Here is a 121896-nt window from a genome sequence, read left to right as displayed (position 1 = left end):
CAGAGTGGGCGTGGTTGCTTGAGACTTCTTCTCAGCCAAAACAGCAATTCTAATGTAAATATCTTTATTAAATGAGAGTTTTGTGCAAAAAGAAACAGGTCCTAGAACAATTTAAGAGACACTTAAATCAGCACATTAGGTGTCCTTTAACTAAATATTAATATTATTTAAAATTCATAAAATGAATAAAAAATGTGTTGTATTTTCCTTTTATTATTGATAAATAATTGAATCATTTATAATTGTAAGACTCACAAAGCTTAGTTGAACTCATCAAAAAATGACTAAGGCAGGTTGGAAGGCAATCAATGACTTTCAAGTTTGCTTATTCATGTTAACATTTATTTGCGTTTTTGAATATACAATTTTACCCTGCGGGAATTCCTCAGGTCTGCTACTCATCTCCACGGGGGTCCCTCTAATGGACCCTTTAGTCAACACATCTAAAAAATGCTATAGGAACAAAAAGAAGCAACTTGGTTTAAAAACCTAGGTTTCCTCTTACATTTAAAAAAAATGAATTCCTTATTTAGTTGTCTATTATATGTCCAATTTTTCACATGGTGCACTTTGAATTAAAGTTCAAATGAATTAGTGCGAACTGTTAAAACCTCTCGTGGGCCATGTAAAGTGATAAAGTGGGACAGATTTTGGCCTTGCGTTGGAGACGTTAATGATATTTGATCTTGCCCATAAGACTTTGACTTTGCTCTGAGCGAGTCTCTCTTGACAGTCACAACATCTTCTCTGCATTGACGATGAACTGATCGATCCAGTGACGTCATGTTCGATTGTTTGGGTGGATGCTCTCTAAATGTTTTTTCACAAAATGAGCTCAAATTCACACCTATGTCATTCAAGCGAATCATCATTAGTGTGTGTGGAGGAGGTGTGTGTGTGCTCGGGGAGGGGGGGCAGCAGGGGGTCGTGAAGCAGTTTTAAGGTGAATTAGCCTGTTTGCTTAAGTGCAACTAACAAAACCAGTTGGTAAATATTGAAATGTGCGTGGATGCGCCGCTGCTGCGTAATCCACCACATTTCCCTGTAAATACCAGCCCCCCACCCCCCTCACACACACACACCCTGCATGAGAAAAGACCTGCGACCCCTCCTCGCCGTGCCTTGTTTTGGCAGAAGACCTGGAACTCTCACGCATTCACATTTATTTAGGAGGTGAAACGCACCTTGCCAGTTCTGCAGGTTCCAGCGTCTGTTTCTGGATTTGTATTTATTTCTCGGACCTCGAGTCAATGACGGGAGGAAAACACCCCGGTATTCTCTGACCCAGGTCCTGCTCGGAGGCTATATGGACACGTAACCATGGCGACGGCACTGTGATTGGCTCCGTTGGCACTGGAATAAACACGCGCGCCGGCCAATCTGCGCCCAGGACGCGCGTCCCAGCCGCCGATCATCAGACCCAGTGATGTGAAAGTGGAACCAGAGTTGAGCCCGGAGGAAATGAGCGGAGCCAAAACAAAGCACGAGCTCTGGAGTCAGATATTCCACCTGAATTGAAGTGATTTTTTGGGAGCGAGATGTCGCAGCGCATCAGCCGGTGCGGCTGAATCCGCATCTTGGATTACATGACCGGGACCTCTTAGGATTGTCACTTTTTTCCCAGGTTTGGATCCTCCAGTTCTCACCGAACTGTTGGACACTCAAAAAGCCAAGACGGTGTTCCGAGTGGAGCCGAGTCCGAGCAGCGCTGTCGGAGTGCGAAGGTCGGCCTTGGTCGTCCTGCAGGCCGGAGTCATGATGGTCCACTGTGCCGGATGCGAGCGGCCCATCTTGGACCGGTTCCTCCTCAACGTGTTGGACCGAGCCTGGCACGCCAAGTGCGTTCAGTGTTGTGAGTGTAACTGCAACCTGACAGAGAAGTGCTTCTCCCGGGACGGAAAGCTCTATTGCAAACTGGACTTTTTCAGGTAAACCGGAGTGAAGGATTTAGTCCAGAGTGGTCAGGGATCATCGCGAACACACACATTCCAACACACTCTCCCTGTCTACACAGGAAAATAGTACAATACATGTGTAAACAAAATAATCTAATTATATGTAAAATAACGTGAAAACAGACCAATATTTTCTTAACTGTATTATCGTACAGATTTATGTTTTAGTAAAATCAGGACCTATATTATTTTATTTAAAATATTGTAAATAACTTCTTCCCAGTGAGTAAAAATAACATTAAGAGCGAGGTACAAATTATATTTTAGTTTTACTCATAATATACACGTTAATATACAAATAACATAACGCTTCCAAATAGAATATATAAATGTATTCTTAATTCCAACTGGGTACGTCAAGGAATTCAGTTTATTCGTGATTTCAAATCAGTTTATAAATAACAAACAAAAAAACAAAAGAATGATAAAACGAAAATACCATATAATCTTGTTCAATTTATACTAGTTTTCAAATTAATATGATTTAAATACAAATATAATATCACAACTGATTTTGACGTTGACAGATATCAAAGCAGCAACCTTTGTGTTATCAGTTGCTTACCTTAGCGTGAAAAAGTAAAATATGGAAAAGTCCAACAATATCGCTTATAATTTGGTATCGTTTATTCTTGTTACAACTGCTCGATTGGCTCATTATTGCTAACATAGTTGACGTGTAGCGTATAACTTGTTTTCCTACTGAAAACCTAATAAAATGCGATTTATATTTTTATTTGATTTTTAAAATAGCGACAGAATATTTGGTCGTAAGAGCAACTATATACGTTAAATAAGTATATTTGGTTTATTTTTAACCTACAAACAATGAGTACATGTGTAAAGATTAAACGCTAAAATACAAAACGAAAAAAATAGCATTGCCAGGTGTATTTTAGGTGGACAAAGTAAAATATGTTTTCTCATTTACCAGGGTGGCTTCCTTTGCCCCTATTCAGAGATCAGTACAGCAGCGGTTCTGATATACGATTTAAATGAGCCAAATATTTACTAATCAAATTAATGAACAAAGAAAAATCGACAAGGCTTCACAAATAATTAAGAATTTTATCGACAAAACGAGAGGAGGGGAGGGTATCGACTTCCCCCGTTCCCCTGCGCACTCAGAAATGCTAGCACCGGCCCTGCTTCGGTTGAAAATCTATATGGTGAAAGAGCAAACAAATATGATGCTAAATAGTGAATCATCAATCAGTTTATGTAAACAACACAATGCTTAAGTTGTTTTAATATTACTTAAAATGAGAAATGAAATATATGCTGGAACTCTCCTTAAATGAGATTGACATTTAATTAGTCGTTTTTTATGTATTACTCCCATCGCATCTATTGTTAAGCAAATAAAACCATTAATAAATAAACGAGTGATTATTTTATTTTAAGCGATAGTTAAATTCATCGATTTTGGTTATTGTTAAAGCATTTTTTTAATTAAATACATTGGATATAAAAAAAACACATTGTTATACACTGCGTTCCAAAATGTAAAAAACATATATAGCGTTATCTATTAGTTATCTGAGTCACGTGACCAGCCCATTAACCCACTCACTTTCTAGGTAATTGGCTGATAAGTGAAGCCCCTTGTTTGCACTTTCTCCTCTCGTGTCGGTGGTTTTCCACCCCCCCCCCCCCCCTCCTCCTCAACTCCTAAAATAAAACGACACCGGGAGCCTTTTATTTTTGGATGTTTTGGCCTCTGACGTCACGCTCGCTTGTAAATGAGGAACCATTAAGTCCGAGAGAAACAGTAATCACACTAATGTGGCCATTTGTTGTGTAAGTTAGTTGTAGTATTTGACTGGAGGGGAGGGAGGCGGTGGGGGTCCGTGTCCCCTCTCCCTCCCCGGCCCGTCCATTCATACATGTGAAAGGGAACGATATTTTTTTGCAAATGAACACGTTAAAACAAAAGAATCCCTTTCGCGAAACAACAGTAAACATTTAAATGACTAACTTAATATATTCCAGATTATCATATTCCTGAGTCAGGCGTGTGGATTAAGGCAGATTTCCAGGCTAAAATGCTGCTCACTCGGTTTAATCCCGTCATAATATCCGCGTCCACAATGCGCTGATTGCCACTAATGTGCTTCTGCGTGGGTTTATCGTCACGGCGGCTCTATCAAATATTCACATTCATAACCAAACACTTTCTCATTTTTGCTTTATTTGTACTGGATTAGCTCTTTGTTTACGGGATTATTTACACAATAAGCGACTGATTGTGTGAGATTAAGGCACAAAACGATTTTCACCGCGTGTTTGTTGACATATCTAACGAATATAGATTTATAAATAAAGAAATTAAACTGAAGTATATTCACTTCGAATGGTAATAGTCTTATTTGTGTATTATTTTACCTAACATGCCTCGGCGCTCACGGCCTGCTCTGGAAGATATTTAGTTCTCCAAAGACGTCTTTCATTATCATTGCTTTTTTTGTAATAACACGACATTAATGATCGCAACGTTAACCAAACAATAATTGTATTCATTGGATTGACTACAGTCGAAATCAGTCGCTATTAAAATGTAAAACCGGCCAAAACGCAATGATTTTTTTTTTTTAGTTAATATTGTTTTTTGTGTGTTTGGAGTTGCCCCTGGAAACAATTTATCTTCCTATACGTTATTAATATCGATAAAAGATGAATTTAAGTCGGAAAGTTGCGAGCGTCAGAGCGTGTCATGTGACATTCATCATTCTGTCAGTTCTAGTATGACAACAATTATCAGATCAATTCATGGTATCAAAACAAAACGTGTCAAACATAGAATGTACTCAATGCAAATATGAGCGTTAATGTTTTATATTCTTTAAGTGTGTCTGATTACTTGTGTGGCTTTTATTTTTAAATACAACAATAATGTTATTATTATTATTCGGTTACTTTTCATCTCAGCTGAATATATAAACTCAAACACGATCCAGATAGTGTTTATTAAAATATGGCTTTTATTTTGGTAGATGACGATTATAACATCTTGAATTCGTATTTTAAATCACAATGTCACTCGTATTTTTTAAAAAAATACAACAAAAAAAACCGAGAACACGTCGGCGCTCTGGGTCATTATTTTAGTATTCACAACTATACACCTTTCATTATTATTTATTAGAAAATTAGAAACTCAAATAATAAACTTACTCATGAGAAAAAAAGATGAGTATCTATTTCACATGCTCAAATAGTCATGTTGAAGGTACATTCATATTCTTGTTCAGTTTGTAGTATAGTAGTATGTGCATACTATATAATAGTTGTTTTGCTTATGTTATAATTTCCTCAAAAACATTTCGGTTCTTTTATATTTTATTTTTTAGCAAATAAACAGAGCTGAAAGGAGATCATAACATTTGACTCTTATTTTGAAGGCGGCGGACATATGAAATGCATCTACTTGAATGACAATTGTCGCATTTGTGTTTTTAAGTTTGGAAAAAGATAACCAAAATATTTAACCAATTTCATTTGTCTTGAAGTAATTTATCTGTCACAGGAATTTATTAAGCGACAACGACGATTAACCTACAACCTTTATTTTGAAACTTCACCACACATAGACCGATGTATTAAATTATTTATTTTGAAATCATTGTGATATTCGTGGTGATAATAAGAACTGTTAGGATTTGATGCAATGCCTCATAAACAATATAAATATACGTACACATATATGATTCGTTGGTTCGTTATCTGAGCTGCAGACATGTAGTTAGGATGTTTCATCTTTACGCAAACATCCTTATACAATACCATGATCCGGCGTTTAACCTTATTTTGAAAGACTCGCACTGCAGATAGATTGTAAAATATTATTTGAATAAAATAATTAAATATTTCACCCGACTCGTATCTACATGGTTGTTGTTAATATGAGACACATTTTATTGTCATGCAATACCACTAACAAAATGTGCTTTTGAAAAATGAAATTAACATTAAGCGAACGTGTTTTATTTTTGTTTTTAAATATTTACGGATACATGCTCAAGTTAATTGGATACTTTTGTGAAATTGAACCGTGTCCTTGAAATGTAATTTAGGGTCAGATCACGTGGTGACCTTATTTTTTTGGTCTGTGTGTTTCCTTCCAGACGGTTCGGTACCAAGTGCGCGGGCTGTCAGCAGGGGATCTCCCCGAACGACCTGGTTCGCAAAGCCCGCAACAAGGTGTTTCACCTGAACTGCTTCACCTGTATGGTGTGCAACAAGCAGCTGTCCACCGGCGAGGAGCTCTACGTCATCGACGAGAACAAGTTCGTGTGCAAAGAAGATTACCTCACTTCCGGCGCCATCAAAGAAGCAACGTTGAACTCAGGTATGCAGCATTAACCCTACACCCTGGCATTAACGCCACCTGTCAACATGTGTTGTGTTTTATACATTTTGTTAATCGAATATTTAAGACAGTTCAGCTCATAAAATGGCGCCTAGAATTAGCTTGCGGCTCCTATATCATTAATCTTATGTCAATATTCTAACACATCCAATCAGCATGAGCTCAGAACTTCATATAAATATTTATATATGTATAATACGAAAACAACGAAACATAAAAATGATATTGAAACCTATTTTATTCTCTTATGTTATATATTGTGCTACGAGCAGTGAACTAGCTAGCATCCACCAAACTCATGTTTCAAAATGTCCTCCTCGAGATAAGTGCTGCATTATTTGAACCAACAAAAAAAGCTTCCACTGTTCATTATATTTATGATGGTAAAAATACATTTAAAAAATATATATTTATGGATTTTGGGCAGGACTCGGTACAGTGTGCCCCCTTGAGGTCCTTCTCAGAAATCCATCAGTTATTTCTTAACATTTATTGATAAAGTTATTTCCTCTAAATCTATTACAATTGAACATGGAACCAATATGTTACATTCTGAGCCTAAAAACAATAACCTGTTTATAATGTTCATATATATTTTCTTGATATTATTTCTGTCATAACTAGTCAACATGTTCTATTGCTTCAGATATTGCTAATTATATTTCAAACACTTTAATTATTGCATTAAGTTCAAAACCTTTTCTTAAAAATATTAAGCAATTATTAACATTTTTATAATTGAAAACTGCATTCATCTTTTTACAAGATCAAATTTTCTTTAAATTATGTTTTGTGTAATCGAAACCTTTTTGATTGAAATATTTCTCAATTAATCTTTTACATTTTTTATAAAATAAATTAAATAATATTAATATTTCTGGTTAATATGGTGTTAGATGAAGAAAATGTTATTGAGTGGTTTAAGGCAACACTTAGGTTCATGACCTTTTTCCATATCCCTCCTTCCCCCTGCAGTGTCGTCGTGTACAGATAGGAGTTTATCGCCAGATCTGCAGGACCCGATACCGGACGACATTAAAGAGACGGACAATTCCACGTCTTCAGATAAGGAAACGAACAATATTGAGAACGAGGAGCAGAACTCGGGGACGAAGCGACGGGGGCCACGGACCACCATCAAAGCCAAGCAGCTGGAAACGTTAAAGGCCGCGTTTGTGGCCACGCCCAAGCCCACCAGACACATCCGGGAACAGCTCGCTCAGGAAACCGGGCTGAACATGCGTGTGATCCAGGTGAGGATTCTTCTATAATGACTCATTTAGATATAAAAAATAATGTATTGTGAAGTGAATTAAATTGTTTTTTTTACTGGAGCTACCGGATGTACAGTTGGTCTTTCACCTTGGTGTGTCCTTTTATAATTATTTTTAGCCATTTAAAATTTAGTTCCCAAATTACTTTTTAACATTACCCTCTATTTTCTTATCAATTTAATATTGTTAAAATGTATTTTAATTCCTAATGAAATAATTCCACAACTAAAAACAATATAAAATAGTAATACTCATTTCAAACCAAAAAAAACCCCTGCTCATATTAATTTCCTGAAATAAATACCATGTAGTTATTTAAAAAAAAAAATGGTTTATATTTAACAGTAACACTCTTTAATGTTAAAAATGTAGTAAATGTGTGTGAATTTGGGTGTGTTTGGATGGTACATGTCTTAAATGTGTTTAGTATCTGTTGTGTCTTTTACGCTCAAATACTATACAAACAAATATGTCTCCTGCAAACTGGATGTTTGTGTGTGTGTGTGTGTGTGTGTGTGTGTGTGTGTGTGAGAGAGAGTGTGTGTGTGTGTGAGGCTACGCTGTCACGGCGGTGCACACGCTCGTGGTGCACGCGGTGTGCCGACAGTGTCTGGATGATTAGCACCATCTCTGCCAACTGTGATGTGGCTTTTTGTGCTCTGGCTGTGATTATCGCTGATTTCACAGATTTACATACCACCCTCCCCTTTTCCCACCTCCCTGCTCTTACTCACTTACAGCCCGCTCCCCCCGATTATTACAGCAGACCTCTCCTCGTCTGCCGGCGGCGGCTGTGTGTTTGCATCCACGAGCTCAATTATGCGTCTGTCAGTCAATATCTTGTGCAATTCTATCCCTCCTCCATCCTGTACACTTGCACTGTCTGTATCAGTGCATTTCCCAGGTGCCTCTCTCAATATTTTCCTACGTTCTCCATCTCCTGCGTTTTTTTTCATTTGTTGCCTAATTACTTCAGGGGATTTCTCCATCTATATGGATCTCCTTCATTTCCCATGACTGCCTCTGCTACACCTGGCACCTGCTTCTTTATTTTCACTACTGTACTCCATGTATGCCACAGTTTTTATCTTGTAAACAAACGACAAAAGAAGTGTAACTATTCACTAAGTTTATTGAACAAATACAAAATCTATTTCATGATATCAAATTTAAGACTATTAAAGCAGTATTTATTTGACTGTCTCTTTCATCTATTTGCGGATGCATTCATGCAATAGCTAATGTAGACATAGTGTATCTTGGACAAACCTCACAGACGCCTACATTTTGCTTTGAGAGGAAAAAACTGCATCACTAAACGAGAACCGATGAAAGGAAAAATGTTTTATATTTAACTGCAAAACAACATTCATGAATACATTTCAAAGAATATTTAATATTTCTTATTTGGTTTAATTATCTTGGGACTGCAAAGTTTGAAAATGTTCAGATTTTCTCGTTTATTTGTTGACTGAAATGATTGATGAATGACACTTGTGTTTTACAATCTTCTGGTTTAACAATCAAATATCAATGGGCTGATGGGCCATAACTGCATCTTTTCATCTCCTATATCCTCCCTGTTTCTCCCCCCCATAGCGTTCTTATTATGCGTCTACCATAAATATATGACATAACATCTACTTAGTGCATATACTGTATTGCTGTCAAATATTTCAACGGTCTTTCCTGCATCTCACACTTCATCACTTGTATCTATTAAATCCGTACAGCCTTTAATATTTTGCTTTCACAACATAATTACCTTCATTTTGAAAAGCTATAAATGTATGTATCTCTTATAAAAGTCCCTCTTACATCAACCACTATCTCTTTAAAACATTAATTTCTTCTTCCTATTTAAGATTTACAGTATCTCAAAATGCTTTGTTTCTACTTATTTCCCTAATCTTATTCACTTGTACACCTTCTGCATCTACTCTGTGTGTTACAATGCCAGATCTTCCTTGCTTTAAAACCGTCCCAGCGTCTTTGCATACCTACTGTCAGCATGTCCACAGTCTGGCCCATGGGCTATTAGCGACCCATGATCATATTTCATGTGTCCCTGACCAGCGTGTATTACCCCTACCTCCTGAGACTCTGTGCCCTCGTTCTAGTATATTAGATTTATGCCTTTCAGCACCATGATACATTTTTATAAACCGACCTTTGAACCTGATTTAGGAGACTATCGACACTATATTATTGAAATCTCAACACTTCACCTAGACCCCTACAGCAGTTTGTCAATGAAAAGTTGAAACATAAATAATAGTCACATGACATCAAAATTTGACACACAATAAACATAATATAATAATATAAAAAAAAAAAATCCAAAAAGCCAACTGTTGACATTAATATGCCAAATCCCCGGAGGAATAAAAAACACCAGACAAATGCTAATTTCTAAAGAGCTGAAAAATCCTAAAATTGCAGCATATATTAAATGCACATTAATTACAAGGTTGTGTTTGTGGTATCCCTTCTGTTGTCTCTGTGTCAAGGTGAACGACCTCCCTGGCTTCCATTAATACATAAGCAGTGGTGGAGGTTGTTCATCTTGACCCAGAGACAGCACAATAGATACCACAAACACATTTGTTTTTGTGGCCTTTGGGTCATCTTGACCATGAAATAACAAAATGGTTAAGAATTAATTTAGGCCCTAATTGCTATTTTGAGAGAAATATACCCTGTGTCTTTTTTAAACTTAAAACTTCAGTTATTTTTCATGGTTAAATACCTTTTCATTCATTCATTCAATGATAATAAATAATACTTTTACAATTATATCATAACTATGATGAAATATAAATAATGAAATATCCCAGATTAGCTTCTTTTTTATAATGGCAGGTCATTGTTTCTCATCATATAAGGATACCTTCCGCACATTCCTTCCTACTGTCTTTTGGTTTTGAAGCGCTTGATATAAAGTGTCCCCTGAATTTGCTACTGGCCAACATATTCATAGCTATGCGTCTCACTTCAGCTATTCATAATTTGCTTCTGTTTATCTTTCTCAGTAGGTTGTTTGTTTGATATTATTTCAATGAGAGATTTATTTTAAAATGTTTGTTCAAATGTTTATTGTACCATATTCCCTCCTACGTCACTGTAGTGAGTGTGTCTGAGCCAAATGGAGTCAGGGTTTCGTCATCTATTATGTCTAGTTCAGGGCGCGTTAAATACCGGAGCTTCTCTACGCGGGGAGCCCTGCAAGCCGCGCTGCTCCTCCAGGATGTAATCCCTAAACAACACACTCTGGAGGGGAGCCACAGCATTTCCATAAAAATGTGGCCTACAGTTAGACGATTGTTCTCCAGAAGCAGGTGCCTGAGCACGTGGAGCGCTGCCTTAAGTGCTTTTTAGGTGTTTTTTTGTTGCCTCCATTTTTCTTGTGTGTTTTTGGTAATCTGGTGCACAGTGGGATTCTGCCTCTGGTGTGAGCATACATCATTATGCAGCAGCAAAGCAGAGGCAGCACAAGATGTGTGATGTGCTCAGACACATTCCTCCATATGGAGCCTTGTTATGTTTGGATAGTTTCTTCAAATGTCTTTGTTGCTCTTCAAAAGAGTCTTACTTAATGTTTTTCATGCTATTCTTTCCGCCAGAACAATTGGGTTACTGCTCATTCAATTAAGAAGGAATACAAAAGTACTGTATATTTACGTTTGTTACATTGATATTCCTCTAAAACAAAACAAAAACATTATTAAGTCATCTACTTTTGTCTTTGTTTGACACGTCCTCCCTCTTCTCCTCTGAGAGAACACCGATGTGTTCCAAGTCCATAGTAATACATAATCTCTTAAGAGTGCCCTGTTAAAAAACTATAAAAAAAAAAAAATAGGAAGTTCAATTTGAAAAAAAATGTATGAACTTTAAATAATCAGGCATTGATGTCTTATCCCTGTCTATCATTTTATTTTTGTGGCATCACCAGATCACTTTGTTTGTCTTTGCACACAGCTAGTTGTGGCAGGCTGTTGTGATGTCTCTGTTATTTGGTTTATAGATTAAAATACAAAAAAATGGAGCTCAACCCCAACAATTGGCAGACTAGGAATGTAATGTTGGATCTCGAAAATACTATCACATCCGACCATGATTGATCATCGTTAAATATAAGAAGTCAGAAAGAAACTGGCAATAAAAAGGAAATTCCTGTAGATTCAGATGACAAAGGAATCAATTCTGTGTTGCAAAGCTTAGACCTAAAAATCCTAGATGTCAAAGTCTATCAAACCCCAAGGGGGGGAGCATGCACACGGGACCATGAACAATGGCATTAGCACAGACATGTGATAAATGAGAGTGGAGTTGCTTAACTATTAACATTCTTAAAGATGGCATAGAGATGATCTTCTAAACGGTCTAACCAAGCTGCATTTTGAATTTCCCAAGTCCAATCCCTCTGTTCAGAATGTTCCCTGACACCTCCTCACAAAAGCTGCGCAGCGTTGATGTAAAGAGGGGCGGGATAGATAATAGTTGAGTTGATTGACATAATACCATCAAATCAGACCATAGAACAGTATGTTTCACAGGTTACACATGATTTTGTGTTTTATAAAAATAAAATATAAACGGGTATTGTGGATGATGATCTTTATACTGCTTCTTTTCATCCTCAGACACAAGCAGGTGTGTGTCTGTTATATGCTGTAAAATTGATGTTGATTCATGGAGTAGTTAGGACTTATTTCTGTAGCGGACCCTGAACTACTATGATTTCATATTAACTGAACATTTGAATGCTTGAGTTGATTTTGATTTTCTTGTTTTTACATTTCTGACATTGATCAGGTTTGATCATAAAAGGAAAATATGATTTAAACTTATACAGCTGCAACCGTTGCCGTGCATTTTGTAAGGAGTGATAGGCTGATTTTAACGATGTAATGCAAGAGATTTGAAAGAGTTTTTTTCTAATTGCAACTTTACAATATTCAGATAAATAACTGAAGGGTAAGAACAGACATTCAAGCTTCTTAAATAGCTTCAATACTCCATGTGATAATTGTCATTTGTACTCGTTTGTCTATCACCACACACCATTTATCTCAGAGGAGATGGAGGTTTTAACACAAACTCTGTCGTAATAAGCGTGAAATTAAGAGGCAGATTAAAGAAACACAAGTTTAAATTTTAATCAATCCTTGTTTATTTGTATTCATTTGTTTAAAATTCCTTGTAGAATAATGAGGCTACAACAATTAAGTTGTGGAGTAGTAAATGACGCTGCATCTCCTCTGCAGGTTTGGTTCCAGAATAGAAGATCCAAAGAGCGGCGGATGAAGCAGCTTAGCGCTTTGGGAGCGCGGCGACACGCCTTCTTCAGGGGCCCGAGGAGGATGAGACCACTTGGGGGACGACTCGAAGATCCTGACATCTTGGGCCCAGGCGCTTATGGCTATTATGGAGGTAAGGCTCAGTCACATCTACTTGAGTCGTGAATCAAAATGTCCTAGAACAAGTCAACTTTAAGACGTGAGACGGTCATAATGTATTTCATTCTAACATATTCTTGTATTTGTGTATTTAGCCTTCAACATGGTTTCATCCAAAGTTTTCCTCTCACTTGAGAATCTTTGGCTGCCAAACCATCGCTGACAGATGTAATAAACACATTATTTCTGTCTGAGGATGCACGGCGACAGCTCAGCAGCACAAAGCTTGTTCAAGTGTCACACTCCATCACTCTGCGGAGTGGATGCCCGTCAGTCGAAAACAAATACATTCATTCCAATCAGTCACTCTGTAAATAAAGGCTGCTGTGGAAACACTGAGAGACATACTTCAGTTTGAATATCGTAGACATGTTTAATTTTCCTTATTTGTCTTTCATTTGCTCTCTTGAGCACATCGGTGTGTGCAAGATTCCCCAGATGTTCAACATCTTTGTGCATATATTTCTTCATTCACCAGCACCAGTCTCACTTCATGGATATTATGTTAGTTTTGATCTAAAGCAGGTGCTGAATTCAATTAGGTTTGAGAATCGTGACAACTACTTACATTAGACCAATTTGCAATGATGTGGCAAAAACGAGTGATCCGCGATTGTGTTGATGCTGCCATTTATGACACTGTGAGACAATCCAACAAAGTGGATGAAGAAGAGAATGTAGGCACGATTGCACAGGTGGAGACGTCTACCAGAATGGCAGCAAGGATGCAAGGGAATATTTACTATTGAATCATGACATTTGTGGTCGCTTCCATGTATAATTTAGAGCAATGTTGGATAGTTATGTAACAAAAGGTCCAGATTACATAGGACTGTTTTTGGTGCCAAAATGAACAAGAGAAAAAGGCTTCAAAAAGCAAGCAAGCACCATGTGGCTGCAACGCTGTGGAGAGTTCTACTACATATTTCATGATTCTTGAAAATGTAGCCCATCATTACAGATATTTTTGATTATTTATAAAGGGCTTCTTTATTGTGGGGTTAATAGTAAGACATGAGATCGACAAAAAGATTGAATTCAAAAAGTGACCATGTCCTCACATTATGAGGAAAGATTGAACGTCACTCAGGTTTTTTTTTTAATCCTGTATAATTTTTCATTTGATTGCTGTGTTTTTATGAGTGCATGTGAAATGATCCATGGCTGGGGTATAGACGGTATCGATGCCTTCCTCATATTAATATTTTTTCTGAAGATTGCTATGCTCCCCTCTTCTACTGATCCTCGTGGCTCTGTTCATCTCTTGTATTCTGGAGAGATCCGAGTGTTCACAATAATTCAGATCTGTCAAGGTTGGAACACAGTGGGCAGAGGCGCTGAAGGAAAAAAAAGCCCTCCACATCCCTCGCTCTCATCTCTTTCTTCGCATGTCGCTTTCACACCCTTTTGTGTGGCAGCTGCCGGGCCGACCGCCTTTATCCCGCCGCCTGCCTCCTCATGTTCTGGAGGGATGATGGGTGCTACACTGCATCTGCATGTGTGAGTGTAATTATCGTTTGGAGAGCCGGCACCCCCCACTTTTCCTCACCATCACCCTCTACCCGTTTTCACACAACACCCTTGTTGTTTATAGTCAAGGTTGAGCAGGCTAGCAGGGTCTTGTTTGTGAGCGGTAATCATTAGCTTGTTTTTCAGCGCCTATTGTTCTCTTTGCCAAGGAGACTTTTGGGCGTGTCAAGAAACTCAAACACTAGTTAGTAAGTTCATGTTGGGGAGCCAAAATATTATGAATGTTCTTTTATTCTGCTGATTTCGAAGACAAAACGACTTTCCTTTTGGGAGGTTACAGGAGTGCTTGGTATTTTCTCCAAATGGTAGACTTGGACAATTTTAATTCAGTGGCTTGATTTTAATACTAAAGCTTTATATAAACAAAAGGCAAAATTATGTTTAAGTCCAGACACTATTGTAGGTCTGTGCTGTTGGTGGTGTCAGACTGCAGACCCTCTAATATTGAACCAGTGCTGACAAGTGTGGTGTGTCTCCTGTGTCTACTGTAGGCTCTGATTCTGCACACAGCTTGTGATGCTGTGCATAAGTTGCTCCTAAGCTTTGGAACGATCTTCCTCTCCCTCTGCGCTTGATGGATCTACTGACTCCTTCTAGAAGCATCAGAGGAGCTTTTTATTTGTGCAGGCTTTTTATTTATTTTCTGGGACTCCTGTGTTTGTCTTATGTTGTCTTGGCCTTTTAGAGTTTTTTACATGTGTAGGTATTTTTAAACAGGTATTACTTTTGGTTGTTCAAGCGCTTCATGACCCTGGTCTAGAAAGGCGCTTTACAAACAACTATTAGTTGCTTACTAGCTTTTGTTTTAATTTAAAGTGTGAATGAAGTACATTTTGAAACCAAATTGTGCGATGACTTTTAGTTATATTTCTGGTCTTTTCATGTTGGAACAATCACCAGGCACATTTTTTCAAAGTTGATTGGTTTTTGAGGAGTATGCCGTCCTGAATGTCCGCTTGTTCTTAGAACAAGCAAAAAAAACAGCATTTTATTACTAAGGATTAAGGAGGATTGCAATTAAAAGAAAATATATTACAGAATGAATTGATTATATGTCGTTACCTGTACTTTAATTGCAGGGAAAGTGGGGGCCTGCATGCACCGAGTATAGTTCAAGTTCTCTTCCTGAGGACAATTATATGACAATGATTTAACCACATCAATCCCAAGATCACGTCTCTAAACACCAGTTTTCTTCAAATGATCCAGAAAGGGTCAGAGTTGTTCCAACTAGGCAAGATTGCAAAGTTTGGTTCCAACAAAATCCTGAACCAACTCTGACTTTGCTGGTTCAATCTTAGGCCCCGCTATGTTTATCAAGGGAAAGCTATTTGGTGATGTAGATCCTTAGCGCCCACCAGCTTTTCACACATTTATAAATAAACATTATTTTTATAAATTGTGTTGCAACAACGGTGCAGTGGTATGTCAGCCAGATGTTTGAGCTGTGACACTGCAACATATTGTGTTTGAGGTGCAACTATGAAGAACATTTAATTGACTGTTAAACCTCAAGGACTTCTCTAAACACGTCCAAGCTTTAAGTGCTTCATCTTCTGTTCCAGTGTTGGCAACATAAACAAGATTCTTCTCATCACCTCGAGGCGACCTTTTGATGATTATGAGCATTGTGTTTTAAACATCACTTTTCAGACATACCCATGTGACCTTGAACCCCCTGAGCTGTGTAGCAGCCCTAAAAGAACATTCACATTGGCAATTGAGGAGTTCCAGTCTCAGAGTCAGGTTTCAGTCCATAAGATTTATTAGGATCTCCAAAGATCCAGATTTGGATGCACATTTGAAGGTGCTTTAGAATGTTAAAGTTCTGTGGATTATTAAGGTGCTAAATGCTAATCTGGTGACTTCTTAGCTGCACGATTGAAGCAAGAGTGTGGCTCAAGGTTCATTTGTCTGTTTATTTATATGTCAACCTAGTCTCATTACAGCAAATTAACAAAACAAGTTATTCTTGTAGGCCCACCTTAAATAGGTACTGAATTATAGCCATCATAACAGAAAAATCACATAACTATATTTACTGTACTATAAGGCGCAACTCAAATCCTTTACTTTTTTCAAAAATGGACATTCCACACTGTTAGTCTATATTCATTCTGTAAATGCTGACTTAGTTTGTATGTGGCACACACTATGTAAAAATGATTGCTTTGTCAACTACAATGCAGCCGCACCATTAGTCACTGTAGTATAACTTTGCGATTCTCTTGACTACTGAGCCTCACGCTGGCACTCGAAGAAACAGTATATTCGTTATATAATGTACATTTTAAACAATGTACAGTACAATCAACACTTATGTATGAAAAGGTAAATTGTGTCTTTTAACAATCCTTTATAAAACCCTGTAACTTGTCACTGTCAAAGTCTCAAAACTTACTTGAAACCACTGTCTCCTGTCACACATCACATGACCAAAACACACACGTCTCATTGGTCAACGGCAAGCCGTATTTCTCTAAAGTGTTATGGTTTGATAATCTGTTAACCCCCTAAACGTGGAGACGTTGACACCACTAATATATACGTCTGTAAAAAGCTAAACTCCAATAAATCAGAAGAACACAGTGGTAAGGGCCATTCTGGAAGATGACTTATCTGGTTGTAGACGTGTGTCATTAGCATTGAAATATGAAGTTGATTTTTAGTGCTTATGCAACTTTAAATAAATAATCAATCACCTTCTTGTTATTCTCCATTGGACTATACTGTGGAAGATGAGAGTAGACAGGAAGTAGCAGGAGCGTTATGGTGAGGAGAACATCAGATGCGATGGAGGGACGAGGAAATCTCGTTCTGGAACTCGTCATCCAAATCCTCAGATTCCAGATGGGAATGCAGAAGCACGCTTGGTGGCTCGCTGAACGATGGAGGAAGATTAATGTAGTGAGGTGGAAGGGGTGTGGACTTGTTTTTGCTCTTGCACGAGCCACTGATCTAATACAAGACTCAGAAGAATTCTCTAGTTTAGGATCAGTCAGTGATCATATTTACAGCAGTTCATTGAATAAAGCGAAATATTTTATGTTTCTGTTCTTTATACCAAATGATGATCAAATTGAAAATGTGATCTGTTTAATTAGGCCATAAATGTAGACTTGTTTATAGATTACTACACTTAGAGATTCACTATATATTTGTTGACTAAATGCGCAAATACTGAGAAATCTTCATTCTTATATTTTCTATACAAAATTTAGCTGAAAAAAGGATTTCATGATTAATCTTCTTTACATGTATTCTTTAATATTCTAATTGATTTGAAGGTTTTGTGTCCTTACGTATTTAAATGTTATAAACATATGTGTCCACAATAAATGTTCCTTTTTATTACATTAATCAAACCAAGATTATATGTTTAATAAATATCAATTAGAAAGCGTCTGTTGTGTCTCCTCACAGAGTACCAGGGCGACTACTACGGACCCGGCAGCAACTACGACTTCTTCCCTCACGGTCCTCCCTCCTCTCAGGCACAGTCGCCGGCCGACTCCCCCTACATGCTGGGCTCTGGACCCGGAGCCATGGAAGGGTCGGGTCACCTACCGTCAGATGACCAAAGGTTCACGGACATGATATCTCACGCAGAGACCCCGAGTCCAGAACCAGGCTTACCAGGGTCCCTGCAGTCCGTCCCGGGGGAGGCGTACGGAGGCGGGCCGAGTCCTCCTTTCTCACTGGCCAGTAACTCCAGCTACAGTGCTCCCATGTCACACCAGGGACAGGAGATGGGAGAGACCGCCGCCTGGTGAAGGACGGTCCAACTGTTAACAGACTAATGAAGGCAGCATCCACACTACCCTGTTTTTATGGAGAAGCGTTTTAGCTTTGTTTCAGAAAGATTATGTGTCTTTAGCACAACACAGACGTCACATGACCCCTTGTAGCCTTGTTCATGTCGTGTCCACAGCTAACTTGAACCATGTGTTTCCAGTCTCGGCTTCTTGGCAGCTCAGTATTCAATAGAAATAAAACTGTATTTCTATTTGTAGATTTACAATTTGGTCTTGTGGTCAATGAATCAGGTTTAAGACTCTCTGTGAGTGACACCATGCCCACATTTCTACCTTCTTCAAGACACATGTAAACAGATTGGAGTGGGGTCTTCTGACAAATGGCATCAGAATGTTTCGTACCTTCTGATGCCATTTGTCACACAGCGGTCAAATGTCCAGACCTGGTGATCAGTCGGTTGGTGTACTTGATATCGTGACGATGGTTTGTCGAACTTTAAATTATTACATTTGAGTTTGGCCAGAAATTGAATCAGCAGATCTACTTTTGTCTTTTGTGTTTACGGAGATTTGCATGTGGAAACGATCTCTGGAGACTTCTGACTCCGTCCTTGACAGCCGCGACCCCGAGGCCACGCTAACCTCCGAATCTTGCGTTATTGTTCGAGCGCCGACGTTCACTGCTGGTCACGGGGGCGGTTTTGAATATGAAATGTACTTGTACGTATAATCTTTGTTTAATAGGCTAAGACTCTCGTCTGCATTAAAAACGTCGTAGTGTGGACATAAGTGGGCTGAGGCCAGAAATCATTTCTATTAAGGACTTTTTTTTTCTCAATTGATGGATCAACGAGCGAAACATTCATTTGGTAGTTACTGAAAAACATCTGTGCTTGGAACGACTTCAGCGGCCACACTCATGATTCCTTCGACGTCAAGTATGCAGACACGAGACAAAAGAAAAAGCCAAAGGGGACATTCTGAGTTATGTCTAATTTGCAGATTTTCATCGCGGCACTATTCGTTTCCTTTCAGCTGATTGGCGTCCGTCTTCACCGGGAAAGACAAAAGAACCAGTTTTAATATATAAACATGCGACCGGACGCTTATACCATCATTCAGAACACACACAATTATTCAGGCACTTGTACTCATTCATGCACACACACCCAGCCAGCCGGGCGGCCCTGATAGTTCTGCTCCGCACGCGGCTTCACCTGACCTTCCCTTTGTCGCCGTCCCTTTTAAAAAACATGTTTTAATGGAAATGATTTTCAAAAGAACATTGAGCCCATAATGGAGAATCTCCTTCAGCAGCTGAGGTCTCCTTCCCTGTAAAGGGAGGAAACAAAAGAGGGGGCAGACAACATCTGTGACATTACCTCTCTGCCCCTGCGGAGGCGACCGCCGCCATCTCCTGGCCGCGCTCGCCAGACGACAACCTACACCAAATCTGTTCCTCTCCTCCAGAAGCATGCTGCATTCACATGGGAACATTTCTTTATTGAAGGATATTAGTTTTGTTTGTGGCAACAGCTGGAAAATAAAAGAGGAAACGGAAAAGATCCCGCCCATATTTAGTGAAAAGATTAGATGAGAATTGGGAGCAACTGAAGGAAAAACGATAAAAATAATTTTGTGTCAACAAAACACTAATACAATTAGAATTATGATTATTTTGTCTAAAATGTGATTAATATTATGAAGAGAATCTTAACAACTTGACACTGATTTAAACAGAAAACGTATCGTCAAACCATTTTATTCTTCATCTTGTTAAATTTTCCCAGCAATGTCTCTTCACTCAGTCCTCATGATGGCGATTAAAAGGTTCCACATTTAACGAATAACAAACATTCAAATATGCATTCAGTAAAAAATGAAACAAAAGATGTTGAACTTCGGTTTTCAGAAAACATGATTTAATTGGATGGATTTGAAAAAATCACAATAGCAAAAATATAATACTTTTGTATTATTAGAATAATTGGTGAGATACTTTCCTGTAAATCAACAATACAAATCAAACCCATGGCCGGGGGGGCAAATCCGGCCCACCAAGACACTTTGTGGTCCGCGAGAGTTGGTTCAACATTCCATAGATGTAGGTCACTTTCACTGCATGTCGAGATTACGTTAATATTATCACAGTTCAGAATAAATGTAATATTCTTTTATTGAGTTTCCTGGTTTGAAAAAAAGAATTCTCTCTTTCATTTTAGGGTTTATATCTGTGGCTTTCATTCAGCTCAAGAATCAAGTGTAAATTTGACTTCATTGTGTTTGGGTGATCTTACAGGATGAGTATCCACATCATGATTTAAGAGAAATAAACAAGTCACGCTCACTTAAAGTTGGGAGTAAATGTATTTTTTATTGTCTAAAGAGCACTTTGTGAAAGAACATGTTTGAAAGTAGAAGGGAATGGTTATGTTTATTCAGAAAAAACCCACCAAAGTGAATGCAATATGCTGTCTGTGCACAACAAACACCTCGATTCTGCTGCTTTCAGATGATGCTCACCAGATTGTTACCACTCAAACACAAACGCTGTTCTTTCCCATCCTAAAAATTTGTTTTTGGATGATTCATGTGGGACAATGGTTAAGCTCTTGGAAGAATGTTTCACCAGTGACGACATCAACGTGTGCATCAACAAGAAGAAAAAGGAGCGAGGATGTATTATATGGATGTAAATAGCACTGCTAATAAAACCTTCTCTTACAACCTGAAACGTCTCTTCAATTATCTGTGGTTTCTATACCTTTTCACATTTCAAAATTGTTTTTGGCAAGTACTACAAATATAAATATTCAATATTCTTATTTATTACATTATTCTACATGCTTGTGTGGGATCAACAATAAAATATTGTTGAAGAAATACTTCCATTTTAACTTTAACTTAACTTTTTAATTACTAATATCAAATCCACAAACTCCATAATGAAAAAAGCATGTTCCACTTCCATGTCCAACCTAATAAAGAGTGTTTTCAATAGTTGTTTTCTTTCATATATACTTGTCTCTACATCATTCATGTACATATTACCATTCAGGAAATCGTTTTTTTCAGGAAAATAAAGTCGAAAAAAAATCTGAGATTACAAATATACCCTCGGGATTAATTATATTTTAAACCATAATCATATGTCATTTTCTATCTGTAATCTAAAATGCACATTTTATCTTTAATTTGTTTTGCTCTTATTTTTATTTCTTAATGAATAACTGTTTTTGTCATTAACAACTTCCTTTAATATTTGAATGCTTCAGTCAGGTTTTTTAAATTGACAAGACTGTGTTATTCTGCTTGGATGTGCTTTATTTTTCAAAAAATATTGAAGGTCACAGGAAGCATATCCAAAATAATGGAAAATAAACAGACTAAAATTGATTCAGGTGTGGAGTTTGTATTTTACATCCCACTCAGTGATTCATGGGTATGAGCTGCTGATCGATGTTTGATCGATAAATGTTTTAAATTCACTTCATGGATCCCAATCAGTCAAACTACCCAGTTAGAACATGCAGTTCAGACTTTTTATGTGGGTGTTTGATTGGACATTAAAGCTGCAACCCTGGCGCTCCAATCGACTCCCAACGGATTTTCAGGTAAATAGCTCTCATTTTATGGATGTTGTTTTAAAACCCTGTTCATTCATTGAAGCTACATATTTGGTTGTACTATCATCTGCAGCTGTGAGGTCAACGGCACAGCAGGGGGCCAGCGCCAGGCAAGCTGAGACTAGCATGCTAGTATACAGGAATAAGAGTAAGGGGCTTGTAACACACGTCATTATGCACTACATTGAGAACAAATATTTGTGGATCTAAATTACACCTGGAGAAAGCCTAGGGGCTGCAGGTGCCCTTTCACCTTATTCTTGTGGCCCTCAGGAGCCTCAAACTTACCTTTTTTCTGACAGCTCACAAGAAATGTCATCTTCTTCTTGTATCTATTTTGCTTTACTTTAAATAAATAAATAAAGTATTTGCTTCTATATTTATTTAGTTAAGGTTCTCTATTCAAGATTTTAAGAAGATTAACCGTGTCCCTCAAAAAAAACAGGGAAGAAGTGATTTAATGAATAATTACAATCAGGTTTTTTTTAATGCATTTTCTTAATGTATACGATACAGTTCGGCTCAAGGTCGCGCAGCGGTGAGCGCTGCTGACTCAAAGCAGCCTCCAGGCCGAGACAACCTGCAGCCTTTCTGTGTGGAGGTTCTTCTAGCGCTGGTGTCGGTCCAATCCGGTTTTCTTCCCGCCATCCAAAGATCGCTATTCATCTGTTCCTTGTTACTTTATCTCCTGAGAATGTTATATTTTCCTGACTCATTACCATCTTTTAGGATTTAATCATGTTGTTAAAATAAATATAGATGAGGTGAAAATGATATGTGGGGGTTAAAAAACGGCTTGGCAGAGGTCTGCGCTCTCTGAGTGTTTTCCAGTTGTTCGTATAGCTCGTGTGATTGTATCATTTCTGCCTTTCAACCTTGCCTTAAGAAGAGTATTGAGTTGAGTTGTCATTTAAATGTGGGACAGTTTAAAGAAACATTATACAAATTCTACCTTCAAACATCTCAGATATTGATGTAAAAGTACCACACAGGCCGTACTAGTCGCGCCACAGACCCGAGTATTCCCTCCCTCATCAGACCGGTGCCTCTGGGCGATCACGTCTCCGTGACCCCCACCTCTGCATCCCGTTATCCCCCCCTCTTTATCCCCTCCTCTGTCGCTCAACCCCCCCTCCTCAGTCCACCAGGTGGGCCCACGGTGGCTCAGGTCTGTGCTAATTTTCCTCCTGACTGGTTTTAATGTAAAGGGTAATGTGACAGACAGAGTGTGTGTGTGTTCTCTCTCACACACACACCAACCATCATGCTGGGCAGGATGTGACGCTCCACATCAGCCGCTCTATTACAGAGGAGCCTGTGCTTTATTTATTTCCTCGCTGCTACTTCCCTTATTCTCTGGAGTATTTCCTCCATTCTCATTTCCATCACTGAGTCTTCATATGCTTTACACACGTATACACACATACACACACAAACACACACACACGCACACACACATGCATAAACACACCCCCATTTACACTTTTGCATGAACATGCAGCACATTCTTGCACACAAAAATACTTTGTTGTGTACATATTCACAACCTACAAGTACACAAACACTAAATACAGAGATGTACACAAATACAAATAAGGTCATCCTTAGAGACACAAACACTTATATTCACAAAACATTTAAAGACACACACGTAGACATAAAGTTATAAAGTTCTTACATGAATAGTGCACACATTCATACACAAACCTACACTTGAACATGTCCAACAACAAAACACAAGTGTGTAGCTCTTCATACATTGACATGTGCATACACATGTGAAGGTATAAACACACCTGCATACTCTCACATCTACATGAGGACTAGCATGTCAACACAGTACAGACTCACAAGTTCATACAGACGCAAGCATACACACAATTTTAAAAATGATAACACTCCCACAACACAATAAACAAATTGTTGCCGACACATGTACAAACTTGTGTATTGTCCCCAAAAGTCACACACATTTTTGTGGACTTACATGACAGACACAAGACACGTTCTTTAACACACTTACAGGGATCAATGCATTCATACACATATTTACATACTAAGTACACATTTAACTGCACAATCACACACTGGAGTAAGCAAAACAAATATTTGACACACACACTGAAAAATCTATGGTTTTATATATATAAGAATACAGAATCATAACATGGAAAACTCACAACCATTGTATATACAATGCATACACAAACATACATGCAGACACATCTACACACACATAAAGTCATCATACACACAATACTGTATTCACACTCACATGTTCATTTAGATCATAAAAAAATGTCATAAACCGACATCAAGTAAGTCCCACATCCACACACACTGGTAGGAGTAGGTTGCGACGCAGATCACCATCAGACTCTTGTATCAAAGGACACAAACGTAGAAGTACACACTGACCTGAAATTTAACAGTTGGTCTGCACTAACATGTGTACATACATATTCAGACACACACCTACTGTCACACCTCTTTACACAAACGTCATACCTCGACTAGTGATGGTTGAATGAGGTACCATGAAACATTGCCACTAGGTGGCACTCTTGGCTCTTTTTAAATTTGGCTCTGACTGTCTCATTCAAGAATGTTTCAACTGAGAGCGCCACCTACCGATCGATAAAAATGACAACAGTGTATCACGAAAGCTCATCCACACACACATGTAAAGAAACACAAGTAGTTTAACTTTAGAGTCACATAAATACAATATACATATCAACACAAGTAGAGACGCCTCTGCAGGTACTTAACTATTTATAAATGTGTTCATATGTGTTTTTGTACACACACACACACACACACACAAACACACACACACACACACGTTTGTCCTGTGACTTGCTCCTCCATGAAACACCTCCAGTCACCTTCACCTTCCGTTCACCCAGCAGCATCTGGTTATCACTCTCACACACATACAGAAAAAGGTGCACACTTAAGCATTGCACACGCACACACACACTCACTCACGGGCACACGCGGTGCGCGCGCGCGCACGCACACACGACAATCCCATTAACATCAGTACTTTTGTAATGGATGTGTTTGCGGTGCTGCTGTGGGAGAAAGGCGACGTTGGAGAGTAGCTGTTATAAATCACGCGCTCGTTCCCCTCCTCCCATCACACACACACACACACACACACACACACACACCCCCCCACACACACACACATACGCAGGCCCTCTAACCTTCCACTGGCATCCACTACATAGAGCCTCCATTCACTAATTCCACACACACACGTATAGTGTGTGACCGCCTGCGGAGGGGAAATCCTATTACCCTATGAAGGAGGAACACACCATTAATTACACGCACACACTCCTGTTACACAAACAGCACGCACGCCAACTGTAAACACGCACGACTTCCCATCGCAAAAATAAGCTGCATGACGATGTAAAAACCTGATAGATTTCCAGATCAGGCAGACAGGTGACGGTGGAGCTGCTTTATCTGACGACACACACTCTCTCACACACACACTCTCTCACACACACACACGCGCGCACACACACACACACACCGACAGGGGATGAGAGGAGCTACAAGAGAGATTCTTCTGGCAGATCAGGGACTGTCGCCCTCAGATTTATCCGCCGCCTCAACAGCCTTTTCAAGGTTTACGAGAGAGATGGATGCCATAAAGAGATACACGCGCGCCGTAAAGTGAACAGAGGAGGAGGAAGACGCGCGTGGCCGCGCTGTCAGGCGGTCGTGAGTGTTTATGCGCCCAGGTGGACACCTTTAGGACATATTAAGTCATCGCTGTCATGCCAACACCTGCAGGAGGCAGGCGAGTGACGCGGAGTTCATGTGCGCTCCTGTGCTGGGGACCAGGAGGAGTTTTTTGTTGAGTTTTAACCCTTGTGTTATCTCAGGGTCAAGATGACCCGGAGGCTCCGAAACAAATGTTTGTGTTACCCCCTGTGTGGTCTTAAGGGTCTCTAGGTGAAGGTGAACGACCTCCACCACTGCAAATGTATTTCTGGAAGCCAGGGAGGTCGTTCACTTTGGCCCAGAGACAACACAAGGGATATCTCAAAGACATTTGTTTTTGGCCTCGGAGTCACCTTGACCCTGAGGTAACACAAGGGGTTAACCGTGTTATTCATTCGAGTATGTCATCAGTTATCTGGCATTTTTTACCTTAGCAGCCACCATAGTTTTATGGGATCACCTGATGTTTTTCTTTCCAATTTAAAAGTCGGCCTTTATATAAAAATAAATAAACGTGCAGCTTCATTGACACAGTATCTGAACTGGGGCTGAAGGTCTAGTTTGATTGGACTAGTTCAAGGGTCACTTTTATTGTGTAAAGAGCCATTTACAAGCATTCCCGATCAAATTAGATCGCCTCCAAGGTGAAAAATATGTGAACAAAGTTCATAGTCCCAGAAAATATATCACACTAAAACATATAAAAATCAAAACACCACATTAAAGATGAAAATGTATATTCAGCATCAATACAGAAAAGTCTGTTTTGGGGAAGGTTTTACATTTTTAATTGCGAGAAACAAAAAAAGACATTTAACCCTTGTGTTATGTCAGCGTCAAGGTGACCCTGAGGCCGAAAACAAATGTGTTTTTGGTATTCCTCGTGTTGCTTCTGGGTCAAGGTGAACGACCTCCCTGGCTTCCATAAATTTATATACAGTGGTGGAGTTTGGGTCACCTTGAGCCAGAGACAACACAAGGGGGGTCAGTGGAGGAACCAACTATACTAGTACTCAGTCAACTAATTATTGGAAAATAAAAATGACATTCCACACCAAACAATAAAACACCTTGTAGTGACTGAAACCTGGTTCTCTATAAGCTCAGAGAAAAACTTTTTTTAATTGATCTATATAATGAGCCATCTTATGTCCTGCTGCTGAAACTTTTACTCCATCGTTGTTAGATGTTTATCTATGCATTGGATGATTTGATGAATGTCTTCATGAGAGGGACAAATGGTAGTTGAGTGTGATTGACACGACCTCACGACCTCTGCTCATAATAATGTCTCCCTGTAGTGACCAGGGTTTGAGTCCAGGGAGGGATTTTGTGATGATTCTGAGACAGTGATGTGAAAAGAACTACCTGCTGAGGTATGTGCTTGTCTACCTCGTGTGGACACCTGAATAGCTGTCTCTCAGGGACGGCCTTGAACTTCACATGTTGATTTGGAAAGTGCTCACTAAGACGCTCCACTTGTTCAATTGAGTAGTCAAACATTTTTTGTTTTTTTTAAATTAAAAGCTAATGGGCATTTTTCCAACTTGATCACTTTCTTCCCGCCTGTTTGATAACATTAAGTTTGTTTTTGTTTCACAAGGCCTTCATCCTGTTTAGTTCCATCAAGATACCTTTAAAAGGTAACAAGAAATAATGAAGAATATTTAAAAATGTGCAGGCTGCTGGTCACCTGACACCTCAGTGGAATGTGACGAGAGGAAGCGGCGACTGCTGAATGCCGCTACCACAGCGCCATCATGTGGAGACAGTACGTCATTGTAGGTAAGGAGCGTGCAATTGAGTCTGCGTCAATGTCCTTTTTACTCTAACCCGAGAAGTTTGCAGCATCCTCAGTGGTCCTACACGGAATTACTCCCCCTCCTCCATAATGCTAATGGTTGATGCAAACTTTCAAATCATAGTTGAACTGAAAGAAAACGACGTATTGTATGTCAATGCACCATACATCATGGCCACACATAGTATTGACACATATTCATTCAGTTTTCCTATTTGTTTAAATCCAATGTTCATGAATATAATTATAATATTGTAACAAAATGTAAAAATGTTTAATTTCTAGATGATATGACTCAAACCCTCAAGTAGGGGAACCCTATGCTCTTACGTGTGATTTATTTAGCTCTTTAAAGAGATATATAGAATCTTAAAATGTACCACCACATGATACATCTTATTGTGACAATGGAGGGTTTTTTTGTGAAGCGAAGGACATTTTTGATTGAATGCTATACTTTCTACCTTAGCTAATGCTAGCTTCAATAAGGTGTAATCTAGAATAAAATAATACAATTTATTTTCTAATATCAAACTGACAAGAAACTAGAAAGTTGTAAAAAAATCTTGTCTCAATCGTGTCAGTTCTTTCTCCTAAAAACAGTACAGACTTTAACTATCTACTTTAATGCGCCAAATATGGTTGTTTTATAAGGTTGCAATTGGACAGGGAAATACTTTAAAATAACTTTAAAAAATAGTCTTAATATTAGAGGGAAAAATAGATGTTTGTTTTGGTGATTCCATCCGACAGATCATTTTCCCTCATAAACTTTTCATACAGGCTGGACTTCACGACCTCTCGCAGGCTGATAAGTGAGCTCGGGGTGACACGCTACAGCGGTTCACAACATATCAGTGTCACTTCTTTCCTGACCGGTCTCATCCTGGAGGGAAACCTGACACCAGCCGGACACGCGAGGGGGGCACCCATCTCTAAATTAAGTTTCTGTGTGCACGACAGAGCGGGTGTGTTTCTCTCCTCGCCTCACAATCCTCACTGAGGGCGGTTGCTCAGCAGAGGAAAAATCTGCTGGCGGACGGAGTGTAAACAAAGTGGACTTGTTAATGCGTCAACTGGGCTGGAGAGTTCTGACTCAGGTCTGGAGTTTGTAGCTCTCGTGGGTAGATCTCACAAACACATCTACAGAAAAACCAAAGTAAATCCAAACAACAACTCATCTGAGTGTGCATGGTTTTGTTCGTGCACATCTATTGTAAAGTCATTTCTATTTTATCATACCATAAAAACTGGGTCATTGGGAAAAAGAAATCTAGGGTTTAAGAAAAAATGTTTTATTGAAAAAGGTTAAAGAAAAGTAGTACAAAATTGTCCCTGAAACATGTTGGAGACGATGTGGTGGTGTGGGCTTGCAAGGCTTCCTCTGGGTTCTTGAGTCTTCGTCACGGCAGCATAAAGTTATGAAAGCAATTTCTTTTGTTCACCTTAAAATGTTCCTTTACAATATACCTTTTATTTTTATTATCATCGCCTTCAACTTCTTGGTGTTGACCAAAATTAATCTTTCATATCATGCTGGTATTTCATTTTAAAAGCTTAAATCTTGTCTTCCCCACTCGACTTCTCACCCCGTCCATCACTATAGCAACAAGAAGAGTTGATCCCTGAAGTAATCCTACTCTCACCTACAATGCACCTGTCACTCCTGCACCACTGTCTCACTGCCCGGCGTCATTTCCAGATCACCCTCACGACCCTCTCCCTGAACTTCATTTTTTAATTCTCGTACCTAGTCTTGCACATTTTCTACAGTGAATCATTTGTGTTTTGTTTTTTATAATCTCATTACAATTATTTTCCTTCCAATTAAATAAATAAATAAAATGTTTATTCGATAATTATAACATGAGGGTATGTTTTAAAATAGATATTCATCATATTCATGTCTAAATTGAGTGTTTTAAACGCTTTCTTCCCACTTCTGTACTTCTGTACTGTGTACAACACTATCTCATTTTTGTTTTTTTAAGTATGTTTATCAAAGCATTACGAATGTACAGTATATTAAACAATGTCATGTTGAAATATATATATTTTTTAATGAATATTCTCACCGTATGTTTCCATATTTGTTTCTGTGAACTTTTTGCTGTGACGAAACAAGCCTCCACTGTGGCTAGTGAATCTTATCCTATCTCTTGATACTCGTAAGAAGATGTTGGTTACTTTATATTCTCATGATCTAAACACTCATTTTTGGTAATGAAAGGCTACAAAACGTTTTCTATTTCAACAATCAAAAACGTCTTTAGTTTCAGTCTTGAATTGTGCAGATTTCTCCATGTCAGACCACATTCCTCTTTATTTAACTTTAATTGCAAAGTCTCGTCTGTCCGTCCAATCTTCATAATCCGGCAGATGTCTCAAATATCCACATCCATGAGTGCCTCTTTCTCTCAGCTGCAGACGTTCTCAAGTGTTACCTTCTCACACTCCAAATACAAAGGGCTGATAAGAGTTAACAACGCCTCTCAACCTTCACCTGTTAAACCCCTTTGGTTCCAGTGTAGTCAAGAGCATATCCTGGCTCCATATTGCCCCTTTACTTCTCCTTCAGTCAACAAAGCTTAATCTTGACTGATAGGGAGCCATAGAGAGAGAGTCTAATCTGAACCAGTGAACCTTTCAGGTGATTGTGGACCATGGTGGCCCGGCATAGTCTCTTTTGCCCCGCCATAGTCTCCCTCAAACCCTCTGGTTTTCAAAGAGAATTAAGACAAAATATTTTGGTGGAGGAGCCGTTATAATGGAGGAAAACAAGACTTGATTAAACATATCATGCCAAAATATGCCAAAATGCTAACGTTGACTAAAACAAGATATATTTGTTTAAAAACATGACTGGACTCTTAAGTGCTTTTCACTGACATGGCTGAGTTTGGTCCCCTAAAATTGTTGAAAAACTATGTAGTACACAGGCTTGTGTTTGGCACACTTTAAGAATGAAGCATTAGCATAGAACTGTGAGGAAAACAGAGAAGTTGTTTTGGTCACACGACACGGTTGAGCAACAGTGAGGGTCCATGGACGCTCATGAAGTTGCCTTCATTACTTTGGTACATCTTTGTAAAATATCCCATCGCACTTCCAAGTCAACTTCTCCGACACATGGGCGACGCTACCGATTGGAAAAGCCGTTGGTTCTTCTCCAGTTTCTCCTCGAGGCACTGCACGATAATCGGGTCGACTCTCGGGTCAAACTTGTTGGCGAACCAGTGATGCTGCGTCAGAAGCCAGCGCAGCTCTGCGGCGCCGTAAATACAAACGCTTCGAAGGTGCTGCCCGGAGCACCGCGGGTAAACGCTCCCCTCCAGGTACTCCCACTTCACCAGCCGGGTCTTACTCATCAAGTCTGTGATGTCCGGGTGACTTCTCGCTACTTCTCCGGGTACTCCTGGCAGTCGTACAAGTGTAGCCCAGAAGTGCTCGTCGGGCGAGTATGTGTCCTCCGACCACGCCAGGAAGTCTTTGGCCACCTTTGAGGAGCTGATGTGAGCAATAAAGTCTCGCGACAAAACAAAGTAAGCGCTCCCTATGAAGACCTCAATGCCATGAGGCGCCGCCGCCTTCACCACGGATGTTTTCACCAAGTTCTTGTTATACTCCTGCACCTGCAGCTCATGGTGAAAATGGAAGCGCTCCTTCTTGTACTCACTGGGTCGACTGGTCTCCAACATGTTGGCGCCCTGAAGCTTCCTCAGTTCAGACACCAGCTCCATGTTGGACCTGAGGGGGAAGTCCTGGCCGCACAGGTTGATGACGTACTTCCAGGGACGTCTGGACGCCAGAAGATCAGAGAGGCAGTTCAGATCGGCTCTGAGTCGGTTGATGCTGCCGTAGTGGACGTGTTCAAGCTTGGAAGCGACGAAGACGTTGGGCAGACAGTTGGCTAGACCTTCTATAGCGGCAATGAAGTGAGCAGGAGACTTTCGGTCGTAGTGGATGCAGTAGATGTTGCTGGGTGAGTAGATCGCCCTGATTAACCTCTCCACCATTGTTGCAGATTTATGAACCACCAGCGAAAACGCCAGAGGAAAGTCTTCTTCCTCTTCCGTCACACACACCTTATCGTATCCTCTGGTTCTTCTGAACGCCGGACAGTCGGCCGTGAGGTCGACCATCGACTCGTCTCTTTCTTCCACGCCGAGGTTCCTCTGGATGATTAGCGATTTTCCCACCTCCACAGGGTCCATGGCGTAGATGGCAGAGCAGTTAATGTCATGCTTGTGGAAGGTCGGAATGCCACCACGAAACGGAGAATAAACTTCGACAACATTCCGGTACATCAGGCTGACCAACATCAGAACACACAGACTCAGCAGTGAGAGGAGGGAAGTCCGTCTTCTGAGTCTGAGAGGTGAGCATATGCTGTTCATTCTGGAAGAGAATTGAGGAAATTAAACATTCATTTTATTTTATTTAAATTAAACAAGAAGTTGAACTTTCAAACCATTTAAAGAATAATTTACTCCTAATAAACCAAACACAAGAAAATCCTTAATAACAAATACATAACTATTGCTATTTTGAAATAGGAACTGTAGGAGGCAGAAAAAATAAAATACACTTTTTTATAGAAATGATTTACTATATATATTGTAAACCTCAAATGAAAGAATATGACCAGATTGAAATAAACAACCAACCAGCTGTGACATGTCTATAGAATAAAACAGTAAATTAAATTCTGTGAAACATTGACATGCTTTATTTTAAAGGTGTGTGACATCTATAAAACAAAACAGTACCGGATATTATTTGAAACAAAGGAAACCAAACAGCAGACCACACAGGAAACGGAGAAAATGTAAAATGTGTCTATTCACTGGTAAGCAGCTGCAAAAAACACAATGATTTATCTGCACATTTTTCAAATCCTAACACACTTAACAACTGACAACAAAAGCTAAAAACAAAAAAGAATTATGGGAGAAAAAACACAGGGAATGTCCACATTAAAATCTATTGAAAATTACATGACAAATATTGACAATAAAGATTTAATAAAATGCAGAAGATTAACAACAGAAGGTGGATGTTTTCATCTGAAGGAAAGGAAGAGTTTATCTCATCTAAATCATGGTTCAAGGGTGCAGCCAAACTCCAACAGTCAAACTGACAGCTAAGACATACATCCCACAGATACTGTATTAAGTCAGATTTTACAAAATAAAGTAATCTGTTTTTACAACAACCGTAAATTGGGAAATATTGATGTATTTTGTGTGTCATAAAGTGTTCTATATGTAGGATGCTCAGGTTGGTACCTGGGGTCGAATTGTCACAAATGTCCTAGAAAGCGTTCTTGTTGATACAGTCATCACAAAATATGTCATAGATTTGAGAAAATTGAAAGCGGCAATTCAAGACAGAGTTCAGGTTGATAATGTCAGTAATAAAACAATTACTCAATTGTTCAGAAGGTTCGGATGAAGCAATTGTGCAAGGTACCGTTGTAAAGGTATATGCATTAGTGTTGAACAACTCTGTTATCAAAGTTAATTGACATTTATGTTCAATGAGTAACCAAGTCAGTGTGTAGGTTGTAGGGTTATGATCGCTCTCCACAAGTCCACTAATGTGATTTTTATTCTAACACTGAAATTCTCGTTTCACATCTTTATCTTCTTTGTAGGTAATTGTTTTTTTCCAAATTATCCTCAGCAAATACAGCAATTCTTCATGAAAAATAATCAAAATAAAATAAGAACAAGAAAAAAGAGAAATAAAGACACAATCTAAGTCTAAAGAGAAAGAGAAAGAACGTAGATCAAAGAAAGTATGGTCCTAAAGCATAAATGTTCTTATATAAATATCTGTATTTCCATTCTTTGTTGTTGCAAAATATTACAACAGATACAATAATTGACTTTTTAAGGAGTTTGAAGTGTTTTGTTGGTGAGACTCACTTTCGTTCATGAGATTAACTGCATGATGGAAAGCCAGACTGTGTGAAGAGTTTTGAACATCAGTTTCAACCAATGTGTCCTAGAAGACCATCTGCTTTCCTACTCATGTGAAACCCAAGACAATTTTCCTCGCACCAGTTTAAAATAAGTGCTCCCCTTGAACAAACAGAAAAGTAATAAGTGCTCCCCTTGAACAAACAGAAAAGTAAAAAACAAACAAACAAACAAAAAGTTGGGAAAAAAATAGTATGATTGAACTAATAAACAATAGCTGACATAGAAAATAACACATATTTAAATAGCAAATGAAGAGGTTCAAAATTTAAAAAATGAATGAATCATGTGTCATAACATGTAAGACATTGTTAATATGTTTTGTCAGTTAATTATTAATGACATGCATTTAAATATATATATAAAATTGTCTTTACTTTCTTTTCTTTCTTTTTTCTTTACTTATATGGTAAATGGATGGAGTGTATTTAACTTACCTTCCACGGGGATGGTTAATATGTGTTCACACAGAAAGAAGAGCATCAAGAACTGATGTCACGTAAGCAGAACTCACCTTGAACGCCTCACACTCGGGACCTGAACGCCTCGCTGGTCGTGTGATCCAGCTCCGCCCTCCGAAGTTAGAAAGATGGAGAATATTAAAAAAAAAGAAAAAAGTCGTAAGAAGAAAACTCCGAATAAGTCCGTCTCCGTCCTTCATCTATGATGTGAGATTGTGAACCTCTCGACGTGTGGGGAGAGATTAATTCCGCTTCTCAGGAGTGACGGCTGACACCAGCGCGTCTGTCGCCTCGTCGCTGCTCATCTCCAGACAGGTCGAGACAGGACCTGGACTCGAGGGGACTCCAGGAGACCAGACGTGTTACGAGGGCGACCCCGGAAAAGTGGGAGGTGCTCGGGGACAGTTCGAAACCTTGTGAGGACTTCTGTGGCTGCGAAACCAAACTTTCAAAGTGAAAAACGAGTAAAAACGTGTTTAAAAAGGTAGTTAAAAAATATATATATCACGAGTTAAAATATTACTAGCAGAAGGTGATATTTGCTCCAGGGGGAGATATGGAAACTTGAAAATAGTTGAGTTTCCTGTAATGTAAGGACCTTCAGGTGGAGCAGTTGACCCACCCACACGCCCACCTCACCACAATGACCCTCTTTGAAAAGCCTCGGACGTCCCTCTTCGCCACCATCTTCACCTCACACAGGAGGACAGAGTTGGACTTGTTTCCTCTTAATCACTCAGGAGCCGCCGCTCATTATCAGGGATGAATGAGGAACTCATGCTTCAAGTCATCTGAGCCGTTCAGAGCGACAGACCTCTGAAGAAGCAAGAATCACATTCTGTTCTGCAGAACACGAGCAGTCCTGTGGAACATTGACTACCTCTATTGTGCAGCTACAGAAGGCTTTATTAAAAAGGACGTTGTTTTAGAGGGAACATTAAAGACCAAAGTCCAAGGCCAGCTCTTTGGTCTTTGAGGTGTTCAGCTGCAAGTGGTTCCTCTCACTCCAGTCCACAAAGTCCCTGGACAAATCGGTACATCAACGACCTGAAGTGAGGTTATGCTGGAAGAGGTTGTGTGGACCTCCTCCTGTAGGTGTCCTTTGCCTCCCTCAAGCATCGCTTCACCTCCTGCTGTGCTGACCTGATGGCTATAAATGCACTTATAAAAAACAACTAAATATACAACAAACTACTTCTTACTTATTTCTCTCTCCTTCTGCAAAAAATCTTCTTTTTTTTAGAGTACCGGTAGTATAACTTTTTTTTAAACTACAAAAGCATTTAAAAAATATTCTATTTGAATATCTTTCCATGCTTCTCAACATTCATTGTTCAATCTTCATAATAGTGCGGAAACACGTGTGTAAATGTGTTAAACCACAGAGAAATCGTTTGGATCTTCTCATTGGTCGTTAAATTGTTGAATGTTAAGATAAACATCACAGAAGTAACATGTTTCTAGTACCTTTTTTTGCATATTCAGCAGGGGAAGTTAACACTAAGCACACAAGAAAGAAAAGACCTAATGAATTGTAAAAAAAAACATTTGAGTTTTATAATTTCATAACTTCCAGTGTGGTACAGGCTTTAAATCTTGCAGTCCTTGAATTATGAGGTACAATGTTTCCAGAATTCTTATCTTAAAATAACAAATTGAGAAGAAACATTTTAGGTTAGGTTAGGTTAGGTAGAACTTTTTTGATCCCTCAGGAGGTCTCCTTCGGGAAATTGTTTTTTTTTTTCAATTATCCACAGCAATACAGCATTTTCATAAAAAATAATCTAAATAAAATAGGAACAAGAACAAAGAGAAATAAAGAGAAAGAACAAGATGACACAATCTAAGTCTAAAGATAAAGAACATAGATCAAAGAAAAATAACAAAGACAAAGGATACAAAGATTAACATCATGATACTTTTACTCCACTCCTGCCCCCGAACTCAGAATTGTAAGTAAGTAAGTAAGTAAGTAATTTTTATTTGTATTGTGCTTTTCCAGACCAGGGTCACAAAGCGCTTAAACAATCAAAACAATTCTCACTAAAGTATATACTTTAAAGGTCAATATAAAACTGAGAAAAACACTGGAGTTCCAGGAAATCAATAAAAAGCCTAAACAAATAAACACGTTTTAAGATGTTTCTTAAAGGAGTCAGTAGATCCATCAAGCGCAACGAGAGGAAGATCGTTCCAAAGCTTAATTTAATTACAATTTAATAGCCCGAGGAATTAATGAGTCCTTGAGTCTATTTGTTTTTTTCACCTAGGAAGGAGCATTCGTGCACTCGTTCTGCTTCTCTGCTCACTGATGACAGTGTTCAGAGGATGACTGTCGTCATCCATGATGGACAATAGTTTGTTCAGTGATCTCCTCTCAGCAACTGTCAACAGTGAGTCCAGCTTCATGCCAACCACAGAGCCAGCCCTTCTGATCAACCTGTCCAACCTGTTGACACTCCTCTTGGACACATTTCCACCCCAACACACCACAGCATAGGACAAGACACTGGCACACAGGCTGGTAGAACATGCAGAGGAGCCTCTTGCAGATGTTAAATGATCAGAGCCTCCTCAGAAAGTACAGTCTACTCTGAACTTTGCAGGACCAGTTTACTGTCCAGCCACACACCGAGGTACTTATAGGTGTGAAGTATCTCCACCTCGTCGCCTCTGATGGACACTGGACGTGGCTTTGTCCTGGACCTCCCGAAGTCCAAGACCAGCTCCTTGGTCTTTGAGGTGTTCAGCTGCAAGTGGTTCCTCTCATTCCAGTCCACAAAGTCACGTATTCGACTCCTATTAGAGTCTATTTTAGCAGGCTGTTAAGTGTTTTCCTGAAACTTGAATCTACAGGATTTTTTTTTTTTTTTTTTTTTGTTTGATGATAGACCAATCTTTTTTTTCTTAATCCTCAGACTTTAATACTTCACAACCTTTTTACATTTTTCAAACCCAAAACGATTTTAGTTTTAGGAATGACACTGAATATTTTGATTATTACTCATCATCAGACATCATTCAATATGTATACTAATGCAGAAACACATGGTTGTATCTATTTTTGTTACAACACAGTGTTCTCTAGTTGCAAACACCTCATTAATCATGAAGTTGTTGGCCATTAATTTTAAATGTGAAGAAAGAAAATACATTTAATAAAGAAACTGAAGTCAACTGCAGTGTTGTGATGATTCCAAAATCCAGATGTGCAGGTTACGTTTATGTTCGTACCATATGGACTGAGAAAGTTCTCATAGTATTAAAAAGTATTTCAAAGTATTAAATAATGAATGGATCAGAAAATACATTTAAAATGAAATGTTTTTCTAGTTATTGATTTTATTATTATTATTTTATGCCACTGATTTTATGCTTGCATTTTATTTGTATTGTCAATTTTAGTTTAAGAAATAATGGAGATTATTTTGTTTGTTAAACTATTTACTCTTTAGGCTGAACAACGATGTTCTTATCCAGCTTGTTAGTTCTTATTAGGAATAAACTCTCTTTACCCTTTAATTCTCGGAACAAGGATGAATGTAAAAACAGCAGTGTTGTTATCACTGCAAGTCCCTCCCACTTTGTTAAAGTCTGCATGTTATGAACGATCTTTTCAAACGAGTTGAAGAGAGAAAATGGGAACTTGTGGGACTAGGACCTTTGTTTTTTTTATTGACAGACCTTCACCATCGACAAATAAGAAATGAAAGTCACATTCATTGTCCAACCTGATAGAACCAGAGCTGCACAGCCTGTGTATATGTTAAAGTGAGTCATCTTTATCATTCACAAAGACCTATCCGTGGATTCGTGGTTTATTATTTACATGGTTAATTTGAACTTGCTCTATGCTACCAGTGCAGCTCTTGAGCTTACGAAGACAACATCACTGTGGCAAGGAAAAACTCCCTCTTGGAGGCAGAAACCTTGAAAGGACCAGGCTCCCGACAGACAGTCTCCTTCCCAACTGATCAGGCCGATTGCAAATGTATATAATACACAAGTAAACAGGCTCAAGTGGAGGGAGAAAGTGTGTGTTAGTGTGTGTTTGGATGTAAGTGTGTGACAGTGTGAGTGCACACACATCTGCAGGAGGGGCAAGAGGGAACCTCCGGGGGGCAGGACACCATCCCCTGAGTCCCAGTGACAACGAGAAGCTATGCTGCCCCCAACCAAGCCACACCCAGGAGGGGGCACGTGGCAGCAAGATGTAAGATGAGACAAGCGTTAGAATAAAAAATAGAGTCAGAATCCAGTTTTGACCACCAACAAGGAGTGGAGAGGCGCTTGGAACGGCTCGTCCCAAACAACAGAAGGACCTCTCTCTCCTTGCTGGCTTTTTATTCCATATTTCAGGTGACGACACACTTGAGTTCAAACAGTCTGTTCATTTGTTGCTGGACGCAGCCAGCGCATTGTCATCTCCTGCATACTGAGTTCAGCTCCCTTATCTTGCTGAAGGTCTTAATGCACAAACTCTCATTTCCTGGGAAACGAAACTCTAACCGGGCACATTCTTTCCAGCTCATTTGGAGTCGCAGTAAGCAGGACTACATGTTTATTGTGATAAAACTATGAGCAAAAAAAATTCTTGAACAATGCAACAGGAGCAGGCGCCAACTTGGCGATGATAAGAAGAGAATGTTCGTTGATCTCAGGGCCGGGTCTAGGCAGGGGCAAGAGGGGGCCTGGCCCCCTCAAATAAATGTTGTGCCCCCTCAAACTTACATGTAAGTAAGTAAGTAACAGCACAATGCCCCCTCAAGATTTGTGGCTGCCCCCTCATACATGCCTGTCTAGACCCGGCCCTGGTTGATCTACTGAATCACTCCCAGGCAGTGGACACGGTGGAAAATGATTTTATTCACGGTGTATATCTACCATTTCATTTGTTAGAAACGTGACTTTTCTTCAATCTGCATATGATCTGTTGTGACATTTCGATTCGCTCATGACAGAACTCCAAACTGTTTTTTTTATTATTTGAAAGTCTTAGTTTATCCGTTCTACGAGGGCGATCTGGGATTCCAGGGAGTTCAGGAGTGTATTAATCGAGAAAACCGACAAACCTTTTCCTTTACGTCCCATGTTTCCTTGTCCGTAATATAAGTGCTCGACAAATTCCTCTAGTTGCTCTGGAGATTCCCTGGTTGCTACTGGATGACTATTATCAAATGATATACTTTAATTGGTTGTTTTCTTTCAGTGATAGAATGAGAGCGTCCTCAAAACTCTTACATCATCTCCTCCTCAAAGAAAGTCAATGTGACTTTCTTTTTATTCCAGAGTCATACAGGAATGAAGGACCGAGAGAGAGTCAATGTTATACCAGGCAGAACTGTGAAAGAGCTGACGCCAGTCTACGGGAGGACAGGCATAAATAAAAGTATCCTGATGACAGATCGCCGGCATCATGCTTCGTCAGGACGTCCCGCCTCAAACCGCCCGGAACGTTCAACTTCCGACAGAACAGAGGAAACAGGGGAGGAAACAGGAAAAGTACTGACAAGAAAATGTATTGAGGAGGGATCATTGCACCATCAACATATTGTGCTAAATAATTAGTCTGAAACACGGTTATAAGAGGGAGATAAGATTACCAAAATTAGAACACTGACATTGTTACTTTATGTTGATTTATATATACCTAAATATATATCTAAATGTGTAATTGTTGTAACCAGACCTGGCTAAAGTAGAGTCCATGGGAACATGTAGTCAGTATAAAAGTGGCTCTAATGAAGGAAAAGATCATGTAAGTAAGTAAAAAAATGTCTAAATCGCCTTTCATAGACCAAACAACTTAAACAACTAAAAAATACACAATGTAAAAACACAAATATATATTTTTTGTATTTATTTATTCAATATTATTCAATACAGTTAATCTCTTAATATAAGTGGATTTCACTACTTTATTTGTTGAATTTTTGAATTGTGGCCCCTAATAACAATCATTATATAAAATATAGCCCCTGAGAAGATCTTATTTCCCACCAACAGGAAGGAGATCTCAAGAGGGATTTATAGTCTAACGATTTACTGTTCGATCCTTGTTTTGTCCAGGTGATGGCGACAATACTGTCGAAGACGATTACGAAGCGACTACAACCGTAGAAGAAGAAAGTTATAGCCCCGCCCCTCAACTGCGTGACAGCAGCTGAGGCGTTGGTCATCACTTCCGGTTCGCCATATTACATCAGTATCAAGCGTGTGGGCTAAACATATTTAAGATGAGCGTCTGAACGAGAATACACCTTTAGTCTCGAGTGAGTGACTTTTATCTTGTTTACGGTTTAATATTGTAGGAAAGTAGATTTGTCAATGTACGAGTAACGAGTGAATCGGCTAATGCTAATGCTAAAGAAGGTCGCCACTACCGGTGTTAAAACATGTTTTGTTCTTGAACAAATTGTAAATTTCCCTTTTTGACACCGTTAATAACCATGTGAATACTCTCTCACGTTTTATGCAGTTAAGCTATTATTTATATTATTAATTTATAAGCCTCTGACTCAGGGTTTAGTTCAGTTCAGTTTATTTTTAAAGGACAATCTACAATATTAAACCATTTAAATAATGTGTCCTTTAAATACTACTTGAGTGTACTACTAAACGTTAATATTCCCAGGAGCATTTCGTTGTAACCCCACATAGACATGTTTGTGTTGTTTGTCTGGTGTGTTTATTTGTGTCAACGAGTTCAAAAGTTGGGATATATTAATATATTTAGTAAAACAAATACCTAGTAGAGTTAAGCACAAAAGTGAGACGTTATTTATAAGTGATTCATTTAGTGTTTTTATCCCAAACTGGGATATTGTAATGTAGCAGCTGGAAGAGAAAATAAACGAAATCCTTACAGACACGCTATCATGAGAATGAAACCGTTGATGCACGGTACATGTATGGAAATGTATCATATCAACAAAAAACACATAGATGACAGTGCTGTCCATCCATCTTTCTGTCTTCACAGTGTTCATTTAGATCTCTATACATTTCCACTTTACGACACTTGTCTCAGGAAAAGTTCTCAATTCTGTCCAGTGTGTGATAATGCTTTGTAAATCTATGTCTCTAGATTATTAATTCATGTTAATCCGTAATACATGTTTGTAAACATTTCTTGTTAACGAAAAGAATGAAGCATGCGTCTCCTCTTTAAGACATTGTTCACCTTTTAAATACATTTTGTTGTCATCTACAGTTTTAAATGTTGGATCTCAAATGATTGCAATATGAGTCCTTAGACAAAAAGCAAATTCTTTAAATGTCAGAAAACATTTGAAGAAGTGTCAAGCACTACATTCCTTAAATGATTTACCTAGCACTGGAATGATTCATTGAATTTTTTTTGGATACATTTTCCTCTGCTTTAGGAATAATCTTTAATTTTACAGCTCAGACATGCCTCTGATTTCATGCAGGCAGAGGAAGAAGATGGAGGGCTGGATGTTTGAGTGAAGCAGCGGGTAGATGGAGGACAGGCGTGTGTTATAAGGAAATGTTGAAAGCTTAATTATTTGAAGCTGGAAATGAAAGGAAAACACATTTCTGTCCATTGTAACAACAGTTCTTGTCTAAAACGACAATATGACTTAAATGCTGCAGTAACAATTATTTCCCAAAATTGAAAGCAAACCGTTGTGTCTTTTGAGAGTGTAATATCTGACAGAAATCTATTGTATATATATAATGGTGGGTGTTTTCGTCTTTTGTTTCATCTGTTGGCTTGTGTCAGAGAGTCAACAAGTCTATATTATGAACATATGATGTCATTGATTTTCTTAAGAGTTTAGAATTTTACTGTTTCTTCTTTGTGATCCACAGCTGAGTAGAACTAGAGAGCATGTTGTCCAGGCTGTTCCGGCAGCATGGCTTGCTGGTGGCCGCTCACCCCTGGGAGGTAATAATATGCACGTTGGCCCTGACCGTCTGCCTTGTGTCCATGAACAGCCTGACCTCCAGCAGTCAGGTCTGCAGCTGGAACGACTGTCCTAAAGTAGAGGAGGTGAGAGCTCCACGACACACAGTTCTCGAACGCATCGCAATGTTGTGTTTGGGGTAGTTTCTGAAAACATTTAAAAGTAAAGTAAGCCAGAGACGATTCTTGTTTTTAACTCGCACTTCATGGATCGATGCGTTAAAACAGGTTAAACTAATCACAGTTCAACTTCCAAAGATGTGTGTTGAGAAAGTTGTCTCATCTTCTTAAGTTAGATGTTGACATTTTTCTGTAATGACACTTAATAATGTGAGTATACATTAGTGTTGATTAGCCAGGTGTAAGTTGTTGACAAATGTTTTGGCAGAGGGCTGAACAAGTTCACGAAATTAATCTTGTAACATTCCTTGTGTCTAATTTTTTTTTATACAAAAATTACATCAACTGCCTCGAGCAAGAATGAGAATTTAATTATAGCAATTCTTTGATTTATTGGACAATAAACCAAATATACACACTTATTACAACATTAAGCCATTAACAATCCAATATCACGCGTATATGATGGAAAGTCTGTGAATTAGTAAATCACTAACCTGAAGTTCATCTTCATTAAAGTTGTCTGTAATGTTCCAAATCAGTGAAAATGGTGTCGTAACCCACAGGCCAGACTAATGAATCATCACATAGTCGTCCAGCTGACCTCACAGGTTTATCTTTAGTATTTTCACTTTCACTATGTGTCACTAAAATAAATTCTCACAATAAAAGTCTGTGAGTTTATCAGGTTTTTCTGTTTGAACAACGTGCTTGTCTGAATCACTTGACTACATTGTCACGGCGTTCTTATCGGGTCACTTTATCTCCCCCACGATTTCCTCCACAGGTAAAAACCCACAGCAGTGATGTCATCATCCTCACGGTCACTCGCTGTGTCGCCATCGTCTACATCTATTTCCAGTTCAAGAACCTTCGACAACTGGGCTCCAAGTACATCCTGGGTCAGTGTGTGGGTCGACGCTGTGTCATTCTACGTGTCGTCTATTGAAACCTAATCCTATTTGTTCTTCTTCTCCAGGAATTGCAGGGTTGTTTGCTTTATTCTCTAGTTTTGTGTTCAGCACTGTCGTCATACACTTCTTTGGAAGGGAGCTGACAGGCCTCAAGTAAGTTTAATTCAAGTGCGATTCTTCTGCTGCACAACTGTTGTCTGCTACCATCCTAATGCATGTTCCCTCAGTTGTAAATGGTGAGGTTTGAAATCAGTCATCATGTGCTAGTACTATCGTCAGATCATCGTAAAGTAAACGGAATGGATTGCTGGGGAAACAAAATCATTCATATGTATGTTTCTGTTTGACAGTGAAGCTCTCCCGTTCTTCCTCCTACTCATCGACCTGTCTAAAGCCTGCACTCTGGCCAAGTTTGCCCTCAGCTCTGACTCTCAGGTAAACCCAGTGACGCTGCCGCTCTTGTCCACTTTATACTAATAGATATAACAAATCTATACATTCAATGGTTAGTTCATTAAATATGTTTTATATACTTTGATAATCAATAAACCTTTTTTTCCATTACAAGTGTTTGTCCATTAAGCTTAAATTTATATTGTCAGAAATGCAAAATAAATAAAATAATAGGTTGTATGACAATTGTAAACATGTGCAGCTTCAGTGAAGAGTTTACTGAGAGGGAGTGAGACAAAGTGAGTGTGAAAGACTGGTTGTTCAGTGTTGTACATGTTTCACTTTCATTTAAACCCATCATAAAGAACGTTAAAAATATTAATTTTAATGTCAGTTGAGGAGTCGTCAAATGTTCCACTCATATAAGGTGACACTGGTTGTGTTGTGATGCAGGAAGAGGTGAGGGAGAACATCGGGAAGGGAATGGCTATCCTTGGACCCACCTTTACTCTGGACGCTCTAGTGGAGTGTCTGGTCATCGGCATCGGCACCATGTCTGGTAAAAGACTGCACCATAATCACCTCTTCATGTGTCCTTTGAAATTGATTGATTGATTGATTGATATAACTCATCACAAGCACTAAAGCAGAGCTCGCTCGTATCGCAGGTGTTCCTCAGCTGGAGATCATGTGCTGCTTCAGCTGCATGTCGGTGTTGGCCAACTACTTTGTCTTCATGACCTTCTTCCCCGCCTGTGTGTCTCTGGTCCTGGAGGTAAGAAGAAAGTCTTGTGACGTCTGAGAATGTCGGCTCACGCCTGCACTCGCAGCTCTCCAGGGAGAGCCGGGAAGGTCGTCCCATCTGGCAGCTGAGCCACTTCGCCCGAGTACTGGAGGAGGAAGAGGACAACAAGCCCAACCCTGTGACCCAGAGAGTGAAGATGATCATGGTGAGGACGTCTGTGAAGCAGCAAGGAACCGTCATGCTCACTAACGTCCTTGTGTCCCAGTCTCTGGGCCTGGCGCTGGTCCACGCGCACGCCCGACTGGCAGCCGAGAACCCAGGTCCCAACCGAACGGTGGGCGGACCCATGGAGCCGAGACTGGAGTCCGGAGGAGCCAAGTGGCCACTCCAGCTCAACAGGTGCAAGATTTGTCTGTTAATGCTTTGGTTCCCAGCGACAAGTGGGTCCGACAGGTTGATTCGGTCCAGATTTGTGCGGCGCCTTTGAATTTATGTTGATTTATAAAACGTCAATATTTACTTCTGATTCTGATTGTTGTTAATAAATATTTGAATATTTTCGTTTTTACTCCATGGAATGATTTTAGTGATGCCATTTCTACTTTCATGACAAATATTTATACATTTGAGTCAATGGATGCGAATGTTAAGATAAATGGTGGTTTGTGTCCAGCATGGACCTGGAGCAGCTCATCACTCTGGCACTGGCTCTGCTGCTTGCCGTCAAGTACGTCTTCTTCGAGCAGCCGGAGACGGAGACGTCTCTGTCCATCATGAGTCCTCCGCCGCTGAAGCTGCGAGCGTCCGACAGCTGCTGCAGCTGGAACGACGTCTCTGACGCCACGACTCCTAAATCTACGACCAGCGAGAGCTCGCCGGCTTCACACACGGAGCTCACAGGTGAGTCTCGGTGTCCTGGATCACAGATCCATGTCTTCTGTTCGTAAACGTTGTTACTTTACCTGCAGAAGACACGAGAAATCCTCCGTCCATCAGTGACGACTTGAACTCCTGCAGCGACGACTCGATGCCGAGGAGTCTGCAGGAGTGCGTGAGCATCCTCACTGACCCTCAGGTGAAGATCTGTCTCTCAATCTGTCCTCAGATGTGTTCCTTCATCCATCACTATAGTCCTCTTCCTTCCTCCTTCACTTACTTTTTCAATGTCCCTCTGCTGGCTCATGTTCAAACTGATTCAAGAGTTGTGTGTCTTCAGCGCGGAGCTTCTTGCCTCAGCGACGTGGAGGTGATGAATCTGGTCGACTCCCGGAACATCCTCAACTACAAACTGGAGTCGGTTCTTGAGAGCCCAGAAAGGGGTGTTGGCATCCGGAGGAGTCTGCTCTCACAGAAGCTTCCGGCAGCCTCAGCGCTCGACTTTCTTCCGTACAAGGACTACGACTACACCAAGGTGTGCAAGAACTCCTCTCGAGTTCTGCTGGACTCCGTCAGTAACACCGGTGTGTCTGCAGGTGATGGGGACGTGCTGCGAGAATGTCATCGGGTTCATGCCGGTGCCGGTCGGGGTGGCCGGTCCTCTGCTGCTGGACGAGCGGTCGTTTTATGTTCCCATGGCAACAACAGAGGGCTGTCTGGTGGCCAGCACCAACCGAGGCTGCAGAGCACTGTCTGTGAGTGACGCTCCTGCTCTGCACGTCTGTGTTCTTGAAGCAAACGCTACAAACTCTGGGCTTTCCTTCCAGATGAGTGGAGGTTGTTACAGCAGGATCCTGGCCGACGGCATGACCCGGGGCCCGCTGGTCCGGTTGCCCTCGGCATGTCGTGCTGCAGAGGTCAAAGTGTGGCTGGATGGCTCCGAGGGCTTCCAGCTGATGAAGGAGTCCTTCGACAGCACCAGCAGGTGAGCAGCAGTGACGACTTTAAATGTTTCAATTCAACATTCGAGTTTTCTTGTCTTTGGTTTGATTATTGGTCTAGTTTTATTATATTTAATCATAATAACATTACATTTCCTTTAAAAGCACCTTTAAAACTCTCAAGATCAATTTACAGGTACTAAAGGAACACAATGAAGTCAAAGTATAAAATAGAATGTTAAAGAAGAAAAACGAAACTTGGCATTTAAAAAAAAAAAGCAATTACAGTGAAAGGATTTATTTTCTGTTCCACTTTAGATCAACAGTCCAGAACTGTGACTTGTATATGATGATCTCGGCACTTGTAGGTCATGTGATATAAAACCTACTATATATTACTATATACTCGTATAAATTCAGATTCACTTAACAAATGTTGAAAATCTTATAAAGAAGTTTTTCATTTTCAACCGTAACAGCGATTGTTTCACTACTGCGTGTGTGGAACATGTAAATAAAGTTACTGTGAAATGTTTTTCATTTAATTTTCCATTCACTCAACATTTTCAACTATTTCCTTTGATGTTCCACTTTTGTGAGACGAGAAATAAAAAAACTGCAGAGAGAAAATACATCATAGTATTTAGCTTGACTCTGTTTAACAAATCATAATGTTTCTTAATGATCGTCACATGACCAGCAGTCACTAAGAAAGTCCCTTGATGACTTGTTGATGAAAACTAGCCGGTGATCAACTCTCTTTCTCTCTCTCAGGTTCGCCCGCCTGGAGAAGCTACTGGCCAGTCTGGCCGGAAGAAACCTGTACATCCGCTTCCACTGTCAGACCGGAGACGCCATGGGCATGAACATGATCTCTAAGGTACAGCCTGCACGGTTCCTTCAGTGCTGAGAAACTCTCTGTCTTCAAGAAAAGGACAAATGAAAATGTTTGAATACTATTTACTGTATTAAAGCTCACAAAGAGTTACATTTTACTCAGCCTTAGATGAACAGAGACGTACACTTCAAACATCTTTAAATAGTTTGACATTCCTGTTCCAAAGCATCATTTGTAGCAGCCCCTCTTCCCTCACCCGTACTCTCTGAGGGAGCCACGAGGGAAGTTGTGCAGCTTGTTTTCAGAACGGCTGGGATGTTCTCCATCTACACCAGGGGTCGGGAACCTATGACTCGCGAGCCAGGTGTGGCTCTTTTGATGATTGCATCTGGCTCGCAGATTTCGGCTTTTCAGATAAAACATAAAATATTATCACTTGTTTCAGGGGTGGACAATACGTTGATCGCGATCGAAGCTGTTGCGAGTAGATCGCGTGATTTAATAAAATATGATATAAGAAAATAGTAAAGAGCTCTGATTGGCTGCTGTGCATATTAATCAAATGGTTATTGTGCCGATTGGTTGAAAATTTGATTGACATGCACAGCAGCCAATCAGAGCTCCCGCCTCTTCCACTGAACACACGGAAAAGATCATATGAATCGGGAATAAAAAGAGCAAAACGTGCGACAGTCATTTTACGCAATTCAGAAAAACGATATAGAATTATAAGCTTGTTTTTTTTAAATAATATATCGAACAAAATAATGCGCGTTTGATCGCTTCAGGTTCTTCTCTACGAGAGTCACAGAAACATGACGTCAGGTCCATCAAAGTTAAGCTGCAGGTTTCAATGAAAGCGCAACAAATGCTGGTTTTCCTTTTGTGATCGCGTCCTTAAAACACACTTGTATTAATACACCATCACATGATGACTATTTGTAAATTACCTTTATCTCACGAATGTAATAAGAATACGCAGAAACACAAACACGTTAAACAGGTGCAGGTGAGCCACACATTCTAATGACGTCAGAGACGATCAGACAAAGCGATGATGATGTGAAGTTACTGATTTATTTATTTATTTAACAGTTTTATTCTCGTTAAACTTCATCTGAAATTTGATTAATCCACTTGTGTGATTCATATCAGACATGTTTAAAATTAACAAATATAAACTGTTAGTTTGAATCCATGTTTTCATTTGTTTTTGTTTTTTCATGATCACAGAAATGGAGAAATTTTAGTCTTGTGCTTCATTTAAATATGATGGACATATTGAAATGGAGGCATGGAAAGGGATGAACCCGTCTGAATTCTTTGTTGATTTTGATGAACAAAGGAAAAGGGATTGAATTCGTGTCAAGCACAGATTCTTACATCTGAATATTATTTATATGGCTCTCACTGAAATAAATTTCCAAATATTTTGCTTTCATGGCTCTCTGAGTCAAAAAGGTTCCCGACCCCTGATCTACATCTTTTAACTTCATGATCTCTAACGCATTTCATTGAAGACGTAAAAGTGATATACGCGCTAGTCGCCAGCAGGGGGCGACAGAGAGAGAGAGTCTAATGCGTGTTGTTTCCCTTCAGGCCAGTGAACAGGCTCTGCAGCGACTGCAGGTTGAATTCCCAGACGCCCAGGTTCTGTCCCTCAGCGGAAACTTCTGCACCGACAAGAAGGCGGCCGCCGTCAACTGGATCCTGGGCCGCGGGAAGTCCGTTGTCAGCGAAGCCACTGTGCCCGGGAGGGTGGTCCGAGAGGTGAGAGACCAGAGAGCATGTTACCTCTCGTCTTTTCACCGTCTGAACAAACGTATCATCTCCCTGAGTGTCCTTGTGCCACTGTGAGCAACATTAGACGTACTGTCATCAGTTTGATTTATATCATAAACCAGTCATCTTTGACGATTAATTATATGCGCCCTAGCTACAATATTATGATTTCATTACCATTTTATTTTTAATTCTACATTCAAATGACATGAGATTTTGTGGACTGGTCCACATCTTCAAGAAGAGATCATGAATGTCAGAATGTCAGTCCATGATTGTTACCCATGGAAAGTATTGATTTATCACATCTTAAAGTTACCATTTAAATCAGAACCGTACACGTGCAGCTTAGAGGGAACATTGCCAGAATAGCGTCTCCTTGTTACAGCAGAAGCTCTGTGTGCTCAGGTGCTGAAGAGCACGGCGACAGCCCTGGTGGAGCTCAACATCAACAAGAACCTGGTGGGTTCTGCCATGGCGGGCAGCATCGGGGGCTTCAACGCTCACGCCGCCAACGTGGTCGCCGCCATCTTCATCGCCTGCGGTCAAGTGAGTCCTGTACTTTGACGATGTGGACTGCCGGATCTGACCCGATCTTTTTCCTCTCAGGACCCGGCCCAGACGGTGGGGAGTTCCAACTGCATCACTCAGATGGAGGCGACGGGTCCAGACGGTGACGACCTGCACATCAGCTGCACCATGCCGTCCATCGAGCTCGGTACTGTGGGAGGAGGAACCAACCTGCTGCCTCAACAGTCCTGCCTCCAGGTCCGACCCAGACTCCACCCCCTCAACCCTCTGGACCACGTAGTGATAACCTTCATGTTCTGTTCCTCAGATGTTGGGGGTTCAAGGCTCCTCTGCTGACAGTCCTGGAGAAAACGCTCGGCAGCTGGCCCGAGTAGTTTGTGCGACGGTTCTGGCCGGAGAGCTCTCGCTGATGGCTGCGCTCGCCGCTGGACACCTGGTGAAGAGTCATCTGACCCATAACAGGTCTGACCCGCCCTGCGAGTCCCCTGCCAGTGATCCACACAGAAGTTCTGACTCAAATTCTGCCCTCAGGTCCAAAACTAACTTGACACAAATGTCGGAGAAGACAACGTGACACAGTGACCCAGAGGAGAATGTGTGACCAGAAGCGTATCCTCCCCGTGACGCCAAATATCGTGCCAACTTTATGAAGACTCTCTGAAACTGAAGCGGTTCTGGGATCTTTCTGATGCCTGATTTGCACTCACGATCATTAACTGTTGACACATTGTCAGTGCTTTGCCTTCTGTCAATCTTTTGGTTACCATGGAAACCAGGCACACTGTGATCCTGTAAATACAGCAGTGGTTCAACTAATGAAATCAATCGTTAAATCACCGGCGGTTGTGTCACAAGCTAACAAGGTTTCTGTCTTTGCACTTGTGTTTTTGCACAATTATTGTACAAATGATTTGTTAGAACTGAAACATTTCTGGCTTGTTTTTAATTTACAAATCTGTCCATCTTTAAATTATGTTCACATCTGATGTGAACCTTATCTTGGTGCTTTTAACCTGCTTTGATTTCTGAATCACCTGACAAGACACCTACAGGAAGATGTTACCGTGGTAACGACATCCAACTCAGTCTTTTGGATGAAAAAAAAAAACTTGTGTGCTTTGCCGCCCTCTGCTGGGCATACATGGAAATCTTGCCGTCTTCTGACAATGGAGTGAGTCACGAGATCATCTTCTGGCTCAGCTCTGGCTGTGTGAGCAGATAGGATGCTTGTGGTTTCCATGGTTACACCTCAGTCGTACAAGCGTTGGCTGATGCGATGTGGACTTGTTACTGCTGACACCAGCGTGTCACTTCAGGACCTTTGGAAGTGTTGCACGTTAGAATAACCAATTTAATGTTTTATTTAATAACATGAATCTTCTACTTTGTGTCTTTTCTTTGTCACATCAACAACTTTTTCAGTATCAACAAACTTTATTTACAATAACTAATTACATTTATCGATACAAACATTGAGTGAAGACTTTCAGCAGTTCCACTCGACAAGCTTCATCAGCGTCACATCGTCTTTCACCCCTCGCTGCGAAGGTGCCGTCGTAGATTAAAACACCATTACTGTCCATGTGCCTCAACTGACTATGGTGACCAGACCAGTTGATTAGGGTTTGATTTAATCCAGATTAAAAATCACACCTGCCCTGTCTTCTGGATTTAACTAAAACAGGCAGATCTGTACATTAAGACTTAACTTTTGAACCTTAAACTTGACTCATGTTTTCCTGTCCCCTCCGTAAACAAAGACCTGAATCATTTTAAACCAGACACTTGAATTACAGTTTCTCATTTCATCTCAACTTGCTGAGTCAGCAAAGCATCTTTGATATAAACAGTTTAGAAGTGTTAATGAGATTTTAAATGAAAGAATCTTAGATTGATCCCACTTTGATTTAAACAAAACAAACAACTCTGGTCACCGTGGTAACAGCTCTTACCCAAGACTGACCTCAGATTAGTCCGAACTGACTGAGGCACTTGACTAGTTCAACTATTTCAACCGTCTCCATGGCAACAGGCTTTCAAAAACAGGTCTGCAACTATTTACACTGCATTGTACACCTGCAGTCGCTCCGTCAGCACTACTGGTGCTTCATCAGAGTCGACGCCAGAAGTCATCAGGGTCCTGCTCGGAACACAACCCCTCTTCCATCAGGAGAGCAACAACTGAGTCTAGAGAGTAACAACAACTGAGATCATGTGTCGTCCTGTGAGAGCAGGAAACAACTTAAATAAACAAAACCAAACCAAAGTAAAACTATCAACTAGTGCCTTGCTCAGGGGCTCAGAACAGGATTGGTTTGCTGGCGGTCTTGTCCTGCACGTATGAGGTGAAGCGCTTCAGGAACTTGGGGTACTCCCTCTTAGCCACGGCCCTCAGGACGGAGGCTGGAGCCCAGCCACCCGGGTTCACTGCGGAAGAGAGAGAGTCAGTGAGAGGCTGCTGCACAATTGACACACACTATTTTTTCTGTCTTTTTCCTGCAGCCCAGCTAATTCTATCCAACATTTTTGTCTTTTTTGTCCCCATGTCTCCCTTTAAGTCTCTACTTCTTGTCCTCACAATGTCTGACTCTTTCCACTTCCCAGGTCACTCACCGTTGGCCACGTAGGTGATCTTACAGAGGATGTTGTCTCTGCTGATCTCTCTGTCGCCCTCTGGTGGACTGACCAGAGTCTGACAGATCAGGCCGATGTTGATCTTGGCTCGGACGCAGCGGTTGCTGGGCTGCACAGGAGAGGCAGACGTCTGGTTAACCACGAGGCACAGGAGATAAATAAAGGATTCAAACTTGGACCCACCTGAGCCTCGTCGTGATCCACAGAGAAGTTGCAGACCAGCCAGGTGTCGGGGTCGCTCTCGTTGGTGGCCGTGATCTTCCTCATGGCCGACAGGTACAGGACGTCCCGCTGAGACGCCGGCCAGACTCGCTGAGACCGAAAAAGACACGTCAGATCAGGAACACTCAACGGTCTGCCACGCTCACCTTGTGCGTCTGATAGATGATGGCGGCGTTGTCCGACAGTCTCTCCAGGACGTTGAAGTTCTCGATGGTGGCTGCGGGACGAGGACCACGAAATGTTGTCAGAATGTTTCACGAGAGACTCAAACACAACTGGAGGACTTACTCTCCCAGTCGTTCCTGTAAGCCGTGTCCCAGAAGTAGTGGCAGACCTCTCGACCTGTGACGCCCTTTACGGAGTGCGTGGCCTTCAGCGGGTCCAGCACGATGCCGTTCTCCTCCACCTCCCTCCTGTACACCTGGACCACAACGACAGGTTGACGGCACATATGCTACATGAACTGACATAAGGAGAACACATCTGAAGATCTTTTAACTTGGTCAACATGCTAAAGTAGCATTTAAGCTAATGTTTTAAACGGTATCTGTGTAGAGTTTACAGTTTTAGTTTGTTTAACTACTAGTTAAGTTTAGTTTATCATTTTCCCACCATTTTTTCTGCATCACTCACTCTCTCCGTCTCCTCTCTTGATGTTCGGGATTATTTAGTGAAAAGTGTGTTGCTAACAAGATGGAGGACCGCAATAATAGATAATTATGATAAATAAAGTTTTTTTAGGTTGGTAAAATAAACGCAGCTGAAAGTCAACAACACGTTTTAAGTGTAAAGTTGCATGTGACAAAATAATCTCAGAAAAAGTAGGTCAATCTTCTGGGAGTCTCATATTGTAGTGCAACAGTTGGTAATACAACCTCCACATTAGCTGAACGCTAACCTAGCCATCCTGGTTATACAGCACAAATGTAGCTTCAGGAGGCTAACAAGCACCTTCATCTCTCCTTCCTCCACCACCAGCTGCCAGTTGGCGTCTCCGCCGACATCCTGCAGCGAGTAGGTCATGTGACTCTGGACCATCTCCTCCACCTGCAGAGACGACGGAGTCAGTGTCAACGACACAAACGAGTGTTTACAGAGTCAACGAAAGGTTCAGAGAGGAAGGAGAGCCTCAGACAAGATGGCCGACAGAGGTGACATGGAGCGGGATTGTCATGTCGGGGACGAGGTCAACAATAACAAGAGAATCAACTCCAGAGTGAAAGAGCGGGTGTCAAGTTACCTCGGAGCTGAATCTGTGGGCGTCGCGAGGAGACCTGACTACCTCGGCAGCAGACGACTGACTATGAAGCTATGTGATGAACGAGGGAAGAACAGAAAGAAAATGGCATGAGAAACTAAAGCGGGAAATGAGGAGGAACACAGGAGGAGCCATGATGATGATGATGATGATGATGATGAACAACACTTGCAGCATCAGTTTCACCTTGTCAGCGAATCTGTGAGTCCCGGAGCTGGAGTTGACGTCTCCTGCTGGAACTGGACTGGACCTCTGGACTCTGGACTTCTCAGTGTGACACTGGAGGAAGACGAAGGTTTTCATCAATGAACGAAGAAACAAAAGAACAACTTTGTGGTGGAATCTTTGTATTTATTATTTTCGTTCCTACCTGCTCTTCTATCTTGTCCTGTCGGTCCAGAGCAGCTTCCACGGCGTCGAAGAACTCGTCCTCGTTGATAAGACTGTTGGGTCCCTCCTGGTGAGCAGCAGTAAGTTACTAAGAGGTCATGAACCTTCACCTCATGAGGACGCTGAGCCTCACCTCGTAGTCTGGCCCGTGGAAGTGAGACTTCTTCTGCAGCTCGTTCAGAGTGGACTTGTAACCGTCCTCCACTCTCCGCCTCTTCTCCATCTCCTGCAGACAAACGTTCACCGACCGTCAGTCGATGACACATGTTCTCCCACGTTGTAGCGCGACCGTTACTAAAAGAACCTCTATGATCTCATACAATCTTGAAGGTTGCGAGCTCCATTCCCACCTTGTCCAGTCTCTTCTGCCAGCTGTCCTCCCTCTTCACCATCAGCTCGATGCAGTGCGACAGAGTCGCCAGGATTCCCGCCGTCGTGGCCTTGAAGGTGATGGCTTCTCCTTTGAAGTCGATGTTGTTCACTTCTCGCTGGCTGAACGGCTGGAACACTGAGGGAGGAAACAGGAGTTCATCTCACGCTCCCACTTGTGGCTTCACTCGTCAAGATCTAATAACGTTTTATCAACTCCATGATTTAAATGATCATCAACTATTAAAGTGAAAATAATCACAGTAAATACTATTTAAATCAGTGCAGCTTTACAACAACAAAATATTGAACAGAAGAACTGTCGTCGTTCATCTTCTTCATTTTCACTCACGTTTCTCTTTGCTGCCGTTGTTGTTGTTGTTGTTGTGGACCAACTCTCCGTCGGTGCGAGAGCTGGGGAAGTCGTCCTCGTCGTCCTCCACGACTGCAAGAAGAGAAGAGGAGCTTGGTGAGGCGACACGAGAGGCCCGGGAGTGACAATGGTCCGGTTTCATCTCCGGAGCGAGGGAGGAAGAAGGAGAACAAAAGCTGGTGTTCATGCAGCAGGTCATTCTGGCTCAAACCGCCGTCAGCGGCAGTTCTCCGGGCCAGCAGGAGGTGAGGGGGCTAGAATGACCACAGCCTGACTCACTTCGGTCTCGCTGCAGCTCGTCTTTGGAGACGTCGGCACAGCCGTCAAAGTACTTCTGCAGCGTGTCCACCTGCCGACACAGGATGTCTCTGAAGGTCTCCATCTCCGCCAGCTTCTCCCTCAGACTGTGGCCCTTCTGGCACAACACAGAACAGGTTAAGAGCCGGGAACCCAGCGGGGGTTTTCTTCGAAGCTACCTTGAAGGAGGACGTGGACGTGGCGGAATAGCCGCTGGTGGCCGAAGTCAGAGACAACATGGAGCCGTGTCTGCGCAGACTGGACTCCGATCCGTACCCAGAGTCCACCTGTGAGCACAGACATAATGTTAGAACTACCTGGTGGTCAGTCAGGAGTGAAACTATTGTGGATGTTTTTCAACAATCGGAGCACCTGGTCAGTATCCTCAGTGCTGATTGGCTCAGCACATGAAGATGTTACTGTTGCTCAATGATAGCTGTGCCTTTTTATGAGCCCCAAAATGTTTTAATGAAAGTAATATGATGTCATGAATGATACATTTTTATCTGCAAATGTACATTTCTTCATCACACTCTTCTCCATTAAAGTTTAACATAGAATTATCACAGAACAAATTGCAAATTGAATTTATGTTTCCACACAGTTTTAGGGATTTTCTAGTATAATATTGGTTAATTGATAACTAATGTACCACATTACATTTACTTAGATAGTGGTTAACAGTGCTAGCTGACGTCATGTGAAATGTATCACCCTGTTAAAAAAAGCCACCTGTTCAAAAAGAAGTTTTATGTCTGAGTTGGCATTTATTTTTTGTAATTGATATTGTCTTACATAATGTGAATCACTTGGGAATCTCCCGACCTAGAGGATTTATTTTTAACTTGTTTCGCAGAACCACTCTTGGTGTACTTGGTCAACCTCCTCCACATGTTAAGGAAGGGATATGATGGAGCTGTTAATAAAACACATACTTATCACAGGGGTGTTCTGAAACATGACAAATATAGGGGTAATTGTATAAAAATTAAAAATAAAAGCCAACACATATATTTGACATTAGTATATACAAATCTAAAATAAATGTATGAAGTTGAAATATCAGTTAAAGTATCTGAAATAAAAGGTTGAACGAATAAGAATAAATATTATATGGGTTTATAAGTAAAAACCGCTTCCTCTCATGTTAATGACTATGATGACATCATCATAAATATTGTCGTAGGTCTAGCAAGTCTAGCAACTATGGTGCGTTTACTTGTACACACATCCAAGTCTCAAAGGTTTGTATGGAAATCTAACAAACCCAGGGGAGGTCTTCATCAGCTCTAAACCAACAGAGCCTCGGTTACTATATCAACACATGTCACAGCATGTAAATGTTGGGCGCTTCCTCTTGCATAACTCCCTCGGAATAGATCCTGCATTAGGAAGCTTCAAGTGAGGAGACGAGACACTATCATTTCACACCACCAGGGGGCACCAGGGGCCCAGAGGAGGCGCGAGGTTACTGTCGGTCAATGACCAGGAGTAACACCGGCGGATGCGCACGAGGGACTATGAACGTTTGCTGCTGCCCTTTAGCAAGGGTGCAATTCACCAGCGCCGACAACATCAGCAGGTCCTTTCTCTTCTACGGATTCAGAATACACCGATTTCCCAGCATTCATCTCTGCTGGTCTATTTTGAGGCTGGAAAAGGTCCAGATCTCCTCTGCACCTTTAACTCTTTCAGCCCTGCTTACGCAGGCTGCTCTGCTTCACTGTTGCCATGGTGACACAGATTAGAGGAACAACCACTGCATTATTCTGCAACTCATCCGGTGATGCTGCAAAAGGGGATTCATCACCTCAGTGAGATGCATGGAAGCCTCCACTGGTGTGTGACTGGTGTGAAATTACCTGCTCTGACTTTATTTTAGTGGTTCTGTGGTCACAGCTTCGTTTGTAAAAGACCAAGTGTGAGAGTCAGTCGGCCATGGTTTTCATAATCACAATTTTCATAATGCAGATAAACTAACATGCGTTACTTCTTAAACACTTCTAATATCAGTCTGGGTCAGCAGCTTGAATAAGAGGTTCTACTCCAGGATGCCCAGCTTCTCTGTATTTTACTTCTTCTTGATGAATCTTTTCTCTTTGCATTCGTCACTATAGCAATCTGGGCGATGATGTTTCACGACTTATCCAAAAGTCCAGTTCTTGATGCCACAGATGTCGGCCCGGTTAGGTCCATCCCTCGCTTCCTTATTGACATCAAGTTTGTAATATAACTATTTGACCTTACATTTAAAAAATCACCAGTAGGGGTCAGGGGGCACTGGTTAGAATGGCTGTGGAAGGTAGGAGAATGTGGATGCTAATAATCCTATGCTAAAAGACCCTAAGAGGTGCTAGAGTTTGATAACTGATCCATCACTCCATCCTTTCTTTGCTCAAACTAAAAACTGATTTAGCTCAGGGGTCTCCAAACCAGTCCTCAAAGACCCGGGGTGGTGCAGCTTTTTGTTCCAACCGATCAATGATGTAAAGTTTAACCAATGAGGTTTTAGCTTAAACAAGCAACTCCAGACTGTCAATCAACTGATTAAACTCTGAAGACTCCTGATTGGGTTAAACGGGTGCTCTTGATCGGCAGGAACAAAAACCTTCACCACTTTGAGGACCTGTTTAGAGACCCCTGATTTAGATCATCCAGCTTTGTAAACAACGTTCATCACATATTGACGGTGAGAGATCTCATGCTGCCGAGCCAACAACACACCACGTGCGGCTGTGTATCCTGGAGACGAGCGTTTGTGTTTGTGACATGTGGTGTCAGCAGAACCCGTGTGTTGTGGCGTTACCATGGAGCTATGCAGCGGCTTCTTGGAAAGAGAGTGAGTAAGAGAGTGAGTCAGAGTGGGAGGGCGCGAGACCCTCCTCCTGTGACTCACTGGCGTGCAGCAGGCCGGGAGGAGGGACGGGATAGGGGTCTTCCCAAGTCCAGTCCCAGGACACATGAGTCAGATGTAGAGTGAAGGTGTGGCATCTGATGCAGCTCAGTTTGTTTCTGGTGTTGCACACACGGACGCATGGAACTTTTCACGTGTAGAACTTTCTTCACATGAACCTCTTGAACATGGTTTTCATCAAAACTATTTCAAATACTTTTCTGTCATATTAACTTTTGTAATAGTTTTTATAGCTAATTAGTATTTTTCATTCAAATATTATAGGTTTGAAAAAAGACACAACATGATTACACTTAGATTAAACTTTTCATTGTATAAGTAGAGAGTCAGGAACAAAGTTAGACGGCAGAGAGAGACGAAGATGACGAGGTCATCATTGAACAATATCTGAAATAAATCTATCAGAGGAACACATGGAGAAGTTTGAAGACAGATGTTTGGACATTCAGAGAGTAGAGATCTAGGGACCAAGAATGTTGGAGAAGAACAAGACGACTAATGAGTTAATGGTGAATAAAGACATGAAGGTGTAACTGGAGGATGGTGAGAATAATGTGGCCGGGTCCCAGGCTGAATCCCAGTCCAGTGAGTTTTCAAATGTTCTTATGGATTATTTTATTTAAATGATCATTTGTATTTCATTTAACCACATTTCACTGTTGTTTAACATTGAATATCATTTAAGAATCAGGTGGTCACGGGATGATCACTGACGCTGTCTGGCAACAGCAAGTGTTTCCTAAAGCGTTCAGTGTTAGCCGAGTGTTAAATAGCTGCGCGTGTCAGAAAGGATTAGAGTCAACTGCTGGTGCAAGGTGTTTACAGCCTTCACATGTGTGGTGCAGCCAACATGTGGGATTAAGGTGACCACACACACAGATAATAAAGAGCCTAATTCAAGACACACACACATGCAAGAGTTGCGAAAACACTTCTGTTGACTAACCAGTGGTGGAGGGATGATAACTGTCCCCTGGACTCCTCCCTTGTCTCTCCTTCCCTCTCTGATACTCTGATGGAAACACAAGCACACTTGATTATCATTTGCAACAACCATCATTCTTGGTTTTATTTTCGTTTCTGAAGGACTTACTCTGTGCAGCTCGATGGAGTCGATCCACTGGTGTCTGTGCTCCGGGTCTTGAGATCGGAGGTACCACACGCTGTCATTCACGCTGATGTCCAGACGGCACTCGTCGAACTCATGTGGCTGAAAACACAAAAACATAGAAATTACAGTTGTGTCTATATAGATGGATTCCTCTTGAATCCACTTGATCCTTCTAAATGTGTTGTTCATTACAATATTATGAAGGTGTTGTGACACCAGGCCATTTTTTGTGTTCTTATTTTTATAGTTTAATCTTCAATAAAAAGTAGAAAATGTATCAAGTTTTGCAATGCCATCAGAACCTTCAGGGTCGGTATAGAAAACATCTTGTGGACTGAACAAAATTTACAGTTGTTGTTTGGAAGTAATGTGGTTCAAGGCCGACAGTCTGACCTACCACTAGCTTTGGATTAACCAACAGTTTCTTTTCTTTTATGACTATATCAGTATATCCTCTACTGACCCTGGAAAGAACAACTGTGAAGCAAGATCATACATGTTCATGAATCCTTTTCCTTCCCCTCTGTGAGGATGCAGGAGGTGATAATGGATTCTGTCGGGACTTGAGATGCAGTCCCACAGGAGCAGACGTGCCACTAACCAGCCTTTTGAGGAAGCTTGCAGGATGAAGATTATGGCAAATGGTGCTGTTGGGTTTTGTCAGTGATGAGGGAGTAAATGTCAGAACCTATTTATCAAACTGGCTCTTCTGACCTTCCATAATCTAATGACAAGCACCGAAGCCGAGATGTGAGGAAGTTAATGGTGTTCAAAGTCTGAAACGAAACCCAGGGCAGAAACGACCCAACTCCAAAATCTGGACTCGATATACCGCTATAAACAGCGGTATATCAGGTATCGATTTATATGTGTGTATGAGAGAGAGAATCACCACGCGTGTGTCGGAAGTGTGTTTAGGTTTTGGTTCACAATTCTAAAGCGTATCAGACTGTAAAGTCCTGTGGACTGTCATTTGAGTCACCAATGTGACTATAAAGCAGAACTTAAAAGACACACTTGTGTTTTACACTGTGAAGTGACAGGAAAGAGAGTGAAGTATTGCAAATAAAGAAACAAACACTTCCCAATTATTATCAGGCAGAATGTGACCCTCAATGTGGTTTTTATTTCATTTTCCATTGAACCAATCTATTGGACTAATTTAACTAAGTGAGGGTTGAAGCGTCCTCTCGGATGTGGAAGTGCATGGTAGTGGTTGAGCATTAATGGAAGGAGTGTAGATAGAGATAGATAAATATTACTTGGGGATTCCCATTAGTGGTCAGAGTGATCCCTGGGTTTCTATCCCTAGAACGAAATGTTCCCATCTGGTCTTTCATTTGTTTTGGCTAGTTTGGAGGTTTAAATAAAAATGTGTATCACATAACCAAAAACAGGTGTTATGACGTGTTAAGGAGGCAAATTTAGAAAACCTTTTCAACACCTTTCAGACTCCCATATTCATTACAACAGAAATGATATTAGTTAAATTATTTATTATTTATGTGCTTCCAAGTAACAAATGAACATATTCCTAGCCACTGCCCCAATTTAGACGGCTTGCCTCCAGGTGCCCCCAAAAAACATTACGAAATGGAAAAGTGTGACGACTCTAAATAGGTTTGTCAGTTTAAATTGCCATTTAGTAGGACACAGTCTTGTCCCCAGAACAGATGAACCATCTCATGAAATATCTGACTTCCTCGTCGGGTGAAAAGAATCTTCCTGCAGCGTCAGGCCACTGAAATAAGTTCAGGGGAAACATTGAGCCGCCCGCGAGGAAGGGATACAAGGTAATCCAGAGGTGAGGGTTTGAAACAACAACACAACGACAAGTGATGCATGTGGTTCTTGACCTTAAAGGAAACTGTGTAGGGGAAGAAGTACACACAGAGTGCGCATTTCCTGTATGAAGACGTTTGGTCATTTCCACTGAGCCTCCAGAGGTCAGCTCAACCTCCACTTCGCCCTCCTGCTGCGTGTCACTCTTGCATAGTTTCATTCCTGGATTTTCATTGATTCATTTACTAGTGATTCACCAGAGGTGTGCACACTCGTTTCACCACCGACCCAGTTTGTCGTGTGTCGGTCTCTGGAGGACACTAGCACACATTCACAGAAATAAATCCTCCAGGAAAGACCTAGATATTGGCCAGAGCACACCAGGGAGCTGACGCAGGCAGAAAAACCTTCAAGTCCTGTTGCAGAAGGTTTCATTAACTTGAACAACGGAAGGGCGTAGGACTGGATTTAAAACATGGTGCAGGGATTACTGAGAAGGGTGACGTAGTTCAGTCACGGACAGGAGTCGTAAATGAAAAAGTCAAATCATTTGGATGAGATCTGTTGTAAAGTAAAGATCTGGGGGTCAGAACCAGCACACCTAGTGATTTCACTTGTGTTAAGCTTTATTTCAACTCCTAATAAAACATTTGTTTAATAGAAAAAAATATTTTTTATAATTTTATCGATTCCATCCTGGCAAACTACAAGACGTCCAACTTAATTTTGAAAAGGTCGATTCAGATCAGATGAGAATAATAATGAAAATCCATTCAAAATCATAACAAGTGAACACAGAGGGAGTTTAGTTTTAATTCAACAATGAGGATGTTTAAAAAACAGCCAGCAAAGTAAATAGCAGCTCAATGAATTTCTAATTTCCATGTACACTTGAAGACAAAAGTGAAGAGACATCCTAAGGAAACGCCCAAACATCCTCTAGACAACACTCCACATGGGAGGAAAAAGAAACAGCTGGACTTTCAAATATCTTCTTAACAAATCAAAGAGGGGGCCACGATAAAACATGCCTCTGGAAAACCATTTGGCCTGACGACTATCCCTCCTTCCGATCCATCAGTAATGCTCTGAGATTAACTGCTTGTGGTTATTTGCTGACATAAAACAAAAGTAAAAGTCAGAGTTAATGTTGCCAGTTGTAATATGACTGAGACAATGTTAACCATCTGTGTTTTAGAGATAAGCCAGTGTTCCTTTTGCAATTCTCTTTTTCTGGAGTCACAGTGACTCCCGGAAAAGTAGAGGATTAGGAAAAAATATGTGGCGGAAGCTAGAAATCTGAATCTCATTTCATCGTAATACAGAAACTACATAGAAAGAACCAGGCAGAGGAACACTGAGAACCCCAGCATGCCTTGGATGCCTTTAGGGTTTAGAGAACAATGACGTCATCAACATCATGGTACATGAAATTTACTAGGTCACGTAGTTTTGACACATAAAGAGTGGAGACAGTGTCGGACCAGGAATTTTGGTGAAAATGTGTTTAGACGGAGGACTTGCAGTACCAACTGACAAAAAGTGACCAGATAAGTATTTTTTCTATTTTCATTAAATCATCTTTTTTTATTAACAAAACTACAGAAAAAGGTTATCACAATTTAAAATTTCTCCTTTTTCTTTGATGGCCGTTAATGGGAGACTGATTATTTGTTCTTTTTTTAACTTTTTTTATTTTTGTTAAACCTCTTCTGCCATTTTTACAGTCGAGGTTTTAAGGAAGGCTTAGTTTTTCTTACTTCAAATATTGTTTGTGGTCAACATTTTTCCAATAAACAACTGTCTGATGATATTTATTTTTCTCTTCATCACACTTTTTTGTTTGATGGCTGAGGTTTTGATGTATTGTGCGAGATAACATTTTTAAAAATGTTCTTTTGTCCTTTGTTTGCTGTAAGGTTCCCCTTTTTGAAAACGTTTATTATTCTGTGGTGGAAGTTTTCAGTACCTACTAATATGACTTTGTTCTTTGTGTTGGCTTGTGATGGTTGACATCTTTTATACTTATTTATTTATACTTAAGTGTTTTGTGACATCCAAGTTTTTGATGATGGCACAATACCATTTACTAATACTGAAGACATTATTCACCTGCTTATTTTTTGTGTCTTTCAATGAAACTGAAAAATAATTTTGTGTATCCTCCTACACTCCTGTGGTTGTGTCCAACTCTTGAGTCATTTTAAGGACGTTATCAACTTATTTAATTTAGTTTAACTCGCTTTTGACTCTCAGAGGTTTCATTTAATTCAACCACTAACCAGTTCTGTAATATTTCTAATCTTGTTTCAGGCCGACGTGTCTGAACAGTGAACAACGTACACACTATCACACTATCTGTGTGTGACGACACATCAGCGCTGCCGTCTGTCCAGACCTCAACGAAAGGTGGTAAGATTTTTTCATTTCCTCTCTTTAATTCGACTTTTACAACCGAGTTGAACTTCAGTGACAGCTGGTACCCACGTGACCGCTGTTCGCTTCAAAAGATCCCGCTCTGCGCGCCTGTCAGTGACGCGGCGTCGTCAGTGACGTCATCGGTGCTGAATGTGGGACTTCTTAATGTTCGCTCCATTACTAATAAGTCCTTTATTCTTAATGATCTTTTCACAAGAGTTAATTTGGATTTATTATGTCTTTCTGAGACTTGGCAGAGAGAGGAAGAGTTTATTCATCTGAACGAACTCTGTCCAGTAGGGAGCGCTGTCCTGGGGAAGCCTCGCCTCTCTGGTCGTGGAGGAGGTCTTGCTACTGTTTTTAGGGAGAGTTGTTCTTGCAAAGTGATTCAGACACAGGAATTCACTTCTTTTGAGTCTCAGATGATCTTGGTTGGTTCTACAAGACCTTTCTATTGTGTGTCAATCTACCGTCCGCCTGGTCCTGCGGCGATGTTCTTGAAAGACTTTAGTGACTTCTTATCTTCCATTATTCAGATGGAATCTGTTCTTATTCTTGGAGACTTTAATCTTCATGTTGATGACGTCACATCTTGTTCTGCTAAAGAACTTTTAACTTTAACTGAAGCCTTTAATTTTGAGCAACATGTTTCTGAACCCACTCATCAAAAAGGCCACATTTTAGACTTAGTTTTTACTCTTGGCCTGAACATTTCTAATGTATCTGTACATGATGTCCATCTGAGTGATCATTCTCTTGTCTTGTTCAACCTGGACTTCATCCCTGAACCTAAGCCTTTGAAAGTTAGGTCTCAGAGGCGTGTCATCTCAGCCGATACTGCAGACAGTTTTTCTGCTATGTTTGACCGTCTTTCCTTTGATGACTGTCCAGATGTGGACAGTTTGATTCACTGTTTTACTGATCATTGTGTTGAAATACTAGATCAAGTGGCACCTGTTAAATCGAACTTGAAAATTCAGAAAAAACGGTGCCCTTGGACAAATGAAGATCTCCTGAGTCTGAGGAGACTTTGTCGAAAGACTGAGCGTCTCTGGAAGTCTACTAAACTTGAGGTGCACAGACTTCACCTCAGGGATCTGTTGACTTCTTACAATGAGATGGTAGAAACTGCTAGATCTGATTACATCAGAAAACTGGTAGCAGCAAATAGGAAAAACCCCAAAGTTTTGTTTGACACGATTAATTCTCTCGTGTCTCCTGCTCCTCAAATCACGCCTGTCTTCTGTGAAGCTGACAGCAATGCATTGTTGAGATTTTTCATTGACAAAATTAAATTGATCAAAGAGAAAATCTCTCCCCCTTTGTTGGGAACCCCTACTGTCTCTGAGCCCATCTCCTCCTCTTGGTCATCCTTCTCTGCTGTATCTTTGGGTGATATTTCAGCACTAGTGAACAAGATGAAACCCTCCTCTTGCTCAGATGACGCTCTTCCTTGTAGGCTTTTTATCAAAGTATTTGATGTAATTGGCCCCTGGGTTACCAATATGGTGAACCTCTCCCTTTCCACAGGGGTTTTTCCCAATGCATTTAAACATGCCATTGTGGAGCCTCTGCTCAAAAAACCAGGCTTAGACCCAACTGACCTCAGTAATTTCAGACCTATTTCTAAGCTCCCTTTCTTGTCCAAGATCTTGGAGAAGGTGGTGTCCGAGCAGCTGTCTTTGTTCTTGGATCAGAGCGACATCCATGAGAAGTTTCAGTCTGGCTTCCGTAAACATCACTCTACGGAGACAGCTTTATTGAAAGTGTCCAGTGACATCATGATGTCGGCTGACTCTGGTAAATTCACTGTTCTGGTTCTCTTGGATCTGTCGTCAGCCTTTGACACAGTTGATCACCAGATCCTGCTGAGAAGACTAAGGGATGAAGTGGGACTGTCTGGGTCTGTGTTAGAATGGTTCTCATCTTACCTTTCTGGGCGCAGTTTTAGTGTATCTGCCAATCAAATGAGGTCTGAATCGGCAGATCTGTTGTGTGGAGTCCCTCAAGGTTCTGTTCTGGGTCCTTTATTGTTTTTGCTGTACTTGATTCCCCTCTGTAAAATCATTCAGAGATTTCCAGATGTTTCTTATCATATTTTTGCTGATGACATCCAGCTCTACTGCTCTTTTGACCCAACTGAGCCCCAAAGGCTGAACAGCTTAGTCAATTGTTTGCTAGAAATCAAACAATGGCTGAGTGAAAACACTTTACAGCTTAATGTGGACAAAACTGAAACTCTGGTGATTGCTCCTGATGATACGATTCCAGGGTTGAGTCAGTACTTGGGTGACCTAGGTCAGTCTATCAAACTGAGCCTGAGAAACCTGGGTGTTGTATTTGATAAAGACATGTCTCTTGTTCAACACTGTAGAAAACTGACCAGAAACTGTTTCCTTCAACTGAGAAAAATCTCTAAACTTAGGAAAATGCTGTCACAACATGATCTGGAGCTTGTAATCCATGCGTTTGTTTCTTCTCGTCTGGACTATTGTAACAGTTTGTTTTCATGTCTTAACAAGAAGGAGCTGTCTCGCCTGCAGTTGATTCAGAACTCTGCAGCGAGAATTCTGACCCGCTCTAGTAGAAGAACTCACATTTCTCCGGTCCTTAAAACTCTTCACTGGCTTCCAGTTTCTTTCAGGATCAACTTTAAAATTCTGGTTCTTACTTTCAGAGCTATTCATGGTCAGGCTCCTCCTTACATCACTGATCTGATCCAGCCTTACACCCCAGCTCGGGCTCTGAGGTCTGTGGATCAGAATCTACTTATGGTTCCACGCACACGGCTCAGGACCAGAGGAGAGAAATCTTTTCAGGCTGTTGCTCCTAAGCTTTGGAACAATCTTCCTCTCTCTTTGCGCTTGATGGAGTCTACTGACTCCTTTAAGAAACATCTTAAGACGTTTCTATTTGTGCAGGCTTTTCCTTGAATTTCTCGAACTCCTGTGTTGTTCTCGGTGTTGTCTTGACCTTTGAAGTATGTACTGTTTTGAGTATTGTTTTGATTGTTAAAGCGCTTTGTGACCCTGGTCTCGAAAAGCGCTATATAAATATATATTACTTACTTACTTACTTACTAAAAAGACCTTGCGCAATAGTCTCTCAACCCCATGTTCTTCCTTGCATCATCATGTTGCAGTCTAGACTCAAAATTCCTCATTAAAAGCTTGATAAATTGCAACTCTCCCACTCCTAAGAAGCCGCAGGCAACTTACACAACTCCTCATTCTTGTAAGACATGATGACATCACATCCATTGCACAAAGAGCAAATTGTCAACCGGAAAGCAAACTGTCCACACAAAACAAACCAGAGGCCTGTTGTCTAAACGTCAGTGGTACTCACAGTAATAACAGCTTTGCTGAGGCAAAGCGAGCCCCGGCAGCCGTACTCCGTCTCATCCTGGGACTTGTAATAGCTTAGTGTGTTGTTCTTCAAAACCACCCAACGATCCTGCCAGCCGTGGATGTAGTTTGTCCACTGAAAAAGGGAAAAGCAAACATTTAAGACTAGTGAAGTACAACGGCTTTGTCTGATTTCATTTTTTCTCTCTAAAGTCAAACAATATGGTAATAAATAGGGAAAGAATATTAAAGGGGAATGAAGCTTGATATAAAAACCAATTAAGTGGACACAAAGCTCAGACAGTAGAGTGGCAACTTTGCGAGGAAGTTGTGGGTTAAGTCCAACAAGACACATAAACCTAAATGCTTCTGATGGCGAGCTGAGTCGAGGCTTACTGCGATCAGTGTTTGAAGACTTCTGTGTACAGCGCTTCAACAAGTGGGGAAGCAATTAGTAAGAATCCTTTACAATTTAATAGAAAACTTTTTAATTATTTTTTTTAAGAATCAAAAAGAAAAGTTTAGAGAAAAAGGCAATGAACAAAATCTGTTTTATAATAAACAAAATTCAAGAAAATTAAATAAAATACAGATTAACATACCACACCACACCCCACATACACAAAGATAGTACCATAGTATATCATAATAGATAGAAAAGGAAGCACTGATGAAGAAGACAAATATCGGTTTAAAATAAAGCCCCCTTTTTAAAGATATAAATACATTTTAATATTCAAATAAGAATCTCATTTGTTTTGAAATCAAATGCTGTACACGGAACTATATGTTAGGAGAATTCAATAGTAATAATAATGTAGTTTTCCAAACACTTGTCAGAATGCAGTAAGCATTGGCGTCTCTAAACGAAGACCTCTCAGATGTGAACCGGAGTACACCCTGAGGGAGGAGTGTAAACACATCCATCCACACACGTCCTCTTACGGACACTGAGGTTAGCATGAGTCAATGAACAGGTAAGTTTTCCAGGATCCGTCTAATCTGACAATATGCTTGGTTAGCGGGTCAACGTGCAATCTGCTTTGGCAGTGCACGTAGGGATTATGCTCACATTAGCCCGCCGTCAGGCTTAAGCCAGCGAAGCAGCAGTTAATTTATCCAGAAAAGTGGAGTTTCACATGTGAGAGGGGACATATGGCAAACTAGGTTATCAAGACTCTGTCTAGCTGGAGACTTAGCCGTCTGTGCTAACAGAAAACAGATAAACAATTGGGACCCGGTAGACAAGAAAGACGGCTGATGAGCTGAATAAAGCCAAGGGTCATCAACTTTGTTGACAAATTATCTTGATAGGACTAGTCGGGAACAATTGGTCTCACGTAAGTGAGGGTAACTAGACCACGTCTGGAACAAAGAAGGCGTTTATTTAGAACAAACAACAGTTCCAAAAAGTACAAAAAAAGCTCTATTATCCATGACATAAAACGGCATATTTTTTTTAGTGGTTATTATTATTATTTTAGAGTCATTGAATCTTTTTCAGTCAAGCAACTAACAAAATCTTTGAAAATTTAAGTTATAACCAAGTTTACTTTAGATAGCAGTACAACAACATTGTTCCTTCCACATACACGTTAAACAGTTTGTAACTATTTATATGAGGTTTACACCATGGACAAATGTCACAAAAATAATAATAGAAAAAGATTTGTGTCACTCAAATAAAAACACTGTGTTGTGATATCAACCGTCTATCTGTAAATGTGTGTTTTCAACTTTGAGATAACATTTCTAGTATGTTATATGACCTTCAGATAAAAAGACGAATTTATTTTGACAAAGATTGATAACGTTATCAAATATATTTAGGAAACCAATAACGGTATCTATTAAATTGCTACATACAATTCTTATTATATTTTTAAGCCCATCAAATGTGTACCTTTCTTAGAAAAGTTAGATTAATAGAGGAACATGCAGGTGTTAACAAAGATTCTTCACGAACACAGTTGATGTTTGACAAGAGGTGACCTCAGGTGTGTGTTCAGTGTCTACAGGTGTAAGTGTTGCTGACATGTTAGAACTTGAATCAACATGACGTGTGTCTGTCAAACTGCTGGAGATGTTCCAGAGACCAGTAGAAACAAGGAAACTCGCGTAAAATCCTCCTGACCCAGAGGAACCGGACCAGGACATCCCAGCACTTTCTGTGGACCACGACGATGAAGAACCCAAACTTACCTTACTGAGAACTCCGCTGAACTCCGAGATCCCCACAGGATGTCCGGGCTCCTCTCTGGACTCCAGGTCCTCGTCGGAACCAGACGAGTTCCAGCTTTGATTGTCCGACATGTTAGCGTTAAGAGTGAAGCGTCCAGTGAAGAAGTGTTAGCACGCAGGTGAGCCGCAGCTAACGACTCATTTTACGAACAACTGTCAACGGACGCCCCTTTTCTCGTCACCCAGAGTCGCGCGAAGGGAGGGAGAGGGAGTCAGTGTTGGTTCCGACCCGCTCAGCGATGCCAGCGCGGTCTTTCCGGGTCTGTCAGACGAGTGTAGCAGCGCTGTCAGAGTTGGTTCGGGAGGCTGACAGTCGTCCGGCTCAGCGCCATGTTGTTACTTCTTCGTCTTGTTGCTGTCTGAGCGCGTGCTCTGCTGCGCAGGGGCGCTGTCCGCGATGACGTCACCAAATCCGTTCCCTAAATTAAATGGAAGCCCCGCCCCCTGATAGTTTATCCCTCTCGAAATACAAGATTTAAACCACTCATCAATTCAATGTATTTATTTAGATTTCTGATTTTTTAAAAAAAAAAATTCGATGTTGATAATGTATGCCAGAAAATAAAACAATATTTGGGAATTAATGATCAGTTAAATAATTTTCTAAAAATCTAGATTTGATATCTTTCTCTTTCCCATCTAACATTTTTCCTTTAGTTAAATATTTTTATTTCTTAACATAAAATGAAAAGTAATTATTTTGTTCTTCAAAAAAATGTGATTGTGTGCAGTAAGTTTATGTTAAAAATTATTCATGTTGACATGAATATTTACAATTTATATTTTCTTTCTGTTTTTTTTAATAACGGATTTTGTAAGGATTTTTTTTTTTTAATTCCTTCTGACAAAATCCATACAGATACTCTAATTGATTTTAACTGTTGATTTATAAACATAATTGCTTTTAATTATTATGTCTTTTATTTCCTTTTTTGATGTCAATGGGTTTGAAAAAAGCATAAAAACAAAAAAGCACAAACTCCACCCCAGAAATGATCTGTGATAGATTACCGGCAGGTCTTGTGATCACTAGTTCACTTTGACGCACACTTCCAGTGAAAAATGTGCCAGGGGTGAGTGGGCTGTCATGGGTGGTGTGAGTCGCCGATCATGAGATCTTGGCAGTTGAGAAACCACAAGACTTCTATTAGCAGCACAATCTTGTAAGTGAGAAAGTGCTCCGGAAGTTGAGGTTGCAGTTGTATCCTAAGACCCATGATGTGCGTCTATTAACTTTTGTATAGATATTTGATTTTCATATCATATTGTTGTCCATATTAGTTTTATAATTCATATACAACACATTTCAAATGTTACAAAAATAAATTACAAGAATAAAATAATATGTTTATATAAAAAATATATATATATATACAGAATATTTTACTTTCAAAATTTGATTTATTGACTGGCTACTTCAGAAATGTTTTTTTCACCATCATGAAGCTACCTTTCATAGTTGATCGTGGGCTCTAGATCATGAGTGATGCAACTTGAGGATGGAATGTTTTAATCACGATGACACAGAAACATGGCACAAAAAGTCAAGTTGCATGCCTCGGTCAGGGCTGATCAGCCTATAATGAGATTAGATCACTTCCTCCCTCGGCCGCACGGATCATGTCGTCCAAGTGGGTGAAAGAGGAGGAAGCAGCTGGACTCAGCAGGGAGGAATATTTAGGTCCTCTTGAGGTCAGGATGCTGATCAAGAGCTGTCAATCATCTGTATGAAGGTGACCATTAGGTTTTTGTGTGCCCTGTTGAAAGTCCAGGTAAAAAAAAAAGAGATGAACTATACATTAAAAATGTAATTATTAATTTACATAAAGCGTAAAAACTCCAATTACACCTTTCTAAAACATTTTTTTTAATTGGACTTTTTTTACGCTCGTCATTTTTTTTCTGTTTAAAAAAAAAAGTGAAAACGTCTACAGAATCAGATAAACACACACACGCACAAAAGTGTCCTCTAAAAAAACATTTTTTTTCTAAAGTGGCTTGAGTTTGTGTTTGGTGAACCATTTTCGTGTAGATTTGGCCTCATGTTAAGGGTCATTATCTTGCTGAAAGACCCAGTGACATCCCATCTTCAGCTTCCAGGCAGAGGCCGCCAGATTTTGATTTAAAATGTCCTGGTATTTGAAAGCGTTCATGATGCCATTACCCTGACAAGGTTCACATGGCCTTTGGCAGAGAAACCCGCAGCATCACGAAGGATCATGACTTCACAGTGCTTTTCTGCGAACTCATCTTTTGTGTTACGCCAGACTCAGACAGCACTTACTCTCATCTGATCAAAGCACATTGTTCATTATTGTGCCTTTTTTTCATACAGCTTGTTGGCACGTAGAAAGTGACTGATAGTTTTGGAGACGTTATATCCTCAAGATGCTACAATTTGTTCGAACTCTTGAACAGTGAGCTTTGGAGAACTTTGTATTTCTCTTATCATCCTCCTCACTGTTGGTGAAAAAAAAACTTGCTGGTCCAGGGTCATATACCACAGTTAGAATTGTTTAAACTTCTTCGTAATTCCTCCCTGACATGTCACACCTTTGCCTTACTTGAATGATGTGATCCTTTGTCTTCCTCATGTTGAAGAGTGGATAAAGGAGTATTTGTGTCACATTATATTTGTACGCAAAGGAAACAGGAAGGGATGAAATATTAATTAAATGTTTCCATTTACTTTGATCCACTTTGTAAACTACTGTATAAATTACCTTTCCTATAAGTTAGTGTTGTTGGAACAGGTACTTTGTGAAATGTGAAACCCCCTTTAAAAGTAAATGTTTAATAGTTCTTAGCCCAATAAATGACCCACCATGAAATTCGCTTGGGGTGTCACCTCTTAAAAGAACTTGTTAGCACAAGGAAATTATATTATATATTATTATATAGCGCAGATTTATCTTTTATTCTATTTCTCGTTTTTATTTCTGGGTGTTTTTATTTCTCTTGCTGCTGTTAAACCGAATTTCCCCTCGCGGGACTAATAAAGGTTTTCTGATTCTGATTCTGATTCTGATTCTGAAACACACACACTTACGCTCAAAATATTTCAAGCTATATGGTTGCGTGTTAAAAAGTCTTAGCGCGCCATCTAGTGGTTGCTGTTCTTACATACATGTTTTAAAGTGTGTGCCTCTGTTTGTAGTTGTGTCTGCACATTCTGATTAAAAAAAACCCCATTAACAACAAGTACATAAACCTATTCTTGATTTCTGTTCCGTCACGTTTTTCCTTGGTTTCTTATTGTGTACATGGATTGTGTGTGTCTGTTTCCATGCGTGTGTTCTCACAGGGTGTGTTAAAAACGAACAACAGACTACACACGATGACCTCCCAACGACAGGCAGGAGTTGCCAACTCTGCGATTTTTATTCCATTTCATTTTCGGTCGTCACTCCCATGAGTAAATACACGCAGAAAAATATTGGCACAGAAGTAATTTCCCTAGAAATATGAAAATATATTATATTATATTCAACGCATGTAAGGAGAAAAAAGACCAGTGGAGAACGAAAAGGATGTAATTTAAAGTTACTCAAACTTTAAAAATCTTATTTTTCATTTATTTTATTTCGTTTTATTACTTCACTTACAGCTGTAAACGTAAATGATACTAATTTTAATCCTCACTGCACTTCTCTGATTTTCCCTCAAGATGGAAGCTGATACTCAGTCTGGGTCGCTTACACACATGTACCTCCATGATGTGACAGGCTTGTGTGTTTATGTACCTCAATGATGTGACAGGCTTGTGTGTTTATGTACCTCCATGATGTGACAGCCTTGTGTGTTTATGTACCTCCATGATGTGACAGGCTTGTGTGTTTATGTACCTCAATGATGTGACAGGTTTGTGTATTTATGTACCTCCATGATGTGACAGGCTTGTGTGTTTATGTACCTCCATGATGTGACAGGCTTGTGTGTTTATGTACCTCCATGATGTGACAGGCTTGTGTGTTTATGTACCTCCATGATGTGACAGGCTTGTGTGTTTATGTACCTCCATGACGTGACAGGCTTGTGTGTTTATGTACCTCCATGATGTGACAGGCTTGTGTGTTTATGTACCAACATGATGTGACAGGCTTGTGTGTTTATGTACTTCTATGATGTGTAGGCTTGTGTGTTTATGTACCTCCATGATGTGTAGGCTTGTGTGTTTATGTACCTCCATGATTTGTAGGCTTGTGTGTTTATGTACCTCCATGATGTGACAGGCTTGTGGGTTTATGTACCTCCATGATGTGTAGGCTTGTGTGTTTATGTACCTCCATGATGTGTAGGCTTGTGTGTTTATGTACCTCTATGATGTGTAGGCTTGTGTGTTTATGTACCTACATGATGTGACAGGCTTGTGTGTTTATGTACCTACATGATGTGACAGGCTTGTGTGTTTATGTACCTCCATGATGTGTAGGCTTGTGTGTTTATGCACCTCTATGATGTGTAGGCTTGTGTGTTTATGTACCTCCATGATGTGTAGACTTGTGTGTTTATGTACCTCCATGATGTGACAGCCTTGTGTGTTTATGTACCTCCATGATGTGACAGGCTTGTGTGTTTATGTACCTCCATGATGTGACAGGCTTGTGTGTTTATGTACCTACATGATGTGACAGGCTTGTGTGTTTATGTACCTCCATGATGTGACAGCCTTGTGTGTTTATGTACCTCCATGATGTGACAGCCTTGTGTGTTTATGTACCTCCATGATGTGACAGCCTTGTGTGTTTATGTACCTCCATGATGTGACAGCCTTGTGTGTTTATGTACCTCCATGATGTGACAGGCTTGTGTGTTTATGTACCTCCATGATGTGACAGCCTTGTGTGTTTATGTACCTCCATGATGTGACAGGCTTGTGTGTTTATGTACCTCCATGATGTGTAGGCTTGTGTGTGTATGTACCTCTATGGTGTGTAGGCTTGTGTGTTTATGTACCTCCATGATGTGACAGCCTTGTGTGTTTATGTACCTCCATGATGTGACAGGCTTGTGTGTTTATGTACCTACATGATGTGACAGCCTTGTGTGTTTATGTACCTCCATGATGTGTAGGCTTGTGTGTGTATGTACCTCTATGGTGTGTAGGCTTGTGTGTTTATGTACCTCCATGATGTGTAGACTTGTGTGTTTATGTACCTCCATGATGTGACAGCCTTGTGTGTTTATGTACCTCCATGATGTGACAGGCTTGTGTGTTTATGTACCTCCATGATGTGACAGGCTTGTGTGTTTATGTACCTCCATGGTGTGTAGGCTTGTGTGTTTATGTACCTCCATGATGTGACAGGCTTGTGTGTTTATGTACCTACATGATGTGACAGGCTTGTGTGTTTATGTACCTCTATGATGTGTAGGCTTGTGTGTTTATGTACCTCCATGATGTGACAGCCTTGTGTGTTTATGTACCTCCATGATGTGACAGCCTTGTGTGTTTATGTACCTCCATGATGTGACAGGCTTGTGTGTTTATGTACCTCCATGATGTGACAGGCTTGTGTGCTTATGTACCTACATGATGTGACAGGCGTGTGTGTTTATGTACCTCTATGATGTGTAGGCTTGTGTGTTTATGTACCTCCATGATGTGTAGGATTGTGTGTTTATGTACCTCCATGATGTAACAGCCTTGTGTGTTTATGTACCTCCATGATGTGTAGGCTTGTGTGTTTATGTACCTCTATGATGTGTAGGCTTGTGTGTTTATGTACCTCCATGATGTGTAGGATTGTGTGTTTATGTACCTCCATGATGTAACAGCCTTGTGTGTTTATGTACCTCTATGATGTGTAGGCTTGTGTGTTTATGTACCTACATGATGTGACAGGCTTGTGTGTTTATGTACCTACATGATGTGACAGGCTTGTGTGTTTATGTACCTCCATGATGTGTAGGCTTGTGTGTTTATGCACCTCTATGATGTGTAGGCTTGTGTGTTTATGTACCTCCATGATGTGTAGACTTGTGTGTTTATGTACCTCCATGATGTGACAGCCTTGTGTGTTTATGTACCTCCATGATGTGACAGGCTTGTGTGTTTATGTACCTCCATGATGTGACAGGCTTGTGTGTTTATGTACCTACATGATGTGACAGGCTTGTGTGTTTATGTACCTCCATGATGTGACAGCCTTGTGTGTTTATGTACCTCCATGATGTGACAGCCTTGTGTGTTTATGTACCTCCATGATGTGACAGCCTTGTGTGTTTATGTACCTCCATGATGTGACAGCCTTGTGTGTTTATGTACCTCCATGATGTGACAGGCTTGTGTGTTTATGTACCTCCATGATGTGACAGCCTTGTGTGTTTATGTACCTCCATGATGTGACAGGCTTGTGTGTTTATGTACCTCCATGATGTGTAGGCTTGTGTGTGTATGTACCTCTATGGTGTGTAGGCTTGTGTGTTTATGTACCTCCATGATGTGACAGCCTTGTGTGTTTATGTACCTCCATGATGTGACAGCCTTGTGTGTTTATTTACCTCCATGATGTGACAGCCTTGTGTGTTTATGTACCTCCATGATGTGAAGGCTTGTGTGTTTTTGTACCTCCATGATGTGTAGGCTTGTGTGTTTATGTACCTCCATGATGTGTAGGCGTGTGTGTTTATGTACCTCCATGATGTGACAGCCTTATGTGTTTATGTACCTCCATGATGTGTAGGCTTGTGTGTTTATGTACCTCCATGATGTGTAGGCTTGTGTGTTTTTGTACCTCCATGATGTGTAGGCTTGTGTGTTTATGTACCTCCATGATGTGTAGGCTTGTGTGTTTATTTACCTCCATGATGTGACAGGCTTGTGTGTTTATGTACCTCCATGATGTGACAGGCTTGTGTGTTTATGTACCTCCATGGTGTGTAGGCTTGTGTGTTTATGCACCTCTATGATGTGTAGGCTTGTGTGTTTATGTACCTCCATGATTTGTAGGCTTGTGTGTTTATGTACCTCCATGATGTGACAGGCTTGTGTGTTTATGTACCTCCATGGTGTGTAGGCTTGTGTGTTTATGTACCTCCATGATGTGACAGGCTTGTGTGTTTATGTACCTACATGATGTGACAGGCTTGTGTGTTTATGTACCTCTATGATGTGTAGGCTTGTGTGTTTATGTACCTCCATGATGTGACAGCCTTGTGTGTTTATGTACCTCCATGATGTGACAGCCTTGTGTGTTTATGTACCTCCATGATGTGACAGGATTGTGTGTTTATGTACCTCCATGATGTGACAGGCTTGTGTGTTTATGTACCTACATGATGTGACAGGCTTGTGTGTTTATGTACCTCTATGATGTGTAGGCTTGTGTGTTTATGTACCTCCATGATGTGACAGGCTTGTGTGTTTATGTACCTACATGATGTGACAGGCTTGTGTGTTTATGTACCTCTATGATGTGTAGGCTTGTGTGTTTATGTACCTCCATGATGTGTAGGATTGTGTGTTTATGTACCTCCATGATGTAACAGCCTTGTGTGTTTATGTACCTCCATGATGTGACAGGCTTGTGTGTTTTTGTACCTCCATGATGTGTAGGCGTGTGTGTTTATGTACCTCCATGATGTGACAGGCTTGTGTGTTTATGTACCTCCATGATGTGACAGGCTTGTGTGTTTATGTACCTCCATTATGTGTAGGCTTGTGTGTTTATGTACCTCCATGATGTGACAGCCTTGTGTGTTTATGTACCTCTATGATGTGTAGGCTTGTGTGTTTATGTACCTCCATGATGTGACAGCCTTGTGTGTTTATGTACCTCCATGATGTGACAGCCTTGTGTGTTTATGTACCTCCATGATGTGACAGGCTTGTGTGTTTTTGTACCTCCATGATGTGACAGCCTTGTGTGTTTATGTACCTCCATGATGTGACAGCCTTGTGTGTTTATGTACCTCCATGATGTGACAGCCTTGTGTGTTTATGTACCTCCATGATGTGACAGCCTTGTGTGTTTATGTACCTCCATGATGTGACAGGCTTGTGTGTTTATGTACCTCCATGATGTGACAGGCTTGTGTGTTTATGTACCTACATGATGTGACAGGCTTGTGTGTTTATGTACCTCTATGATGTGACAGCCTTGTGTGTTTATGTACCTCCATGATGTGACAGGCTTGTGTGTTTATGTACCTCCATGATGTGACAGGCTTGTGTGTTTATGTACCTCCATGATGTGACAGCCTTGTGTGTTTATGTACCTCCATGATGTGACAGGCTTGTGTGTTTATGTACCTCCATGATGTGACAGCCTTGTGTGTTTATGTACCTCCATGATGTGACAGCCTTGTGTGTTTATGTACCTCCATGATGTGACAGCCTTGTGTGTTTATGTACCTCCATGATGTGACAGCCTTGTGTGTTTATGTACCTCCATGATGTGACAGGCTTGTGTGTTTATGTACCTCCATGATGTGACAGGCTTGTGTGTTTATGTACCTCCATGATGTGACAGCCTTGTGTGTTTATGTACCTCCATGATGTGAAGGCTTGTGTGTTTTTGTACCTCCATGATGTGTAGGCTTGTGTGTTTATGTACCTCCATGATGTGTAGGCGTGTGTGTTTATGTACCTCCATGATGTGACAGCCTTATGTGTTTATGTACCTCCATGATGTGTAGGCTTGTGTGTTTATGTACCTCCATGATGTGTAGGCTTGTGTGTTTTTGTACCTCCATGATGTGTAGGCTTGTGTGTTTATGTACCTCCATGATGTGTAGGCTTGTGTGTTTATTTACCTCCATGATGTGACAGCCTTGTGTGTTTATGTACCTCCATGATGTGTAGGCTTGCTTGTTATCAGGTTCGTTAGGAGTCACTTGTGGAGCTCCGTGTGGAACCCGGAGGGAAAGTGCTGGGGAAGCTTCGGCTGAGGGATTCCTCTGTGAGTCACCGGGTGAGACATGTGGCAGAGGAGGAGGGGAGTTCTGTGGTGGGGTGGGGGGCAGGAACCTTGAAGTATTCTGCTCTGTGTGATCAACATGAATCCAGGACAGACATAATGTGAGTCACACTTCCATCTGCTTCCACGCCAGCATCTTATAGAGTCAGACATTCCTAAAATAGTGTTGCTCAAGGGGGACTCCGGAGGAGCCTGAGTGTCGTCTTCAACACAAACTCAAGCGTTGTTTTTGTCTATATCAGCAGCGGGAGTACCTTGTGTCGTGTGATGCCAGTGATCAAAGAACCCAAGCATTTGACATTTCGAATGATTCTATCTCCTCCAATGGTTTATCCAACAATTAACTGTCACCAGAACTTCTGTACTAGGATCAGTTAAACACAGAGCAGATCTACCTGCACATGATAGGTCTGCCTGACAAATGTTACAAATGAGACTTTACATAATGACATGATTATTATGACTGATCACTAAACTGAACTAAAATGTTACAATGGGGGTTACAAAGTGAAGAGTGTGGCGCCAGTTCCTAGAAACACTCAGATTAGAGCCAGATACTATTTCAAAAAGTCCAATATGCTTGACTCAGTTAAGATGTTTTCACACAAAGTTAAGGATTAAGACGACACTTCCTCGAGGAAAACTTGCTTCAAAAACATGACGAGTTCAGGTGCTGTCCGGGGTTTTCTCAGGTGATTAAATAAAAGCAGCGTGCATAGCTCTGACAGGTGAGGTGTATTTATAGCAGGAGATTATCACCAAATACACATCATCCCTCCATCTCTTTCTTTCCTTCCGCCTGTCCTTCTTTGCTCATCTTCGTGCTGACAACAGGCAATTAACATCACTGTCACTATCCATCTATTATCCTGCGTCCTAATGCAGGATGACAAATTATATGTACACTGTAATGTGTGTGTGTGTGTGTGTGTGTGTGTGTGTGTTGAGAGAGAGAGCAGTGATGGATAGAAAAGTTCCTCCCTGCCTTCGCCTTTTAAAGTTCCTGAGAAACTCAATTTAAATATGTTTATTTGTGATTAATTATACTTGAGGCTCCTCCCACATTTCTTATATGTTTCATCTTACATTTTTCAAACCATTCTATCTTCCCACACTTGCATGGTTTAACAGTTCTATGGGTGTTCAATGAAATGTACAAGATATATACAAAATAAGAAAATGTTCAGAAAGATAAAATAAAAACAACAAAACAAAAGACATTCATAAAGAGTAGTAGAATAAGTAGAAAATATTTAAAACCCATTGGTTAGCATTGGCCACCAAAAAATAAAGAAATACGAAAGGAAAAATGTACTTAAATTGAAAAATAATTAGGCATGGATGAAAAGAGAAAACTTTGGCATGAAAGTATAGGCAGAAAATATCCAAAACAGAAAAACAAAAAATACCCCAAAAACCCATTAAATTCTGTGTATAGCAAAAAGACCCCCCCCAGTAAATAAAATGATGAAATGAAAATAATGATATGAAATGAAAGGTAAGTTAGTAAGTCTTTCTTATTTGTAAAGCATAAAAACATGATGAGTTCAGGTGCTATCCAGGGTTTTCTCAGGTGATTCAATAAGCGTGGAGTTCAGTGGATCACAAAGCATCAGCCAAGTCATGTGACAGTGTTCTGCCATGTTTGCTTGCGTAATTACACCGATAAAGAAACCCTGAACTCGACGTCACGATGTTGCAAACCTCATTGTTGAATCTACCCTCTCACCCTCGCCACCGTGTCACAGGTCAGCTCCGCCGCCCGGCAATTACGTGGTACGTTCACTGACAGCGCTGGCTTCTCCCGCCGCCCACACTTGCCTCTGCGAATTAAGTTGCACATGACAACAGTTAAACTCATGCTGTTGACAGCAAACACACACCCACACACACACACCCGGGAGGATCTGCACACGGCTGACGCTCTCACACAACACACACTCATAAGTGCTGAGGTAAAGTGGCGCTGACATTGAAGTCCCACACAACAATTAAAGCAGGAATCACGACGACAACAACACATTTTTAATTGTGAACGTGTGAATCTCTGTGTTAGTGCATGTGTGTGTGCGTAGATTTCTGAAAGAGACCAGCTGTGTGTGACCTTTCTTTCTTCCAGGGCAGTGGAATGGTCACAGTGAGGACGTAGACTACTCACACGAGAGGATCTAGTTCCGAGTCAATATAGTAAAACATGTATAAAACATCTCCAGTGTGCAGCAGACTTGATATATTGTGTTGGATTTATTGAGAAGGTAGAATCTCTTGAGGGATTTTAACCTGAGCTACAAGGACTCACTCTCAAGCAAGGTCTGACTCGCTACTGTTCCTGTACCATTCATTTGTCACGTGCACTTGTGAGAGCTAGAGTCAGTGAGAACTTTTGTCTCTTTAATGACAAAGAGACTCTTTAATGGTCTTGACAAACCCGAGATTGGCAAGACTCACTCACTAGGCCATTCGTTTTTGGGACCAATTTTCTACTGTCCAAATTTTTACTATTGTATTTGATTAACTGTGTTTTTAAATAGTCTTAATCTGTAGCACTTTGAGATTTGTGAAAAATGTAAAGGGCATTATAAATAAAATATATTATTATTATTATTAGACCCCCAGTTGATCCATGAGTCAGATGAGTTTGAGGAGAGGAATGACTCGTCGTATGTTGAAGTGTTCACCAATTTTGCCTATCTAGTGAGTCTGTCCCACCTCTAGTCCCAGGTGAGAGTTTACTGTGCGTCCAGAATCTTCCAGTCATTTACTGTTGGACGGGAGATGTTAGATGCATTACCCAGTTGTTAAGGTGTTTTTTTTACAGGCTTGTTATCAGGGGGACTGTTCAGACGCTCGTGTTTGACTCCTGCTCTGAGGTCAGTAATAAAAAACGAAACATCTGATGTGTGGTTCACGCTGGTGTGTTTATGATTCTGCAGACTTCCATTATTTCGACATCACGTTCGACATTTTAGTGGCGTGAAACGAGATAGCCAGCTCCGGGAGTGAGACGCAGCGATGGCATCTTTCCTCTTCGCTGCTTTTCCATTTGTGGAAGTGATGGAGGTGAGCGTCCCCCGGCTGTTTCCGGCATCATCAGGCCCACGTCCAACCAGCTTGGACTTTATAACACAGGAACCAGTAGTTAAATCTCCACTGGGGCCACAACACATACTAACAATGTTGTGAGGGGTTCAAATAATTCTAAATATGTTCTTCATTTTTAGTTGTTAGTATTCAGTTACTAATAAAATAAATAAATATATAATAAATTAATATTATTTCATCCTTAATCAATTAATATGGTGGGAAATTAATACAAGAAGTACATACATAAAAGAAAAAAACATTTTAGTTGAACAAGTTAATTTAATGTAAGAAACAACAAATGATTATCATTTTATGATTTATATAGTGATTTTTTAATATCTGTGAATAATTAAACATGAATAGAATATAATTATATTAGAATACTTTAGTAGATCAATCAATAAAAAAGGAAAAGAAAAAAAAGGCCAATGAAGGAATAATTTTTTTATGCAAATATATATATATATATATATATATATATATATATATATATATATATATAAAAAATCCATTTCAATCATCTTTTAACAATACAAATAAAAAATCACTCATGACAAACAACATTGTTTCATTGACCAGGTAGATAGATCAGAGGGCCACTGCTTTAATACATCTAAGGCCATAGTGATACATTTATTTTTTGTAAACTACCATTATTTATGTATTACTTTTTTCCTTTTCTTTTAGGTTATTTTTTTTCTCTCTTTTATATTCCTTTTATAATTTTTTATCTTTTACAAGCATATAAGGTAAAAAAAACAAAAACAAGCTAAAACAAACCCCTCATGGCTGACAGGAGTCCTATGACAACGTGCTTGAATAACTGGTTTATCAAATAAAGCGACAGGTGAGAATCCAGTGAGTTTGATGAACATTTTCTTCTTTTTTTTTTATTGATCGTAAACAAGAGTTCATAGGAAAGAAGAATAGCAGTTTTTATTTAGCGTTAAAAAAAACAAACACAATTTTGTTTCCTAGACAACATTGTGATGCAGATGATCACATGTGGAGTGGATGAAGTTGTGATTGATATAAAAGTGTTTGTGTGAAGTACAAATGTTAACTCTCTTAAGCAGTAGGTGAGAAAATACACATTTGTTGTTTACAGGTAAAAGAAACACAACACACAAACTATACACTATTTTTTTTAAATAATTAAAATAATAAATTATATTAGATTACATACTAAATATTCATGAATATTTTTTTTGTATTAAAATAGCTGCAATAACTTTTGTAAAAACCATAAACGTAAGTAAGTTAGTAAGTAGTATTTATAAAGCGCTTTCCAGACCAGGGTCACAAAGCGCTAAAACAATAAAAAAAATACCCAATAAAATAAATACTTAAAAGGTCAAGTAAAAACAGAGACAAACACTCAGTGTCTCAGGAAAAGCCTGCATGGAAAAAGGGTCTTAAGATGTTTCTTGAAGGAGTCAGTAGATCCATCAAACACAGAGGGAGAGGAACATCGTTCCAAAGCTTAGGAGCAACAGTCTGGAAGGATTTCTCTCCTCTGGTCCGGAACCGTGTGCGAGGAACCATCAGTAGATTCTGATCCACAGACCTCAGAGCCCGAGCTGGGGTGTAAGGCTGGATCAGATCAGTAATGTAAGGAGGAGCCTGACCATGAGTAGATCTGAAAGTAAGAACCAGAATTTTAAAGTTGATCCTGAAAGAGTTCTTCTAGTGGAGTGGGTCAGAATTCTTGCTGCAGAGTTTTGTATTAACTGCAGGCGAGACAGCTCCTGCTTGTATATATATAATTATATAATTGTATAATCTGCTGCTGATCAAGATTTGTTAACAGATTATCTGTTGGTGATCAATTCAATCAATAAGGGACTGATCATCGACTCCTAGTTCACCTTGAGGGTTTAACGCCACAGATTCTTGGATTAAACATGACTTTCTTCTTTGAACTGCAGTTTGAAATATAAACAACTTATCAAACAGACGTACCTGGACAGACGTCATCAGGGTCATCTAGTCGTCTCAAACAATAGCTGTTCCTCTTGTGAAGGACCAGATCCTTGAATTCAAGGGTTCTTGAATCCTTGATTCAATCATAACGGAAACAAGACCAGCACTTTACGTATGTGAGCGCCATGACAACGATCTTTAGACTTTGTATTTTTAGCTAGACAACAAAGTGCTGCTTTCATAAACGCTTGCGTCAGGGGCTGAGCGTCTTGACATTTTGGTATTTACAAAGGGTTTGCGGACAATCATATCTGCTGTCTTTGGAGACGTGACACATCTAAAGATCACAGGGTGAAACACATCAGGCAGTTTTGATGTTAAAAATAGAGATTCCACATGCTCATTGGATGGTTTCATCTGTGCGCTGCAGTGGAGCTGATCAAAAGGAATACATTCGGGTGTTTCCTCCCCGGATGCAGAGGCAGACGGTGTTCAGAAGTAATGAGGCTGCTTCAGTTTCAGAGAAGCACACAGTGACACGATGGAAATATCAAGATGAAGTAAAGCACCGGAGTTTCACACTTGATTTTGTGAAGGGAACGCCTGGAAGTCAGAACTCGGGAACACTCTGTTGTTTTCAAAGAACTCAAAGACCCAGACTGTAAAAAATTACTCGCCACAATAAATCCTCTTTGAAAGGGAGAACAGGAGGAGGTGGACGTGATGCAGCCACACATGGAACCTGTCAATGAGATCCATGGAAAACTAAATCACTAATATCGAGTCATTTACTCTTAGCTTTTTATTTAAATGCTAAATATTCTTTTTTTTTGTTTTATCACCTTTAAAAAACATAAACAAAAAACATTTCACTAAAAAATGTGTTTGTTTTTTATGTTTTCATTAAAATATTGATTTGAAAAAATATGGATATTTTGTACTGTTCTGTTGTCCAAATTATTTTCATAACTATCCATTCTGTGTGTATTTCTATTCCTACTCTTTTATTTCTTACAATTATTAATAAGATTTTCACTTTTTTTCCATTTTCTTTCTTGCAATTTTAAGTATTTATTATTGCATTTCCCCCCTTCCATTGTATTTAATTATTTCTTGTAGTTTAGATAGTAACATATGTATGTAACTTTCAAATAAAATAGAATAATTAAGCCCAAAAACATTATACACACACATTTCATAAAGGTCTTTTCTTGCGTTATTTGCATTTTTTAATCGTATAATATTTATGATAATAACAATAATAAAAATAATAATAAAAGTTGTATTTATTCTACGTGTTGTCAGCCACTTAAGGACTGCCTAGTGCAGAGAAGGATACCTGAAACATAAGCTGTGTGGACTTGAATACATTCAACATAGATGAAAGAAGGAGTTTTCATGTGAGAGTGAGATCATCTTTCATTTAGCTTGAAGTTAGCATGTCATATGAAAGAGCCACATAAGTTGACTCATCATAATTAACACAGCAACAGCGGGAATGGGTTTCAGAGACTAAAAAAAACCCTTAAATGTTGGCGCAGGAGAACAAATGTGTTCTTTAAGAAATGTAATTAACCTTCCTGTCACCTGCCGGCACTGGAGAAGTTCTCACACACACTTTATATCTTAGATCAGACATTATCAGTGTTCTCTAAATAGTTAGGAGGTCACAATGATACCAGATTTGTTTTACTTGTGAAGGAGAAGTTCACAGTGTCGTGACAGAAAGCTACTGATTCACACACGTTTGTGTGTTCATCTGTGATATTCAGAGTCATCCGTGCGTGTAATGAGGAATCAATGAACTCCATATCAGGAAGTGGAGTTGTTAAAAGCTGTTTTAATGAACGCGTGCTGCTGTTCACTGCAGGCTGAGATTTAGTGCGAGGTTTTGTGAGAGACTAGATGTACTGATGGTTGTCGGTTAGAGGCAAAAAAGTAAACTTCCTCATGTTGTCAGTTCTCTGAGATTCTACTATTTGTTTGGACTGCCATAGCTTCCAAAACTGTTTACTAGTTAGGTAACATGCATTTTTGGTTCAATTACATTTTTGAATTTTCTTCAATTTTTTTCTACTATTTTTGCTCATTCTTTTTTATTGGCACCACAAGTTTGGAAGCTAAAATTGTTGTTCCATTATGTTTAATAAATGGTTACCAATTTATTGATAACAATTTAGATTAGTTTTTTGCTTTTTTTTAATAATCAGGACAGCCACTACTCAGGAGATCTGCCTGTAAAAATTCTCGGTGTCTTCTTCATAAAGCAGATAAATGTATCTTTACCACCCTGTAACAGATTAACTTCAGTTAGGACATTCATTTAATCCAAATACTTACTGCCATAAAATTGTATGAATTTGATACACATATACATTCTGTTCTTCATTGTAGATTCACAAAAATGACATACTAATCTTCAACATATACATAGTAAAATAACTTCAACCAACACGTTATGTCAAATATATGCATTTAGTCGAAAATGTACTTTTCATTTCAGTTCAAAACAAACTTAATTTTAATCTTTCTAACGATCACTTTATTGAATAAGTTAACTTAACCACTAACTAACTTCCAAAAAGATCAAAAACAGTACATCAATCTGTGTGAAAACTTCTTAAGACCTTGGCTCAGCAAAGGCTTTTGGGTGATGTCATGTGACTGGGATGTCACTTAAAGAAACAGTGACGTTGTAACAGAGCATGCAAGTGATACTGGGTGGTACCTTCAACTACAGGAGGAACATAAATAGTGATTACTTTAAATTAAATGAAACTTTTGTTTTCGAAAAACACATCAGCATCATCGTCGCCATAAAAAAAAAAACATTTAAAGTTGCTTGAGCACTCTGAAGAGTGACAGCTGTGTTTTAATTGGCTCCAGGTGGACTTGAGGTTCTGTCACCATTCTCCTCCCTGGAGCAGGTCCAGTCCTGCACCGCTGCTTCTCCTCAGAAAAAGCTCTCACAGACTCTTAAGATCCAAGTCTACTATTGATTCCAGTATCACTCCATCCTCCCCCCAGCAGCTCCTCCTCCCCTCCCTCCCTCCTCTCTCCTCCCTCCTCCCTCAGCATCCCTCTCTTCCTTGGACTGCAGCAGAGCATCGCTGCACCGAGGAGGACACGAACCCTGTCAGGAGCCGTACTTGTGAGATCCAGGACAGACTTTCTCTTCTCCGGTCCTCCGCGATGCGTCTGCTGCTCCCCGCCGGGTGAGTTCTGCTTCTCCCTGCACCAAACTTCACCCTCGTGTGTCGATGCTTTTCTTCATCCATAATCTTCCTCAAAACAGTCTCTGTGAGGCGCTCGTGCTCGCGGACGAGTGCGATCGATGGGCGCAAAAGTTGTTGAACTTTGTTCCCTGTGCAGGTCGACGCGTGCACGAGCACTTCAACGCGCACAACTATGCGTCTGACCGACAAAAACAATGAGAGAATCTACGCAAAAATGTCTTAAAGAATTATGGTTTGAATGCAACAGCAGTTCGTGACAGCGTGTGCGCGTGCGTGTCTGTGATCACGAAGATGGTCGTGGTCGTAGTGGAAAGATGAGTGCGTGCGCGGCGGGGGGGCTATCCCTCGTGCGCGTACACGCCGCCGGGGCTGAATGAATCTGCAGAGAGACGCTGAAGTTACTTGTATGTGACTTGTGTTCTACAACTGGTGGATGAGCTTGAACAGGGTTATTTATTTTCATGTCAAGTGTTTCCAAGTGTCCAACCATGTGAAGGACATTTGAGTTTTACTTCAGCCAGTTTGGCTGTCACAGACCTGAACTAAAGGGTGCACAGAGGCTCAAAAAGTGATAGTTCCTCTTATATATCCTATAGGTCTGAAACCCATGATGCCTTCTGTTATTGTTCTGATTGTTACTGACTTACCGGAATCCAACCAAGAGCCGGTGTCGAACCCGTGTTACAGAACCTGGCGAGAAGAACCAGAACACGGTGTCAGTTTGAGACTTTGCAGAGACAGAATTGTGGTCAATGGTGTGCGTGTGGGGAAGCGAGCCGTGCACGAGGATTGATTCTCCAGCTGCAGGACAAACTGAAAATCTAATTAAGAGACGCTGGAAAAAAGGACTGGGAGGTGATTGATGGTGATTCCTGGCGTGAGCAGCAGATGAGGCCGCGTTGATGGTTGATGGTTCAGGTCCTCGGCTGCTGTTTCAATTTAGTAGTTAACACTCGTGAGCCTTTTGAAAAGTCTCAAGACAGTTATTACACTTATCAGCTACATTTAATTCAGAATAATGAAGCACCTGATGGTGACACCGAGGAACGCTCTGTACATTTAGAACATGAAGACTCGTTAAAGTGTTAAGAACCAACACAACAGTGTGACTCAACTTTCTATAAAGGTTGGTGGGAAGTTTAAATATTAATTTCAGGTCATAAACAGTGAAATAATTGTTGGTTTGTCAATTTAATCTATGTTTTCATTTACTATTGAAAAGTTGATGATTCAGCACCTTTGATGTCAATAGAAGTACAGTTGCTTAGAACAAAGCAGCATTGCTAAGAGTCCACAGATGAACCCTTACATAGAGAGTTATGTAAGAGTAAAGAGGAGAGTGAAGGTAGGGTGGAGTGTAGAACGCTCAAAATGACATATTTTAGAAGGTCATGTGGAGAAGTTTGGAGACTATATTGGGGAGGACATGTGTTTGTCCACAAGCTAAAAAAGGTGCGACATCAACTCTCTAATCTTGTATATTAAATGATGAATAACAAATATAAAAATGGTAAATTTAAACCGAAGTTTGGCTCGACAGACAGTCCTCCACCATCAGGTGGTTGACACCGTGTTTGTCTTTGGCCCGGTTCTGTTTGCTTAGAGGACGAGCCATCGTCCGTTCGATCCATGATGTCATCGCTGCTTTTATGTCGCTGCACAAAACAGGCCATGTGACCAGACCAGCTCACAATAGGTCGTAAAGGTTTTGTTTCACTGTTGACACGAAAGGAAATAGCCAGCGTGGGGATTTAGATCTGATGATGAAATGTATTGGATTTTATAAATAGAAATATTTTCTGCTATAGAAAGTATATTGGGCTCTTTGAATGAGTAAAATTCAACCAAACAAGAGTCACAGATGTTGGTCAAACATTATTTTACCTCGAATGTTCTCTGAATAGCCTTTTTCTGCAGGAAATCAGAGTTTAAACATAATTTGATGTGAGGTTTTTAAATGGTAATTTTGAGTTAATGTTAGCATAAATAAAAGTTATCTACATTTAATGCATTCTGTACACCCTTTATTGGGCCACGTAAGATTAATTTGCAGTACAGATTTGGCGTTCGAGACTTGACTTTTGCTCTTTGTAGAATTGTTTACGATGAATGAACCATTGTACTTATCTGTAAACCTTTATTTGCAACCTTAAAAAATACATTTTTTATAAATGGATATGCAACTTCTTACTTTGATGTCAGTATTATTATTAGTATTTTATACAAGTTCATTAATTCTTAACGCGTGATACAACATTTGAATTATACTTGTAGTATTTTGTGAAATAGTGTAACTTGGATATTGAATTTTAACTTTTGTTTTTTACTTAATGTTCTACTTTCTTTCCAACAGTCTTTTTTACAAATGTTCTAATTCTTGAAATTTAAACTTCTTTTGCTATTGACTTCTCTGACTGACTGAATATTTTATTTTTTAACATGAAACATTTTAGTCATTTTCTTTGCCCAATATCTTTCCAGTATAATTCCATTTTAATATTTCCGTTTTAATAGTATGTTTAGTTTTACAACATGTTTATTCAGTTATTGTAGCTAACTAGTTCAATGCTTTCCCAGACTTCATTTGGTTCATAAAAAGATTTGCTGTGTTTGTTTTTAAGAACTCTGACCTGAAAAAGAGTTCATGGAGCGATATAAAAATTCTCCTTCCATCTGAAATGAAGTTTAAATATCTCTCTGGAGCGGAAGCTTGATTTCTGGAGAGTTTGTGGAGCATCTGCATTTCCTGGCGTGTTGACGCCGAGCATTAGCGAATGCTCACTGGAGCCATCTGGGGGCGCCGCGCACGCCTGCAGGGCCGCACATGTGCCACCACAGCGTCACCACATTGTACTCTAGATCGCGTGTTAATGTTGGTCGAGGTTGTGAGTGTGCGCCTGTGTGTGTCGCTACTGTAAGTGTGTGTGTGTAGTGATTAATGAAGGTGCTGGATGGCGTCAGCGGGCCGTGACAGCGCGACAGGCGAGGAAATCATTCCCCCGTCCTCCCGGCGCCCCGGACTGCTGAATCAGAGCGGGCAGATTTTTTCGCTGATTGCCAAAATCACATCATAAGGGCCACGTTAATGTAACCTCAATCACAGCGCAGCGGCAGGAGGTGACGGCGCCGAGAAGAAATTTAGACTAAAGCAGAATTGTGTTGAACGAAGGAGATCCAAAAGACTTGCGCTGTAAGAAAAATATCAATACGGCGATATATTGCAATATTCTTTTTCTTAAGATATTGTATTGATATTTGACACTACGGTATCAATTTTCTTTTTCACCAAAAAAGACTGGCATCGTAAATTAGTGTACGGTTTAATACAATGTTCTCAAAATTTTCTTTTTTCTAATTTACTTTTAACATGTTAATATTCACTGTTTGTTCTTTTTTGTGTTGCAACAAAACTTCTGGCCACTAGATGGCCTCAGTCATTATGTCCTCCGTAGCTAAAGAAAAGGAAATTCTGCAAGATGAAAGGGATGACTGAGGACGAGAGGATACAGTTTACTCCAGCAGATTTTAAAGCTGATGTTTTGATAGATTCTGTGGTTTCAAAACAAATGAAAGCAGTTATGACTTTGTCAAGAGTGTTGTGGTCAGTAAATTCTAGTGATGGTCTGATGAAAAAGTTTGAATGTGAAGCCACTGTGTCATGAAACTTGACTCAGTGTTCTAACAGCAATCACAATTTTTTCGCAATACATTGTGACACTTTCACCAGAATCTCGCCAATACACACACCTACGAGAGAGTGTGACACACTCTTTAACCAGGTCTGCTTTATTGTTAATTTAAAAAAAGATTTTCTACAAAAATACCCATCTAGCTGAAATTTTACCTTCAGGTTTAATTCTGAAGCACTTACTCTTTGTAAATGCTATGTTTACTGACTAGAGCTGACTCCAGCGAGGTATCTAGATCTGCTAACATACATCTGTTTTTCTGAGCATGGTTAGAGCAATAGAGCGTTCCTTGCTAGACCTGACGGTCTGCCACCTCATTCTCTTATACTAATATAATTGTTAGTAACACATACATCAGACAGCTAAAAACTGCAGCTAGAATGCTAATGATGATGATGATGCTAATGATACTACAAGTAACCACAACTACTGCTAATACTAGTACAACTGTTAACACTCCAACTTTCAGCTGCTTTTACAACTTAAATACTATTTTTACTTTAAGGATTTCAACTACCACTACTCATCTCAGATATTCTCAACAACTGTAGCTTACACCTATTATTAAAACTACTACAAATACCTACTCAAAAAATGTACATCTACTTTTTCAATGGTATAGGAAATACAAGAGTAGGACTTCTCCCCCGTTCATTGATTGGCCAGTCAATCCTTCAATATGTTCACATGCCCTCAGTTGTGACCTTCACGAAGACAAATGTTTGTATTCAATAAAATTGTTTTTATAGGAAAAGAAATATAATTAATAGAAGGTTTAAAAATATTTTAAAAATTCAATTTCAACATTTTAATTTTAGCGACCCCAAATGATCACCATCATCTCCGTCACGACTAAAACTTTTATATCCGAGCTGCATTGCACCAAACCGCAGAGGCCTTACGTCGCAGTGGTGCGTGGAAATGACAGATCCCAGCCAATGTTTTATCTAATCCGGCGGAGCAAAGGTGAGGGAAACACCATACATCAAGCTGCCACCGCCCGTTTGGGCTCTTAACCCCGGAGGCGGCGCTCGCCATCCAGAGCCGGAAGACACAGATGAACTAGCAGGTTAACGATAATCCGCTTTATGATTGGATTTCTTTCTGCAAACGACATACAATATTTTAACTGAAAAAACACACTGCATGGTCAATATGTCATAAGATATAAAATAAATGTCTGTTCTCACACAGAATGACTGGTATCAGTCTGTATAGAACACATTGAATCAACCGCACCACACACATGTGCTGCTATACAGTGAAAATTTAACACGCCAACACTAAGCTAACGATAGCATTTATGTGCCTTTCACAATAATGTTAACTTTACTTCAAAACAGTCAACTTCAGATCTGCCAAGTTTTACACTTTGAGTGTGACAGAGACATCCTCACACCAAGCTTGATATTTCTTACGCCGAAACTTTCCCATTCAGCACTAAATATTCATGTTTTTAATCATAGTTAACAACCAACAAAGAAGAGATAGATACTTTATTCATCTCCTTAGAGAAATTCACGAAGAAGGCACAATGCAAGCCATGAACCTAAGACAGGGTCTTAACATCTTAACATTACCTGGTCGGGTCTTCGTGAATCAACAACAGCAAACTGAAATAAAGGGCTCCTTGTTTCTTAACTTTTCTTTAAATTCCCACAACGCCATTCAGGAGGAAACAAACTTCCGCCTTTCAAATTAAGAGCAGCACATCAATGCAACGTCAGCCTTTTAATCCTTTATTATCAAGGAACTCAGTACTTTTAAGTCACAAAACCAATAATGGTTCAGATCATTTAATATGTTTAGGATACATCAATACCATACATGTTACAATCAATGACTGCTATAGATCTTTACTAGAGGTTTTAGACTATTATTTCACACAGTATCATAACATAATACTGACATGATTATTTAAGTATAATACTTCATCATTGGTCATGCCGCTTATATGTCATTATCAAAGCTGACAGGTTTTTAATGCTATAAATACATAGTTATCCTAAACGAAAGACTGATTTTTAGAGAAATTAATAATTAAATTATGTTTAATCAGATGACATTGTCAAAGATGACAGGTCTATGGTGTCTGTTATAGCATGGATATTAGGACATCAATTTTCAAATACAAATCGACATTAGAAAAGGCCAATTTTCTTTTTGCTCGCATTACTCTAAAATCTATATTTAAGCAACGTTAAATGTGGTGGTGGGCTGTCATCGCAACTAACCATCATTAATGTTAAATTAGACCAGCATGATGTAAGTCAGCTTTTCCATAGGTAGACAAACGTCTATATCACACTAACCAGTCCACTTGGTTTCAAAGAGCCACAGTTTTCGTGTTCAGCGATCTCACGCGTACACGTTCTGGTTGAATTGTAGTTGCACGTTGCAGCAGGGCTTAGTTTGTATAGTCCCGCCCCTTAAGCGAAATAATAATAAACAATAAATAATCAAATAATAAAAATAATAAAATAATAAAATAATAAAATAATAAAATAATAAAATAATAAAATAATAAATAATAACATGTAAGTAAGCTTTATTTGTAAATTAAATATTTGTATATTTAGCAGCAATAGTGAATTTGATTTGATTTTGAGAAAACATAATACCAAACAAAAAATAATATATAATGGTAACTATAAAGTGTTATTAAGTGTGAAACTGCACTCCTTAAAGAGCACAATTAATTAATCATGTCAATGTTTCTAATGTTTGTATTTTCTATTTAATAAGTGAAATACATCCACAGGGTTGTGTATAAATCGGCTCTTGACCAGAACCTTCCTGGTTAAATAAAGGTTTAATAAATACAGTTCAATAAACAAACATTTCAGATGATTAAAGGACGTATAAAACATGTCTGATCAAGTGACAGCTGACACACCCAGAGGCTTGGGCCTTCTATGTCGAAGAAGGGGACTCAACTCTCCCGAGAGCCGTGATCCCTCCCTTGGTTTGCTGCAGGATCTGGTCCGTGAAACTAGCCTGGTTGACGAGGGAAACCCGAGTGCCCCCTGAGTCCGCCTGAGGACATGATATATGCCTCCTTCAAGCTGCCCTTATTTTCAAATAAATCAAAAGTTTGATTCGACCAGCAGAACCCAAGCTGTCACTTGCTCGAGGACACACTGGAAAGTAAGTCAGTCAAAGCATTCACACAGGAAATTAATGGTTGCCACATTATTGGCATCAGATGATCAGAAAACTGACAAAACACATTGAATCTTTCACAAGATCTAGAACACAGAGCGCCCCACGCAGACACAACACACAGAATTGTGGTTTTGTTACAAACAATGATTTCGCCTTTTCCATCCATCTAATGGTTCTGTCTCTCTGCCTGCAGGCTGACGGCCTCCTTGATCGGACTCTGACAGAACCTGGGATCTGTTCCATTTCAGACCAGTTTCATTATTGTCGGCAGCGCTCCGGTCGATGGATCTGGGTATTATCACTTAATCGTTAGCGACCTGGCAGCCCACCTCCCCCGTCTGTTTGAACCAAGACGTCCACGTAGAATCTCAGAAGCTCCCAGGAAGACACAGTAGCCAAGATGGAGGACACGCACAACCACAGGACTTCGTTGGCCAAAGGTGCTAAAGACATCGCGAAAGAAGCCAAGAGACAGGCCGCCAAAAACTTCAACAAAGCAGTCGATCGAGCAACGGACGAGTACTCGACGCAGCGTAGCTACAACCGTTTCCAGAACGAGGACGACGAAGAAAACTACAACGGCTACGGGCACCAAGATGGTCGCTACACGGAGGAGCCCGCCAACGACGACGAAGGAGCGTCCAGCGACGCCACGGAGGGGCACGACGACGAGGACGAGATCTATGAGGGGGAGTACCAGGGCGTGCCCGCCTGCAGTGACGGGAAGACGAGGGACGGGCAGGTGGCTCTGGGTCAGCCGGTGTCTGACAGCCTGAAGAGCACCAAGGAGCTGGAGAACGAGCGGCAGGCGGACGAGGAGGAGCTGGCGCAGCAGTACGAGCTCATCATGCAGGAGTGCGGGCACGGCAGGTTCCAGTGGCAGCTCTTCTTCGTGCTGGGGTTGGCTCTCATGTCGGATGGCGTGGAGGTGTTCGTGGTGGGGTTCGTTCTGCCCAGTGCTGAGACGGACATGTGCGTCCCTAACTCCGGCGCTGGATGGCTCGGTAAGATGCGTTCACACCCGACACGATTAACATCAGAGTTTAACGGCTTTTCCAGGGATGTTGTCGTCACAAAAAGTTCTAAACTATATTCTCTGTCTTTGCCAATAGTTGCAGGATAGTTTCCTACTTTTGGGTAAGAGCTCTCCTCATTAGAGATTAAGATATTTGCTTTGAATATAAAAATTGTGTTTATGATTTATGATTCATGAGTAAACAATTCTGGCAGCGATATTGAGACTCGAGACCAACTATTTACGCTCACAAGCTGCTTTTGGTAGATCATGAGCAGAAGTTTCGCTCTGAGGTTTGACTCATCACAGGAATCAAAACCAAGTTGCGAAAAACTTTCAATGTGATCAACTATGTCTTCTGTTGTCGTGGCACCAGGTATTTTGAAACACGAGTAGGAGGATTAATATAGAGGGTACGTTTTCACACTCTCGAATGTGCTCGGCCATGTTCTCCCACTCGTTCGACTGAAACACGGCGAGCAGCGAAGCAGCACGATGGGGATTTCAGTCTGACTCATCCCTCGGTGGGAGCCTGAATGAGTCATTTTACCAGCTCATAAATAAATGATATCACTGGAGGAGAGGAATCATCCTCACACATCGTGTTTTCTATTCAGAAAACTTGATCGGTGAAGAGAGCGGCACTAGGAATTAAATAATGGACTTTTAACGTGTTTCTATGGCGTCCAAATACTAAAACTTCCGATGAGGTTTAGGACAGTTTGAATGGAAAAGCAAGTTACTTGGGTCTCATGCGATTAATGCGAAATTCTATTCAACGCTATTCAATGTCACAAAAATTAAGTATATTTCAAATTCCTTGAACTTCCAAATGATCATGCTGGTGTATTACAGAGCTTACAGCATGTTTCAAACCAAGGGCCTGGGGACACACTGCAGCCTGCTTTGTCATTTTATGTGGCCCATAAAAAAAGAAATAATGAATAAAACATCTTTATTTGATGACCCATGATGTTGTTTTTTATTTGTATGAGTGCAGGCAACAAAGTCTGCTCACTCCCGTCCAGTCAGCAGAATTGGATCAAAAAAAGGGTCTGGGTTGAGTCAGTTATTTTGGCCACTTTTGGAAATGAAGGTGCGTCTATATGTCCACCCGGGACCAACGTACCCGCAGTGCATTTGAAAATCCTGTCATTACTCTCCCACTTCTAAGACTACTGGTCACAGCTAGAAAAAAAGTATGACCCATGTCTTTTGTCAAAGCACTTTCATGCTGATTTATGCATAGAAGTGTTAGCTTACATTGATTCCTATGTGCTAGTTTGATGTCCAGCAGAGGGGCAGCTACAAGCCAGCGTGGACTTTTTCTAGCACTTGACCACACATTGTGCAGCAGCAGTCCAAATGTTACAGCTGATCAGTGTATCACTGAATCAATATTTTGTCGAGCAATCCAGAGTTTTGCAGTATCACCTCTTCCCCCGCTGTTGTAATCAAACCCCGCCACAGCCTGAGTCGAGTGCAGGTGATGCGGAGATAAGAGCTGGAGCTAATCTCTGCAGCATTGTGCTTCACTGCAGTTTAGACATGCTAGACTGGCTCACGTAGCTCCCCAGAGAAAAGGGGGGCTCCCTCCCCCTCTCTTTCAGTTTGTCTGCGGGTGTTTTCCTGCATCACTGTGGAGGAAGTTCATCAGACTGTGTTCTCAGATGGAGTTCTGCAGGTGTAGAGTTCAGAGGCAGAGGGAAGCCACTGCGCTTCAGAGATGGATCTGAGATAGAAATTAAATTCAATCAGCTGATGATGTGATGATAGTCTTCATCCTGCAGCCCTGTTAGGACCAGATCTCCTTCCAGATAAGTCCGGATCGGTCCATTCGTGTTCAGGGGAAACATACAATAACCGTTTCAAGTAACAGTCCATCAGTTGGTTTAAGCCCATGTGCTTATGTTGACAAAAAAACAGATGAACCAAGAACAAGTTAACAAATTATTAAATTCAAAAGACTATAACCAAGGATCTGGACCTACAAATCCAAAACAGATGTGGTGGTCAACACACAATTACGTTTAATAGCATATTCACAGACAGAGAAGCAGAATATTTAACAGAACAGAAGCCTCGTGGTGGACGAAAACCCACACAGAAAATTGCACCAACAAACAATGCTTATTAAGCTGTGAGCAGAGCGATGAGTGCAGGATGACATTGAACCGTGTGACACCTCCTGTGAAGCTGGAGCAGACAGAGGAGAGCTGCATGAAAATGAAATGATGAAAAACAACAAAAACCCATAGAAGCACATCCTCCACAATGGAATTCAGAATTTTGGTTAAGTTCATTATTTATTACAATTTAAAGAATTTGGCTCCAGTCTATCGTAGCTACTCGGCGAGAGTCATGTGTTGTCTTGAAAAGGTTGCATTACACTCAGAAAGAAAAAAACATGTAGGCACACCTTAACATTTCTTTTGGGTGATGTGGTGTGAAATACACAGATAAGCCAAAGACGTGTGTCACAATTACACAGGACTGTTGTTTCTTAAAGAGTTAGTTCACTTAAAATTTAAAAGTATTACTCCTCCTTAAAAGTCCCGGGGACACACTGCAGCGCGCTTATATGTGGCCCGCAAGCAAAACGAAATAATGAAAAAACATCTTTATCTGAATACCCATGATCTTGTATGTTGTTTTCAGTAGTGTTTACAACAACGCGAATGATGTTTGCTCACTCCGGCCAATCAGCACGATTGGGTCCCAAAAGGGGTCTGGGTTGAGCCACTTTTGGAAATGGAACTGCGTTTATACATCTTACTACCCTGGATCACCTTACCCGCAGTTCATTTGAAAATCCTGTCATTACCATCCCACTTCTGACGCCGTTGGTCGAAGATGCTAGAAAATGTCCTGACCCATGTCTTTTGTCAAAGCCCCTACATGCTGACCTATGCAGAGAAGTGTTACGTTACAGGCGAGCACCATGGAGGTTTTTGGAGGTTTTTAAGTTTCTTCTTGGACGAATATGAAGACGAAGACAACTGTTACTTCATTCACATGGACATACATTTTTTCTCTCAAAAGGAACAGATTACTCTAAAAATGACCTAAACCCTGGTTGTGGGTGAGTGACAGGGTGAGTCGAAAATGAGTAAAGTTTGAATTTTGGGTGAACTATCGCTTTAAAGAAATATTTTCTGTAAAAGAGCTTGACTCCCAAAAGAAAGTCACTTGAGTTTAAGGGCTTGAACAAAAATAACAAGTATGGATAATCAGTAAGTCCCTGCCTTGCGATTGTTATAACATGCACACACATAAATGGACAATTTTAAATGATCAATTAACCTACATATATTTTTCGATTGTGGGAGAGCTCGAAGGAAACCCAGACAACTACTTCTAGAGTTGCAAACAGGAAGTACTTCCAATCCAATTTAAAACATTTTTTATTGAAATTTGGAGCACAGTCGATTGATTTTTGGTCCAAGCATGACCACCATTCAATGTACACGGTACATCCTCTTCAGAGAGCAGCGCAGCCCTCTGTTTTTCGATTACATCCTCCGAGAATGAGACTGGTATGTACACATTTTATCTTCTCTATAAACAAGCGCTTCATTACACGACAACCTGATGAATTGCAAACACTCTCGCGGCCACATACTCCGCCTGTGGCCGCGTTTCTAAAACATTCTCTAAAGAATTGATGAGGTTCACTGCTCTAGTTCTTTAATCAATAACCACTGCCTTGCTAAGCGTTGAAAAATCCCATGACTCAGGGTTTTCTAACAACTGGATTAAGTATGACCACGATGAAGAAACAAACGTCAGCTTAGTGACCGCCTCGATCAGGTTGATGGTTGAATGTGTGAAGCTGTGATTAAAAAATACAACCATGGTCCTGGATTACCTTCATGCTCTCAAGAATTATGAAGCTCATGTGGACATGTAGGAAAGGTGTTATGAATGGCCAATAAAACTGAACCCCTGTCTGAAGTCTCAGCGGACGAGAGGTTACGAGAGCGCCGTCCATTATAATGTAATAATGGGTTTAGTGGCTGTGGTTGCGTTTAACAATCTAAAAAAAAAACCTTTTCAATGGGTGGGGCTTAAGCACATTTTCTAATGTTAATATTTCAATGAAAAGAGAGTTTTGTACAAACAGACACATACTGATGAGTACTATAGAGCTCCAAAATCAGTAAGTGGACAGCTTTTTGCACTTCAGTTGACCTTTAAAACCAATGTTCCACCTTGGTTCTGTCTCTTACTACAAAAATAAAAATCTAGTCATTTTAACAAGAGCTTACAGAAAACCATTCATGTCTGTAAGTAAAGTCTCAAATCAAATGATCAACAAATATATTTGTTGAAAATGTTGAATCTTGATTTAAATGATGCTACACTTACCTCTTGACCCTGTAACGCTTGATATTCTTCTACACCTAATTACTTAACTTTTTTAATGAAGTTCATATTTTTAAGAATAAATATTCAAATAAAATGGAAATTAAATCACATAGTTTTTTCTGATTATATCGACATCATGTGACATGTGATAATATAAGGTTAAATTACATTTTTAGCTCAATATCTTATACTTGAGTGTTCCATACCTTTTAATTCTCTTTTTCTAAATTCTTTCTTTTGCCATGACCCACTTAAACAATTCCAGTTCATAACGTCAACTCAGGAAATATACATTTCCGACCCTGATATATTGAGAGAAACCTTCTTCCTGAACTCCAGCTCAGTGTAAATAGATCAGCAGGTGTTGATGTAATTAACATCAGATGAACGAGCTTCGTCTCCTGAGGGCCACATCCTCTCCTCCTCCTCCTCTCCCCCACTCACTCTGAAACAAACCTGTCAATCAACTGTCATCCCTCGGTGGCCTCCAGCTCACTCATAAATGACCTGAATAAGGAAATGAGTGTCCAATTGCTGCGTCTGTCGGCTTCTGAAGCAGTCGGACGGCGAGGGGAGAGAAGTGTCCAGAGAGTGTTACACGCACAGTTAATGACTGTTAGAGGAGCGAGACGGCGAGTGCAGCGAGTGTGGAAGACACAGATCCCGCTGGATGCAAAGAAACGCTGTGCACGGTTTCGCTTCACTGGCCAAAGACACTTCCAGCTGGGAATCTATAAACGCCAGCCTGCTTCACTCATGTTGCAGAGCAGCTAACTCCTGTCTACGATTGAAGAGCTTCGCTGTCGAATCACAGAAAAACATTTTTATCATTCATCACCTCGAAGCTGTTTGTGTCGTGACCTCAAAGTGATAAAGGAGGAACATCAACTTACATGTTTCCTACATCACTCGATAGCTCCGAACCAGCCTTACATCGTGCACTCTTAGCCATATCTTGACACAGAGACAACATAAGGGAGGCTACAAAAACATTTGTTTTCGGGACTTTGGGTCACCTTGACCCTGAGATAACACAAGGATTCTAAAATTCCAATAGTTAAATTTACAGTTCACCCAAAATTCAAACTTTACTAATTTTCTACTCACCCTCATGTCAACTAAGGATTGGGATTATTTTCAGAGTAATCTTTTTTATAGTCATAAGCAAAAATGTACATTCATTTTAATGTAGCGACTGATGCAAAGTTCTCTTCATCCAAAAAGACAAACTTAAAATATCCAAATACCTCCATACTGCTCATCTGTAACGTCCATCCTATGTTGACAAGAGGAATTGTTCATGAAAAACTCAAACAACTCTGTATTATAAGATTGTAGTTTTCTTTAGCGGATGCTGCTAGGCAGGAAGTACTATGGTAAATCTTGCGAGCGCTTCCAGTCTACTGTCAACATCTGGATGTTTTTAAGTGTGTCACTTTGGACGAAGATGAAGACAAAGACAAGTGAACTCCAGTCACTACATTAAAATGGACATACATTTTCGTCTATAACTCTAAACAGTAACAGATTACACGGTCAGTTCGGTCTATTTTTTAGTGGTCATACAGATCATACAGTTCTCTGCTCCCAGGCGGTGACTCGGTTCCCTGCGTGTAATAAACCTCTGAGTAGTCGTTAGAAATGTGGCAACAGAATTACCAATAATAGGTGTTTTGGATACAAGCGTCCGCTAAATGACCTGAAGTCTAATGACCAAGTCACTGGATCCTGAACCCGCGCCAGTTAGATTGAAATGAACCTGTTTATTGCCAAACACTGTAAATGTTGCAACATCGACGCAGAGAGCACCGACTGATGCATTTTAATGTGAGTTTGGAATTCAGCCCAATCGTAGTAGTAACGGGGCTGGATTGTGGAATGTAGTGAGTGAAATAAAGACTCTTCAGATGATTTTTTTTTTCTTCTTCTGTTCTTTCTCATAAGAGCGACAAAGTTTTAGGCAGGGGTCCCAAACCGGTCCTCAAAGGGCCGGGGGGGTGCAAGTCTTTGTTCCAACCAATAAAGAGCCCCCCCCTTAACCCAATCAGGTGTCATTGAGTGTAATCAGTTGACTGTCAGTCTGGTCAGCTGAAACCTTATTGCTTAAACTGTACATTCTTGATCTGTTGGAACAAAAACCTGCACCACCCCCAGGCCCTTTGAGGCCAGTTTGGAGACCCTTGGTTTAAGGTGTGGTTTCTTCTGACCCCCCTCTACTTTGCATTAAAGCTGTAATCGTAAAGGCGAGCGGCTGTATCAAAGGTCTGACCTCTGTGTGAACCCAGATGGAAATAGCAGATGCGATCACGTCAGGTACGCCGGGACGTCGCCCCCTCCCCCCTTTTATTACAGAAGAGCCATAAAACAAATGAGCTGATTCACACTGATAAATCTCCTCTCGGGTCCAACTACTGTGATCAAACTCCTTCTCGATGCAGCTCCGAGATATTTTGAATTCGGCGTCCGCAATTGTAGGCAAACTCTTCTCTGCAGAGCTAGCATAGATGTCACCTGTAATGAATCACCAGCACTCAGCCTCATGTCTGCGCGGCTCGATAAGACCCTCGACTCACTGCATATCTGTCCCATCACCTTCCCGGGAAACAGAATAACTAGAAAGAGGCTCCTTTTACGTCCCGCCTGCACAACAACCGCGTTGCCGTCCTCTGGTTCAATTTGCATTTTTATTAGCACATAAAGATAATTATTTACCGGCCTGACACGGCACCAGGGCCGCAGCTTTTCTTTTCAACGCTTCGCCACTCTAGGAAGAGAAATGACCCTGACTTCCTGCGGGGGGCAAGTGATGAATGGTCTTTAGGAGCTGCGAGGTCAGCGGACGCACTGTTCTTGCAACGGTCACTTCATCAAATATGAGCCACTGAACCGTCGCAGCGACGTGAAGCACGAACCCAACGTTCCGTTTGGAGCCTTAGCTTAGGTTTGAGACGAGTATGATGAATCAACTATTAAAAAAAGTTTATTATATTTCAAGGGAATCAGTGATCAATACATTCCTGAAGAGTATGTGTACTTAAGTGATGAAATTAAATATAGATGGTTAAGGTTATTGGATATATAAACAAGGTTGATATGCACCAAGTACCCACATTAATGGGTTATACAGTATTTACAATTTAAATGAACATTCATTGGACTGAACAGCAGGATCAGCTGCACAAACCCTTTAAAAGATCCAGAGGATAATTCGAAACACTTTAGTAATCCAATCATATGCTCCCAGTCAAATTATCAACCTTTCCTTAGGATCCCTTTTTATGTTACTTGACCAACACAGAGAGATCAATGAAGATGATCACCTCCTTGGAAGAAGTAACAGATTTTTAGGAATGTATTTCCATGAACCCACATTTTAACTTCCATCCTTCTATATCTCCAGGAAGCATCGTGTATTTGGGCATGATGTTTGGTGCATTCTTCTGGGGAGGCCTTTCCGACAAGGTGGGCCGACGACAGTGTCTGCTCGTGGCCATGTCGGTCAACGGCTTCTTCGCCTTCCTGTCCTCCTTCGTCCAGGGCTACAGCATGTTCCTGCTCTGCCGAATGGTGTCTGGCTTCGGGTGAGCGGACTCTTCTGTGCTTCGTCGTCCAAATTTAAAACACCACCGCAGGTTATCCCAACATCCTCTCGCTCAGTCAGAGGGAACAAAGCAAAACAGAAGCGTTTGCATAAATGAACCCTGCACAGGAACGGAACATCTGTGCTTTTTACTGTCGCTGCTGCTTCGCTTCGATGGTTGCAACCTTGTGGAAGTCACCAGCACTGACTCTTCGTGTGCAGAGGACGACCTCTACCTCAGGAATATCCTTGAAGAGACTCAGGTCTTTAGCCCTGCCGATCAAGCCTAAGTTGTAATGTTACCAAGTCGCACAGGAAATTAATATTTAAACAAGAAATAAAGAAATACAATTCTAAACTCTCTAAAGAGGGTTAAACTGAGCCTAGAGAATTCTTCAGACCGACAATACCAACTGTTCTCCTCACAGGATTGGAGGCGCGGTGCCGATCGTCTTCTCATACTTTGCCGAGGTGTTGGCCCGAGAGAAGAGAGGAGAACATCTGAGCTGGCTCTGCATGTTCTGGATGATCGGAGGGATCTACGCCTCGGCGATGGCCTGGGCTATCATCCCACACTACGGTGAGCTCAGCCAACAACCTTCAAGAGTAGTAGAAAATATAGATATAGATCATAAGTGATTTCAGATTTGTACTGACCCTCTAGATCAGTGATGAGGTTTTATCATACAGTCTCATCATATTCTAAACTTGTGACGCTCTCAGTTGAAATAGGAGTCAATGAATTGGCGTTACATTAAAGTAGTACTTATATGTGAGATGATTTACCGTAATGACAAATGGAGCACCAGGAAGTTTTGGGGATGGAATAAGAAAAATCAAAAGGAAGGAAGAAGAAGAAAAAAATTTGCTACAGAAATGTCAATTTTTGACTAAATACGAAAATAAGGTTACCAATTTTGAAAATAGATCTCAGTGAATATGTGTTAACACATTTTTTTTTTCAGTCTTTTTTACTTCCTTCTCTGCATAAAAGGAGTCTATCTCTTTAGTTCACTACTCAAAGTGGACAAAAATACAGATATTGATCTATTAAGACCCGCTTACGTGAAGTGAATGTTGCAGTGAGACTAGCTTAAGTGTGGTTCCACTGTGTACTCAGATCAGCAAGTTTTGAAATCGCTCTCTGTGGATATTCTTCACAGCAGACATGTTGACTAAATCCAGGCGAGTGCATTAGCCGTTAAATCTTATTTTGCTCGTTGTATTTCATGGTTGATAGTTTTTTTGACAAAACTCAAATTACACTTACTGCCTTTTTTTAATTTACTTTTGCATTTCCTTTGAAATATAGAACTGTCCTTATTATTGACATGTAAATGAGGCTGATAAACAATAATTCGTTCCCTAATGACTGGTCTGTGAATAACAGTTGAAAACTACAAGGGATTATATAAATGATATATTGATTTATTAAGTTAAAACATGGTTAACACTTTCACTACGACACAGAGCTTGACTTTATGGTTAGGGAGTTTTTTGATGTTTACCCCTTTTTCAAACACAAGTTACATCTTTAATAGTAGTGAATTAAGTACAGTTGATTTGAACTTAAATAACTATCACTCCTCGATTCTTATTATTCCCTTCTTGACAAGTCAGTGTGGTGTACTGGCTGCTGTTGTTGGGAGCTGCAGTCAGGAGCTGTGAAGCACCTTTACTTTACTGTACCCACTTTACTTATGGTGCCATCAAAACAGTGACCTCCACTGATGCCTTTCTATACACTGCTCTATTTAGTGACGGCTGATCGGCCGATTCAATACTGTTTTAAATTGTACGTCTGTTGCTAGTTTAAAAGTGACTGACAGCTAGTCTTAAAACTCAAATAAAATATCTTTCCATCTCAATAAAAACCAAACACTCACATTATCTCACTCCCTCTCAGAGAACTGCTTAAAATTATTTTTATTATTACAATCTAATGTCAACTATTACACCGCCAACAGAATGATCAGCAAAGAGTCAATTTAGGTCATTCAGAGTCAACCTAATGTCTTCAAATGCACTTGAGTTGGTAATAATCCGCATCTGGTCTCAACACTGTTCTTCCTAAAACCCTGTTAAACCTGGTCGTTTTTCACTCGGTGTGTCATGTAAACTGCTGGTTATTAATGAATATATTTGTTTACATGTTAAAAACATTGTATTTGTGTTGTCATGATGACTAACAAAGCAGATGAAGAGTGTGCCAGTAATTTGCTCTCAGTGGAGCTCAGTTTAGCTCCGAAGACCCTCCAGGGGGCGTGAGAGCACAGAGCAGGTGGAAGCGTGGGTAGACACAAAAAGCTGCTTGTGTCGACAGATTCTCACCGAGTATGAGTCAACATGAACTTTATCAAAACACAATCTCATCGATTTCTTGCTGGTCATATCATGCTGTAGATGTTGTTAGTCTGAGAACATTATCATCAGTCGGCCTGAAGAGACCAGAGATGTGTCATGTACCTCCACCTTTACAAAATAATTTATAGAATGAATAGGATTAGTTCCTGAGTCTTCCTTTGCTTTTTTTTGTAGAATTAAGTTTCATAATTATTACTATTAATGTCATCATCATTATCACCATCACAATCATTAACATCTTTTTATCTTTATCATCGTCGTCAACATCATCATCATCATCTGTACACAAGATCATTCACTATCATCATCTTCATCAACATCATTACCATCATCATTGTCAACATCATTATCAAAAACCTCATCATCGTCATCATCATCATCCGAACACATTTATTTACCATCGTCACAGAGGTTACACACATTGAGACATGCGTTTGTAAAATGTGTAACTATATTAGAGTTAAAGTTCCTTCTTGTAATTGAGTTCAATTGATTTGGTTATTTCTTCTTTCCCAACAGTGTGTGTGTGTGTGTGTCACGTCTCGCTGCACTGCTCTTTGCATTGACCGGTGATCCAAGGCCACCATTTGTTTGTGTGTGTGCAAGTTTTTTAAAGAGGATATTATGCAGACACATTGACGAGCTGTCAGTTGTGTACCTGCGTGAGTTTGTGCAGACAACCTTTTATTAAAGTCAGTGACCTGGAGATGAACGGTGACAAAGGACAGTGTGTGAGTGTGTGTGTGTGTGTGTGTGTGTGTGTGTGTGTGTGTGTGTGTGTGTGTGTGTGTGTGTTTGCATGTGTGTGTATCAATGTTTGTGTCTGTGCACGATTGTGTGTGTGTGTGTGTTCGCTCACTGTGGAGGAAGGAAATAAATCTTGCAGAGTATCTGGATCAGTCAGCCGTCCCCCGAGTCCATTATAATCCTCCTAATGAGGTTTTTACGGGTCCAGTAGTGAGTCGCCTTCCGTGCTCCCAAAATTCTAAACAAACACACACAACCGCGGCTGCAAAAGTCTACTGGAGGAATTGTACATTAAAATCGTATCAGTGTGTTTCCTTAGGACAACTACACAAACACACGAGAGAGAGAGAGAGAGAGAGAGAGAGAGAGAGAGAGAGCCATGCACACACACATACTAACACACAGAGACAGGCTAGCATACACGCACACATACACACACACACGTAGATGTTCACATGTACACAAGGATGGACTTTTAAACTACAAAAACATTGTTTTACCTTCTTGAAGTTGTCAGCAACTATTTCAGTCTGAGCTCTCTCCACTGTGCAGAGACTGTGTGAGTTGATGTTGTAGTTTTCAAGTGTGTGTGCCTGTGTGTACACATGTATTTGAGTACGTTAATTTGTTGTATTTGTCCATACGTTTGTGAATGTGCGTGCATTTTCTCTTTGCGGGCACATGTTTGTGCATATGCATGTGTGTTTTCAGGCACGTGAGCATCATTGAGACTCATTCATCAACTATGTGTTTTTTTTTGTTTTTCTTTTGTTTGATGTTGAGGAGATGATTCCTCCTTGAGAATAATACAAATAACTTTTCTGGAGCAGGAGCTGAATTGGTTCTAAAAACTGCGAGATGTATGTCCATGTTACTGTTGTGTGAACACTCTAAATAAAAGGTTTGAGGTATTAAAACAAGTACATATAGCGTAAAAGTGACATTAGACTCATTACTTGGACAGAAACACAGAGACAAAAGTATCATTCTATGTTACCAGTACCTTATCCACTTTGTTTTTCCTCAATAAATGTTATATATTCAGTCATTTTCAAAATGTATGACACATGCAAGAAATATTTTACAACTTTAATTAGACACTAGCTAAGATAGCAACCATAGCATTCACTTTAAAATGTATTTGACTTTATATTACAGTTTTAAACAAACACTTCTTCTAAAGTCATGTTCAGAATGACCCACATATCAGCAAGATTCTTTTTGGAAGCCAAATATCTTCCTCTAATGATTCTGGTCCATTTCACAACACACCGAGGCACACATGAGCTCCGGCACACAGCTGCGATGGATTCTGTGGAATCACAAAACCTGCTTTTACCTCAAAGTCGAGCAGCAACTTCTGTCTCTGGTGTCCAGGTTGGAGCTTCAGCATGGGCTCCGCATATCAGTTCCACAGCTGGAGGGTGTTCGTGGTGGTGTGCGCTCTGCCATGTGTGTCCGCAGTGGTCGCTCTTACTTTCATGCCCGAAAGTCCTCGATTCTACCTGGAGGTGAGAGAGATACGTGCACAACTGTGAATAATCGGACTCATGGATGATATCTTGTGACAGACGGGAAAGCACGACGAGGCCTGGATGGTCCTTAAACATATCCATGACACCAACATGCGAGCTCGTGGAGAACCGGAGAGAGTCTTCACGGTGAGTCTGGGCTCGTTTGATGTTGGGACTGCTGTCAGCTGACGGGTCGTGTCTGCAGGTCAACAGGATCAAGATTCCCAAACAGCTGGACGAGCTGGTGGAGATGCAGAATGAGTCGGCCAATCCGGCGCTGAAACTCTTCAACAAGATCAGATCTGAGTTCAGAGGGGTGAGACGATCTCATGATTGACGTCTTGAGTTTAGAGATGTTTAATATATTCTCTTTTCGTTCGATCGCAACAGATCTGGTCGACATTCATGAGATGCTTCCACTACCCAGTGAAGGACAACACCATCAAGCTGGCTGCAGTCTGGTTCACACTTTCATTTGGGTAACATACTCCTTCATCTCCTGCTCTCACAGTGTCAACATCTAATCATATAGTGATAGTGACACTAGTTTAGACCTCAATGGCACTAACAAGACTGAAAAGGGATGAGGGTTTTATGTTTTTTTTGTTTTTAATTCAATTTAACCGCTAAATCCATGGAGATGAAACTTCAGTTGAGCCTCTTAATCCATTTTATAGGTTCCCAAGACATTCTGACCCCAAGGTCGTGCTCGGAACTCATGGGGGGAGCATCTTGTGGTCTTGGCTCCACTCTTTTTCCTCCCCCGTGGATGTTTAAGATGAGCACCACAATGTCCAAGGGAGAAGCCGGCCACCCACCTAAAGACATTTATTTCCAACTCTAATGTACTGGATCTTAATCTTGACACCACATATGAGGTGCATTCATAATTTGGATGCAGATGGTCGTTTACTAAAAATGTTATTGACAACTGCTCATCCAAGTTGATGCAAACCTCCTTAACTGTGTACACAATAAAACAAACAAGTAATTGTTTTTGCTCAAAGATGTGCCTCAAGTGTGACTGGTCCTCAGGTACTACGGGCTATCCGTGTGGTTCCCTGACGTGATCAAGCACCTCCAGGCGGACGAGTACGCCTCCAGAGTGAAGATCCACAACAACGAACGTATCGAGGACTTCACCTTCAACTTCACGTTGGAGAACCAGATCCACAGAAATGGACTGTTCCTAAACGACAGGTGCAGAAACTCGTTTTCTTTATAGATGTTTTTAGACAATTTTAAAATATCCTATATATTAATATAGTAAACACAGGGCTCATATTCTGTCACCATCTTGGCAGACTCGCTGTGGTATTGTTTTAATGACCCAGAGGTAGCAATTACAGCAACAGTGTTGGCAGATTGGGCAAAATAGATTAAATATTTGATGCATTTAATACATATTTCAAATCTTCAGGAGAAAACATGAAACATTGTAAATTGTGCAAATCGAGATTTATATGAGAGGAAAAAGGTTTTTGGTCTCAAATGGAATAAATATTGTCCCTTATGGTGTGATTAAAAATAACACTTTTGTCACCATAAAAAAAAGATCAAGGAGGCAAATATTTGAAATAGCTTTAAGGAATGATTCGATATAAAAAAAATAATAAGTGGAAATGGACCCTTTTCATAAGATTATCAAGGAGCCACATATCGTATCAAATAGTGAAGCCAATGCTGAAGTGCAAAAAGAAAGACATGAAACAGACAGAAAAATACTTTTGCGGCAATAAAATTTTTTTAATTCAAAGCCTCATGCAAAATAAATATTTGGTCTCACACTTTGAGATACATTGAGATTTTGATGATGTTCCTGTTTATCTGTGTATATTATAATTTGCATAATAAAGGGCCTGACTGACACATGTAGCTGCCCAACCATCAACAAAATGGGCATGGTTCCATTGCCCAAAGTTAATGAAGCCTAACTCTGTCTCTTTACATGAGTCTAGCTAAACCACAAAGCCTGTCCAGAGGGCAAGAATGTTGATTAATGTGAAAACCCAACTCTCCTGACTCACTCACATGTTTCAAATATTGAAGTCTTCCTCTCCAAGATGCAGTAAGATCCTCACCATGACGATGTTTTGAACTAATACTTTATAAAATTCTCCCCTGTCTAAAATCATAGCGAACGAGAGGTTACAAGAGCAGAGTCCTTCAAGACGTAATAATGAATTCACACATCCTCCGGACAGCTGTAATCACGCCTGCTTTGTTTATACAACAAGTCTATTTAAGGTGGAGGCTTCCGAGATCGATGACGGGCGGTGGGAAACGAGGTTTGACCAATCACGGCAGAATGGGCGGGGCTTAAGCACATTTTCTAATGTAAACATTTCAATGAAAAGAGAGTTTTGTACAAACAGACACATATTTAGGCATCTCTACTGTGAGTATTCAAGACTTGATGTAGCGAATCCCATTCAACCTTTCTTTCATATGTGCTTCACGTCCACGCAGATAATCAGTTAAAGACGAAGAAACAGACGTTGGCATCATATTCTTTGGTTTTGCGGTTGGCTGCTCGTCCCGCTCTGGGACGTGACAACCGATCTTCATTCCCACAAACAACAGCGACGCTATTATTAATCCTGCTGCTTTATCTCCTCCAGCAGCAGGAAATTAAAAGTCTTATCTTCTCGCCCTCCAAGAAGCATAAAATCGCAGTGGTCATGATTCTCACTTACACCGGGATGCGTCCGTGTTCCTTTTTGTTGTTTCCTTGTACACTGGGGCCCAGAACGCCTGTTAATAAAAGTCATGATATTGACTGGAGCAGCTGAAACTCATGTGGAGCTGCAGTTAAAGAAAAGGTTAACAGGCCGTACATGGCCAGCGGCTGTAGTCCTTTCAAGTCATCTTCTTTTCCACAGACTGGTTCAATGTAGGTATGATTTACATGGACCACACTTTAATGAAATGCGATATATATCTTGACTGAGACAAGCGTTTTGACTTGTCAATATGCAAATATTGCGTTCCATAAAATCCAGTAATTTCAGACTAGTGGAAATTCTCTGAATCATTGATTTCTGTACATGCTAATCACTAATGGACAATGGTCTGTTCTATCCCGGCTGCTCCCAGGTTCATCAGTATGAAGATCAAGTCGGTCACTTTCTTCGAGTCCTCCTTCGTCAACTGCTACTTCGAAGACGTCTCCTCAGTAGGATCCTCCTTCAAAAATTGCACCTTTGTGGACTCTTTCTTCTACAACACAGGTACAGTGAGGTGGATCTGTCACTTTTACGTTTCTTCTACCCTTTTTTTTTTACTTCCGCCGGCAGAAAAATCCAATTACACCATGGCTCCCCCGCGCATAAGTCTTGGCCAGTCTCCTGACAGTCCATTTGGGCTCTCTATCGTCACAGCTCGTGGCTCAGAAAGAATGAACATTTACTGCTTTGCTTTATGCCGCTGAATTACTGCTTAACCTCTGCGACCCCCGTACAGATTGCTTTTCAGAGCTGAGGTGACACACACCACCTGAGAAACTGAACCCGGTCGCGCAGGAAACAGTTGTTTAAAAGGAAACAACAACCTCACATTTCACTCAAAACACAAGAGTAGCTGAACTCAGAGAGAGTCAAGATATTTATATATAGATATATATATGTCCTCTGGGCTGACAAAATATGCTAAGAGCAGTTGCTGTGATGTCAAAATGCCTCCAGGGCTTTATAGTCTCTTGCCCTGAGGGAAAATCTCTGAGAAAAATGGGACTGAATAAATCAATCTTTGAAACCAACTTAGTTCTTTGGAGTACTTCCAACCAGAAAGAGATACTGTATCAGGGTTCTCGACTGCTCTAGTCCCCAATGACTTCAATGACAACAATTTCCAAGGAAAAATTAGTCGGGCCAAACTTCTTTGGAATTTATAAGTTCTTCGGAGTAGTGAAATTGTATTGTGCTGAAGTAGGAGCAAGAGTGGGGTCTAAGCTTTTGTAACTAGGATTATATCCCAAACTCCTGCCTGTTACTTGATGCCAACCAGTCCTGGCGATGAATAAAGAGTACATAATTCTTGTGATTTGTTGCAGATATCGACGATGCTAAGCTAACAAACTCCCGAGTCATCAACAGCTCCTTCCACCACAACAAGACCGGCTGCCAGATGACATTCGACGATGACTACAGTGCCTATTGGGTCTATTTTGTCAACTTCCTGGGAACGTTGGCGGTGCTTCCTGGAAATATCGTCTCTGCGCTGCTCATGGACAAAATCGGACGCCTTAGCATGCTGGGTATGAGCTGTTCGTAACATCTGAACCGGAGGTTGAATACAGGGCCTCCTATTAGTCTCTGGTGTATTTTCCTTTTTTTTCCTACAGGGGGCTCTATGGTCCTATCTGGAATCAGCTGCTTCTTCTTGTGGTTTGGAACCAGCGAGTCCATGATGATCTTCATGCTGTGTCTCTACAATGGACTCAGCATCTCAGCCTGGAACTCTCTAGACGTGGTCACGGCTGAGCTCTACCCAACAGACAGAAGGTCAGTGAGAGTGTAGAAATAAGAGTTTAGATATTTGCTGTTTCTGTTAATGAACTCTCGTCTGAAGTACAACATAGTCGTTGATTATCTAAATATAAAGGACCTGCTCGGCCATCAGGTACTGGATCCGTCTCAAACGGTCCTGCGATCTGTCATGAATAGAGGTAGCTAGAGTGAAAAGCAAAGTAGATTTATTTGCTTGTCTGTTGTGTGGTTTGGATTTATATCAATCATTTCTCAGAATACAGACATTCAACAGAATTTCTTATACAAGATAACAGCATCTGACATTGTTCAACTCTGAGTAGACATAACATGTTTGTGTCAGCTTTTCACACGTCCAACAACCTCTGTGTCTTCATGGTTGTAAGTAAGTAAGTAAGTAAGTAAGTAATTCTTATTTACAGTATATAGCGCTTTTCTAGACCAGGGTCACAAAGTGCTTAAACAATCAAAACAATACTCAAAAAAGTATATACTTTAAAGATCAAGATAATACTGAGAACAACACAGCAGTTCCAGAAAATCAATGAAAAGCCTGAACAAATAGAAACGTCTTAAGATGTTTCTTAAAGGAGTCAGTAGACTCCATCAATTGCAAAGAGAGAGGAAGATCGTTCCAAAGCTTAGGAGCAACAGGCTGAAAAGATTTCTCTCCTCTGGTCCTGAACCGTGTGCGTGGAACCATAAGTAAATTCTGAACCACAGACCTCAGAGCCCGAGCTGGGGTGTAAGGCTGGATCAGATCAGTGATGTAAGGAGGAGCCTGACCATGAATAGCTCTGAAAGTAAGAACCAGAATTTTAAAGTTGATCCTGAAAGAAACTGGAAGCCAGTGAAGAGTTTTAAGGATCGGAGAAATGTGAGTTCTTCTACTTTAAGAAACATCTTAAGACGTTTCTATTTGTTCAGGCTTTTCCTTGAATTTCTCGAACTCCTGTGTTGTTCTCAGTATTATCTTGATCTTTAAAGTATGTACTTTTTTGAGTATTGTTTTGATTGTTTAAGCGCTTTGTGACCCTGGTCTCTTACTTACTAGAGCGGGTTAGAATTCTCACTGCAGAGTTCTGAATCAACTGCAGGCGAGACAGCTCCTTCTTGTTAAGACATGAAAACAAACTGTTACAATAGTCCAGACGAGAAGTTGTGGCTGCAGGTTGGCTGTATATACCATATATTTTAGACCTGATACCGTTCCAGGATATAGGGCAGAACCAGGGCTATCTTTCCTGAAATGTTAAAATTGTTTTGTGATGCAGAAGTTTACATTGAAGTTGACCAACAAAGGATGATAAGCTCTACAAAAAGATGAGATAATTTCAGCATAAATCCAGACCAAACATGGTCAGTTTAAAACACTATTTAAGATTAAAGACTTCAATTAACAAATAAAATCATAGTCAAGATAAATAACAACAATAAACATTAATTTGACCTGGTTTGATCAGAAGAATTGAAAAAAACTAAGAAAGCACCACCTAATGGTTAAAGGACAACACACATGAACTGTGTATTTATTGTTTTTGTGTTGACTTTGTGAGGACACGAAGTTGTGCAAACAAGACTAATAACAGTGGTTTTGAGAAGTGACCGCTCCCTCGTCTGTTTTCTGCAGAGGAACAGGCTTTGGCTTCTGCAACGCCATGTGTAAACTGGCCGCCGTCCTGGGTAACCTCATATTTGGCTCGCTGGTCGGCATCACCAAGGCGATCCCCATCCTGCTGGCGTCTGCGGTGCTGGTCGGCGGCGGACTGGTCGGACTTCGACTTCCAGACACCAGAGCCAACGTCCTCATGTAACACTCAGAGGTCATTCGCCAGGTAGTGACCTACAATGCATTCGTGATCCAAGATCCAAGATCTGTTCCAAGTCCTAAAGCAGAGGAGGATTCTCAAGTCTCAATTTAAGACTCACTAATCTCGGGGTGCGGCAGTCGATTGGCTCACTGTGTCAGCTGGTGATCAATAATCGTAGCACCCCGAGTGTCAATAATGTGTTCAATAGCTCACACCTCTCTTGACGCACTTCACAACCCTGCATGAGTATCTGTAGAAACAAGGCTTCAACGTTACCAACGGTTGTATTTCTATTTATTTATTTATTGTATCAAAGAAGAAGAAGACACTCAAAGATAGTATATTATCTGAATTATAAAATGATTATTTTTCAATGGTCTCCCCTTAAATGAAGGTATTTTTTGTTATCTGGAGGAAACAAACAGACTATTTAAAATATATATATTTTATCGTTAATTAATTTAAAAATAACAAGTTTTCCTAATCATTTATTAGGAAGAAAATACAAATATTTTTGTTCGTAAAGAACTTTCAAGATTTATCAATAACAGGCAGAAATCATTTTTTAATTCATAAATCTTGTGTGACTATTATTTATGTCTTTTTTTTCTCCTGTTGTTTGTCGGTTTATTGTTTCAGCCTTATCCTGCTGTGTTGAATCAACAAGAGAAATTCTGCAGCTACACTTTCGAAAAAAAAAGTTTACATTTTCTGCTTTCATGGCAAAAAAGACTTTTGGAATATTTTGCTCTTTTCCTCGTCTTGTCGTGATGTGAGCTCACCACCAAGGGCTTTGTTCGCTGTCGCTGCTCTGCCTGATTCAAACTTTCTAAATGTTCTTGTTTCCATGTTTGCTCCCCTCATCTGTCTCACCTCGGTTACTTGTCTCTCTTCATCTCCGTCTTGCTCTCCAACTCAAGGCCTTCTCTCTCAAATGTGGTGCCTCTCTCTCTCTCTCTCTCTCTCTCTTTCCAAATCTGGCTGAAGCTGTGCTGCTTTGTGAGTGTGCGTGTGTGTGTATGTATGTGCATGTGTGTGTCCTGAAAACGAACATCTCGATCATTCTGTCTCTTCTCGGAGAATCAATCACTTAAAAGAAGTGAAATTAAAAGCCATGAAAAAAGGGTCCAGGATCTCGTTTATGAATGTTTTTCCTCTCACAAGTTATCAGACTAAAAACAGGAGATTTGATAATTAGAAACATTCTCCAAAACAATTAGATTTGATTTCTAAAAACATGTTTTTCACCCAAATCCATTCTGGAATATTCAGAAAAACAAACCAAAGAAATTACAAAAACCAAATGAAGTTGTTATTAACGGCTTCTAGTTTCTTTCCTATGTAATCTTTATTATTACACCTTCAAGCATTTCCAATCTAATTGTTACCAGTAAAAGCCATATTTCAATGGAAATTAAAATAATAATTTGAATTTTAAATTAAAATTTGAGATTAAAGAAGCCATTATTTTGAGGCGGTTAAATTACATATGGAGTCAGTGATTTTTCACAACACTATTTTTAAAGCTAGATGGTAACAATTCCCTTAAAGTTTTAAGATCATTTAAAAAAAAAAATAGGATATTGCTGCACATTATTTCCAAAAATCAGGGAAATTATAACTACATATGATCTGAAATTATGTTGAGATTACAAGAGCCCACTTCTGCCAGGTAAAAAAACACTTTATTGCCTTATTTAGAGAGCCAATTTTTTTTTTTTTAATGTTTAAAATGGCCCAATTTAAATAGTGTTATAGTTAACACTAATATAGTTAAGTTACCCACTGATTCAAGTTGTAATATAGATAGATTTAGGTTTCGCATTTACGTGTTTAATGTGGTAAAGTACTGTATAGAAATTGAAAGTACATTTTTATTTTAAATGATTGAAATCTAAGCTACGGAAACGCCATGTCTTGATCATTTGATTGATACTAGTGTGTGTGACCTACTCTCACAAACGAGACTCCAGTGAAATGACCCTTTTAAACCTTTACTGAAGACAGATGTTGCTGCTACGACGCCATTGCTTTAGTGTTTCTGTCACTTCTTTCAATAAAAATAAAAAAAACATTTTGGAAATGTGGGCGACTCCGTCTGATCTCCTGCATGTTTGTTATCTCTCGTGTGTGTTTCTCTGCTTGTCTTGGCTGTTCCTCACGCGAGGACCATCCCGGGTCAGAAGTGAATGTATCGATCTCGTCGTTTGTTGTTGTTTATTTCAAAGGGCGAAGGCATGAGACGACGGTTTGTGTTGTGACCACCGACAGGGGGCGCTCCGGTATGCACACTTGAGATTATAGAGGTTCGAGACCCCGTGTGTAAAAACCTTGATATGATTTATTTTGATAAGAAAAAAGTGTCACGACGGATCCTATGGTGTTTGAATTAAAGTTTCATCTGGCCACACCTGTGTGAACCTTCTCTCACTCACCAGCAGGTGGTGCTGTTTCCGACATAACTCCAACATGGACGTTAGTAAGAAAGGAAGTCATTTATTTGTCAGTTCAGTCATATCACACACTTCTAAGCACACGAAAAAATCCCAATTAGACAGAAAAGGCTCAGACAGTAACAATGATTATGACGTCCACCAACTTAAGCTACACGATAGATATGTTCTCTACAAATATTGCTTACTTACTTACATGCAGATATACTTACATATTTCCCTCATATATTACATTTCAGTCATAACTCCCAAATATAAATGCAAAAAATATATATTTGTAAAAACATAACACATGAGATCGTGTGATATTCAACAAATGAACCCATTTTGATTAAATAAATCTTCTTTTTACTTCTTTTTCCATCTTGGTAACACAAATTGGCATTTATCTCTCAACTCAGATCTATAATGACCTCTTTCAACAACAAAACATGATTTTAAAAAAAGTCATGGATTGCTATGATCATTACCTACAGTTTTGTTTATTATGCATATTTTGCTTGTTTTTGTTGTAACACAATTTTATCAGTTGTGGTTATAAACATAGATCCTAATATTTCGCACACATAAAAGAAAGTATTGGTGAGCAGTGAATTTAAATTAAACTTTTAATAGGGGTTTGACTTTTGTGATGTAATAAAAAAATAATCAATAATGTCCGCCCAGATGTGGCCTTAGACACAAGGACAAGTTGACACACAATTTTAAGAGTGTTATTTGCTTTTTTCAGTTGTTAAATAGGGTTGTTTAACTAAAAGGGACAAACCAGTTATCTTTTGTGACAAAAAAAAGAACATTAATACGTCATAATGGACACATGGTATGATCGTGTGATGATGTGATACTCATACACGTGGCAAGGAAGCATTTGTCTCTTGACTCTTGGTGTCCGAGGAGCTGAGACTCTTCTGCTGTAAGTTGAACATGTGTGAGGTGGAGCGGGACATGAGCAGGAAGAGGAAGGGGTCCAGACACGCGTGTGCGCAGCACAGACACACGGCCACGTTGAACCAGGCGTACAAACCCTCGGTTCCGTCCACCGACAGGCTCACATAGTGCAGCAGGTGCAGAATGGCGGCGGGAGTGAAGCAAACCAGGAAGATGACCAGCATCAGCAAACTAGCCTTGATGTACCTGGCCCAGTCCAGGTGAGACCGGTTGAGCTCCCGAATTATTCTGCTGTAGCTCCACACGGTGGCCACCAGGGGTAGCAGCAGGCCAAAGATGGTCAGTGCGATGTTGTAGTAGAGCAGGAACTCATGCGAGCTGGAGCGGAGGGGCAGGACATCGTGGCAGGTGATGAGGTCCAGCTCGGGGACCAGGTAGGTCTGCTTGACCACAAGTTCGGGAACTACGGCGGCAACAAATACGACCCAGTTGACGAGACATACCAGGCCCGTTATGCGCCTCTTTGGCAAACTCCTGTACATAAACGGATGAGCCACAGCTAAGTAGCGATTGATGCTAATGCAGGTCAGCATTTGTGCCGAGCAGTAGAGGTTGCCATAGAAACAGGCCGTCATCACTCGACACGCAGTCTCCCCGAACTGCCAGTCGTTACCATGGAGATGGTAGTAAGCCTTGAAGAGGAGGGAGAGGAGGAGGAGCAGGTCGGAGACGGCCAGGCTGCAGTACAGGATGGTCGCCGAAACTTTGTGGAGTTTAGTCAACAGCGAATACAAGATGGCGATGTTGGGAGGCACGCCCATGATGAGAACCATGATGTGGAAGGTGGGGAGGATCTTGGAGCTCAGAGTGCCGCTCAGGTATCGAGCTGTGCTGTTGTTGATGAGCAACGCAGGCTGGGGAGGAGAGCGAGCGGTGTTTTCCTCTTCATCGACCCAGTACACGAAAGTCCCTATGTGGGTCCTTCCATCACTTCCAGTTTTGTTGTTCCGTGACGACTCTGCTAACATATACAACATCATTTGAATTAGATGATGACAGTGTTAACATTTAGTGTACTGGACAAACACCGAGGCAAAGCTAACTCTGCCAAGTTGTCATGATAAACAACAATTAACACTATAAACTATCATTTACGAACAGGCATCACTTTCATACGTCTGGCTCCAGGTAGTGATGCAAGTGTTATTTGTGAGCTTCCAACACTCTAACATCTACAACTAAAAAATGTTGACTGAACAGAAAAGTCGTGCCAAGAAAGTCACTCGATGGAGGCGGTCAAGAGACAGCCTTACAAGGAGCTGTCGAATGCTACTAGTTTCATCTTGTTCTTTTTGAATACGGAGGCAAGTAAAATCTAAAACTTTGGAAAATACTATGGTGGCCCAGAAACTACAATCCCAACCAAAGAAAATCCAAATAGCATTTACAGAAACACCACATTTACATTTATTTATTTATTTTCCTCTTTTTTATTTTACACATTTAGCTAAAACATAAAGAATGATCAGCTATGAAAACATCATTTGCGCTTTGTTATACAGTGAATTAAGACTATTTTAATGTTAAATATGAATATGAATCTGTTTTCCTGCTCTTCTCTGAGGCCGGTTTACAAGACCCGTGACGTGAGTAATAACTCGCTTTTCTTATTTAAACACGGCAGGCATGCATGTCTCAGCAGGAATTTAGTATTCAGCCAGCGTTGTTGTGGTTTTGTGTTTGTTACTTATCAATATTAAAATTGTGATTCTGTGGTTGTGCTTTTTTTGTGTTCTCAGTGTTGAGTTTGATTATACTGTTGTGCTCATCCAGATGTTTTAAAAAAAAAAACATACACACTTTTTCTCTCCCTCCACACCAAAGCCTATAATGATCCACAATTTAGCGGCAATATCAGAATCAGAAACTTGTATTGCCAGTGTTGTAAACACAACACAGGTGTCAGTACAGAATAAAAGAATAAAATAAGGGAACACGCAAAATTAGCAATAGAAAAACAGAAGCAACCAGGCAGCGGTTACGCTGCGCCTATATACTACTGCAACTTCACGCATGTGACGTTTATTTCTCTGGAGACTAAAAATATCACTTTTATAAGAAAAGCTATCAAAATGTTTTTGCATAAAGTTTGTTCAAAAGTAACATTTTGCTCTGATATTATGTAAAACCCTCAACTACAGTATACTCTATCCTTTAAATAGCTAAAGTACATGCTATTACATATACATTCTATTTTTACGACAAGTCGAAAATCTTTTTGCAATTAGCCAACACTATTGTTGAATAAATAAAATTGTGTTTTAATTAATTGTATTTTATTAATGATGTCAATTGATATCTGCTCCTACACTGTGCCGGTGCTTTATTTGGTTTAAAAACAAGCTGTAAATCATGATTATAATGAAGGAAAAGTCTGTGCTGCTGTAATCACATGCTAATTCTATGCTAACGGCACAGCAGTCTCGCTCGAAGACTTTAAATCAACCTGTGTTTATCCTAGGTTAGTAAAATATACCTGTTTCCTGGAGTGTGCCCTGGAGACCGACAACCAGAACAAAGAAAAGCAGAAGACTCCTCATGATGTCTGTAAAGGTCGGACTCCGGCGTGTCTCTGTGGGACGACGGCGTTTGTGAAGAATCTGTCAGCAAGTTGGACCAGCCTCTTTGGGTCGCTGCCTGGGGAAGAATGCTTGAGACTCGGTTAGAACATGCAGAGGAGAAACCACTGATGATCATGAACAAGTGCTGCACAAACTCCCCTCTTCATTCTGCCATTGTCCTGAAATGTTAAATGCTTATATTCCCTGTTGAGAGTTGAGATTCCCCTTGAGACACTTCCAGACAACTGTGATCAGTTAACGGTGAAACTTCGAGGAAACATCTGCCAGAAGTTGATACGTTCACCCGTACAATTTCCCCTTTTTGGTCTTTCCTTACAGTCATGCCATAGCAATGTGTCAAAACATCCCATAAACTGTTCAGTGAATCACAACATATAGTGTGTTCAGGAGTGGGTACATTATTTTGTGGTGTGTTGTTGTTTTATAGAATATATATGTATGTTTGTTTTAGTCTGCATTTTTGTATAAGAGTTGTTATTTTATGTGAATAGAAGAGAGTCGAGTGTAATGTTTCACTTTCATTTTGTTTTTAATTTGTATGCATACTCTATGTTTTCTCCTGCTTTTTGTCGGCACGGACCTATCTAATCAGGATGCCTTGATAAAGACCCTGATGTTCCAGTTCTGTGTGTCAGACAAACTTCCCCCTATGCTGGCAAATTATCCTTCCAGGTATTAGCCTGCCGCTTATTTGTGACCTTTCTGATACATGACTGGCTATATTTGCCATCTAGTGGTTAAAATCAAGAACATTCTAGAGGTTTTTGTCGTCCAGCCTCTCAGTTAGAGGAAAAAATACCGTGACCTATGCAGCGTTTTAATCGTACCCGTATTCTCTCTCTTCATTCCTGTGAGCGTCTTTCCTGCCACATGTTTTCTATCCACCACAATGGAATTACTCCTCATTATTCTCTTCTTTCTGGCTCGGGTGCATATGGTTTTTATCTGTGTTCTTTTTCTTACTTGTGTTTCACACTCCCTTCTTTTCAATACTCAAGTGCAACCATCGGTTCCCCATATTGTTTGTCTGCTATTTGTTTTATGAAACAGTTTTAGTGTAAGTGGATTAAATTGTGTTTAGATTTTGTTTTATTTTTTCCAGTGTATCTTTATGTTAGTTTCGATGTGTGAGTTCATTATGGCTGTTTCAGGGTGGTTAGTGCACTTGTGTATGATAGTCATTGTTTTAGTGAGTGGATTTGGTTTTGAAATTGTGTAGTGGTGTATCTGTTTTGACTGTTAGTTTGGTACAACAGCGGAATGGTTTTAACGAGAGTAGATTTGGTTGTGTTTGGACTTTTGTGTTCATCTATACCTGTTTGACTAAACTATGTTATTTCTTTACTGTGTGGATGAAGTTGCTTTTAGGTTTTTGTGTAGGTGTAACTTTTGCCGCCAGTGTGAGGCTGTGATAATATTTCTGCGTATATGCTGTTGTTTGGTGTGTGTCTGGGTCAGGTTAGGTCGTTGTGATGGCAAACGGTCCTTATCATTTTGACTGTGTTAAGCGAATAAAGTGATGTTTAAGGGTTTTCGTGTGGGTGTTTATTGGCCTCGTTGTTTTTGTATAAGAGTCAGAGAAGGTGTCTCCAGGTTAAAGCGTGGATAGGTAGTCGAAGTGTCATGGTCTGAGTTTGCAACAGTGAGAAGAGTTGTGCTGGCTTGTGGACTGAGAAGATAAAGAAAGGTGTCGAGCGTGCACGGGATTGTTGGTTTGTGGTCAGTTGTGGGAGGAAGATCTTGATGAGTTTAAATGTTTCCTACTTGTAAATGTGTTTACATAACTGGTTGATTTTTGAACCGCAGTTGTCGTTTTTTGTCTGTTACAAGCTGTTTTCCTCTGGATGGAGAGTTTGAATCCTGTGAAGAACTCCCAGTTCACCGTGTTCCCACTCGACCTGTCTCGGTGACGTCCAGCTGCAGGCAGATGTGATCAAGTCTTGTTTATCTCTCCAGTGGGACGTGATGTTTTCAGAAGCAGCATCTGTGCGACCTCAGACATGACACCAAAACAAGACTCCGTCCGAAAACATTGGCTTCTCACATGTGACATCAGAAACTCTGTTAGATAAGAAACGTGTACGTGACTTCACGCCCTAGATCCAAGAATAGCATCCAAATATTTATTTATAATTATGAGTCATGTCAGCTTAAGCACCGGAAACAACGGACAGGAAATAAACAAATATTGCGTAAAAACCAAAGAATATTGCCACAACAGGAAGTCTGCGACTGTTGCCCCAACTTGAAGTTTGTGAAAGTTGCCCAAACAGGAAGTTATCAAATATTGCCGATTTGGTGAATATTGCCTGAACAGGAAATTGGTCAATATTGCCGGAAGTTTACAATATTGCCCCAACTGGAAGTAGTTTTTGCTTGTACAAAGTGTTGCCTAAGCAGGAAGTAGCCAAGTATCCCGCGAATAGGAAGTTACCCAGTGTCGCCCAAACAAGAAGTGGAAGAATATCCTAAAAACAGGAAGTAGCCGATTGATACAGGAACAGGAAGAAGGTGAATATTTCCCAAATTATTACTTAACAAAAAATATTTTTCTTATACATGTTCTATCATATTTATTTTATTCTACTTTTAAACAGATTCGTTTTTTATGGGAATCAATTATGGTATGTTGTAATTTTTTTAATCACATTTTGTTTATTTCTGAATAATATTGACTTAAACAGGATTGAGACAAGATGAAGGGGAGTTAACATTGGCTCATGACACAAAATTCCCATCTAGTTTATAGATTAATAAAAGTGAAATTGAATAAATTACTGGAGGGGACAATCAGAAATATTTATAGTTTATTTTTAGTTGGAGCTTTCCATCCTCATAGTTTTATTTTTTATGGTAAATATATTTCTTATAGACGTTGGATTCTTGGCTTCGGTTTCCTGTCAGATAAGGCTCCAGTTTGGGTGGTGAGCTTGAGCAACATGTTGCAGCCAGTTGACTTAAATGTTTTCCATTGTTGACACAGTATGTAATTAAAACTGTCATGTTTTATTGCACTTTGTTTCGTGAGTTCGGGTCCTTGCATGACCCGCTGGGAGGAGCATGTGATTCAATCTTGTAAAACCAGTCTTTCAATGAACCTGGTGACTGTTTTGTTCACTTCACGATTATATAAACGTGACCAACTTTTGGTTTTGAGGTTAAATGTACTAAAAACATTTTTGTTGTATATATTGAAGATAAAATGTCAATTGTGTACATCTACAATTAAATAACACAATATAATTATCATTATTATTATCATTTTTATTCAGCACACATAATCCACGTTTACTCTTCCTTTGCCTGTCAGTACATCACCATGAATCCCTTGATGACCTAATACTGCTTCACTGTCCTCTGCATCACCCTCACGGACTTCCTCGTACAGTAACACCCTTCCTCTCATGGCTTGTCATAAACTTCCTTCACACACATGCGCACACACACACACCTACACACACATGCACACACACACACCTACACACACACACACAGAGTGGAGTGCACAACAAATCATTATTTAAGACATCCTCTTCAGTCGATCCAGGACACTATTAATAAAATTTGAACACGTTTTTAACAGTTCCTCACACATCACAGGTTGATTATTTCCTGTTAGAAC

The 121896-nt window shown here is 40.3% G+C and overlaps 6 protein-coding genes across 12 annotated transcripts; 3 read left to right on the top strand and 3 right to left on the bottom strand.

The window, feature by feature from the left end:
- The first annotated feature begins 1271 nt into the window (after window positions 1-1271).
- On the top strand, window positions 1272-21068 carry lhx5 (LIM homeobox 5). The gene is made up of 5 exons (XM_087791944.1): window positions 1272-1928; window positions 6080-6303; window positions 7300-7577; window positions 12869-13034; window positions 18014-21068. The coding sequence occupies exons 1-5, from the start codon at window positions 1756-1758 to the stop codon at window positions 18361-18363; spliced, it is 1191 nt and encodes a 396-aa protein (XP_087648070.1). The 5' UTR covers window positions 1272-1755; the 3' UTR covers window positions 18364-21068.
- A 7733-nt stretch (window positions 21069-28801) lies between these two features.
- On the bottom strand, window positions 28802-34782 carry LOC148080309 (beta-1,3-galactosyl-O-glycosyl-glycoprotein beta-1,6-N-acetylglucosaminyltransferase 4-like). 2 transcript variants are annotated; one of them, XM_087791942.1, is made up of 2 exons: window positions 34015-34782; window positions 28802-31914 (listed from the first exon to the last, which is right to left on the bottom strand). In XM_087791942.1, exon 2 carries the CDS (start codon window positions 31911-31913, stop codon window positions 30630-30632), a length of 1284 nt encoding a protein of 427 aa, XP_087648068.1. In that variant the 5' UTR covers window position 31914; window positions 34015-34782; the 3' UTR covers window positions 28802-30629. The 2 variants fall into 2 exon arrangements, with proteins under 2 accessions (XP_087648068.1, XP_087648069.1); XM_087791943.1 differs by having other exon boundaries at window positions 33938-34015.
- Window positions 34783-40115: 5333 nt separating this feature from the next.
- Window positions 40116-50410, top strand: LOC148080308 (3-hydroxy-3-methylglutaryl-coenzyme A reductase-like). The gene is made up of 20 exons (XM_087791936.1): window positions 40116-40233; window positions 41798-41978; window positions 42799-42913; window positions 42991-43078; window positions 43276-43360; window positions 43772-43877; window positions 43987-44093; window positions 44149-44268; window positions 44329-44462; window positions 44737-44963; window positions 45032-45138; window positions 45280-45474; window positions 45536-45694; window positions 45767-45924; window positions 46655-46760; window positions 48318-48488; window positions 48909-49049; window positions 49110-49268; window positions 49339-49493; window positions 49563-50410. Exons 2-20 carry the CDS (start codon window positions 41817-41819, stop codon window positions 49603-49605), a joined length of 2538 nt encoding a protein of 845 aa, XP_087648062.1. The 5' UTR covers window positions 40116-40233; window positions 41798-41816; the 3' UTR covers window positions 49606-50410.
- Window positions 50411-50445: 35 nt separating this feature from the next.
- On the bottom strand, window positions 50446-68746 carry LOC148080307 (ceramide transfer protein-like). 5 transcript variants are annotated; one of them, XM_087791937.1, is made up of 18 exons: window positions 68349-68745; window positions 66148-66282; window positions 58582-58698; window positions 58435-58500; window positions 54754-54861; window positions 54557-54692; window positions 54257-54349; window positions 53886-54043; window positions 53669-53761; window positions 53516-53602; window positions 53332-53424; window positions 53128-53196; window positions 52839-52934; window positions 52176-52308; window positions 52034-52104; window positions 51849-51977; window positions 51645-51774; window positions 50446-51458 (listed from the first exon to the last, which is right to left on the bottom strand). In XM_087791937.1, the coding sequence occupies exons 1-18, from the start codon at window positions 68457-68459 to the stop codon at window positions 51331-51333; spliced, it is 1953 nt and encodes a 650-aa protein (XP_087648063.1). In that variant the 5' UTR covers window positions 68460-68745; the 3' UTR covers window positions 50446-51330. The 5 variants fall into 5 exon arrangements, with proteins under 5 accessions (XP_087648063.1, XP_087648064.1, XP_087648065.1 ...); XM_087791938.1 differs by having other exon boundaries at window positions 54557-54689; XM_087791939.1 differs by lacking the exon at window positions 58435-58500 and having other exon boundaries at window positions 68349-68746.
- A 16672-nt stretch (window positions 68747-85418) lies between these two features.
- LOC148080306 (synaptic vesicle glycoprotein 2C-like) lies at window positions 85419-114699 on the top strand. Its single transcript, XM_087791935.1, has 13 exons — window positions 85419-85530; window positions 92599-93409; window positions 101189-101369; window positions 101797-101948; window positions 105857-105990; window positions 106051-106140; window positions 106199-106309; window positions 106384-106472; window positions 107029-107193; window positions 109090-109223; window positions 110045-110248; window positions 110336-110495; window positions 112111-114699. Exons 2-13 carry the CDS (start codon window positions 92806-92808, stop codon window positions 112292-112294), a joined length of 2208 nt encoding a protein of 735 aa, XP_087648061.1. The 5' UTR covers window positions 85419-85530; window positions 92599-92805; the 3' UTR covers window positions 112295-114699.
- Window positions 114700-114771: 72 nt separating this feature from the next.
- LOC148080305 (proteinase-activated receptor 3-like) lies at window positions 114772-118451 on the bottom strand. 2 transcript variants are annotated; one of them, XM_087792648.1, is made up of 2 exons: window positions 118169-118451; window positions 114772-116653 (listed from the first exon to the last, which is right to left on the bottom strand). In XM_087792648.1, the coding sequence occupies exons 1-2, from the start codon at window positions 118230-118232 to the stop codon at window positions 115590-115592; spliced, it is 1128 nt and encodes a 375-aa protein (XP_087648774.1). In that variant the 5' UTR covers window positions 118233-118451; the 3' UTR covers window positions 114772-115589. The 2 variants fall into 2 exon arrangements, with proteins under 2 accessions (XP_087648774.1, XP_087648775.1); XM_087792649.1 differs by having other exon boundaries at window positions 114772-116650.
- Window positions 118452-121896: the final 3445 nt, after the last annotated feature.

This window comes from Callionymus lyra, chromosome 5 (genome assembly GCF_982586985.1).
Source record: "Callionymus lyra chromosome 5, fCalLyr1.hap1.1, whole genome shotgun sequence".
NCBI classification, from domain to species: Eukaryota; Metazoa; Chordata; class Actinopteri; order Syngnathiformes; family Callionymidae; genus Callionymus; species Callionymus lyra.
The sequence above is the reverse complement of the archived record's forward strand: the minus strand, read 5'-3'. Positions and strand labels throughout refer to the sequence as shown.

What these genes read in the sequence shown, in the direction of transcription:
- LOC148080306 (XM_087791935.1), top strand. Translation starts at nt 92,806, where the DNA reads ATGGAGGACACGCACAACCACAGGACTTCGTTGGCCAAAGGTGCTAAA. An exon ending in GTCCTCGATTCTACCTGGAG is followed by an intron (nt 105,991 to 106,050) that starts GTGAGAGAGATA and finishes ATCTTGTGACAG; the next exon opens with ACGGGAAAGCACGACGAGGC. An exon ending in CTCTTTCTTCTACAACACAG is followed by an intron (nt 109,224 to 110,044) that starts GTACAGTGAGGT and finishes GATTTGTTGCAG; the next exon opens with ATATCGACGATGCTAAGCTA.
- LOC148080307 (XM_087791937.1), bottom strand. Translation starts at nt 68,459, where the DNA reads ATGTCGGACAATCAAAGCTGGAACTCGTCTGGTTCCGACGAGGACCTG. An exon ending in CGAGCTGCAGCGAGACCGAA is followed by an intron (nt 54,350 to 54,556) that starts GTGAGTCAGGCT and finishes CTCTTCTTGCAG; the next exon opens with TCGTGGAGGACGACGAGGAC. An exon ending in GGCAGAAGAGACTGGACAAG is followed by an intron (nt 53,762 to 53,885) that starts GTGGGAATGGAG and finishes GTTTGTCTGCAG; the next exon opens with GAGATGGAGAAGAGGCGGAG.
- LOC148080309 (XM_087791942.1), bottom strand. Translation starts at nt 31,913, where the DNA reads ATGAACAGCATATGCTCACCTCTCAGACTCAGAAGACGGACTTCCCTC.
- LOC148080308 (XM_087791936.1), top strand. Translation starts at nt 41,817, where the DNA reads ATGTTGTCCAGGCTGTTCCGGCAGCATGGCTTGCTGGTGGCCGCTCAC. An exon ending in TCTTCATCGCCTGCGGTCAA is followed by an intron (nt 49,050 to 49,109) that starts GTGAGTCCTGTA and finishes TTTTCCTCTCAG; the next exon opens with GACCCGGCCCAGACGGTGGG. An exon ending in AGTCATCTGACCCATAACAG is followed by an intron (nt 49,494 to 49,562) that starts GTCTGACCCGCC and finishes TTCTGCCCTCAG; the next exon opens with GTCCAAAACTAACTTGACAC.
- lhx5 (XM_087791944.1), top strand. Translation starts at nt 1,756, where the DNA reads ATGATGGTCCACTGTGCCGGATGCGAGCGGCCCATCTTGGACCGGTTC. An exon ending in AGAAGCAACGTTGAACTCAG is followed by an intron (nt 6,304 to 7,299) that starts GTATGCAGCATT and finishes TTCCCCCTGCAG; the next exon opens with TGTCGTCGTGTACAGATAGG. An exon ending in CGCTTATGGCTATTATGGAG is followed by an intron (nt 13,035 to 18,013) that starts GTAAGGCTCAGT and finishes GTCTCCTCACAG; the next exon opens with AGTACCAGGGCGACTACTAC.
- LOC148080305 (XM_087792648.1), bottom strand. Translation starts at nt 118,232, where the DNA reads ATGAGGAGTCTTCTGCTTTTCTTTGTTCTGGTTGTCGGTCTCCAGGGC. An exon ending in GGGCACACTCCAGGAAACAG is followed by an intron (nt 116,654 to 118,168) that starts GTATATTTTACT and finishes TGTATATGTTAG; the next exon opens with CAGAGTCGTCACGGAACAAC.